At 49.1% G+C, this 144,179-nt stretch overlaps 1 protein-coding gene across 1 annotated transcript; it reads right to left on the reverse strand.

The window, feature by feature from the left end:
* Positions 1-23,260: 23,260 nt before the first annotated feature.
* Positions 23,261-88,477, reverse strand: SAP25 (Sin3A associated protein 25). The gene is made up of 6 exons (XM_069645059.1): positions 87,703-88,477; positions 71,747-71,847; positions 58,597-58,742; positions 45,976-46,135; positions 27,100-27,194; positions 23,261-25,110 (listed from the first exon to the last, which is right to left on the reverse strand). The coding sequence occupies exons 1-6, from the start codon at positions 87,873-87,875 to the stop codon at positions 24,142-24,144; spliced, it is 1,644 nt and encodes a 547-aa protein (XP_069501160.1). The 5' UTR covers positions 87,876-88,477; the 3' UTR covers positions 23,261-24,141.
* Between the last annotated feature and the right edge of the window lie 55,702 nt (positions 88,478-144,179).

The raw sequence follows: 144,179 nt of genomic DNA on the forward strand, positions 1-144,179 counted from the left end.
TTAAGTCTATTTAGGTTCCTTTTCTCCCTATTGTAGGGTTCCTGAATTTCTGTTATACTGTTCTTCTCTCTTTTATGGTAGCTCAAGTTCCAATTACGATGCTCCCATTCCCAGAGTGGGGTTTCATGGATACATTTGGGCTTCCTGACTTCACAGGTTTGTTCTCCCCAAATGTCTCTCTTTTCGGTGCTCTCTTTTTCATCTTCGAGATATAGGTGGGCCTTCCCTTTTCCCCAAAGTGAGAGAGCTCCAATTTACATTTTTCCCACTCTAGGGGCTTCTCATTTCTTCTCATCTCATTCTAACATTCACTGGATTATTTCCAATAGTTTTCCCATTAGGACTGGGACGGGTTTTGCTTAATGTATATAATGTGTCCCGCTTGGTTTACCAGTATTCCCATTCCCTGTTTTACCTTCTGAGTTCCAGGGCAACTTCGGCGGTACCTGCAGGCCCTTGTATTCACTATTCTTCTCTGTGCCGCTCCTCAGGGTCTCTTTCCCTGATGCGCCGGTTTTGTCTTTGGGACGTTGCAGGGATTGTGACTCAGATTGGGAGCTGCTTACTCCCCTGGATGGTCTTGGCGCTGTTGTACGGGCAGACTTGCTCACCACTCCGATTCTGTGGTCACAACACCACTGACCTTTCTCCTCAACCTTGCTTGGCTTTCTGCCGCTCCCAGAGGCTGGTTGCTTGGCGTTTCTGGTTCCATGTTGGAGTAGCTCTGTCACACGTCGGCTCTGCGTTCTTCCAGATCTCCCCATCCTTCCGCACTGTTACACACAGGGAGCTTTCCTTGCACGTCTCGGGTTTCTGCTCTCTCTGCTCTCAGCCTCTTCTCCCTCACTTGTTTGTCTCGCATCCCCTTTCAGACTCCTTGTCGCAGTCCATTGGAGACTTGAATTTAAAGGGATATCTTCCATATCTTGTCATTCCGAATATAAATTTTCATTTTCTTCATGATTTTGATAACAGTTTGGCATTTTGTAGTCCATATAAGCCATCACTTGGAGGTCATCAGGGAGTTCCTCACGGGAACGGGAGTCCTTGCCCCCAAAGGGGGAGTCTCTCAGTGAATTGGCACTTGCCTCGACCCCTAGGGAGGGTGTTGCAGAGCGCGCTCACCTCCCGAGCCTTACGGGGCTCCCCCTGGGGAAGAAGGGACTAATTCCCTCAATTCGTCACACCCCCATTTTAGCATGACGAGTCTGTAGTCAATGCTATTTGTACTAGCGGTTGTCTGAATGACATTCTTTTTAAGAGTTGTGGTTTTGTCCACTGCTGAACAGCACTTACAGTCTCTTTTGTTATAATCACTAGATTGTCCCAATCGCCAATTACCTGAGACCACTGAGCTGTGAGCCACTGCTGCATTGTGCACATGTTTGGGAGTGAATGTGGGGCATTGTATATGCAGAATGCCATCATTCCTATTACTTTCCTTGCCTTTTGTACTGATATATTTTCCCCCACTTGATAGGAACCTGTGCTAGGATTGCCTGTACTCTTTTGGCTGATGGGTATCCAAGAGCCTGCTCAGAGTCTATTATAGCTCCCAGGAACTGCTTTGCAGAGATGACACTAGGATCGATTTTGTCTTGTTTCATAGTGAACCTCAATGTGTGTAACAGGTTCACTGTTATTTTCCAGGCATGACTGTAGTGCTTCAGCTGTTAGGATCCACTCGCCTAGCTTGGGATAAACTGGGATGTTTATCCTGTGAAGACACAATGCCAGTACCGCAAGGACATGTGTGAACACACGTGGTGCCATTGCTATTCCAACAGGTAGTACCTTGAACTGGAAATGTTGTGATTGTACCTTCAACCTTAATAGTAGTAGTTTGTCATTTATATAGCGTCTTTTTCCCATTAGTATGGCCTCAACACACTTGTTGTGGGAACGCTCTTGTGGGACCGAAGTCCAAGATATGGGACAATTGTCAGGAGGAATAGAATGCATGTGTGCATTTGCCAAGATAGCGAGTTGGGTGGGCTGGCCGAGCTCCAATAAGCTACCCATGATGGTGAGGCACGTGGATGGGTGCTGAGAGGTGGTCAAGAGAGCGCGAGTGCCCGAGACTCGTTTTGTGTGACACTATACCGAATTGTTTGTCATAGATCATAGCTGATGGCAGATATGTTGTGCTTTGCATTTAGTCTGGTGTATGAAGGCAAAGGCTTGCAGTAGTACTGCCGTGCCTGCGGCTGGGGTTTCATAAGCATGGAGTGTGACAGGTTTGCATGCATTGGCTATATTCTAATGAATGCCTTAGTGCACTAGCTACATTTACCAATCTCCTAGAATCCCTGCACTAGCTACATTACACCCGCATCTAGATTCATTCAGTTTTACTGGCTACATTCTACCTAGATTCAGTGCATTGGCTCCTTTCTACATACACCTACATGAAATGCACTGGCTGTATTCTACTCAGTTCTATTGAGTGCAACATGGGCTAACCTACACAATTCTTCTAAGCGCAATATAATGGATAACCTACACAATTCTTCTAAGTTCGATACACTCGCTAACCTACATAGTTTTCTAAGAGCAACACATGGGCTAACCTACCAATTTTTCTAAGTGCAATATAATGTATAATCTACACAATTATTCTAAGTGTGATACATGCATTAATCTACACAATGTTCTACGAGCATTACATGGGCTAACCTACACAATACTTCTAGGTGCAATTTAATGGATAATCTACACAATTATTTTGAGTGCAATAAAATGGATAAGCTACACAAGTGTGATACATGCGATAGCCTACACAATTCTTCTAGGTGTGATATGTGTGATAACCTACACAATTGCAGTACATGGGCTAGCCTACACATGCTACTAAGCGCAATATAATGGATAACCTACACAGTTCTTCGAAGTGTGATACATGCGATAACCTACACAATTCTTCCAGGTATGATACATGTGATAACCTACACAATTCTTCTAAGTGTGATACAATGGCAAACTAAAGAGCACAGTGCATGTCAACACAGTGTTAGGCGAGTGGTAGTGATGTAGGAGTGGCAGGGTTTTACCAGAGCACAGTAATTGGTGTGCTATTTGCTCATGATACCTTACCTGCACTGTAGGTTGTTCAGTCAGGTATCCATGGGCAGACCAGGGCAAACAGGGAGCAGGAGCTGCCCACAAAGGAGCTGCCCTTTGGCTTGTGGCTGTCTGGGAAGGCTGCATTGTGAGAGCCTCTGAAGATGGGAGCTTCTGGTCACGTTCTTCCAGCATGGAACAAACATCCCCAGTAAGGGGGGGCTGCAGGAGGGGGTAGGAGCAGGCCAGTGCCTGCGAGTGCCCTGAACATAGGAAGCCACAAATTAAATAAATAAAAGCACAGCCATGCGGGTTTTCTGCCCTCAGCTGCACTGAAAAAAGCTGCACTTATGAATCCTCTGTGACTGAGGAACGTGAAAATGTGAAAGTACGCATCTTTCATGTACCGTGTTGACATGTATATTCTTTTTTTCAGTAGAGGAATGACCTCAAGAAGGATTGTCATTCTGAACTTCTGGAGTTTTACATACTTTATTTATTTAACATTTGTAGAGCGCGCCAAACCCGTGGGTATCTGGGCGCTGGAGAGCAGGATAACACACATTACAGGAGTTACAACACCATTCTTCATGCAATCCTTGCTGCACCCCCATTTAACCGCCCCTCTTGCCCTCACACAAAAGCCCCTTGCCCCTAAACTCATGATGAAAAGATGCTGTGCCACCCGTGCATTTTCTATACAACACACATCCCCATCTCACATTCACACCCAAGACCACCACCACACATACACCCTCAAAGCCTCCCCCAACCCTGTGAAATAACTCTTCAACCTACTAAATACACTGCCAGACACACATACAAGGGACCTTTCTCCTCATATCGCTAGATGACCTTTGCCAGACTCCCTCATCTCCGCTAGAAGACTGTCACCAGAAACCCCCCTCTCGACTGGAAACAAAACTATAAACCCCACTCCGAGCACTGCAGTCCCTCTCAACCCCCTCCCCAACACAGAATCCACATCAACCACACACCTCACACGAAGGTCTCTCCTCACCATCTCACGCACACTTCCACCCTTAGTAACAACTACACCCACATTTACCCAGACACGCTGCAAGCACTTTTCACCCACTCACCGACTACGCACACGGACACCAGCCCCCATCCCATCCCTGAAAACCACAGAATACTGCAAAGAGACATCTAGCCTTGAAATGCATTACAGACCCAGCACCCTACCCCTCCCTCGGACTCTAATAGACTACATACTCGAGTCATGCACCAGACATACCCTACTAGGCCACTTCCCTCTCTATGCACCTATCACCACAACAGCCTTCATACGCGCCATCTTCTATACCAGCCCAACTCCACTCCCCCCGACCCCCACATCTACAACCCCCCTCCACAAACGATCAACCATTCAGGGGGCTAAAGTGTATTCAGATCAATGCCAGACCCAGTGAACAAAAATAAAATACAAATTAAATAAAAAATAATAAAAATAGCCTCAACATCTTCGACCTAATTTCATTGGAAGTCCCTGATATCCTCTTCATCGCCGAATCCTGTTTCTCTCAAGACTTCCGTCCCATAGCACATGAAGCCTTCCCTCCAGGGTACAATCTTATTGTGCATAACAGGACCAGAAGGGAAGATGGCATGGCCATCCTTTACAAATCCTACCTCTCCATCTAACACTCGGAGGAACAAGTCTGCGACGCAGACTCTCCTCACCCACTCACACACAGCTTCCTGCTCATATATAGACCCCGGGGTACAATAGATGCTTTGCAGAAACCCTTACCGACTCTATAGCAGCCATCTTGGTCTCCCATCCGCTACTCACAATACTATGGGTTTCAACATCTGTTTCGACATCCCACTTAACCCCATGGCATGATCCCTACTGGACAACCAGGAATACCTACAGCTATCGCAACTAGTCTCAGGGCCTTCGCCCTCTGCAGGCCACACCCTAGACACACGCTTAAGTTCTCCAGACCACAGCACCCCACTGCACCCACCGCCCATTCGTCTGGATGGGATCACTCAGCCATCCTCTTCACTCTCTCAACTGAAGACCCCTCCCCACTCTTCTCTTTGGAAGACAAAGTAACTCCTGATCTGGCAGATTCCCTACTGGCCGCCCTAACCTCCTCACCCCTCCATTCAGGCCAGACCTCCATCCGCCACTTTGATCTCTGCCTTTCGGAAGCACTCAGACCACTCACCCCAGTCAGAACCTTCTTTATCAGACAAGGCGCTGACTGACCTAAATTCAAACCCTTAAGACAAAGAATGGCCCTGCTCCTCTTATTAGACCTGTCGGCAGTGTTTGACCTTCGTGAACCATAAAGTCCTCTGCAACCATCTAACGTCTGCTGTGCATTTCTTGGATGAAGCCAACGCTTGGATCTAGTCTTTCTTCAATAACAGATCCACGAAGGTCTTTGCACCTTCAGCCTCTGCAGAACCAACACCCATCACTTGCGGTGTTCCCTAAGGTTCCTGCGTGTCACCAACACTCGATAATGTGTTCACAAAGACCCTGTTTGATGAACTTGACTATTTGGGTATCACCTATACCAATTACGCTGATGACACCCAACTACTCATCCCTATCACTGTTGACTAAGCCACAGACAGCAAAATACTCAATGACATCTACCTCATTATACAAAAGTGATTGGGGGTAAGGGGTTCGCCAAATCCACCAGTGCGCTAAAATCTCCACCTGGAAAGTAACATAGTAAAAGGGACCTGCTGCGTTTATACTTCCACTGCTTCCCCCCCCCCACCAAACAAGGCCTGAATCTAGTAGATATGTTTGGTATGGGTTGGAAGTAAGGTAAAACGTGCACTGCCAAGAAAATATATTTCTGTGAAAAATCATATTTAACAGTAATGTTGTAATCACAAATAAACTTGTGTTGATTTCATGAGAATATTTAATCAGGTAGTGAACAGCCGACACGTGTTTTGACCCAACAGGTCGTTCTTAAGGCTGTGTGGTATGTATATGAGGCAAAGGAGAGATAATCACAGGAAAAATAAAGCAACATACCGCAAAACAGGGGTTGGGTTAAGGGGTGAGCGCGAAGTGCACAAAAAAAAGACAAACAGGAAAAAGAGAAAAGACAACTGACAAATGACAATCCTATGGAAAATCCATCCGTAAAATGAGTGTCCATGAAAAATGTGTAATTGCACCACATTTTTCCCAAAGCCACCGTATTGGAATAGTGTTCTGGGCCTGGAAATAGGCAACAAACGTTGAGAGACCCAAGGCCGTTGTGCTTTAGAATGAATGAAAGACACTTGTTTGTAGGCTGTAAGTCGAACACTGATCTTTTTCTCTTGTACTTCTTTGGGACTAGAAAGTAGACTGAGTCAATACCTTTGTTTACATGGTACTGAGGTACAGGTTTGATGGTGTTCATTAGTAGATCCTTTTGCTCTTTTGGCATTTCCGGTCTCAGTACCCATTGGTCACTATGTCTAACACACACTGGTCTTATGCTATGTCCTCCCATTCATGGGTGAAATGTTTTTATGCATCCTCCTACTGGAGATGCGTGGGCGGCCACCTGAATCTTGAAGTCAATGCTTTGAAGCTGGTTTACCTCTGCACATGTTTCGGGAAGGGCGAAGAGTATGTGCCTACTGCGTTTATGACCCTGAATAGCAGTTTTCTCCCACTTGTGACTGGTGTGTAGTTGGTTGCACATATGTTATGTTATGTTACTTGGCATTCATATAGCGCCTTATGTATCATTGGTATGATCTCAAAGTGCTGGTAGGTTGTACGCCCTTGGGAACCTCAGTTCATTCAGTCGAGAGAGAGTGTCGTATGGTGCGTGGGTGCACCGGATATGTGTGCAGCTGGTGTGGTTGTTGCATGAAAGCTGCTTTTTAGCAGTAGGTGTGGTGCTGAGGAAATCAGTTGGATGTGTTCAGTCTGGAGGGTGGACACCCAGGCTGAGTTCTGGCTGCGTTAGGCCTGAAGAGACGCTTAAGCTAGCCGGAATGTTCTCAGCTAGATGTGTTTTATTAGGATGATGTGGAGTTCGTGGGGTCATGTTAATTATGAGAACAGCTAGACTGACTGTGTCATAGTACAGCTGTGTTCTAGTTGAACGATGATGTATAGGGGAGAGTAAGCGTAGTAGTTTGATATGGTGATTATCAGTAAAGCGCCTGTGATCAAGCACGATTGGACATGGAGGTGTACATTTAGGCACAATTTCTAAGTTCATCAATACCACTGTTACGCTGTTAGGCACATTTTCTAGATTCAACTTTAGCACATTGACGCTATTAGACACACTTTCTAGATTCAACTTTACCACAGTGACTATACTACAGAGACGCTATTAGGCACATTTTCTAAATTCAACTATACCAGTTACGCTATTAGGCACATTTTCTAGATTCAACTTTAACACATTGACACTATTAGGCACACTTTCTAGATTCAACTATACCACAGTTACGCTATTAGGCATACTTTCTAAGTTCAAACTTTGGCACAGTGACGCTATTAGGCACATTTTTTAGATTCAACTTTAGCACAGTGATGCTATTAGGCACATTTTCTAAAATCTACTATACCTTACTTACGCTATTAGGCACATTTTTCAGATCCAACTTTAGCACACTGATGATATTGGGCACACTTTCTAGGTTGAACTTTAACACAGAGACGCTATTAGGGGACATTCAGTGATGTTGGGAATACCTTCTAAATTGAACTTTATGGGACATACTACCATTTACGATTCTAACTAAGTGTGGTACATGCTATCATTCACAGTTCTGGGGTAAGGTACTGCTAATGTTAAAGGAAATTTGTACCGCGCACTATCACCACCGGAGTGGGCCCCTGGCGCTCTGGCGGCTCTGAAAAAGGGAAGGTGGGGGTGAGTTAGTGGGAATAAGCTTGAAAAGTGCAAGAGAGCAGTGATGTGCTGTTGGTAGCCTCAGCCCGGTGAGTCCGTTGACTGGGCTTGGGGTGTTTTACGGTCAGTAGTTGTTGTGTGCTGTTGTGCGAGTCTATGTGTGGTATGTTTTGTTGTTACAGTGTAGTGAAGTTTGTGCGGATTGTTGTGTTGTAGGCTTGTGGTTGTGTTTGGTTAGAGTTTGAGAGGTGTATGCAGAGGAGTGAAATTGTTAGTGCATCGGTTAATTGGCATTGCTGTCCTTGCAATTATGTCTAGGTGTGATGCTTGATGATAGGTATGTTGATATATGAAAACAACGTCTATTTGTATGGGAACCTCGATTTTGAAAATCTCTTACATGTGTCCCAGTGTCCAAGAAGTCACCATGCTTTTTTTCCCCCAGAGCCTCATCTACTGCTACCCCATGTGTCTCCTCTACTGACTTCTCTAAAAGATGAACCTGTGTCTCTGATTTGAAATCAGTACTCCTTAGCCATGCATGTCTATTGACAACGATTGCCTCAGGTATTTGTCGACCCGCTGTTTCATCTTCGTCAAGACTGTTTTATAATAGCATTTGCAGAATGTTTCCCTCTGTAATGATCTTAACGAAAGCTCCCTGTAATTCATCAGGGATCTGCTTTCCCCTTCTCAAATGTATCCACTGTAACTCGAATGTCTTTTCACCGTTCTCCATGCAATTTGTAACCCTCTCTGCAGTTACCAGCCATGATTTCTATCTTCAATGTCATTATTCTGTAATCCTCATGCAACTAGGTAAGCCTACTATAACAGCACCACGATGCCCAAGGGCCGCTTTGTGCGCTTTATAAATGTAAATAAATAGTCCTATGGATCTATGTGTGGATCTATGTCGTCAGTGTTATGGAGGAACTAGTGGCCCGAGTATGCATCCTTCTTTGGTGGAATTTCACCTCCAGCCAGAGAAGATAATCTTGTTCTGCTCTGCTCCTGGTTCTCATTGAAGGTGACCATGGTGACCCTTTCATATTATTGTATTGGATATCTGTAAGACGCCTTTACAGCAAATGGGGCTTCAAGGCGCCACAAGACAAAAAAAGGGGGCAGAGGGTACAAGGGAGAAAACAATAACGGTCCTACTAGGCCTTGTGACATCTGTTTTGTCCAAGTGCGTTAACTAGAACTGCAATGAGGGGTGGGGTGCTGGTAGGGCAAAGTGCTAAGGTGGTAAGGGGAGAGAGTGCAAGTGAAGGGTGGGGTGGAGCACAGAGGCTAGGCGAGTGCTAAGGGGAAGCCAGACGGGTAAGTGCCAGAGATTGCATGGGGTGCAGGTCCACATTCTAGAGGAGAGAGGTTGACTGGGCTGGGAGGCCTGGTGCCCTCTAGAACTCAGAGGGAACAAGGCAGCCAGTCACTGCGGCAGACAGGGATATTAGCAGGGTAGGGGGGAGAGGGAAGGAAGAAATATTGAGGGTCTTGAGGTGCTTCCGGAACTTAAGGATATCCGGCTCAAGCCTGAGAGGGGTTAGGGAGACCATTCCGGAGGCTCCTGTGTAGGAGAGAGATCTACCCCCCACTCTCTGCTTAGAGAAGCATCAGATCTGCAGAGAGTTGGAGATAGAAGACTGAAGGGCTCTAGCAGAGAGCTGGATGTAGCGCAGTCCCAGGTCGCCTTGTGGATGATGCAGAGAGTCTTGAACTTGATTCTAGCAGCAACCGGGAGACAGTGGAGAGATTTTAGGGCTGGAGAGATGCAGTCCCTGAGCTTCAGGCCAAGGATAAGTCTTGCAGTCATATTCTAGATTAGTTGAAGGGGTGAAGGGAAGATAAAGGAAGATTGAGGAAGAGGCTGTTGCCTTAGTCCAGCCTAGAGAGGACCAGAGCTCTGGAGACCATGAGTTTCTGGGGGAAAGGGAGAATGCAGCTGATAGTGGGCCTTCTTACCAAGGTCTGCTATGTGAGGAGAGAAGAGAGAGGATTGAAAGATGACACCAAGGTGTTTTGCCTCACAAGAGGGTGACGGGAGGGGACCCATAGAGGGCAGACAGAGGGTAGGAGGGAAAGAGGGAGCAGGGGTCCCAATGAGAAGGATCTCAGTTTTACAGGCATTAAGTAAGAGATCATTGCCAGCACACCATGCCTGAATAGCAATAGTCCTCTCTAATATCCTTCGCGGACCATTCTTTCTGGCGCAGAGGGGAGTCCTCTGAAGTCTGTGTGAGTTTGCCTCTCGGCCACAAAGGTTTAGATGCTGATACTATCCCCTTCTTCATTGTAGGGTACATTTCTCTTTTTACGCGAGTCCCCCAGCACTTTTTGCTGGACACCTGGATTTTCTGCTAATTCACCTTTTACTCTGTGTAAGGAACCTTTTTGGCCCCTTTTGGGGATTTTTTCCAGCGTTTTTCATGGTTTCTTTTCTTTTCCTGACAAACTCTTGCAGTTAGCAGGGCAGGCGGATACTTTTTATCCTTCCTGTGTTTGCTCACTCCACCTTATGTGGAGTGCTGAGGGGGTACAGTGTATCTCTTTTCTCGCCTCTCCAGTACCTTTTCCTTACTTTGACAAACCCACCTGTTCAGGCTGGCGGCAGTGTACGCTTTGCACAACTTTTTAAATACTTTTTAGCGCAGGCTGCACTCGCCGCCCCGATAAGGCACATAAAGGCACACCATATACAAAAATGGTGGCCTTACTTTTCAAGCCCTGAACAAGATGGCTTGTCCTTTCTCGACTCGTCTACCATTCTTGGTGGGGGAAAATTCCTTTGTCCTTTTGTCGTTGGCGGGCTTCTCATGGAAAGCTGGCGAAGGCAGGACAGAAAGTGGGGAAGGTCGACCGAAACTCCCCTGCTTCTTGCCCTGCAGTGTGCCTGGCTGAAACCAGTTCAAACTGGGAGGCGTTTGACAGCCACTCCCAAGTCCGAATGGTACATGGGACATGACTGGTGGACTCAGCCAGTGTTTTTGCTCTCACTTGGATAAATCCTAAGGTCCTGGAGCAGAAACGCAGAGTTGACCACTGAAACAAGAAGATTCCAAAGAGGACAAAGAAGGATGTCGCCAGCACTTCCAACAACCGCCAGAGCCTGTTGAGTCGCAGCTGCTGTCCGTACCTCGTCACTCCAATCGACAGGGAATATCTGAAGAAGATGGCTTCCTCCCATAGACTGGTGTACCTTATCAGTTCTGAGACAACCTACAATTTTCGCCATTCCCAGAAGAGCTGCGACCCAAAATTCCTGCAAACCTCAAATACCTGGGGATCCTGCGTTGCATGTCGGTGCAACCTTTGCAGTAGTGCGGTTTTGTCTGAAACTTGGGGGGCATCCTTCCAAGCCTTCAACTACTCAGATTGGCTCCAGGGAGTCCCCTCATCAGATGCAAGGTGGGCATTTTTAAGTCCTGTCTCAGGCAGTGACTGTTGTAACCCCCTCCCACCAACACTCATTCTCCCAATACTCCTCTGATACAGAAACCTCCACTAATGCCTTTTTAAGCATTATGGCCAAAATAGAGCTTGACCCTTCGGTGTGTAACCATGTTTTGGTGGTGTGGATGTTGATGGTTTGGGGGTACCCTTTTCCTTACTTTTGTGTGTATGCTTTCCCTTCTCAGTGTCGAGGCCTATTGCGCTCAATGTTTTAGTTGTAGTAGTTTCATTGAGTTCTGTGTTGATGAAAAACTCCCAACCCTTTTTTCCTCAATGTTCGTTGTGTTTAGGTTTTGCAGCCTCTAGATCGTCAGGTGACTTCTCCATAACTCGTTTCGACGAGCCGTCGGAGCTCGGGATCAGCCGTGCAGCCTTTCCTACTGGCACCTTTTTGTGTGGCTGTTGGATCCGATCCCTGTGTCTAAAACCTCGACCTCGAGTTTCAAACATTTGGTACAGACTCACCCTGTGCTAACTTCTGAGAGCATGCCGTATGTTGCCCATTCTTTTTTGCCTGCGATCTCCGAGCATCTTTGGCTTTCATTTTTGGCACAGCCGACAGTGCTCCTCAGCCCGGTATCGGGGTAACCAGTTGTGTGTGTCCTGCTGGGGGAACATGGAATTGCACTGTTGGCATAAACTAAACGGTGTATTCTCCAGAAGGGTATCAAGGGGTTGAAATGTATAGATTTCCCCTGCTCACCCTATAGTACGTCTCAATGATGTAGAAGCCGCTCTCATTCAGCCACGCTCGGTACCAAAACTTCAAATCTCGTGGCAAAAATGGCATCGAAAAGTTCTCTCTGTCTCAAAGATGATGCCAACCGGTGACGTAAATAAAAATAAGACGTTGTGTGAAGGATTGGTTGTCCCTGTACACGTAGGATAGGAAAAGTGTGACAGGAACGCCCCTATCGAGGTTCAGTTTTTCTAATTTGAAAAATAATATGTAATACTCCGAGCCAACCACTAGATAGCGGACTATGCATAGCATGTGAATCTAAGCATAAAGTTCTCGGTTGTATGTCCCGAGACTCTGCATGTACACATCTCTCATTGTTTACAAATGTTGATGTCTTGATGGATGTCATGTTGGTTGCTATTGGTCCATGGTGCTTAGGTCTGATATGAACATTATAGTGGGCAGGTGCCCCCGATGCCCATTATTTGGAGCGTACCACTCATGACCTGCATGGGTTCATCGATCATGCACCTTGGATGGAAAGCAGTTTGGTACCTCTGAAGTAGGTAGAAGTCTGCAATTCTCTCTTGTGGCCGTTTGGTGGCATATTTTCCAATGATTTTGCATATGAAGGCCAAGGGCAATTTGCTAGGTCGCCTGGTGTCGAGTGTGGGCTCATTAACTTGAAGCATCTGGCCTCACTGCAAAACATCTGAAAGATGCTTTGAGTGACTGGGTCATCGATAATGTGTAAAGTCATTAACAGAGATGGTGTTCATTATAGGAGCGGGGATGGTATCAATGTTATGATATGATTGGTAATTTATAACGCGCTTAATATCCAGAGGTTTCTAAGCGCGGACCCGGTTATCGAACCTGTGTTGTTCTGTGTGGTCTTGCTTCTAAGGCAAGCACGTTGCCCCTGAGCTATCCTCCCGGGACAAGTTGACAGAGGGGGCTCATAGGGATTCAGAAAATGGTGCTTCTTTCGAGTGGAGGTTAGTATATATACCTCAAGAAATTAATAGAAGGGATATTTTTGGAATAGTTGTCCTTGTAGATATTGTCTAATCTTTTCAATTTTGAAGACAATGGGCCTCATTACGAGTATGGAGGTAGCCATGCAGCTAAAAGCGGCATGGCTACCCCCATACCAGGTACCAGTTCCGGGTCCTGCAAAAGGGGACTTACCGGGCCATTCCGACCTTGGAGGGCCCGGTAAATCCCTTTCGCGGGACCCGGACTCGGTACATCCCCATTCCCATTTGAGCCCCCATAGGGCTCGATGGAAATGGGGAGGATGCTAACAACGGGCCCGTTAATGGCGGGCCCGTTGTTAGCATCCTGGTCTGCTAGTGGGTCCCGCTAAGGACGCCGGGTCTGACCAGGCGTTCCTTAGCGGGACCCGCAGCAGTCATCGTAATAGGGCGACCCGTAATGAATGGTGCCGGTCCCTTACCGGCACCGTTGATTCCGTGGCCGCCATGGTCGTAATGAGGCCCAATGGCATTGGTGGCTTTGCGTTTATGTTGCCTGTGGGGGATACAGGTAAGAGATTCAGTGTTGGGGATGAGTTTACCCTTGTCACCTGCTATAAAGATTGACAAGGTAATAGCCTATTTTCAGAGATTACAGAAAGACAGTATTGGGGAGGTTCCTTTTTTTGCCATGGTGTTTCCTGGCATTTCATGGCTTGTTTGCTACTGCCACATTTTTCAGAGTACCATATGTTACTGATTCTGTTATTTCAGAGTTATTTACTCTGGTATAGAGTGGACGAGTGTATAGAGTGGACGAGTGTATAGAACAGATGAGTGTATAGAACAGATGAGTGTATAGAACAGATAAGTGTTTTGAGCGGATGAGTGCGTATGAGCGAACTACCTGGTAGAGCAGATGAGTGCATATAGCAGATGAGAGCGTGAAAAGATCGAGTGCATAGAGCGAACGTGTGCCAGGAACGGATGAGTGCGTGGAGCGGATGGGTGCGCAGAACAGATGGGTGCGCAGAGCGGATGTGTGCGCAGAGAGTGATAGGTGCGCAGAGAGTGATAGGTGCGCAGAGAGTGATAGGTGTGCAGAGCGGATGAGTACCTAGAGCAGATGAGTGCGTAAAGCAGATGAGTGTGTAGAACGGATGACTACTTAGGGCCGTTGAGTGCCGAAAGCAGACGGAATGGATGAAGTTTGTGGAAGGAATGAGTGACGTATGTAGATAGAACGAGTGATGTATATTGATGAAATGGGTGACGTATGTGAATGGAACGAGTGACGTATGCGGGTGAAACGGGCGAAATATGTGGATGGAAGGCTGAAATATGTGGATGAAAGGGTGAAATATGTGGATAGAACAAACTAAGTATGTGGAAGGTACTGGTTTAATATGAGAAAGGTACCGGGAAGTATGTGGATGGTACAGGTGAGATACGAGGATAGAGTGCATAAAACAACGGGAGTGGAGCGGGCTGGAGTGTGTGGAGCAGACTTGAGGGCATAGAGCAGACTGGAGGGCATGGAGCGAACTGGAGTGCATAGAAATGTGCGACTTACATGGAATGGTTTGAAATGCATGGAACGTTTGATGAGCATGTAACCCACCATCTCACATCACCACGCTTACTCTCTTCTCTACATCACCACTCAACTAGAATACAGAGATACTATGACACAATTCGGTATAACTGTTCTCATACCAACATCTGCCTCATACTCTCCATCACTCTAACTAAACACTGCTGGTTACTCACCCCCCAGCCAGGCGTTCTCTTCAGTCCTAACGCAGCCACAATCGGTCTGGATAAATCCTGCCAGAAGGAACACATGCTCTTGACCTCTCAACCACCATACCTACCGCTAAGAAGCAGCTATTACACGAATACCGCAGCAGCTGCACACATATCCGGTGCTCACACGCACCTTTGACTCTCTCTACTCTCTCTACTAACCTGAACTTCGGTTCCCAAGGGCATTCAACCTACCAACGCCTTTAGACCATACCAATGGTACATAAGGAGCTATATAAATGCAAAGTAACATAACATTTTGTAGTTTCATATGGGTGTGTGTCTGCTGATGGTGTCTGTGAGAACGAAGGTTGTGTGTGGGGGTGATGATGTTGCATTCTGGGTATGAGCCGGCAGCTATCCAGATGATGATTTATTCAAAAAGGTTCACATGTATGGTTTTGGAGGAGCCGTGAGATTTCTTGAAAGGTTTTTGTTGTTGCTGGTAGTGAGAGCCAATTGTGAATGGGTCTGTTCAGTCCAAGCTGGCCAGTTTAGTTATTCAATCTCTGCAGATGTGGTGAAGATTAGACTGAGTGTGTTGGCCCGGGCTATTTTTATAAGTGTTTTTCGATGTAAAATAAGCAGAGGGTGTCAATGAGTTTTATCCTGCTTTTGTGATTACAAGAAGTGGCTGCTAGGTTGAAGTCTCCCAAGAAGATGTTGTGAGTGTGTTTAATTGAAGTGAGGTCTGTGAATCAATCAAAGAAGGTGGCTATGTGTGCACGGGGCGGAAAACCGATCAGGTGCAAAGTGTGAATCTTGAACAGTAGGTCTGTCCACTGCCAGGTGAGGAGCTCCAAGAAGGAGAGATTAGATAGACTTGTTGATGACCCAAAGTCCTCCCCCAGTTTTCTTCTGTGTTTAATGTAGTAAGTGCTGTAGGATCCCCGTAGGAATAGGTACCACTAGTATGAGTGATGGGTGTGGAGTGAGTCAGGCCTCTGTGATGAATAGTGTGTAGAGGTAATGAGAGGTGGTGAGGTCGGTGTAGTCTGTGGCATGGGGAAATGCAGAGTATGCATTCATGAGAATAAGCCTGCCCGAGCATTTGGTGAGTGGAGGGTAGGTGATCAGTGGAGATGTGGGTATTGTAGGTGCATGGATGCTGTATGTGTGAGGAATGTGAACTAAAGGAACTAAATAAATATGCGCTCCCCACTGCCCTCAGAGCAGAAACTTTGCTCCCTGCCTTTCATAAAATCCTTAAAACTGCTCTCTTTAACTAATCACTCTCTGCTTTCCCTCCACGTCTCTTCCTTCACCCTATTCATGCTGCTGTACAAACTGTTCTACACAATTAGTATAGTATTGATCGTTCACTGTAACAAGGGCCACGATGCTTTTGAGCTGCTGCGCGCTCTACAAATCTGAATAAATAAATTAAATAAATGTTTGCATGCGCAGAGGAGAAAAGTGTGTTCAATGTATGAGATGAGCACAACATGTCTTCCTTGTGTCGCAAGATGCATTATGCCTGCCCTCTGGCGCTACCAGGACCAAACCAGAGGTCTCTTTATATCCATCTCCCTTTCCTGTGGATGCCAGAACGAGGAGGACACAAATGGAGTTTGTTAAAAGAGGAAGGCACGTGATCAACAGTGAGCAAGGGTGTGTGCTCCTCGACTTCTGGGACAAATGATCTCTTGATTCGCTCGTTCGTATTGTTTGTAGGAGAAGCGGTGCCGGATCTGTGGTTGAACCCGTATGAGACTTGTGTAGGCTGGAAAGGTGGGGACTACTTCGGTTGTTGTGTACGGTCCACAACGGGGTGAAGTTCAAGGTGGAATCCAGGGTGTCATTCGGTAAGCCAGTGGAGGGGTGAGAAAATGATTGGTGGACTCTGCGAGGTGCTGAGTGGAGCCCAAGAGTTACCACAAGCTCCAGGGCGTATAACCATTGGTGAGGGAAGTCATATGATGCAGGTGGATAACTTTGTGGCAATCAGTGAGATGACTGTTAGCAAGTTGTTCTGTTGGGCAAGTGCCCAGAAGAGGAAGGTCCCAAGTATTTGGTATTGGAGGAGCGGTGCAGGATCGGAGCTGTGGTTAACTAGGGGCCATGGTCAGTTGAACAGTCGGTGAGTTCTTTCGCGTGTGTACTGAATCCATGGGTGCTTTTAGCGTGACACTTTTTGCCACCATAGGAATCAATTTCCAGTTACCATCTACTTTTTCTGTGCATGAATCAGAGCTGGCTGGAGACTTCTGTCAAGTGCAGAGCTGTTCTAACCACGAAATATAGAGCAAACCTACTATCCAGATTTTGGAACAGGCAAGGCATCAAGGCAATGTCTACTAGGAATATGTTTTGTTTAAAACAATTACAAGGCCAACCACCAGATGAAAGTCTGTGAATCTGAAAGAGGCATATCCTGGAAAGATCATGACCCTCCGTGGATGCATTATTCTGCAAACCCGCTCCGGTTGAGAAGAAGGCTCTGATCAAAGAAGGCGCAAGTGTTTTTAAGGGACTCTCCATTTCTCCGCTCCCCCAGCCTTCCTGAACACTTCGGCTGACCCAGGTCCTCTTTACTGGATCCCTCAGGGCAGCCGGCTAAGGGATAAAGCAAAGGGTACGTGTTGAGCACCTCCATCACTGTTTGCCTGATCGCCCTGCTCGCCCAAGCCATGCCAGAGTCTGCAGCTACAACCAGGTAGGAGAAATGTCACTGCATTTTCAATTGTGGATGTTGTGTCATTGAGTTTCCTTCCACAGGGCTTGCTAAAATGGGTCTGTTTGCATTTTGAATGTTGCTGCTTTTGTGTTGTGCCACATTGCATTCTCCTCCCAGGGTGCTTCCTGGATGATAAAGAAGTACGGCCCTATCTCGGAAGCCGCGTGGAAGGTTATGCCAGACCGTCCCAAGGGGCACTGCCAGAGGACAAGATGCAATGTAACAGAACACAAAAGCAGTGAGATTTCTCATCTCGCTAGGGTCGGGCATCAACACATTGCATTTTGTCCTCTGACATTGCCTCTTGGGCCGAGCTGGCAGAACCAGGCGGGGCTGGCATAACTAAATCTCACTACTGTGTTGGTTAACCACAGTGCTGCCTAGGTTGGGTCAATTTGCATTATCTGGCCGGGTTTCCCCATCTAAATTGCTCTTCTGAAATCCCACACTAGTTGTGGATCTCACAATCGAATTCTGTCCTTGTTCTGCTCTGCCATAGTTGCAGTCGCCTCCCTTAGGGTCCACGCTGTGGGCTTCTCGCCATGCCTACCAGTTCCAAAGTTATAGGTGCAATGTGGCACACCAGAAACGCTGACACCACCCACCCCATCCTTACATGCCACCTCCACCATCCCAACCTACCACCCACCAGAGGGAACGTCCTACCCCAGCATCCGTCAATCCTAGGACCCACCCCCCACATCACCCATTCTATCACCCCACTGCCCCTTCTAGGCTATCTTCCCATTAGCCTCTCCTCCGCTAGACCCCTCCTTGTTGGAACCTCTCTACCACCACCCCCTCTCGCACTCCAACACTGCAACCCTACCACTTGGACCCACGCTTTGCATCCCTAGACACTCTTCATGCCATCCTTGCTCCACCCCCATTCATCTGCCCCTCTTACCCTCACGCAAATGACCTTTGCCCCCCTAAACTCCCAAAGAACGGATGCTGCACCACCCGTGCATTTTCTATACAACACACCTCCCCATCTCACATCCACTCCCAAGACCAACCCCCACACATACATCCTCAAAGCCTCCCCAACCCTGTGAAATACCTCCTTAACTTACTAAATACACTGCCAGACACACATACAAGGGACCTTTCTCCTCACATCGCTAGATGACCTTTGCCAGACTCCCTCATCTCAGATAGAAGACTGTCACCAGAAACCCCCCTCTCGACTGGAGACAAGACTATAAATCCCACTCCGAGCACTGCACTACCTCTCAGGCCCCTCCCCAACACAAAATCCACATCAAGCACACACCTCACACGAAGGTCTCTCCTCACCATCCCCCGCACACTTCCACCCTTAGTAACAACTACACCCCATTTACCCAGACACCCTGCAATCGCTTTTCACCCACTCACCGACTACGCCCACGACCACCAGCCCCCATCCTACCCTTGAAAACCACAGGTCACCGCCAAGAGAAATCTAACCTTCAAATGCATCGCAGACCCGGCACCCTACCCCTCCCTCAGACACTCATAGTTGGGTCATGCACCAGACCTCCGCTAGCAGGCCACTTCCCCCTCTCTGCACCTATTACCACAACAGTCTTTATCCGCGCCATCTTCTATACCATCTCAACTCCACTCACCTCCTACCCCCCACAAAGATCAGCAACCATTCAGGGGGCTAAAGTGCATTCAGATCAATGCCAAACACAGTGAGAAAAAAAATGTATTAAAAAAAAAGAAATCGCCTCATCATCTTCGACCTAATTTCATTGTAAGTCCCTGATAATATCCTCTTCATCGCCGAATCCTGGTTCTCTCAAGACCTTCGTCCCATAGCACATGAAGCCTTCCCTCCAGGGTACAATCTTATTGTGCATAACAGGACAGGTGGCATTGCCATCCTTTACAAATCCTTCCTCTCCATCTAACACTCGGAGGAACAAGCCTGTGATGCAGACTGCAAATCCCTCTGGGTAAAAATTTCTCCTCATCCCCTCACATACAGCTTCCTGCTCATATATAGACCCCTGGGGTACAATAGACGCTTTGCCGAAACCCTTACCGTCTCTATAGCAGCCATCTTGGTCTCCCACCCGCTACTCACAATACTAGGGGGTTTCGACATCCCACTTAACCCCATGGCATGATCCCTACTGGACAACCTTGAATCCCTACAGCTATCGCAACTAGTCTCAGGGCCTTCACCCTCTGCAGGCCACACCCTAGACCCACGCTTAGGTTCTCCAGACCACATCACCCCACTGCCGCCCCCACCCATTCGCCTGGACGGATCACTCAGCCATCCCCTTAACTCTCTCAACTGTAGACCCCTCCCCACTCTTATCTTTGGAAGAAAGTCAAACTACTTCCTGATCTGGCAGATTCCCTACAGGCAGCCATAACTTCTCACCCCTCCATTCGTGCCAGACCTCCATCCTCCACTTTGATCACTGGCTTTAGGAAGCACTCAGACCACTCACCCCAGTCAGAACCTTCTTTATCAGACAAGGCATGTACCCTAGATCGTTCACTACAGCCCTCAAAACCCTAAAATTCCAACCCAACTCCTAGAACGAGGATGGAGTGCAGACCCATCGCTGAACAGAATAGCCTACACCGGCCAGCTCAAAACTTACGCCCACCTCAAAACTTACCGGGCAGAAATATGCAAGGCCAAGAAATCCTATAATTGGAATAGAATCATCAACTCCCTGCACACCTATAGGGAACTCCACGAGCTCATCTCCGAATTCATTGTCCCAGCATGCACCGCGTCCTCCCCCACCCACACCCAAACACACGGACTCCCTCTCAGACCACATCCACAACATAGCCCTAGAAAGAAATATCGCTATAGTCGCTAAAATAGCATCGCTCACCACCCCTTCCCTGGCGACCTCGGCCAGGACATCAGAACCACCCACATCTCTTCCGTCTTCCCACTCTACCATCCTGAATTTCTAAAGCTACTATCGATCCGTCGCCCCTGGAGACCCCAGTCCTCCCCCACTCTACAAAGAGAAATCCCATGTTCGACCTGTGCCAGCGACATCGCAAGATCTTTTGTTAACAATCTTTCTCTTTCCTCACCTTCCCAGATCAATTCAAGACCTCCTACATCAAGCCCCTTCTTGTCCCACCCAACTACAGGCCCATCTCTAATAACCGGCTCATAGCTAAACTAATCAACCAAACGGCCTTCTCACAACTATGCCATTTCACGGAATCCAACCAACTCCTCCCAATCCCCTAAGAAGAACTGACTCTTCTCGTCTCCACATGGGATGATCTTAAAAGGTAATAGGACCTTGGAAGGATGTGCCACACTAATTTTACTCAACCTTTCGGCAGCCTTCGACATCATTGACCACCCCATCCTCAAGAGCAGACTCCACTCGCTCGGCATCAGAGATGCAGATCTGCAGTGAATAATCTCCTTCCTTTCCAACAGATCCCAAATAATACACATACCACGTTTCTCCTCGACTTCAGTGGCAAATCAACCAGAATAGGGGGCTCATCTTTTTGAGTCCATGCACCATGCATCCGTTGCATAGAGGATCACCTCGCTTTCAGGAAGGCCCTAGAAACGTGGCTTTTCCCCTCAGCATCCTGACAGACATAGTCCATGCCCGGGGTGAACTACTACCACCACCTAACAGGAATGCGGGGCACTTGGTGAGTCGACAAGGTTGAACCTAGTCACCAAGGCGCAACCTTTCATTCAGGCCTATGAGAATCTCTGCAAAGCATCGCTGCAACTAGGTCTCAATCTTGCTTCTCTGTAACGTTTAGCACCCCATCACAATGGAATATAGCTGTACCCCTCCCGGGGCACGGCCACTCACCCCATACACCTGAAACACTGCTCGACTTCACTCATCCAACACACAACACTACTTCCAATAGAATGCAGCTGGGTCCGACCAATAAATTCGGTCCAGCTGTGCACATCAACACTTTAGTGGAATGTGGATAGAATTGCGCTAAACAGCATTAGACTATATGACAACAATTAGAGTACAGTATTTTACTTGGCTAATCGAGTCAGGTACGAATATAGTGAAACAAATCCACTATATTCGTACCTGACTCGATTAGCCGAGCGATATATGCGTGCTAGCCACTTGGCTTTTGATATTGGATAAGGATATATATTTCTCAACGGGTATTCACCCTTTAAAGCCCAGTGTGGCATCCTGTATTTACTGGTTATTTCAATCTCTTTTTTGCCTTGAAGACGACGCAAGTGTCGAAACACGTGTCAGCTGTTCTCCATTCCTTTAAAATACTGTACTCTAATTGTTGTCATATAGTCTAATGGTGTTTAGCGCAATTCCATCCACATTCCACTAACTGTTTCTATAATATCTACCTGTGTGGCCAGGTAGACCAGGATTGGACTGCTGCTTACACCACTACTTTGGGGAGAATAAAATCTACATTTTTCTTTGTAAAGTTTAACAGTGATAACTCGCGCACAGGTCTCGTGGGGCGTGTCCACAATATTCATAGTTAACATCAACCCCACTTTACTTGACTCTCCTTCTGCCCTGACAGTCTGTCACGATACCCATCCGCTCTTTCAATTTCTATGGGCTGCCAGCATGGACATAGCCACTCCCCACTCACCTTCCGGGATAGTCCAGTAAAAAATGTATTTTAAAAATAGATAGGCAACATTAAAAAAATAATACTAGCACTTTTTTTTAAAAAACTTCCTATGTAAAATTCTGAGCTATTCAAGCTCAAAATTCGCAAAAGCAAGCACATTGGCATATCCATTTTGCCTGTGCTGGCTTTTGCGGCACTAATGAAGGAAAAGCCTGCCAGCTGTAGTAAACAAAAGCTACCGCTGGGTGGCTTTTCCTTCATTGGTGCCGGGACTCGGAGGACGCGGACCGGAGACCAGAATCTGAATCTCGGTAAGTGCTATTTATTTATTTTTTAAAAATAAGCACTAGCTTCGTTTTTTTTCTAAGTTTTCCGGGCTGGGGGAGCCTGGAAAACTTAGAAATAAAACCGCAGCATTTTCAAACACAACGTTGTATTTATGTTTGCGGTCCCTTTTGAAGCGACCGCAAACATAAATACAACGTTGTGTTTGAAAATGCTGCGGTTTTTCTTTCCAAGGTAGCTTTTGTTTACTACAGCTGGCTGGCTTTTCCTTCATTAGTGCCGCAAAAGCAAAAGCCAGCACAGGCGGGCATCCATTTCACAAAATGGATGCACCCATGTGCTTGCTTTTGCGAATTTTGAGCTTGAATAGCTCAAAATTTTACATAGGAAGTTTTTAAAAAAAAAGTGCTAGTATTATTTTTTTAATGTTGCCTATCTATTTTTAAAATAACATTTTTTACTGGACTATCCCTTTAAGAAATTCCCTACCTACCTTTGTGCTGGCTAGAAAACACACACATGCATTTTAGAATCCTACCTCCATAGCTCACATCTCAGACCATGGACTTCCAAAGGGCGTTCAACCCCACAGCGCTCCAAGGCCATACCAATGGCAGTAGGCGCTATACAAATGCCATATAACATAATACAATTATGTTCAGCTTTGAAGAGCTGTCTCGCTATGTTCGGTGTGCATTTAAACAGTGCACTGTGCAGCCATGTTCAGCAGGGTGTACATATATACTGTACACCTGAAACTACAGCTCATCATAAACTAAAAAACTTCAGGAATATGGCCAGCATATATTCAGATTAAATAAAACAGCAGTTCAGCCTATATGCAAAATGATTGTTTAATAAACTGAATATAAACTCCCAACTCAAGCCAAGATAACAAACATATGCATAAAAGCACAGCAAGAGTAAAAATAACATTTTCCAAACTGCATCATATAATTCCAAGAACTTGTACAACGTAAGAACATCTAAAGGTGAGTATCAACTTGCAGGAGGTGGTTAGAGTGGATAAATGCGCTATGACTCTGACAACCAAGCTTCTTTTCCCAGCATGCATAGCAGCGTGTCCTCAGCTTTCCCTGAGAATACAAAATAAAGTGCAGATTCGGCACAATCTGTAATGGTGGCTTACCACTAGGTAGGTTTTCAAAGCAGCCATAGTTTACTGGGGCATTACACTATAAACGCCTTGTCCACCTAGAAGGCCCAGGGTTCCCTCTCAGAGGTTTTCCTAGACCATATCAACAAACAGTCCAAGTACTCCATTACAGCCTTGTGACCCATTCATCATTCTTGCTCTGTGGCCCATTCATCCGGCCATGCGAGGACTTCTTCTAATCTCTTCTGGTCCACCATTGCTGCTCCACAGTCTCTTCCCCATGACCCTGGTTCACCATTAAGGCCCCGCGGCCCATCATTATGGCACAGAGGTCTACTGTTCCAGCTCTACAGGCTACATGAACAGCCCCTGCGGCCCAATTTAAATTCTGTCCACCCTCACTAGTCCCACTAGTACCTTGTGGCCCACTGCTGATACATCTAACCCCCAAAGGATGGCTTTAATCATTGGCCCATTTGCTCTCGGCAACCATTAGTGTGTCTAGGTTTAGCATCACTTCCCTCTAATCCACATGTCCATTCTAACAGACACCCATGGCTAGTCATCAATTTGGCCCGTGCCCTTGGGTATCAACCAGACCCCTCACCGAGTTATGCATAATGGCATCACTCTGTGCCTGGCTCATCCTGGTCCACACATTGTCCTCCAATTTCAGTCCTTGAACGGTCATTGATGCAATCCCATGAGCCAACTGATGGGTCCATGCTCCGAGCATTTAGCGGTGCACTGGAGGACAGAGGCCTGGGCCCCTCCTTCATCGTTACCAAAAATTGCAGCTGTAGCAGTGCCCCGACAGCATCATTCTCTTCCACTGTGCAGTGGGTGGACTTGCTGGCATTAACCGCTGATGGCCCAGGGGGTTTTACTATGGTGGTGGTGGACTTATCAGTCTGTAGGCTTTTAGCCACCTCTTTTGTCCTGTGGCGTCTGGTCTGCAGCTGATACTTTGGTGGTAACAGTCGAGAATCATTCTTATATCCCCGTGGCTGTAACCTGGCCCCTCGAGCCTTCTGGCGTAGTGTAAAGGCTGTTTCCTGACACTTCCCTTGGTAAGAAGTGTTTGGGGTAACGTGGCCCTTTTGGCTTCCTCCATGAGTCTGTGGCATGTCTATGTGTTTCGGTGTACCAGATAATTCAATGTTTGTAGTGCCCAGGTCATGGATTTGAATCAGAGCATCCACAGAACAAGGTCTTTTCTCACTGGACCCCCAGACACCTGCTTCAGAGGCTTTCAGCAGACGTTGGCCAATTCCTGAAATCCTTGATGGGTCTTTTGGTGATGTAGAGGCGCTAACACCTTTTGTTTGGGGTGTGGATTCATCTGTCTGGATGGAATCTTTGGGATGTTGGTGCGGCAGTTCCAGCAGGGCATTCAGGGCGTCGTGCTCTGCCAGGGACATCCACTTGGTGCAGGTCTTCCGGCCAAGGGGGTTGGAAACGGCAGGCTGATCAGGGACGGAGGTACTTGCAGGATGGTCCGCCTGAGGCCTTGCAGATTTGGCTCCCAGTAACAGGCGGCTTTCACAGACTGACATGATGGGGGGCGGCGTGGCCAAGCGGAAATTCTGAAAAACCTACAATGGGAAATACTGTCAGTTTTCTAAGATTTATCAAACAAAATGTTTTTTACTTTGTGAAGCTGTCGAACCAAAAACAATGAAGTATCTATGAGCGTTTACCCTCTAGCAAAAGCAACTTGGGTCATGGGCAGAGGCCAACCATGGACACATGCATCCTGAGATTAGATGCCACACACAACTCGGGGACTGTAGCCAAACTGAACGCTGGGACTTGATTAACCCAAGGTGCAACCCCTTGACTTGGTCTCACAGTGTAACACAGGAACCTATAACCGGAAGGAAATCTAGGAACCTAGGCTCAGAGCACAATTCCACACCAGGCAATGCTGAGACATGGGCATACACAGGGTCTGAGTGGGCCATAAAACCGTCCTGGGCACCAATGAAAAGGTGGCCCACAGTTGCAAATGGCTATTCATTCCTTTTATGACACTGTTTGAATAATACCCAAGGGGGAGTTTTTTGATTAAGTGTGATGCAAATTGTGCATTTTAAGGAATATTTATTTAGCAACACTCGTCAAAACGACTAGTCGCAGAGCGAATGAACTCATCAAACTGGTCCAAATTGGCCAGAAATGTGGCCCAGTTTGACCAATAAACGGGCCCACATCTGCATTTTGTGTTTTTGGTTCGGCCATGGGCCAAATGTCCGATAGGCCAGTCCGAGCCTGGGCATACAGACAACAATAACAGGGCAACCTTGTGACCTAGTCCCACAGGGTACATTTCAGACAAGGGCATACACAACAACCCATGGGCATGTGCATAAACAGCAATCCTGGGGCATGGGTCCACCGGGCAACTCCGTCCATGAGTCCACATGGAAATCCTGGGTCTTGTCTTCCAGTTTAACTCAGCAACACGTGACCAAGCAAACAACCAGAGCACAATTTCAAGCTTGAGCTCTTATCGCCGCCCCAACACATGAGCCCAGACATCAACCCTAGGACATAAAGCCAAGGCCGAAAGGTAAACCCAGTGGCATGAGCCCCCAGGGCAACAAAAGGACTTGGGTCCACAGAGCACCGCTGGAACACTGAACCAAAAGAGCAACCGTGGGACTGAAACCTAATGACAGCACTGGCACTCAGACAGACAGAGCAACCCAGCGACTCTGACCCTAGTGGCTATTCTGAAACCCAGATCCTCGAGCCAACCTAGAGACATAGGCCTACAAAGCAACTCTCAGAAATTGACCAACATACTAACCCAGAGACACAGGCCAATCTCTAAGATATGGGCTTAGTGGGCTATTCTGGCACAGGGGTTTACTGAGCGACACTGTGACATCATCCTACAAAGAAGCCCTTGGACATGGACCAACAGGAAGGGAGCCTGGCGCAACTCTGGGATGTGTGACAAGTATAAACAAACCAATACACTGGAAGCTGTAGTGCTCAGAACGTACAAAGTGTATGTGTGGCAGGTCTCAGCTTAAGCAGAAGATTAGAAGCAAGTCCTACACTTCGTATGTTTATGTAATGCAAGTCGTCTTTTATAGTACCCGTCCGCGCCTTTGGATGGTGTGGTTGCATGTGGCTCAGTAAGTAAAAGGGAGTATAATGTATGGCAGGACACTGCGCCTTGGATGAAGCCATTTCTGTTTGCAGATAAAAGGGCTTGGGTGAAAGGGGTAAGAGGGGAGGCGGCTGTCAAACCCTGCCATCCAATTTACATAGCTAGCAAATGGTTGTTGTACTGATGGTCTAAATAAAGGGTACTCATTATTTGGCCTTCCAGATGTTTTGGGCTGAACTCAAATTCCTTCAACACAAACTATGCTGGCGGTGGCTGATTGAAGTTGAATTCCAAAGCATCTGGAGGCTCACATAATGGAGGACTACGGTCCAAATCATCTTCTTGAGCACAGGTTTCTCCTGGTCCCTCAGGTTTGCTGGTGCACTTTTTAATTGTTCATAGAGGCCTGTTTGCTCCCCACATGCATACCCACATTCCGTGTCTCGCACGCCTGCCTTCGTACCTGTTGAGAGCGACTGGACAAGCAGTTGTAAACACGGTGGCCAGGGGGCATCAGAGGATCAGTGTAGAAGAAGTCGCAAGTGTCGATGGGGAGAACTGCAACAGAAGAACAGAAAGGTGTGAGGAGAGACGGTCCATTCATTCCATCTTAGAAGAGGAAAGCAGAGGAGTGTGGCCCAGATCCCCCAACCCCATCTCACATTCCCATCACTGCCAGCGTTGATTGCTTCCACTGACCCCCACCTTCATTATGTTGACACTGGGTGAGAATGGCCCTACTGTCTGGACTTGAAAGCATAGGCAGTTCTTAAGTGGTCCTAGCCTTGATAATATTGGAATTAAAGTAGGATGCCAATACTTTCTTGACTCACAACTAGGGCAGTCCTGCCATGGCACCAACCTCAGGCATGTAGAGTCTGTTCTAAGGCTGCATTTTGCCTCTACCAATAACTAAGGTAGTTTTGGCGTGATGGCCATCAGAAGCGTGCACACTGACAACAAGGCAGGTGCCTTGCACTGAACATAGACACATGCACAGACGGGGTTAAACGAGTCTCTCACCGACAATTGTGTTATGTTATGTTAAAGGTACTTATATAGCGCACCGCCACCAACGGAATTGGTCCCCAGGCACTCTGGAGGATCTGTAAACAGGAAGTAGGGCGGGTAGGGTTAGTCGGGTGGAGGGGGAGTAGGAGAGTGGGAGAAGTGGTGTGCTGTTGGCAGCTTCAGCTCGGTATACACCCAGTGCTGGGCTTTGGTGCAAGTATCGGATCGGGCGAGACCTTGTGTGCTGTAGGTGCTGTTTATGTGTCGTTGATGAGGCGTGGTAAAGTGCGTTCAGATTGCTGGGAGAGAAGTGGTTGTGTGACTTTTGTATGGGTTGTGTATGCAGAAAATTAAGGGTTAGTGGGTTTGTGAACACAGCAAGAGAGGGGCCTTTTCTAACCATAGAGGTCTCTAAACAGAAAGATAGGGCATTGTAGCGACCATGCAAACATACACACTGACAACAGGAGATCCTTTTGCTAACCATAGAAACATGGACACTGACAGCAAGAGGTCTTCATCACTTATCGAAAGAACATACAGAAGCAGACATGGACAGCAGGAAGTGTCTTTTAAAGTCCACAAAAAGATGTAGACGCGTGTACCATGGCACCATAGCAACAATAATTCAGAAAACAAATAGACGCTCCCTGAAGTAGTTTTTTAGAGCATTCTTCACTCACTCCACAGCACTTCTCTGCATCCCAACTGTGGCATCTGGAGCGTCTATGAAATGCCACCTTGTCATAATGTATACTGTACTTCCTGATAGCTGGTTAATGTTAATGTTAAAGGACATTTGTACCGTGCACTATCACCACCGGAGTGGTGCCCTGGCGCTCTGGCGGCTCTGAAAGAGGAAGGGAGGGTGAGTTAGTGAGGGGAAGCTGGAAAAGTACAAGAAAGCAGTGATGTGCTGTTGGCGGCCTCAGCCCGGTGGGTCCGTTGGCTGGGCCTGGGGTGTTTGCAGCCGGTAGTCGTCGTGTTCTGTTGTGTGAGTCTATGTGTGTTTTTTGTTTTGTTGTTGCAATGTAGTGAAGTTTGTGCGGTTTGTTGTGCTGTAGGTTTGTGGTTGTGTTTTGTTTGGAATTTGAGAGGTGTATGCAGAGGGGGAAATCGTTAGTGGAATTAATTAGTTGGCATTTCTATCTTGAATTGAGGCGCTGGGTTTGCGTACTCTCCCCAGATGGGGTGTGGAGCATTTCTGCGCCTCTGTCCTGATCTGGGCTTGTCTGGTATTCACAGTCCCTTTCACATCAGGCCTCCACTTCCATGAACTTCCTTCATAGCCTTACCTGTCTTCCTTTCCCACTCATATGGCTAGTGTACCTGCGAATGTCCACAACTCAGTTAGTGTGGTGATTGCTAATATTTTGACAATTCTATAACAATGTGGTACTTGGCAGTAGCTAAGGGGCGAGTGAGGAAGTTGGGCGGGATTGGCTGGGGTTGTTCATTTTGTCTTTATGGGTGTCGCTTGTGTTCTATTTTACTTGGCGTCACCTTTCTAGGTGTTGTAGGAGTTTCTTAGTCGGTTCTGGGAGTTGTCAGTGTCCTCTTAAGTTTAGCCATCCTTTTTCCTTTCTGTTGTTTCGGTTTTCAGTTTGAGTCTGTGGTGTTGAAGAGCCAGGTTTTTAGTAATTTCCAGAATTTTAGGTGATCTTTGGTGTTGCTTATTTCTTTTGGGATGTTGTTCCAGGTTTTTGCGGCTAAGTGGTAGAAGGAGGTGCCTCCATGTTTTTTCTTAAGGTATGGTTTTAGTTCCAGGTGGATTTCGTTGCTTGACCCGAGGAGCCTTGTTGGCTTGTAGATTGTTATTTTCTTTTGTAGGAATTCTGCTCCTTGTCCACTGATTGCCCTGTGCGTTATGCACATTGTTTTGAAGGTGATGCAATGTTTTACTGGGAGCCAGTGTAGTGTTTTTAGGGCAGGAGTGATGTGGTCTCTTCTGGATAGTTTGAGGAGCAGTCTGGCTGCTGTATTTTGGATCCGTTGTAGTTTCTTCAGGAAGTATTCTGGTATTCCGAGGTAGAGGCTGTTTGCATAGTCGATTCTTGACATGATGAGGGCGACGATATTGAGTGTTTTGTGCGTGAAGGAGAGGAAAGGTAGGATTCTTCTTGCCGTGTGGAGGAGGAAAACGCATTTCTTGACTGTTGCATTTATTTGTGATTCTAAGGTTAGGGTGTTGTCCATCAGGACTCCCAGATTTTTTACTACCTTAAATGGTGATGGTGCGGTTCCCATTTCCGTTGGCCACGGGATGGCGGTTTCGTTCTATTGGTCTTTGGATATGATCATGATTTCTGTCTTTCCTGGGTTGATTTTCAGTTTGTTGGCATTCATCCAGTTGAAGACTTTTTTTAGACATTCGATTAGGGTTGAATGATCTGCTTGGGTGTCTTTGATTTTGTAGATGATTTGTGTATCATCTGTGTAATTGTAGCATGTAATGTTGTATTTTTTGAAGATTCCGATAACTGGAGCCTGGTAGATGTTTAAGTACAGTGGTGATAGTGAGGATCCTTGTGGCACTCCACAGTCGTTAACTCGTGGAGTGGATTTGAAAGGTTTAATCCATACGGTTTCTGTTCTGTCTGCTAGGAAAGATTTAGTCCAGAGTAGTGCTGTGTCTGTTATGCCTATGTCTACTAGTCTTTTGGTTAGGGTGTCATGGATAACTGTGTCGAAGGCTGCGGAGAGGTCGAGCAGAATAAGGGCTGAGGTTGTGTTTGAGTCTGCGTTAGTTTTTAGGTCGTCCCAGATGGATAGTAGTACTATTTCCGTTCCTCTTGCAGGTCTGAAACAGACGAGCTTGGTCTAGCAGGTGGTGTTTTTCTACGTGTTCTTGGGTTAGTTTATATACGTTGGTTACCAGGCGTTTGGTCGGGTAGGGGATGTTTGAAATCGGCCTGTAGTTGGAGAGGTCTTCTACGTCGCCACTTGTGTTTTTCAGAAGAGGTTTGATATATGCTGATTTGAAGGTCCTCGGTACAGTTCCTGTTGCTTTTGATAGATTTAGACGGTTTCTGTAATATTCTGCTAGCGTTCCTTGAACGAGGATTGATTTATAGATGTCCAGGGGACAGGGATCCATGGGTGATCCTGCTTTCCTGCTGTGTTATACCAGCAAGGCAAATGCCTCTGCTGATATTTCAGGAATGTTTTTTAGTTTGTGCTGTGGTTCTGTGTTAGGTTCGTTTGGATATATGTTGTGGTTGGTTGGTCTGTTTTGTATGGTTTGTTGAATGTCATTGATTTTTGTCTGCCAGGTCATTGCATTGTTTCTCTGAGGGGGTTGGGGTGTTGTCGCAGCCTGGCGGGTTTCTCTTCTCTTTAATGATGTTAAACATTTATTTTTATGTGTTGGTGGCATTGGTGATTCTGTCATCATTTTGCCATTTCTCTTTTTTTTGATGGAGTAAATGGTTTTTTTGGGGCGATCTTGTCAATTGTATCTGGTCCCTGAGAATGGAAGGGAATTAGGCTTGGAACTGTACAAATAGCTGCAGACGATTGGCACACTGTGCCCCATTGCTCAACACTGCCCAGGGTGGCACCTGCCCACTGCCGCCCATGACCTCCACCCTGTCAGTCCTTACTAGTTGAGGCGCTTTAGCACCAGAGAACCCCTGCTTTGCATTGCAGCTGTGAAAATTAAAACATTTTTCCCCTACCCCTTACCTTCATGCGTTTCTCCCGAAAATAGCAGGAAAAAAAGCTAAATTGCGCTTTTAATGTGCATTCGACTTAATAAAAAATTTCAAAAATGTCAAACAAGGGGAGCAGGTTTTGCTGGGATGTCCCTGGCTCCCCTTGTTCGACATTATGGGTTCGGTGGAAGAAGGGGTGTCCCCCACTTCCATTAATGGAAAGCATGGGGCAATGAAGACATCAACAAAAAACACAAAAAAGGAAGGGACCCTGCAGCGTCAGTTCCCACCCATAATTGGGAGAGGGAACTGACCTTGCAGGGAAAGCCCAACGCAGGGAGCAGTAAGCAGGTAAGTGTGGGTACTTGGGTGTAATCTTAAGGGGTATAGCGGTGGTGGGGAGTAGGGATAAGGGCATGCAAATTTTTTGTTATGCATTTTTCGGTTGCGTTACAATCTGCGGCGACTTTATCACGTAGATCCATCTTCAAGGCATACAGCCCTGCCAGCTCCTAGACTTTCTGTTTTCTTGTGACTTTGACACAGTCCCTTTGAAACAATAGAGGTTTATAGAAATCGCTTATGGTGTGGGTGTAAGAGGGTGCAACCTTTTCTGAGATGTGCCATAGCCAGTATGTGTTACCCATTGAGGTCCCAAGTCGCTGAGTGGCAGACCCACCGGAACCTCAGTGTTAAAGCTACGCTTCCTTAAGGGATTGCTGCTTCAGGGCCTGCTGCTCCAGGGCCCGCTACTTAAGGGCTTGCTGTTTCAGGCCCTGCTACTTCAGGGCTAGCTGCTTCAGGGCTTGCTGGTGTGGCCTATAGTAGCGGCAAACAGGAGGTCTTCCTTGCAAGTGGCGCCATTGCTGTTGTACGTTGGCCTGGTTGAGGTGGCAGGTGAGTCAATTCTTACATTTTCCTGGAAAAAGGACAGAAGGGGGAAGAGGGAATGTCTGTTGCGCTGGTGCAAGCTGCGCCGCAGTGTGGTGTATTGAAGGACTCCTGTATGGATGCTACTGCCAGCACATGTCAGATTTTGGGATGCAGATTGAAAAGTAAGCACAAGCTGATTGGTGGTAGGTTCAATGAATGGATGCCTGCTACCCAGTTCAGTTTGATCCAAGTTCTTGAAGACATTACAGGTTGGGTCTGGCAGAGCACATGGAGAAGATGCAAATGCCAGCAGCGTGAGGTATAAATGGTAGTGACATAAAAAACAAACAGCTTTCAGTTTCATCTGTCAGTTGGTGGAATCGCTTATCATTGGGACACAGTTCCAATTCCCAAGGCCTTCCAAGAATCGCGGCATCTGGACTGAAGCAGGAGACTGATATTTGCAACACTAATAGCTAGGTATCGCCTCATATGTTTGTTATACACTATAAGCTCTCTTTCGGGGACAGTGAGCTGATGATTTTGGGGTAAAAGTGCTTTAACCATTTGTTTGTCAAACCTTCAATTAGTATATCCACTAGTGTGCATTTCAATAGTTTGATGTGATTTCTTTCAAGGTGATATGTGCTGGCTTCGTTTTTAAAGATATCCCTCATTAATATATATACTTCAAGGCCTGGAGTTGGACCACCCTGGGCTAGGTCCTTAAATACTAAGAACTGTGATGAAGAGGAGGCTGTGACAATGATACATTTAGGGGGTGGGGGGGCTTTGGAACAGGGCACTGAGGAGGGGCAAAGGAAACCACCCACTTGCTGATTAATCCTTTGGCAGCGCTACTATTGGGATCCCCACAGTCCACTCAGCCATCCCTTAAAGGGAGCCCTCCCATTATGGACTACAGGAATAAGAGGTCTATGTTTAACTAAGTAGGGGCCACCACAGAGGAGGTCCAGAGTATAGTGGGTTTCAGATACCCAAAGAACTCAAGGCACCAGCGCAAGGGTAATTTTAAAACAAACAATACAAGGGTATCAAGAATAGCTTCAAGTTGAATGCATGAGTGGGAACAAAGCGTATTAGCAAGCAGTGGCACTCTGAGGCACTGCCCAATGAGAGAGCCAGTTCTTAAGGGGGCACGTGGCTAGACAACTCTGCCGCATTTAAGGGTCTGCCAAATCACGGGTTTGGCAGTATTTACCCACAGCTCTGAGCTGGGGAGAAATCCACCGTGAATGTGCCGATTTTCGGCGCTATTACTGCGCGGTAATATCGCTGATGGTAATTACGCCGAAAATTCCCCATTGGGTTCAACGGGGAATGGGGAATTCCCGAATGGGCCCAATGGGGAATGGGGAAGGGCCCTTCTAGCAAACCCGTGATCCAGCGCTAATAGCGTAGGACCCGGTGTCGGTAGCGCTATTAGCGCAGGCGGTATCCCGGCGGGAATACCGCTGGGATACCGTCCAACTTGTGATGAGGCCCATGGTCTTTCCCGATTCTGCAATGATTTGGCAGAAAACAAATGATGGTCTGGAGGGTTGCTCAGAGGGATGCCAGAGGTTAAGATGAATTCTAAACCTTCCACTCATCCACCCTTTTGTTTTGTCTATTTATTTATTTTATTTTTTGGATTTGAAAAGCGCACTGCAGCCCTCTAAGCAACGAGGCGCCAAAAGTAGACTTAAGGAGGCTTGCTTGTGGGTTACATTAAGCGGCCCAATGTGTGAAGCTTAACAACATACAGTTATTTATACAGTTGAGTTACTGAGTACAATGTTCTACAATACAGAGTATGTCGAGTTCAGGTTATAGCAAGAGTAGAGACATTATACATGAGGAATAGACTCTTTAGACAAAGAGCCTTGTTTTTAGGGCCTTGCGGAAGGCAGCATGGGACTCAATAGATCTAATCTGGTCTGGGAGTTTGTTCCAGAGAGTGGTGGCCATAGTTGGGAAGCTAGATCCTCCAGCACGCACTCTGCGTGAGTGAGGTACTGTGATGCGGTTGGCATAGGTCTAGTCACCCTGATTGGGACGGGTATGCTCAGACGTGGGTCTTGTGCCTGCTGGGCCTAGAGGCCCAAGCTACATAATGCCGAAACATGTCTGGGGTTGCTTGTGGTCTCTTGTGCAGAAAGGATGTGACCTAGCAGCTTGGGGTGGGACTAAGTCTGATTTGCATATGCACTTTCCCCTTTCTGTAATGGCTTGGCAGACAAAGAACGATGGTCTGGAGGGTTGCCCAGAGTGATGCCAGATGTTGAGTCAAATTCTAAACCATCAAGCCATCACCTCTTGTTTTGTTGGGTCTGTAAGTCAACAGGATTTCTATATGGTCCGTTTCGTACTTAGGTGAGGACATGCACCAGACTGTCCAATTTCTATGTGCATGTGTACATGGATTTGCAATGTCTGCTTGCATGTGTGTCACGGTTTTAAGGGTGGGTACAAACTCGCATAAGGGTTATAAATGTCGGTAGGGAAAAGAAGATTGTGTCCCCCCTCTAATGTGACTTACAAAGATGCTGGCAGGCTCCAGACCAGCAGCAAACGACTGTGCACATTCAAAAACAGCTTTTTTTTCACAGAAGTCCGACGTTCGGGACCCGACGTGTCTGGGCCCACCAAAAGTCAATGCGACCGCCCATATTCTTCCCTCCCGGTGCAGCGGCCTAGCCTCTCAGCTGCTAGGCCGGGAGGAGTGCCCGGAACGTGAGCGGGCAGATACTACAGTATGGGGCCCACCATGGAGAACGAGGGACTAAGTGAGCAGCGGTGTACTGAAATACTGCGTATTCCTGAAGGCCTGAAGCCACATCTCTCCCGACACTACGGTGAGTGGCTTCGGCGACGTGGAGGAGACATTGACCCCCATCAGGGCCCTATTGTGAGCCGTCCCTGTCTGCAGTACTGGGCAGGGGGCAGTAGCTGACTCCCTTTCTTCATGACTTAAACGTGAACCGCACAGCATACCAATGAAGCACAGTTTGCTCAAGGTTATGTAGGAGTGCCAGATGCTGAATTCCCCATTGGAGAGGTTTAACCCGTCTGCATTAAAATCAACATGTTTTTGTCTGCTGGGCACTAGGGCTGTGGAGGGAGTGTGCAGAGTGGGCTACATGCAGCAGATGAACCTTGTGATGACTGGGAGGAATTGTCACATGGGTATATTGCGTAAAAAGAAGCACGGGGCTCCGATGCGAACATCTGCTAAAGCCCAGCGGAAACAACAAAAGGGCAGTATTGACCGGTTTTTGAAGGGGTCTTTGTGCCCTGACTCCACGAATATGGCAGCTATACCTGGCATCCAAGAAGGACCCCAATTAGTGGGCACATCAGCATCCTTCAACAAAGAGGCCTTGACGGCATAGATGCAGGAGCTGCAAGACAATTTAACCAGGGAGATGGTGGAGTTGAAGGAGGGGGACACTAAAAGTGTGAAGGGGCTTCAGAAAGAGATAGACATGCTGGGAGAGAAGAGTGGAGGAAATAGAGCAATCCCTGACTAAGGCAACAACACATCGATTGTCCTTAATCTATACACCTCCACTTATGTATTGTCCCCTCCACAACCTGGTCAGAATGTACATCAAACTCACCCCGTTGTAAGAAGCTCACTGCTTCCCGTCAAATCTGATTTCTTATCTATTGTATGTTCTTTTGTAATCAAAAGAGCATTGTTCCTCCTGTATATAAATAAGGAACAAGTTACTTACATGTAAGATTTGCATTACTTACCATAAAAGCCTTTCTGATGGTTGTATCTGCTTAGATGCACATGCTGTACATATGGTCCGGCATCCAGTGGTAACCGCAGAGTATTGCATCTCTTCTTTCGAGAATCAAAAGGGGACGTCGACATGGGCGTACCTGTAACACTATCGCTACGTGACGTGTAGTGTACCCAAGATCCCTCACGCGTCGAGAGGGAGCCTTATGATTATCGCGAGTGAGTACAGAATAGAGAGAAAGTGGTAAGACGTCTATGTTCCTTCCATCCGAGCGGGGAAGAACGGTGGGTTCATGTGAATCTAAGCAGATACAACCATCAGAAATGCTTTTACGGTAAGTAATGCATATCTTCTGATGTTTGTTAATCTGCTTAGAATCACATGCTGTGCATAGACTAGCAAGCAGTACCTGGAGTTGGAGGTGGTTTGTGAGAAGGAACAGTAGAGAAAATATGTCTTAGTACTGCCTGTCCCACCAGAAGCTGCAAGACAATTTAACCAGGGAGATGGTGGAGTTGAAGGAGGGTGGTCGCTAAAGGGGTGCAGGGGCTTTGGAAAGAGATGACACGCTGGGAGACAAGAGTGGAGGAAATAGAGCAATCCCTAACTGAGGTAACAATGCATCGATTGTCCTTATTCTATGCATCTCCACTTATGTATTGTCCCCTCCACAACCTGGTCAGAATGTATGTCAAACTCACCCCCTTCTAAGAAGCTCACTGCTTCCCGTCAAACCTGATTTCTTATCTATTCTATGTTCTTTTGTGATCAAACGAGCATTGTTCCTCCTGAATATAAATAAATAAATGTTTAACACTCCCGAAGAACACCACAGAAGTAGAAGGCTCCGGCAAATGGTCGCACAGCTAGAGGATAAATGCAAAGATCTTGAGCCAAGGTAGTGAAAAGGCTATATTGGGCTCAAGTTTCTTCAGTAGGGAGTAGAGCGTGCAGAGGCAGAAGCGATGCTTCAAGAACCGTTCTCGCCGTTATGCCCCAAGGAATCACCTGCTGAGTTTGAGATAGCGATAAACAGGACGCATAAGAGTGGGCCCCCCAGAGTCAAGCCAAGTCGAGAAACATTATTTTCAAGCCGCACGCCTATCTTTTAAAGGAGAAAATGTTGCACGCTGCCCAAGTAAAGGGTTCCTTTGCATTTAGAGGCTCCAGAAATCAAACCTTTCAGGATTTATCAAACACCACTTTGCAGAAAAGGAGACTGCTCAGATCATTAACAGAAAAATGCCTGAAAAATAAGTGAGATACATAGGTGGGTCTTTCCGAATGGCTTACAGTTTGAATGGCGCGGCCAACAACACAAGGTCAGATCTCTGGAGGAAGGAAGTGCAATTCTTGGGCTAGAAATTCCAGAAAAGTTGAGAGAGGTTTGACCATGCCCCAGTGCTGCATCGGATGGACTCTCATGGAAAGAGAAAGGCCCTTGGGCAGTGGTCTACAAACTTTTTTGGCCTGGGCCCCCATGAACAACCTGTGGGTAGGCCGGGACCCCTCAAAAATACCAAATGGACACTAAGTCCCAATGGCTATGAACTATTGCGTGCCATCACTGAAATCCTGCTCCCAGTGGAGTCCCCGGGCTCCCCCACCTAATCCCCTCAGTCTCTGGACTCCCTCATCCTACTTCTAGCCCAGTCCCGAGGGCCGGGAAGAATAAAGAATTGATCCTCCAACTGTACCACAAGATGTGTCGGGTCAGGGAGACCAGTGTTGTTACTGGGACTAGACTCTTAGGGGAGTCGATGAGCAAAGATAACTCACTTTGAACACACACATAAGGTGCTTCAGAAGCAGAACATGAATGGAGCCTGCAAGACTTTCTGCGCTTACTGGGGTTCCTGCTTTGGGGCCACCGGGAGTATCCCTGATGGGAAGGGTCCTGGCGGAGGAATCCGATTGAAGTGTGGTAGGACCGGAAAACCCATTAACATGGCTGTACGATATAGTTGGGGAAGTTGGGGGAGGAGTGCAAAACAAAGCAACATTGGTATGGTCACCAGGCATCATCTCCAAAGCAGGGGCTGTTCAGAGCTTCTTGAAGCAACGGTTTGGGCGCTAGTTTTATTGCGCATAAATGTTGAAAGTTGTATCTTTGAATGTTAGGTGATTGAATTCCCTAGTTAAGAGTGTGTTTCTTTCATCTTCTTAATGTCCTGGGGTTAGCTATAGCCCTTATCCAGGAAACGCATTTCCTGCAAGTTGCCTTGAAGCTCATGAGTAATAGGGGTTATGGCATTCAATGTTTTGCCTCATTCATGGCAATGAAGGCAGGGGTGGCAATTGTCTGTAAAAACAGGCTGGGGCTGGAAATAGGAATATCCCTTCAGACCCTGTGGGTAGATACCTCTTGATTAATTGTAAACTGGGCAGGGCTCCCTGACTTTAGCTTCGATATACGCCCCAAACACTGACCAGGTAAACCTCATGCTCAGACTAACTAAGGAAATAGCTTGGTTGGCTACAAGGGACATCATCATAGAGGGGGGCCTGAGTACGAAGATGGATAAGCTCCTAGATCATTCAGAGGGTGTTTAGGCTTGGGGAGTTCAGGCCTCAGCAAAATTGAAACAGGACTCTCAAGGGGATGAAAAAGACTTTGTATTTTTCCTCCGTACACAGGACCTATACAAGGATAGACTACATCTTGGTGGCCAATGGATTATGCAGGTATGCGGCAGAGTCAGTTATTGGGCATGTTACCATGTCTGATCATGCCCCTGTGTTGCTCAGACGAGACCTTCCACAGTTAAAAGCTCCTGAACGCATGTGGTCACTACCGCAGCATTTACTGAGGGGCTCTATTGTCAGGGAGGAAATAGAGAAACAGATTACAGACTACTTTGAACGAAATAAGCCAAAGATACTTCATATAACAACAACTGGGACGCCCTTAAAGCGGTACTAAGAGGTAAATTCTTGTCCATGGGCTCCCATTTGGCTAAGTTGAGGAGAGACGAGAAAGAGCAGCTATTGAATGAAATTTCAATAGTGGAACAAAAATACAAAGATAGTGGTTCGATACAGATTCATAGGAAAATCATAACCCTTAAGGGACAGCTCAATACGTTGGAGGTCAACAGAGCGGAATGAAACCGAAAAGCAAGTTTTATGAGAGGTCCAACAAACCTAATAAATTGCTAGCAAGGGCACTGTAGGCCAAGAAACTCAAGGAGTAGATTAGAGGGCTAAAGACTCCAGGGGTGAGTATAAATATATTGCAGATGGCAATGTGGAGGCCTTCCGAAGTTTCTATGAGAAACTGTACGTTGCGGATACAGAGGTGAAGCACGTCTCAAAAGACTACATAGACACAGCATCACTGAGGCCCATAACAATGCAACAAAGGTAAGAACTAGATTGCACCATTAGTGTTGAAGAGGTTATCTGGGGTGGGTCATCAAGGTGTTGAAGCTCAACAAGGCCCCGTGCCGGATGATCTGACAAATCTTTTCTATAAAACAATTGCAGGGTCATTGATTAAACCATTGACTAACCTTTATGATTCCTACCTGACTTCTGGAGTTATATCAGATACAAGATCAGGCCATGATCAGCGTGATCCACAAGCCAGGTAAAGACCCAGAGCACTGCAGGTCCCACTGCCCAATTGACCTTTTACACACAGACGGGAATATTAAGCAATGAGGCTATAGAGAGTGCTTCCTGGCTTGATTCATTCAGACCAAATGGTATTCATAGCGGGGCGCCGGATATTTGATTATATTCATTTGGAAAGGGAAGAGAGGTAGATTAGCGAGCTCCATATTGAGGGCTGGTACAGGACGATGGGGATTGCAAGTGCAGGACTTCCTGACATATTATATGGCAGCTCAGCTGAAGGCAGTGGAGGAATGGTGCCAAACAGAATCTGAAAAGCAGTGGTGGGCTATGGATACTGCAGTTGCTGGAATCCCTTCATGGAGAGTGCTCTGGCAACCAAAAGATTGTAACAAAGATAGCTTTTGAGACATGGGATGAAATGGCCATATAGGAAAACCTAACAATGTTCCCACCGCCGTTTACGCCGATAGACAACAACACAGATTTCACACTTGGCATGCAAAGAGGTGCATTTATGGGGTGGAGGGAGAACAAAGGATGGTGCATAGGTGACATGTTTATCAAGATACGCCCCATATTAACCTTTGGTGTACTATGTTATCGTCTATCCTAGTGATGAAAAAGATCTCCATTCATGACATCTGAATTTATATACAATACCTGCCTCCACAGGCTTAGGGCGCTGAACCTGTTTGTCACTGTATTAAAGGTGCTAATTCAGCACCAGATAGGAGGGGCGCATCAACCACCTTCGAGAGTATGCAAGGGAGGGACAGGGCAACTTCTTGGGGGGAAAAACACAGGTACCCAAACAAACTGTAGTCACGCTTTGCAGGGAAAGGCGAGGATGGGGATGCATTGTGTGTACCATCGACCCAAGGAACCTTTGTATACATTACACAAGATAGGGAAACAATATCCTAGGTAAGCGCATTCAGCAGGGATGTCCCCATGCTGGACCTTGCCTGAGAAACCCCGCTCTGAACACATGATCAACACCCCACGGGCCAGGGGGAGGGAGACGGAGCTCAAGCTGCGTGTCATAGGCAGACTGAAGCAGCTAAGACAACACTGGGTGATGTAAGTGCAGGCCAGAAAGCCAATCCAGCGGGCACACGTGGGTAGAGGTGAATCCCCCTATTTTATGATTTCAAAAGTATTCCTTCTCAGGAAACTCACGGTCTCCCCGGATTCCCCTCAGCCGGCTAAGATCCCTTTATTCTCAGATCCCTTCTTCACATTCAATTAGTCTCCCTCAGCCAGGCTCAGACCAAATTGCAGTTCACTTTATATTTATCGAAGACATTCGCATGTAAACGGGGTGCACCTTTCTGTGTCCCACTTCCACTCACTGAGGACCCCTCAACCAGGTGATCCTCCCACACTGGTCCACCCCCAGGAACTGGATCCAATAGCGATGGCTGTGTCCTGGCCACCTGTATGACAGATCCCTGGGGACTAGCGGGTGAGACACCTTCAGGTTTCTCACATACCCTTCCCCACAATGTACTTCTAATGGGATCTCACCATGATGCTGTAAGAAAACCTTTATGGAATCGATGTCGCCTACTAGAACGTCTATACCGAAATGCCAAGCTAGGCCAGATTTTGGGGCCAATTTTATGCAACACCCAGGAGGGGATAGGAGGTATTAAAACCAAGTCTGTGGGAATAATACCTCTTTTCCCAGGAGGGATAGTAGCCTCACTACTGCAACAGATATCAAAGCCTATTGATTCTTTTGTGGCAACAGAGGGGTTGGAGGCTCTATGACCAAGCTTCTGAAATTGTAGGGATACCCAATTTGTTTCAATTGAGTCACATCCCACCCCTGACACCATATATAAAGACGGCATGGTATCGAAGTAAGACAGACACAAGTGACCACAGTTCAAGGGTGTTTATTGAACTTTCAAAGGGGTGTGATAAACGCCCATCCGACCTAAATATAAGATGGAAGCAAGCTACGACATCAAATATTAAAGAACGCAGTACTAGTAGAGTCTTGTCAAAATAAAAGGGCCTATACTAAATAACCTATTGCCAATCCTTACAACTAATTTACAAATATTGTGGGGGAATGTTCATGAAAAAGAAATAAGTGTCCACAAAATGATAAGTCAGGATGTTCGGGCCATTGGCCTTCCTTCCCCACGTTTTCAGTACGAGGCAAGGCGGTTCACTCGAGCCAGGCACACACTCTGGCTTTCTTGACACAATGATACAGTCCCAACCCTGCATGTGCTTAAGGTTGTTTTTCATCAAAGTCTCTTGATTCGGAGTGCCTGATGTACAAAACAAAAATATAAAGTTATTTTCTTCTTATAATTATATGACTTGGGTGTCTCTCCCACGATCCCCCTCAGCAACGCTCAGATCCCAATATTTTACAATTTCAAAAGTATTCCTTCGTGGGTGACTCACGGTTCACCCCGGAACCCTTCAGCCGGGCTCAAATCCCTTTATTCCTTCTCAGGTGACTCCTCCTTCTCAGGTGCTTGCACCCTTCTTCATAATCAATTAGTCTCCCTCAGACTGTGTCACACGCGGGTCTGTGCCCGCTCCGCAACGTCGGAATGTACCTAAAGATTGTCAACGGCCCTGCGGTATATTTTGGCCTGGCAGCTCTTTCATCTGGAGCAAATGGAGGTTTCCATGGAGATTGTCAACTACGGCATTCCTCTCAAATCATCCGAGAAGCCGACGTACGTGGCGAAGACACACGTACGCTCTGTCTCCGCCCTCACAGGAAGTTAAATAGCCGTCCCTTCCTGTGCTCCGGTGCTTCTATTTGAAGTTATAGTTTTTTATGCCCGCTTTTTTGGACAAACTACTTTTTGCCATTGTTCAAGAACTGTACTGTGATTTTCCGGCTTTGATTCCTGGTACGTCTTGGGGGACCCGACCTTGCCGTTCGACTTTGTCAAGATTTGCTTTTCCTGGTAACAGACATCAGACTGCCTCGACCTGCTTTTGCACACCGAATCCATTACGACGCTGACCCATGTAGGATTCCTCTCCTACCCCAGCCCGCTTCCCTTTGGGCTTTCAGCTCATAATTCCTGTTCCTACCGGTACACCTCCCGCAGCTTCGACGGCATTCTACAGGAGTCCAGATAAGCCTATTGAATCCCTCAGCGCTTCCGCTGCTCTCCTGCCTGTTCTTGCTGTGGTAAGCTCGAACTGTCGTGAGGGGAACCATTTGTTTTCTTGTGGCTATTGTTGACATGTATCTCAACACCTACATATCAGTGCTACCAATCTACCAGTACCATAAAGCATGGCATGAACCAATGACCCTGGAACTACTTTATACATACTAAACGTTCTGCTGTCAGAGAATTGGAACTCTTCCCTTAAAGTACTGCAACAATCATTCTGTTTTTCTTGGATTTGCATGTGCATATTGAACGCTCTGCTGATTAGTGCACCATCCCGTAACCAGTGCGTCCCTCGTGCCACCCGGGGTAGTTGCCTACACTAACCTTCCTGTTTGTTGTTTTCTCCCGCCGTTGGTTACCTTCTGATCTACACTAATTTCCTCATATTCTGGTGGTAAGACCTAAACTCTGATCAGGGTTGGGGTGGTGTTAGTCATCTTCCTCTCTATCTAGTATTAACTGTAAATCATTTCTATAGGTTCAGACTTCCTGTCTCTAGCAAGAAAATATCAAGGTACTTATTCCTCTCTATTGTGGGATTTCCTCTGTTCATTGGCGTTGAGGCCATTAACGCTTGTTTTTTCTTTTGCAGCATTGGTATTAGCGGTGTGTGTGTTCCCCACTCTTTTGTGGGATCAACTCCTCTGTCTGTCTTATGTAAATAGCAGAGGGGTGTATCATAAAAAAGAGTTCACTCAAGTTGAGGAGGCCTGTATTCTGGGAGGTCGTTTCGAATCAGGCTTGCTGTTGAAATCTGCTCTGTGGCTCTTCACCTACCCCGGGACGACATCGCCCCTGGCAGTAAGAAGCAGTCAGTAACAGACGGGCTTGGACCAATTGCAGTTCACATTATATTTATCGAAGACTTCCCAATGTTCACAGGGTTTAGCCCAACCCGTTGCAGGACCACTTCGATACAAAGTTCCTTTTTTTGCAATGCAGTTGCCATTCGGTTGGATACCTTACAGAGACCTTCGAATGAGCACCCAGGTGGCGGCGGACCACTATGTACCTGGTATCTTATTTGGCCTTTCCACATTACATTCATTCCTTCAGTTTCCACTAGTTTGCGCCTCTCATCAGATGCGCTTCAAACACTGTCCTTTGTGGATTTTTTCATACAATGTTGCCGCTTGCAAACTTGCTTTAAACACAAGCTGATTTCGTATCGGTTTATCTGAGTCAACGGTGGGCTGCTTTTACCGGCGCAGCTTTCTTGCAGGAGCCAAGGACAGTACCACAGTGGCAATTGCTACTCCCAGCGTGGGTTATCGACACTGCAGCCCTCGGATACCTTTGATGAACAGTATAGGATAGATCAGCGTCAGTTCTCCGTCCTTGGCTTCTCCCTTTCCAAGGCCCGTGAAAGTACCGGTTTCTAGCGGTCTAGGGCACTTCCCTCCTTGCAACCGTCTCCGTTCTCGCCACCTTTCTCCTTGCGTTAAATCGCCATCTTGCAAGTGCTACTTCCTCTTGTGCTTTTGCTCGCTCGGAGTGTGCTTTCGTGCTCCGCATTTTATCTGTGTGGGGGAGTGTGATGGGAGTCGGGTGTGTGTAATGATTAGTAATTGCCTGACCTTGCCTGACCAGGGTGTTGGGACATGTAAGGTATACAGCTCTGGTGTTAGTCTGTTGTCGCTCACGATAACTGCCCGTGAGAAAGTGTTTGTGTCCGAAAGGGGGTGGGAGGGATTTGAGCTTCCAGGTATCCTACCTGGTAGGATGGAGAAATGGTGTTACAGGAAAGGGGATACCATGTGTTGCCCTTCGGTGTCCCACTTCCACTCCCAGAGGACCACTCATCCAGGTGATCCTCCCGCACTGGTATACCCCAAGGATCTGGATCCAACAGCGATGGCCGTGTCCTGGCCACCTGGATGACAGATCCCCATGGACTAGCGGGTGAGACACTGTCAGGTTTCTCACACAGCTCTTCGGCAAGCGGACCAGTGAAAACATGGCAACTTGTTAAACAGGCGCCAGGGGTGCGCGGTAGCTCAGTGACTGAGGTTCTGGGAGGACGCGTTAGCATTTAAATTCCAATTCAGTAATAAATCCTAAAGGGAAGGTTGTCAAGAGGTAATTTTCCAGGCAATAAATGCAGATTTCAAAAGAACAAAATACTATATAGGTACGTTCATACGAATTCAGGTTTGGCAGGACTGTAGAAAAGAAAGGTTCACTTTAGAAACTGTAAATAGTTTAGCAAGAGGCATGTAAAGAGGTTACAACAAAAGTCAAAGGTCAGGGAAGATCTACAAGACAAATAATTGCAGTAGGGTAGATTCAATTTCTTTCAATAAAGAGTTTTGCATTTCATAACTCCATTTTGAAGAGGACTCAGATTTGAATGGAGTATGCATGTCAGGCTTACGCCTGTGAATAGACTTCTGATAAGCCAATCCTCTGGGAATCTTGGAGAGGGATCCCGGGTATACTGGCTTGCCAGGGGTAGGGGCCGGGAAGGGTACAGGGAAAGGAAAGCTCACTTCTTGTGTGTTGTTTTCTTGCCCCTACAGATGTCTGCTAGAGTCTAGATGCGGAATCTGACATTTACATTTTATCCAATTCCCCCTTCCCTCAGGGGTGTACCGTACTCAACTGTTCAGTGGAATTGAGAGCGAGACGCCCTAGTGGGTCTGTTGGGTTCAGCAGCTCCTGCGAAAAGCTTCCTAGGCAGGACCTGACAGGGGCCAACCAATTACAACATATGTGGAGAGATCTCCTCCTCTCTTATTGCTCGATCTTAACACGTCCTACCAAATTCTCTTGCACAGTCAACTCACAGGCTGGGCAGTCAGAATTATTATTCTGGGGCTTTATTTGGGACAGTAAACAAACCCTGGCAAATAAGCCTCCAAACTTCAAGAGTCCAATTAAGCACATTTTTAGCCCATCGCGTATGCATAAACCAATATCACTACTATCTATGGGTACTATCGAACTACACTTATGGAACTAAGGGAACATCTAAATTGGACCCTGCTTTGCACTTTTTTCCCGTTACACCTTGAACCATGGTCTGTATACTCCTGGCACATCACAATACATCTTTCCAGACGAGACTCAGCAATGTGATATCACTACGGCGAGGAATTGGCCCAGTACAAAAGCATTTCAATATTTCAAATTGTGTTGTGCATGAATGGCAAGGTTTCAGGTCTGATTACACATGCTCAGGGAGGACTGAAGGTTTGAGTAAACAAGTGTAGAGGTGCTTTTAAGTTTGAATAAACAATTTGAGCATGGGATTCAAGGTTTGGGAAAACAAGATTAAAAATGTACTTTAATTCCTCATTAGTCTTACCGGATTTGTTCTTGATTCTGTCAGTAGCCTGCCCAGCAGAGTGCTTGTTGGGATTCCAGGATCCGGAGCCCCACAGAGCGACGGCAGTGTAGTAGGACTGGAAGGAGGGGTGAGAGAGTGTTCTGTTGGATAGCGAAATTGCAAGGTTGCATGGAGGAAGCTGGAAAGAAAATTAAAAAGAGTTGACTGAACTTTCATGTACTAGCAAAGGCAGTCAATGTGGCTGTAACCAATGAAATTGAGGAAGTAGGGGGTACACAATTCTAGTAAGAACAGAGTAAAAAAGTAGCAGCTCACTTACTTAAAAGTGCTTATAATTAGGGAGGAAACTGCAGCATTCAGTGACCTTGGTTGAGAAGCTGCACATTTCTCCCCATAAACAAATGGAGTTCATACTCAGAGATTTATGTCAGGGCCTCAGGATGGCTTAAATGGCTGTTCAAATGAAAAAGGGGCACAATCATGATTTTTCTGAAGATATCATCACCCTGTTGTGGCACGGAAATCCCCGGGAACCAGTCTAAACCCCTGTAGTGAACCTGTAGTGAACCTGGGACATGGATCATTGTTCAACCCCAATGGTGGTATAGGCCCCCATGAACCACTGTCCCCTATCCTACTGGGACAGGACCCCATGACCAACCCTCTTGGGTGGCAAATGTCCTCATGGGCAATATAAGACCATGGGCCATTGTGTCCAACTGCTTGTTTTGGTAGAGGACCATCATGGACCATCTTGATCAGCATTGGCCAACTGCCGCATTGGGATCAGACTCTCTCAGTCATCGTTTTAAACCCCTATTGGACAGCAAAATCATTTTGGAAAAAGAAAATAGTCATAGGCACCCCTCTGCGAGAATGAACACGTCTAAATGGGCAGTTCTATGGGAAGGTACCCACTCGAGAGTCTGCAGCCACACTTCAGCTCACTGTACCTTTCACAGAAGGTAAATAATAATTTGCATATCAGTCTTTGTCACGCCCACAAGGGCAGTCCAGCACCGAAATGCTATGGCAATTCTCGTCTAAACAAGTACCAACAGCAACCCCAGACACATGTTTCAGCATTGTTCGGCCTCATCGGGTTGAATGGCTAGTTTTGGTAAAGGGCCATCATGGACCCTTTTCATCAGCATAGACCATCTCATGCATTGGGATCAGACTCTCTCAGTCATTTTCAACCCCTATTGGACAGCAAACCATGGATCATATGATATATGTCAATTACAACGCACCTCAACACAAGTGTTTCTAGGCACGACAAGACAGAGGGAGCACAAGACAAACGATTTTACTAGGCCTACAACGCAAAGTGCAGGGGGAAGGGAGAGTGGGGAAGTGCCAGAGAGAGAGAGGAGTGCCGTCAGTGTAACATTGCTCTGAGTAAGTGCAGCCAGAGCAGCACGGCTCTGGGTAAGTGCAAGGAAGCAAGGGACTGAAAGGTTACAGTTAAAGCCCCTACGTGCGCGGTCGGTCCGGATGTAGTGCAGGGGAGACTGATCATGGAGCCTGGTAACCAGTGAGACTCTGAGGGTAGCCAGCAACCAGTCAGAGCAGCAGACAGGTAGGTCAGCATGGGAGAGAGAGAAAGAAGGAAGAGGAGAAAAGGAAGGTCATGAGCTGCTTCCGGAACTTCAGGTGGTCCGGCTCACGTTTGAGGGGGCATGGAGGCCATTCCAGAAGGTAGCACCAGCAGAGGAGAGAGATCTACCCCCCACTCTTTGCCTAGAGAAGCATCTGACCCTACAAGAGTTTGAGGTAGCTGAGCAAAGGAAGGTGTTTTGGAAGAGAGTTGGAAGTAGTGCGGGCCCCGTCCCCAGAAAGCCTTGTGGACGATGCAGAGGGTCTTGGGCTTGATCCTTGCAGCCAACGGGAGCCAGTGGAGAGATTCCAGGGCTGAAGAGATACAGTCCCTGGGCTTGAGGCCAAGTACAAGTTTAACAGTCCTGGATTAGTTGCAGAGGGTGGAGAGTAGAGGAAGGCAGATTGAGAAAAAGTCTGTTGCAGTAGTCCAGCCTAAAGAGAACCAGGGTACTGGAGACAGTGGGCCAATGAGGGAAAGTGAGAAAAGGAAGAATACCTCTGAGGAGGTGCTGCTGGTAGTGGGACTTCTTGGCAGGGTCTGTGATGTGAGGAGACAAGGAGAGAGTGGAGTCGAAGATGACGCCAAGGTTTTTAGCCTCACAGGAAGGCGAAGGAAGAGGGCCCAAGGAGGGCAGCCAGAGTGAGAGAGGGAAAGAGAGCAGGGGTGCCCACTGAGAAGGATCTACGTCTTAATGGCATTATGGCAGAGGTAGTTGGAGTTGCACCAATCCTGAATCGCAGACAGTCAGGAATGAGTGAGAGGAGAGGAGGCTGAGGGAGCCTTAAAGAGAGCAGAATGTCTTCCGCATAACACTGAAAGTTACAGAAGGTAGAGATCAGGTGGGCCAAAGGGGCCAAGTAGACATTGAAGAGCCAGGGTGAGAGGAAAGAGCCCTGGGGAACAGGTCTTGTACACCATTATGTCTTACCCCGTTAACCATTGTGTCCAACTTTCTATGGTGGAACAGGACCCCATGGACCCTACTGATTTGATCATCACGTCTTATCCATCAATAAAAGGAAAAGGACCCTAGAGATTAAAATGTCCAGCCAGTGTTGACTTCTGATAAGCATCACTCAATCACTCATTGTTTCCAAAACATTCTATACATAACTCTCTCAACACGTGTTTCACTAATTTTTGCATTGGCTCATCAGGAGAGATGTCCAAGAAAGTCTTATTCCTAGTGGTCAGGTCTTTCCTTTTAGTCATTCATCCCGAGTGATGGGAGACATCAGGACTGGAGTGGCGCATCGTGGCCCAGATTAATGAAGAAAAAATTGAATGTTTCATCACTACACACTGTCCACCAATACACAGCAAGAAGCACAATGCCCCACCACACAAAAACTACAACTAAACATAAGCCCCAAGGATGTTCACCCCACGGAAACCAAAGAACCAACGGAAAGACAGTCAGGACAGAAGGAAACGAACAACTGAATACACAGGCTCACCAAGACGAATGCACTAGCATGCCACATCAACAACACTCCGACCCTGAACCGTTCAAAGCCTCGACTAACCAGTTTCACACTAGATAGCCTGAGAATAGATAGATATTACCTACCCAGTCCCACACCCGAAGATAAGGATCCGACGCACCTACCAATCGAAACAATACTCACTGTGATACAGCTGGACCAGCGCGGCACCACCAAAGCGAGTCGGCCCATGAGGAACCAGCAACAACCCAACCCACAGATATACAACTCTAACAGAACCATAAATACCTGAATCAGGATACAGACCCCACTAAACCAACCCTCAATCCTCTGCATACTTAACGCACACAAAGCCACACAACCATCTCTCTCCCAGCAATCCGCATGCACTTTAGCACACCGCATCAACAACACATAAACATCACCCACAACACTCGAGGCCTCACCCGATCCGATACTAGCACCAAAGTGCAGCACTCGGTGTATACCGAGCTGAAGCTGCCAACAGCACACCACTTCTCCCACTCTCCTTATCCCCTCCTCCCAACTAACCCTACCCGTCCTTCCTTTTTACAGATCCGCCAGAGCGCCTGGGGACCAATTCCGTTGGTGACCGTGCACTATACAAGGACCTTTAACATAAAATAACATGTCACATAGAAGTTTGGAGAAAATATTAAATAGAATAGGGACATTGAAGGGCTCTGTCCATGAGATACGTATAAAAGACGGAGTGTTTGCTTGGGAAGTCGCAAAAGCATCTTCATGAGGTAGCCAGGTGCCACTAGGGCCGATGCAGTAAATGCCCCGCCCACGACGTTACGCAACAGTGGTGGTGGGCAGAAGTGCAATTCTGAGGTTGCATCACACCAACAAGGCCAGACGGTACCCCTTCTAAAAGGGAAGGAGGGTTACCCTTCCCACAGGGAGGGACAACAGCGGAAAAACAGCAATGCCTAAAGGAGAGTGGCAGGGAAATTCCCGATGGCAGAAAAGCAGAAATGCCTAAAGGAGAGTGGCAGGGAAATTCCTGATGGCAGAAAAGCAGCAGTGCCTAAAGGAGAGTGCAGGGAAATTCCTCATGGCAGAAAAGCAGCAATGCCTAAAGGAGAGTGGCAGGGAAATTCCTCATGGCAGAAAAGCAGCAATGGCTAAAGGAGAGTGCAGGGAAATTCCTCATGGCAGAAAAGCAGCAATGCCTAAAGGAGAGTGGCAGGGAAATTCCTGATGGCAGAAAAGCAGAAATGCCTAAAGGAGAGTGGCAGGGAAATTCCTGATGGCAGAAAAGCAGCAGTGCCTAAAGGAGAGTGCAGGGAAATTCCTCATGGCAGAAAAGCAGCAATGCCTAAAGGAGAGTGGCAGGGAAATTCCTGATGGCAGAAAAGCAGAAATGCCTAACGGAGAGTGGCAGGGAAATTCCTGATGGCAGAAAAGCAGAAATGCCTAAAGGAGAGTGGCAGGGAAATGCCTGATGGCAGAAAATCAGAAATGCCTAAAGGAGAGTGGCAGGGAAATGCCTGATGGCAGAAAATCAGAAATGCCTAAAGGAGAGTGGCAGGGAAATGCCTGATGGCAGAAAATCAGAAATGCCTAAAGGAGAGTGGCAGGGAAATGCCTGATGGCAGAAAATCAGAAATGCCTAAAGGAGAGTGGCAGGGAAATGCCTGATGGCAGAAAATCAGAAATGCCTAAAGGAGAGTGGCAGGGAAATGCCTGATGGCAGAAAAGCAGAGATGCCGAGAGGGGAGTGGCATTCTGTTTCTGTGCCACCTGCAGAAAAAGGCACAGGAGGAAAGGGTGAATAGGTTAATAAAAGTAAAACCCCAAGCTACAGAAGTCAAACTGAAAGGAAGTACTGGTTCCTCGGCAGTGTGTCTCTTCTAATCCCAGTTTATAGCACGTTTCCTCAATTTCCTTGGGACATCGTCGCCTTGAACTGACTGAGTTATGGTGACCAACCCTCATTAAATGTGGCATATGGTCGGCATAGACGTTTGCTTCGTGTGCGTTTGTCCTTCCAGCTGCACCCTGGCATGCAAAGGGTTAATATTTCCCTTTCTTCCTGCTTTGACACTGACATCACTCTCAGTCACAGTGTCACTGATATTCCGAGACAACTGCAGTGGAACATGTCTCCCGGTAGAGGGCAGCACGGACCCCGTGGCATCAGCCTATCAGGGAAGGTGTAGGCTGACTGATACATACAGTCAGAGCAGCTTGGCTTCGAAACGCGTGCCCAATACCGCCTTGAACTATTTGAAGTGTGATAGCGCTTGCGGCTCTCTCTAGTGCACTTCCGCGCAGCAGTGCTCCAGTTTAGATTTCAAAGTGCAGTATTTCACTCCTCATTTGTTGAAGTTAGCAGTACAACAAATTTTAGGGAGTAAAAAAGTAAACCCCCATCCCCAATTACAGTATGTTTAATGTGAATACAAACCGATTTAAACTGATAGTTTCGAAAATCAATACTTCACCGCATCTAGTAATTCAGTCAATTTAAAATTGTCTTAAATTTCGTCTTCTGGTGTAGCGTTCGTTCCTCTGGATCTGCTCTGATTAACAACTGGCACAAACTTGCCTGTGCAGCTGCGCGGAGCAGGTGTCTGTGTGGTGTGTTTCTTTTGTGTGCGTATCTGATCTTTTTCAGGGAGTAGAAGAGGGCGGTTCTGCAGAGTCCCCTTTCCCAGCCATGAGCGGGAGCCGGGCAGAGACGGCCTCTGCTTTCCCCCCCCCTGTGAGTCTGGCAGTTCAAAAGCACAGCTAATGTATCTAAATCACATTACAGTGCAGTCGCGGGCACAACAAAAGGGAAGTATAAACTCCGTACCCCCTCCCTCGCCCCCTCAGCAGGCATGGGGGGGGGGGAGGGGAGACCGGCGTGAGCCTGCCAACGTGTCAAGGCCTGCTATGTGCAGCAGTCATGCTCCATGACTTTTGGAGGGAGGGAGGCGGGAGGCCGAGGAGGTGGCATCGAGGGAGCGAGGTGTGCAGCACAGCTGGCTGGCAAACGGCAGAGGGGGCGTGGGGGGGGGTTAATATGATGGATGGTGCAGCTGTGTGAGGGAGTGACCCTGAACGGCGCCATTCCCCAACAAGGGACTGCAATACAATGATGCAAAAAACACCCCCCCCCCCCCCACCTCCTCCACACGCCGGGATTCCTCTGCCCTCTTATTAGGCCCTCCCCCCTCTCTGCGCTTCTCTTTCTAAAACACAAGTACACTCACCCCATCACAAGGACACAGGCTGCCCCTTGCCAAAGAAATTCTGCTTTATTGACGCTACCACTCCTCATCACCACAGCACCACACACACACACACCCCGTTTCCTACCAACACATACAGACCCTTCAACCATTACCTCCAGCCCACATCATAAACCACAAGTCACTCACAGCCACCACTTCCCTCCCTCGGCCTCTCTCCACAACACCTCCACACACTCCCTGCAGCAACTAGGGGGCCGTAGGAACATTTCATCAGGACTACTTTCCTCTTAAAGTGTCGAGGTTACAAATACCACAACACACAGGGTCCCGCAAATGAGCTAACACACACCAACAATGACACAGAAGGCCCCGCGCACGGCCGACCCGCCCGCCGTGCCACCATGGCAAGCACTTCCAGTTCAAGCAGAATGAAAGAACCGTGGGACGGGAGTGGGGGGGGGGGGACACACACCATGGCCACACCCAATGCCCTTGGAACACTCCAGCGTAATGCAGTGCACACACGCACCGTGGAATGCTCACAGCCTCATCCGGCCACCCCCCCTCGTGTCACTGAAGGCACTCTCAGCTGGGCATTGTTACGGGTGACCCTCCCAATGTACATTGCCCCTTTAAGGGGATGTGCTCCTCCCACGTGTGTTGCCCCTTTAAGAGGGGCCATGACTGTGTCATGGCCCAAGCTAATAAAATGAGCTCCTGCAGGCATGTGAGACAGAGCGGCTGCAGACTCCCAAAGAGGAACGACTGAGTCGGTGTCTCATTATCAATGTAGGCCCCAGGCCTACACGTGGAGGCACAGGCCTGCACGCCCAGACACTGAGGGACCCGCATGCCAGGATGGCAGCCGAGGTCCCCTCAGTCAGAGGCCCGGCAGGCTGTGACCCAACGCCAGGGTGCCGAGGCCCATGGCACCCGGGGCCATGCCGGATGTCCATGGCAGGCCCCCACCCCACACATGGTGGGCCTGCACAGCGCTAGTAGAGATAGCGCCCAGGGGCGCCTGCCGGATGACCATGGCAGGCGACCCCCAACAATGGTGACGAGGACCACGAGCCCGCGTTGAACCTTTCTGCCAGTAAGTGGAAAGGGGGAGGAAGAGGAGTATCAAGCCCCACCGCGGTGTCGCGTGGCCTGCGCCTCACCGCCGCGACATGGTCAGTGTAGGCCCCGGCTGCCCTGCGGTGAGGTGCAATCGAAGAGGAGCGTCCGGCCCCACCGCGGTTTCGCGTGGCCTGCGCCTCACCGCCGTGGCATGGGCGATGGAGGCCTGGGCTGCCCCGCGGTGTGATGCACACCCGGCGGCGCTCCGCCGCAAAGAAGACAACGGATGGAGCCGCCTTCCCCAACCATGTGGAGGTGGTCTGATCCGTGGCGTCGGCATGGGCGATGGAGGCCTGGGCTGCCCCGCGGTGTGATGCACACCCGGCGGCGCTCCGCCGCAAAGAAGACAACGGATGGAGCCGCCTTCCCCAACCATGTGGAGGTGGTCTGATCCGCGGCGTCGGCCGCGTGAAAATGCATATGCTGGCAGCACCGTGCCGTGTGAAGGGGGCGGTGCCAGCTGATGCACTCTCCTCGTGAGGACAAGTCTTGCGGTGGAGGTGGCCGCGGACGTGGGGAGACAGAGCCTCGCCCCGCCTTAAGGCCCCCACCATCAGGGCCCACGGGGGCTGGACGGTGCTCCGGGAACCGGAGCAGGAAGAAAAAAAGAGAAGGCGGACGAAGTGAAGGCGGCTGTTCACCCCTCCTCCGCGGGAGAAGAATGGTTGCCGGCTGCCCTGTAGTGACGATGTCTTTCCCCGCCTCCCCCCCTCGGGAGCCGTAACAAAGAGGTGAGCTGAGTGCCCCTACCCCACCCGCGTGGACACTACAAAAAAAAAAAAAGGAAAAAGAAAGGGGGAGTTGCCAAACAGTTGCTGTGCCCCCCCAGAGGCGGCCCCAACATTCACCCGGGCCCTAAAAAAAAAAAACAATGAAAATTGCGTCAAAGGAAAGCGGCGTCGGCCGCGTGTGCTGCTGCTGGCCCCGCCGCAGTGTGGAAGAAAATCCCTGAGGGAGGGAGCCTGCCCGCAAAACAAACCCCGCCCGGAGAAGGTGAGGCCGCATCTCCCCCCAGGAAGGAGAGGGCTCATGGAGGGGAAGGCTTCAAGGGAAGACAAATTACTAAAAGTAACGGCGGCGCCAGACAAATTACTAAAAGTAACTGCGGCGCCAGTCATCGGCGCAGAATAGTGTGAAGTGACGGCTCTTCAGTAATCCCGGGCCACTCTGGCAAGTGGTTGAGGGCAGGATTGTCCAATGGAACTTCGGGGACACGAGTAATGATGGGAAGTGCTGTGCCCTGCACTGGTGGTCACCTCCATGCACAGTACCAGCAAGAAAACAAGAAGGGAAGCGATGGCGGTCATGTGGCAGTGCATGGATAATCTAAATGCATCAAAAGCGCAGACGCCTGCCCCGGGAACTGAGTAAGACTCGGGTGCCTGCCGACACCATTCACAGAACCCCGCTGTCGACATCAAACTGTCACGGTTGTCCCACGGCCATGGGTGCGCCGTACTGCCTGAAGAACAAATGGCCTCGGCGCACAAACGGTGGCAATTTGCTGATCGACACTCCTCAGAACTCCAAGCCAGGACATTTCAGCATCCAACGCCCAGCACTCTGGACACTTTAGTGACAGGGCCATAGAAAGATAGATCACCCTGACAACAAAGACGTCTTGCCGGCCCTGCAGACGGCCTCGACACCCTCCCACCAAGATCCCCTACTGGACCATCGGAGGATCAAGGAGCTGGTGGCCCTGCCGGCCTGCTAGCATCACCCCGGGGCCACACAAGGACTTGCTCCGGCCTGGAGCCGTGAAAGAAGAGCCCAGCTCATCATGGCCAACAAGGAACAGGTGGCTGCCCACACCACGTCCGGCGCCGCGGTACCAGCCTCATCCAGTCAGGAGTGGTGCACTACCACAGGTGCGTGCTCCGGCCTGAGGAAGAAATGACCCCAGTACACCGTAGGTGGCCACTGGATAGCCATGTTGTGATCAACCGGGGACTTCCACCCTCATGTTCATCAGAACCCGAGCGGGAACAGATCAGCATCCCACGCCCTGTGCAGTGTACTCCGGATCGTTTCATTGTCCTAATCCCTGGGCATTGTACACCGGGATGTCAGTATCATCGAGTGCGAGGACAAACCAACAAGGAGGACTCTGTGCCTGCCCTGCAAGGGGCCTCGACGTCTTGCCACGGAAGTCCCCACTGGACCACCTGAGGACCAAGGAGTGGAGGTTGACCGTGACACTCCCATGAAGAGGTGGTGCACTGGGCAGGTCGGGGTGAGGCCATTCAGTCCAGCGGAATGTGAGCGATCACGTATGCCATGTCGGCACAGCACTAGCGGCGGGGCAGTAGCAATCCGCCAGCACCACAGCGTCACTCCGAGCACAGGGCACCTGAGTAAGTTGCACTATGCGGAAGGGACGAAGGACTGTGCCCCAATGACTGCCCTGTACCATTGAAGGCTGGCATTGACCCAGCGCCAACCATGGTCTCACCATGGCCTATGTGGGATTTTTCACCCTCACGCCACTCACGGGTCACAGTTGTGAGTACCGGGACGTCCAGTATTCTGGGTGCTGCAGGGCTTGACAACGTATGGGGGCCCCAACTCCGGGGAAGGGGCGCTGGGTGCTGTCAGGTGATCCGAGATGGCGGGTCCCACTATGCACCGGTGATGCGAAATCCCGCAGCGATGCCAGCCAGACAAGGAAGGGGCACTGTAACAACAAGGACAAGGGGAGGTCGACCCACAGTGAGGTGGTCATCTCCCGGCACAGTGCCAGCGGAAAACAGCGGAACAAGAGCCACCCTGCCTGCCGGACTGGTGGGCCCAGACAGCGGGTCGCCAAGGACACCCTGCATGCTACGACATCGAAGGTCCGTGTGACTTACTAGCAAACCAGAAAGCCCTGGACCCCAACCCTAGGGGTCAGTACATCAGGGAGAAGTGAGTCGCAGCTCAGCATGAGGGTTTGTGCGCCCGTGTGCGGTCCTGGTGGAAGGAGACACTTCGGACCGGGGAACATCGCCGGAGAAGGGGCAGGTGATGACCGATCACCCCGCGCCCGATCAACAGCACCGTGCCCCGCCAACAGCCCAAGGAGAAGCGCGATGACTGGTGACCGGTGTCCCGCTGATCGGCTATGAACATCAGGGAACGAGGCCGATGTGGCCCCTGGTACCCCCAGGTGCGGCTTTGCCGGCCATGGACTGTACTGTCACTGGACCTGGACCCGGGAAGTGAATCCTGAGCTGACGCCAGTAGTAGGCGAGATGATATCCTGCGGTCCTATGATTGCGTAAAGAGGACTCTGTAATCTGGTGCATTGCCGCTGTGGACCTGTATATTACTAACATGCTTAGAGTGGTCTCCGTAGTGAGCCATAAGGTGAAGCGGTGGCCCCGCATATACGAGGCGTACATAGCGCCAGCCGCAGAACATGGTGTTTTTGTTAATGGTTGCAGGTTCTAACCCCAGGTTAATAAAGGGTTTGTAAACTGTGGGGAAATGCCTACATTCCACCGGTAGCTCACCCCGCGACTGTTTCCCCACGGAGAAGGTTTAGAAGTGTTTTGTGTGATGTTTTGTTATCATTTTGAGTTATTTATGCATGTGGCCGTGTCATAGCTTAGCATGTGGTTGTTTCAGCAGGGTCTGAAGCAAGAAGTAGTTTGTCGCTCTGTAACCACTGGGACGCAAGTATGTTCAACCACGTTTGTTTGTTTGTTATGAAAAAGGAGGAGTGTTACGGGTGACCCTCCCAATGTGCATTGCCCCTTTAAGGGGATGTGTTCCTCCCACGTGTGTTGCCCCTTTAAGAGGGGCCATGACTGTGTCATGGCCCAAGCTAATAAAAGGAGCTCCTGCAGGCACGTGAGACAGAGCGGCTGCAGACTCCCAAAGAGGAACGACTGAGTCCGTGTCTCATTATCAATGTAGGCCCCAGGCCTACACGTGGAGGCACAGGCCTGCACGCCCAGACACTGAGGGACCTGCATGCCAGGATGGCAGCCGAGGTCCCCTCAGTCAGAGGCCTGGCAGGCTGTGACCCCACGCCAGGGTGCCGAGGCCCATGGCATCCGGGGCCATGCCGGATGTCCATGGCAGGCCCCCATCCCACACATGGTGGGCCTGCACGGCGCTAGCAGAGATAGCGCCCAGGGGCGCCTGCCGGATGACCATGGCAGGCGACCCCCAACAGGCATCTCAGAAGGCCCCATGGCCACCCACCCGGCCAGCGCCAATGACAGCAGTCCCGAGTACCCCAGAAGCGAACAATCCGATACCAACACTAGCCCCCGAGATTCTCAGAAAACGCCCAAACTCTGGCAATGCTCAAAGGCACCTGAACATCATACACACCCCAAAGGGAGGCTAACTACACTGTGCAACTAGGGGCGAGGAGCAACTGATGACATCCACAAGGCCTGCCCACCTCCAAGGAACCGTGCCTTCCTCAGAGACCACCGACAGCGCCAGGATGAAAACTGCGCGACAAGACAATCTAAATAATGTGCAAAATCATAGGGACTACAACCACAAACAGCACTCTGTGTGTGTCAGCGATGGTGCGGGGCTACTATCACACTCACATATGCTGTGCGTCCTCCTCTGTACCTGCTATTGTATTCCCATCACTCCCACGCCCCCCTTTCCATCTCATACACAAAACCTACCCAGGAATTCAAGCCAACGTTATGCCCCATTTCCTTTGTGAAATGCTTGTCTAGGCCGGGGTTTTGCTTCGAATCTTGCCCCTTTTTAACTAATAAGTCGCAGTAAACAAACACAATAATTTGTTTTTAATAATGATTTGTTTTTTATATAGTGCTTCGATCTAAAGCGCTTTAGATAGGACCAATACATTTTTCTTATTACCCAATCGAGATTGTTACTCATTTATCGACCTCGAAAGGATGAAAGGCTGAGTTGTCCTTGCAGGGATTTGAACCTGCGACCTGCAGATCAAACGCAGATCACAGCAACGAGCGTTTAACCCACAAAAACAGGATTGGAAGAGCATCACCTATCAAGCGTGCGACATGGTGGCATTGGGCGCCCAGAAGATCCAGTTTTAAAAGGCCAAAACATTAATCTTCCAGGAGATACACCTCCTGTTTCTGGCCCATGACCCCCATCCTGAAATCTCAAGATGCCACCATTCAAGTATTCGCAGCTTTCCAAGTCCTGTTTTGCTTTGCATTCTGGAACTTGTAGTTTTGCCTTTCACAGCAGGACATTGGTCATTAATTACCTAAAGGCAATGGTAAAATGAGAGCTCGCTCTGTAGGTTGCTCACCTTGTCAGACTGCTGCGCGTACTCATGGTCGGGCACGCCCCTTGGGTGTGCCTGCTTCAGGGGCGCTGTGTAGAACGTGGGAGAGACGGCGCAGAACGGAATAGCTGCACGTCCCCTCCCGGGCACCGTCACCCGTGAGTGCAGAACTGTGAAAATACAAGAAAACATGCCTTAGGAACATGACACAATTGCTTGTGACGGAAATGTGCAGCCACTCCACCTCCCCTGCCACAATGCTGCATTACTACGCCTTACCTGAAGCCATTGGTAAAAAGTCCAAACACAGAGCCACACACTGACTGCCATCTTGAGTTCGCCTCTATCCCACAAACCCGCCCCATGTTGGGGGTGAGTGCATGGCCAAACCAGCCCCGACACATCCCAGGAAATGGCCCTTTGAAATAATAGTGTGCTTCTCTTGATTCCAGACACGCATGCACTCCAGCAATGCCTCCCCAGCTCCAGACTAGATTTGTTGTCATCACCCCTTGCTCCTCAATATCACAAATCATGGACGATTCTGCTCCTTGCTCCCACCATATCAGTGGCCCACCCGCGGTACACCTCCTTACTCTCTCGAGGACCACATTAATTGGCCCAATTCTGATGGATGTATGTACTCTGTTTTCCAGCCGCCTGCCAGTTCAGATGGGACAGCCGCTAGTGCCCTAAAACTATACCGTACATCCATACATTTTGGCAGCTTGAGACCTCTAACCTGGCTCCCATGGATTTGTCCTTCGGGACGGGCGCATCCCTACCCTTACTCTGCCATTCACATTCCATTCTGGTTTTGCAGGTCTACACCTTGATACAATTAAACCATTATCTGTTCAGTGTGAATACCGGTATTCTCGGCTTTACTAATGGGGCTTGGGAAAGGGAAAATAATTCAAACTCTTCATTATGCTGCTACACCTCCAACAGGGAATACAAAATGCAAGGCCTCACTCTTAATATGGCAATGCTTCAGTACTTCCCACATCCCGGACATGTGCCTGCCTTGTCATAGTTGCACGTTATTTTTCACTACTGCCACACAATATCACCGGTGCCCTATACCTATTTATTTATCTGTATTTTTAAAGCGCTCACACAGCCCGGGGGCATCAAGGTGCTGTTACAGGAATATGTCTCTTAGTTGCGTATTTAGAAGGCGCTTAATACCCAGAGGTTTCCAAGCATGGACCCAGGGAACGAACCTGTGTTGCTTCGTGTCGTCTTGTTTCCAAGCCGAGCACGTTGCCGCTGAGCTTTTCCTTGACCTACCTAAGCTTCTTTAACTATTTTAGAAGATGTTTTTGTTGCTCCCAATTGCACTTCCCACCCCCTTGCAGCCGCGCACCTTCACTTTCTCATGTACTAATAAGATTATTCTTAGCCTGAACCGTTTCGGCGGGCATGGGAGCTGTACGTGCACCCCAACGCTCTGTAGTCCAACGGATTGTGAATGAGCGGAGATGTAAGATGCCCCTGTCTCATTTTTGTCATCAAACATTTTGCATTTATCCTACATGGGAAATCCAAACAGGTCTACAGACCCTACAGTCAGTTTGATTCTCAGTTACTCTGTAGTCATATTATAATGCAAGCCAGACATGCAGGGATTATTCCAGAGACTAGAGAGCCCCAGGTTTTTCAACATTTGCATCCAGGGAAGGGTGCTTGGTCAATCAGGTGGCTGGTAGAGCGGGCGAGAATACACAGCGACCAGAGGCCCTTTCCCAGCTGGTGCCATTTATTTTTTTATTTTCATGTAACGAGGCAACAGGGAGCCTCTCTCTGTTGTCCCACCAAAACAACCTTTACCCCTTTCCCCACCCCATCCCTCACTCCCCACTTACCTGCTGGACCCAGAGTTTGTACTCCTAGCGCTCTTCCCACCTCCCGGCTGCAGCCATAGAAATGGAAAAGGGACTTTGTCCCCTTTCCTCAGACTTACAGCCCTCTGCCGGGAGTGGACATGGCCTTTAATGGCCCACAGCCTTCGCTGAGGCTCTCGCTTCTCTCGGGCCTAACTGGGCTCGTGCTGGTGGGCTGTTAAAGGCCATATGCACCCCCCAGAGCTGGAGTGAAAGCCATATTCTTTTGACAGAATTTCGAAATGGAGGGGAGCTGCGAGCTATTTAGCGCCTGCTTGTAGCCTAGAAGCCTAGAAGAGCCTGGTTAACTTGACAGCAACAGCAGCCATGAGCTACTTTTGGCTCCCCAGGCCAAAGGATGCCGAATCAACACGCCTATGTGAATATAACTGTGTGCATTTGGGACAATCTAAAAATAAACATTAGGACAAATCTATACTCCATTTAAAGCATAAGAGTTCATAAATAAGGAACAAGTTACTTACCTGTAACTGTTGTTCTCCAGCATGGGTCTGGCATGGATTCACATGCTCATGAATATTCCCCGTCGTCAGGCTGGGAATCCTCGGTAAAGAAAAAACCAGTATCAGTTTCGTTTCTGATCTGTCTTTCGTAGCAATAACCAATCACTGGTCTCTGCGTCATACTGACCACAGCCAATGACTGCCCTCTACCTAAGCACCGCCTCTGGCAGCCATCTTCAGATTTGGAAGCACGTGAAGTGGCAGTATGACCAAGTGAAGAGCCGCAGAGGGGTAGGCGGGAGGGTTCGCATGTGAATCCATGCCAGACCCATGCTGGAGAACAACAGTTACAGGTAAGTAACTTGTTCCTTCTCCAGCATGGGGTCTGGCATGGATTCACATGCTCATGAATAAAGAATACATAGCAGTACACACATGCACAACCACGGGAGGTGGCAAAGGCTCAACATTAAGCATCACATCAACTCAACATTAAGCATCTTACCTCCTCACCAGGCTCACCTCAGGCGAACAGGTTGCGCAGCACTGCTTGGCCGACCCTGGACTCCTCCCTGGAATCCCGGTCGACGCAGTAGAATTTCGTGAAGGTGTGCGTCGACCTCCACGTAGCAGCCCTGCATATGTCCAGCAGGGGCACACCAGATAGGAACGCCGTGGTAGCTGCGATCGCTCTGGTGGAATGGGCTCTCGGACGGCCAGGCAGCGGTCGGTTTGCCAACCGGTGACAGTACATGATACAGCCGGAGAGCCATCTGGAGATGGAAGCCTTCGAGAGAGCCTTCCCCTGATTGACAGGTCCAAAGTTCACAAAGAGTTGTGACGTCTTCCGAAAACCCTTCGTGCGATCCACGTAGAACTTCAGCGCTCTAGCTACATCCAGCGAGTGCAAAGTCCTCTCAGCCGGCGACGAAGGCGACGGGAAGAACACAGGTAACACCAAGGGTTCGTTGAGATGGAAGTCCGACGGTACCTTGGGCATGAAGGAGGGGTGCGTCCTGAGCACTACCCTCGTGTCGTGGAAAGTCAAGTACGGGGCCTTGCAGGAAAGGGCCTGGATCTCACCCACTCGTCGTGCGGAGGTGATGGCCACGAGAAAAGCTGTCTTCCACGATAGAAACTTCAACGGGGCCGAGTGCAGAGGCTCGAACGGAGGTCCCATGAGCTTGGTCAGCACCACGTTGAGCTCCCACGCCGGGGCCGGAGCCTTCACCGGCGGGAACGATCTGAATAGTCCCTTCATGAACTCTTTCACCAGACGATGAGACCACAAGGACGTCCGACCCGTGGTTCTGGTGTATCGGGAGATCGCAGCAAGATGAATCTTGATGGACGCGTGTGCCAGTCCAGCTTTGGCCAGCGTCAGCAGGTACGGCAGTACTTGGGGAGCCGTAATCCGTAGAGGGTTAATCTTCTGTGCGTGGCACCAGACAGAGAACCTCTTCCATTTGTGTCCGTAGCATTTAAGAGTCGAGGACGCCCTGGCCTTTGCAAGAACCTCTCTGCAATCGGCCGGTATGTCGTATCCTCCAAACTCTAGCGCTGCAGGAGCCAGGCCTGCAAGTTCAGCGACTTCGGGTCGTGGTGGAGGATGGCGCCTCCTTCCCTGGAGAGTAGGTCTGCGTCCGCCGGCAGCTTGATCGGCGGGGACGCTGACAAGTCCAGAAGGTCCGGGAACCATATCTGCCTCGGCCACGCAGGTGCGACGAGGATCATCCTGCACCGTGACCTCTTGAGCTGGTTGACGAGCCGGATTAGCAGAGGCAAGGGAGGGAACGCGTAGAGGAACAGGCCCTCCCAGGGGAACGAGAAAGCATCGCCCATGCTCCTCGTCTGGGGAAACCTGCTGGCGAACCTCCGGCACTTGGTGTTCGTCGCCGTCGCGAACAGGTCGATCTGGGGTGTGCCCCACCGTCGGAAGAGGCGATCCACTAGATCCTGCCGTAGTTCCCACTCGTGGCACGAGCGCAGCTCCCTGCTGAGTGAGTCGGCGATGGTGTTTTTTATCCCTGCCAGATGAAACGGCACCAGAAAAATCCCTTGGGCGACGGCCCAATGCCACAGGTCCTGCGCCTCCTTGGACAGCGCTGGGGACCTGGTTCCGCCCTGTTGCCTGATGTAAAACATGGTGGTGGTGTTGTCGGTGAAGATCCTCACCACCTTGCCCTTCAGGGACGGAAGGAAGGACCTGAGGGCCCAAAACACTGCACGGAGCTCCAGGACGTTGATATGCAGGGACTTCTCCGTCGGGAGCCAGAGTCCCCTCGCGTGCAGATTTTCGGTGTGCGCTCCCCACCCTTCCAGGGAGGCATCCGTGGTCACAGTCTCCTGGTGGGCTGGGGTCTGGAAGTCCATGCCCGCCGTCAGATGCGCGCGGGTGCCCCACCACCGTATCGCTCGCCGGAAACTCTCGTCGAGCTTGATCCTTTCCTCGAAGCTGCCCGTCGTCTGGATCCAGCGCGCATCCAGGAATTCTTGCAACGGGCGCATCCGGAGCCTGCACATGGGAATGAGGTAGATGCAGGAAGACATCATCCCGAGGAGGGACTTGATGGATCTCACTTTGGCCGCGTCGGCCACCAGCATCCGTTGCACCTTGCCCAAGATGGTCCTGGTCCTCTCCTCCGACGGGGAGGCCAGAAGGGACACTGTGTCGAGCCTCGCTCCCAGAAACAGTGCGACTTGCGCGGGCACCAGGTGGGATTTGGTGTAGTTCACGGAGAATCCCAGGTCCGTGAGGAGTTGGACGGTCCTTGCCGTGTGGACCACGGCGAGCTCCTTCGTCTTGGCGCGGATGAGCCAGTCGTCCAGGTAGGGGTAGACGTGAATCCCCTCGCGGCGCAGCTGCGCCGCCACCGGTGCGAGGCACTTGGTGAATACCCTGGGTGCCGACCGCAGTCCGAAGGGAAGGGCTTTGAACTGGTAATGCCGCCCTTGGACCACGAACCTGAGGAATTTTCGGTGCCCCTTTAGGATTGGAATGTGGAAGTAGGCATCCTCCAATCCAACGACGACAGGAAGTCTCCTTCCTCCAGTTGACCCAGGACGTGCTGTAAGGTGACCATCCTGAACTTCTGCGCCTTGATGAACTTGTTCAGCCGTCGCAGGTCTAGGATGGGGCGCCATCCTCCCGTCTTCTTCTTCACGAGGAAGTACCGCGAGTAGACTCCGGAGCCCCGAAGCCTCTTTGGGACGAGTTCGATGGCGCCCTTTCTGAGCATCGCCTTTACCTCCAGGAGAAGTTGAGGGACGTGAAGTTCTCTCCTGGCCACGGGGGGGGACGCGCGGGCACCTTCTTTGAAACTCGAGCGCGTGGCCCCGGGCCAGGGCATCCAGCACCCAACGGTCGGTGGAGATGGACTCCCACACGCTGACGAAGCCCGCCAGCCGGCCTCCCACCGGGGTGCTTCGGTGGGGGCCCGACCCCACGGCCGGTTCAATCCTGCTTGGACGCGGCCTTGCCGCCTTGACCTCCTTGGCGACGACGGCGGGGTCCGCTAGACTTGCCTCGTCCTCTGTAGGCCTCTTGCGACGACGAGCGGGCCGCTTGACGGTAGGAAGCGAAACCGCCACCGGAACCTTTGGAGGCGCCCTTGCCTCCGCCGCTCCGAAAGGGCGTCCGTCGTTGCTGCAGGACTCCCAGGGCCCGGGCCGTCTCAGTATCCGCCTTGATGGCCTGGAGGGAATCGTCCACCGTCTTCCCAAACAGGTTGTTCCCGTCGAAGGGCATGTCCAGGACTCTGGTCTGGACGTCCTGCCGAAAATCCGTAGCTTTGAGCCATCCACGACGTCGAAGGCAAACGCCGTTGCCTAGCTGGCGGAACCCCGCGTCGGCGATGTCCGTCGCCACGGTGATGGCGTGGTCCGAAGCCACTTCGCCTTCCTGGAGGATCTCAAGGGCCTCAGCCCTCTTGTCGTCCGGCAGAAAATCCAGCAGGGGAGCCATCTTGTACCAGAGCTCCCTGTCGTAGCGGGCCACGATAGCCAAGGCGTTGGCCGCTTTAATCGTCGTCGCTGCCGACGAGATGACTCTACGTCCCATAGCATCCAATTTCTTTCCCTCGCCGTCCGGCGGGGAAGTCGATGTGGAGGCCGCACCCCCCCCCGCTTTCTTCCTGGCCGCCGCGGAGACGACGGAGTCCGGGGTAGGCTGCGCCCGGAGGCATAGGGGGGCCGTGTCCGGGACCCGGTACTTCTTCTCGTACCGGTCTCTTCTAGCTGGCGTCGTGGAAGGGTTCTTGAGGAGGGAAAGACCCTCATCCCAAATGTCGTCCAACAGAGGCACTGCGAGGACCGTCTTCCTCTTGGCCTCGCGCCGCTGATAAAGGAAGCCTTCCTTTTTCTTCTCCTCGGGGCAGAGTTGAAAAAGCTCGGAAGCCCTGGAGATCATGGAATGGAAGGATCCGATCTCGTCGGGCGGAGAAGCCCTGGTGGGGGGCGACGACGGAAAATCCTCGTCGTATGCCTCGTCGTCCGTACCCGTCGCTGCCGTGTCAGTCCCCGTATCATCCCCTCGGGTGGACGGGGAGGAGGGCTGGACGGGGCGCGACGGTTGAAAAGGAGGTGGAGGATGGATCCTTCTTTTCTTGGCAGGGGGAACACCAGAAGGTCCCGGTTCTGGATCCCCCGACGGGAGAGGTTCCTCCGTCGGTAACGGTAGCCTCGTCCTTATCTCAGTGCATAAGGACTGTATGGCCAACAAAATGGCCGCCGAGTTGTCTCGCGGCGCTGGCAGAGGGGAATCCGACGGGCGAGCAGGGGCCCCGTCGGCATCCTCGACGATGTCGTCGTCGTCGCCTGCGTCGGCACCCATTCCGACGGGCTGGTCTTGTTCCACGCCTAGGCCGTGGCTTAAGACCTCGACCAGCTCTTCTTCTGAGGTTGAGGCCGAATCTACGACGACGCCCTGCCCCCCCTTCTTCTCCACGGAGGTTTTCACGGGGGTCCTATCGATGGGCATAAAAGAAGACTCCCTCCGAGGAGGCAGGGAGATTCTGGGCCCTGAGGTCGCCACCACTGGAGTAGCCTCCACAGGCTGGGCCAGGGCCGCCGCGACCGTTTCGATAGAGGGCTTGGTCGGATGGATCAAGGCCTTCACCACCCTAGGTGCGCTCACCGCCTTGTCCTTGAGGGAGGGGGCACTGCCACGCTCCTCCTCTGCCTTCGAGCTCGACCGGGGCCTCTCCAGGAGCTTCGCCGGGTGCTCGGCCTTCCTCTTACCCGACCCAGAGCGTTGGCTCGTGGTTGATGGTGCCGGGGAGGGTGCGCCCTGCCTGGCGCCCGTAGAGCCCGACCGTTCGGCGCTCCCGGTGCCAGCGGACTCGCGGTGCTTGGCCTTATGTTGGGCCCCCGTCGCCGGGGCGCCCTCAAAGGTCTTAGAAGACCGCTCGGATTTCTTCTTCTTCTCGCCAGACGGGCTCTTACCCTGCAGCCAGTTGGCGAGACGTTGATGACGGTCCTTCATGGTCCGTTCCGACATGTCGCCGCAAAATGCACAGTCCTTCTCCACGTGCGTTTTGTCCTCATGAAGGCAGTAAAGGCAGAAAGAGTGTTCGTCCTCCTTAAAGACGTTCTGCAGCTGGCATCCAGGGCAGACCCTGAACAGCTTTCCGGGCGTCGAGCTTCCCTTCTCCTGGGCCATCTCCGAGACCGGGCCTGAGAAGCTTCTGGAGTCCTCCGAAGCGTAGCTCGACGAAATCTTCACCCTTGAGGGGCACAGATGAATCCGACACGGGTCCCCGTAGATCGGATGTAGTATCGGTGGAGCTTGAGGCTCTTTGACCGAAGAATCGAAGTTTTTGTGAAAAAAGCGCGAAAAAATAGCACTAACGCTCGAGAGCAATAGCACGAGGATCCCAACACATGAACGTGCGGTAAAAATCTGAAGATGGCTGCCAGAGGCGGTGCTTAGGTAGAGGGCAGTCATTGGCTGTGGTCAGTATGACGCAGAGACCAGTGATTGGTTATTGCTACGAAAGACAGATCAGAAACGAAACTGATACTGGTTTTTTCTTTACCGAGGATTCCCAGCCTGACGACGGGGAATATTCATGAGCATGTGAATCCATGCCAGACCCCATGCTGGAGAATTGACTTAATTATATGTTTGCGTTTTATGTGGAAGTTACATTTGCGTAATGCTATGTACTAGCTCGTCGTTCCCAGCTCCTGGTCACTGTTAGGAAAGATTTCCATTATGTGTAATTTTCCCTCCAGTTGTGAACCCCCCCACCAACGTTTTGCTTTTGTCTGACCACCTAGCCTGACTTATACCAGTGGAGCCCAGCCTCCTGCTGTACTCTGCAAGGGCCTTTGCTCATCTTGTTAAGGGAAAACTGACATGCCCTTCAGACTGTCAGTAATGGGAGACTTTGTTTCCCTTAGTCTTTCACCTTGCCATTTCTAGGTAACTTTTTATCAGTGCACAATGTACCATCCAGTAAAGTGCGCTGGGGTCTCTTTTTCATTTATAAGGCCCTAGACACCCTCAAAGGATTTTTGCTGAATGTACAAGTGTGCCCAGGACAGAGCTGGTGGCAGCTGTTACTTTTAAAGCATTTTTGACTCTTTTCAATGGTGCAAACCGTGTTTACAGTGGCCAGTGCCTAAAATGGCCATGCCATGAAGTCCTTTGTTCTGTCATTTGTCTATTTTGTCCTTTTGCCTTCCCCAGGAAATTAATTATTTGGTAATGCAGGCTGCTGGACCGAGGTTTTCCCGGGATTCTGCATGCCTTGTGTGTGTGCGCCCAGAATGTGGGACGGAGCTGTCTAGTTTCAATACACTCCTGGGTGCCAGAATGTCTGGTGTGCTGGGATGACTGGGACCACTGTGATCCATGATTGGTCCATGCCTGGGATGGTTGAATGTGAGAAGATCTTCCATTGGATGCCCTTCGATTTGGCGCAAAGCAAACTATGGCTAAGAGAAGGCACTCTACACCCATTCCAGGTCGATCTTCTGAGTTCTCACCGAACCTAGTAAAGGAGCCAAGTATCATGAACCGAACAAACGGATTTGTGGAACCGCTGGAGACTCGCTGGAAGTTTTGGCACCCTGACCCTGCTGTTGTCCCGTCGGAGCCCCTGTTTTTCATCGATCATAGAAGGCCTGCAAGGGAGCTTTAACCTGTTCGAGTAGTGGGACCAACTACTCTAGGCACCTCCTGCTTAACCTGCAAACAAGCCTCTACGACGTGTTCCTGAACCGCCCAGTTAACTGACCAGCTCGTAGGGGACCTTTACTTTGGAACTGCCGCTGTCTTGAGTTTTGACTTGAGACTGGGAACCGTAAGCTCTTGGTAGGAGGCAATCTCTTGCAGACTTTCGTACACCTAGAATTCCTAGGTCTGGAATTAGGAGAGTCCGCCCGAACCCGAGCCTACGCGGTACCCGTGTCGCCCCGCTGTAGTGACGAGCTTCGTGGGTGCCTTGCTGCTGTGCCCTAAGACGACCTGCACTGGAACTGGCCTGATCCCTTCCCTAGTAGGAGAAAAGGCCACTGTCCTGCCATGGACTGAGGTCCCGGAACGCAGCCCCTGAAAGTCGGAGACAAGCAACTGCAGGGCTCGAAACTGCGAGCGAACTGGACTTGACTGGCGAAGTTTGGTCTGGACTGCGTCGAGGGTCGGTGAGTACTTGCAACAGTTACCGGTGGCCGCTGGCGCATCCATAGACTTTTACTCACAAGTGTCCGCCAAGGGCCACTCACCTTTGTTAGAGTAGCCCAAGCTACCATCCTATTCCCGGAAATCAGTCTGCCCTCTTGTGGAGACCCTCCCCGAATAGTGAAACTCTATTCTCCTTCATCACCTCCCCCCCTTCCTGAGACAATACAGCCCCTTGAAAAGACCCGTTTTGTACTTTAACGCATTACTTTAACGCATGATCGAGCGCTGCCGCGCTAAATGTACTTTTGAGCACAAGGCTCCACACTTGGTAGGGATTGGAGTGCCTATTAGTTAGGGTTTGGGTTGCTGAAGAATTGCCTAAAGTATATTTGCAATGTCTGACCCTCTTCTGTTACAGGTTGCAGATCTATACTTGTTTGAATATTGCTTTAGGACAACAGTTACTGTATATATATTCCCTAGAATAAGGCTGTGTTCGAATCATTACTTTTGATATATACACCTAACAGTAATTTATAGTGTTGTTTGCACTATGTGCTCATTGTGGACTTTCGATCCCACTCTTCCTCCTGAGACCTAGTCTTGAACGCTGCCAATGCTACCTTGATTGGTCTGGCTTGGCCAGAAGGTTACCCTGTTCCAAGAAACTAGGCTGGGCTTCTGAACCTCTGCCCACCAGGTCAGAGTTCAGAAATCCATCTTAACAGTCGCTGGTCAAGTCTGGATACCCAGGAGCTGCTTTTAGCTCCCAAACTCAATATCGAGCCCTGTTTTGATTTAACTAAACAATGAAATTTTTATAGTGTTATGTGCTATTAGTACCCGGCGGAGGAGGTGGCAGCCTCCCAGCCAATAAGGAGGTTCGGAACGGGGGTAATTACCACATGGTTATCCCCGCACTCCGAGCTTCCTCACGGCTGGAGGCAGCCATCTTCCCTCACCAGGGATTCAGGTAAGTGCTCTGCTCCCCTTCCCCTCCATAGACACCCCCCCTTTCTTCTCTCCAATACCTGCTTTTTTTCTCTTCAGGAGCAGATGCGCTGGAAACACTTCTGTCTCCAGCGCGTCTGCTCCCGGTCTGTGACAGGCATGGAAAGGAAGAAGGGACTACACATAGAGCCTTATCTCCTTTTCCATGGCGGCCATTTTGTTCGTTTACTTTTTTAGAATTGTTTTCGATGGCCGCCATAGAAAGGGAAAACAGACTTCGTTTTCCCTTCACCGGCAACCATTTTTCAAACTTTTTTTTTTCTTTTGCGAAACACTGGAGTGTTTCTCAACAGAAAAATAAATCAGTCAGAGGTACTAATAGCAATAATCCCCTTGCAGGAGGTTGGGGGGGGGGGGGTGGTTAGGGATGCACTACAACTTCAGGCAATGCCCCAGGGCCTTTTTTATGGCCCTTGCAACCTGGGACCCGGGGCATTACCTGAGGTGGTAATGCCCCCACCCTTAATCAGGTTTATTGCTTAAATAGAGCTTATTGATAGATGCTCAATGATGGAACTCCATAACTTTAGCCAATATAATAAAGGCTTAGGTTTTGACTACATGGCCTATACCGTATGTATTTATCAATATTAGGATAGTATGATCGCTATTACTACAATTTAGATTACAATTATTAATATTGTTATGATGAATAATTTACATTACTTTCATTAATATTCCCCTTTATGAATGTCCTAATTGTTAACAATATTGCTGTAATATGAATACTAGGAATCCTTCAATCTGCCTTCTACCTTCCTTAACTGAGTTTCACAAAGTCCAGGCGACAGAGTCTGTGAGAAAAGCGAGTACCAGGGGAGACCAGGTGGACAGAGCCAGGGGTCAGCAGAGAGTGCAGGGGAAGGAAGGTCCACGTGCTACGAGAGAGGTGAGGGGCTGGAAGGGCTACAATGGTGCAGGTCCAGCCAGGCTAGTGTGGTGGGAGGGGCCCAAAAGAGCAGGTGTAGGTAGAGCAGTGAAGGGGGAGTCAGGAGTGACCAAGTGCATGGGTAGACTGGATTAGGAGGGCCTGGTGCCATGTACGACTCTGAAGGAACCAGGCAGCCAGTCAAGAAGCAGTCATGGACATTAGCTGGGGCGGGGGAGAGGGAAGGAAGAAGAGAAAAGGAAGGTCTTGAGAAGCTTCCGGAACTTAAGGAGATCCGGCACAAGTCTGAGCGGGACATAGGGGCCATTCCAGGGGAGGCACCTGCGGAGGACAGAGCGATGTAGCCCTCACTCTCTGCTTGGAAAAGCGTCTGATCTGCAGTTAGCACTAGACGACTGAAAGGTTCTAGCGGGAAGGTATTTAGGGAGCGTGAGTTTGATGTAGGAGTCCCAGGCCGCAGAAAGCCTTGTCGATGATGCAGAAGGTCTTGAACTTGATCCTCGAAGCAACCGGTAGCCAGTGGAGATATTTTAGGGCTGGAGAGATGCAGTCCATGGGCTTGAGGCCAAGGACAAGTCTTGCAGTCCTATTCCTGATTAGTTGTAGGGGGAGAAAGTAGGAATTCGGTAGATAAAGAAAGAAGTTGTGCAGTAGTCAAGCTTGGAGAGAACCAGAGCTCTGGAGACATTGGGGGTCATTACGAGTTTGGAGGCAGCCATGGTGGCATTAGCACCATGGCTGCCTACAAACCCGTGTCCGGGTCCGGTCACTCAGAATGGGGATTTACCGGGTCATTCCGACCTTGGAGGACCTGGTAGGTCCCCATTCTGAATACCATTCCCCATTCCCATTTGAGCCCCCATAGGGCTCAATGGGAATGGGGAAGGTGCTAATAATTATTATTATCTCATCTCCAAGGTCCCTTAACGGGTCTCGCTAAGAACGGCTGGTCAGACCGGCTGTTCCTGCTGGGACCCGCTAAGGGACATCGCAATAGGGCAGTAAGGGTTTACCGGCACCGGCATCCTTACTGGTGCCGGTAAACCCTTACCGCCCAACTCGTAATGACCCCCACTAAGTTTCTGGGGAAGGAGATTGTTGTATAATTCCTTCTTTTATGCATATTCTACCAGAATTGTGGTACAGCTTGCGGTTACCTGCGGGGTATGGCACATTTTTTATATACAAATAAATAGTTAATAGTTTAATTATAATCACTTTGAAAATGTTAATCCACAACAACAAAAAGCAATGTGAAATAGTGGCAATGTCGCACCTGCAGTGCCAACACACTCACTTTCGCTAGACGACGAGAAGGTCCAGGGGTGGCGTCCCTCAGGATCCTGATGAGAGAAGCCACAGCCACCCGTGCAAGCATCCTTTGTTCCCTGCGAACGCCTGTAGGGAAAAAAATTAAGAAATGCTCACTTATTCCTCCTACGTACACCTTCCAACAGCTTCTGGGCACTCGGAGCTAGTGATCCTGTACCCCGAGAAGTTGCCAGGGTTCATAAGGTAACTAGGCATCAGTGATCTACCTAGTCTGCCCATGCAGGCGTCATCACCCTGCCCCTCTTGAGTCGAGTTCTGTTCACAATTTGTTGTGTTTCCACTCCAAAAGTACAGCTTTGCCCTCCAAAGTACACCCAGTGCCCGCAAACATGGACAATACAATGCCATGTTAAAATTCTGGTCAGATCCATGAGGCATGCACTAGCAGAATATAAAACGGCACTGCACATGCCATATCGGACCAGTACTCCAGACAGGCTCCATTTTATAGCATGTCTAACCCTTAATTATTTCTATATGGGATAAATTACTCACCGTAATCGTATTTCTGATGCTTGCATCTGCTTAGAATCACATGCTATGCATAGGCCGACATCTAGTGGAAGCTGCAGAGTATTACAGTTGTTTTCGAAATTCGAAAAGGGACATGCCAGTAATATTAAATACTTACCCATGAAGTAATTTAAAACAATAGCAGACAGTATTGGGAGTATGGATAGTGCATGTGACAGCCGAGGCATCAACAGACAACTGAAATGTCTCTGTACGTTTTATCTTTATTTTGGAATAAAACAAGCACAGGGGTTAGGGCTTGACTAGGTGTCACGGAATGGTTGTTAGAAGCTTCCCATTGAATTACACAGGCTTTTCATAGGTCCATGGACCAATGTCTTGCCATCTCGCCCCAAAGCCTGGTCGGCCTTGTCGGCAGAGATGAGTCCCTCGCAGTCTCTGGAATGATAGTGTCCAGCATTTCTTTCTTGGCTTTCTGAGATTGCTGCTGACCCTCCTGGGCACTTCCACATGGTACCTCACCTGGTGCCTTAGGTGATTAGCGTTGTAGGGTGCTAGCTCCCCCTCCAGGTGGCAACAGGAAGATTTCAGTGATGCAACATTCAAGTTGTTGGCTGACAACCTTAGCCCCTTTTACCCCCGTACTGGATCTGGCTTCTGGGGGTTTCTCTCTAGTTGACCCCACTTCCTGCATGCTCTTATTTACTCCTGGAAACGTACTACTTGTCTCTCCATCACATTCTCACGCTCTCCTTCTCGCCTGGGTCCCTCTGGGTGGCACCTGGATGCAGCGGCCACCTTTATGACTATGCTTAAGCACAGTACGAAAGGTTTCCTGATTGAATGTGCCGGCTTTGCAATTTCATTTCTTGGATATCAATTCATGATCCAGGCTTTCAGTGCAAGATAACACAGATTCAGCCCTGTTGGCGTACATGGTCTGAAATGCATTGGCTTTGTGCGATATGAATCGCTTTCCTCGCTGTACATTCATGAAAGGTTACATTTCTGAATCACAAACTCAGTCAGGTTAGGCGGATCATCATTCTCAGCCTTGGCTCCCACACTATGGAACTCACTCCCACCCCACATCCACCTAACTGAGGATTTAACGTCTTTCCGCAAACTGCTGAAAACCTGGCTCTTCCCCTAAAACCATCCCGTACCAAACTAACCCAAACAGACTAACAGCATCTCAATAACTCAATCCAACAAACAACCTGATGCGAGAAATTGAAAGCCAATAACCCCGAATATAAATTAGAATGGCAACCAGAATTAAATGAGTAAAGTAGCTCAAACCAGAGAAGTGGTTAATAAGAGTAAACATACGGAAAGAGTAAAGAGATTTAAACTCCTGAAATGGACATAATGCATGAGGAGTGAACAAAGTGAATTGCGTGGATGAAACAGTTAGAATGGATGAAGCATGTAGAACAGATGAATGCGCCAAGTGGAAGAATGCATGAGTGGAAGAACAGATGACTATATAGTTTGAATGTGTGTGTAAATTGAATGAGAATGTAGATCGGATGAGTGTATAGAATGGATGAACATGTTGAGCGGATGAGTGTGTAGAGCGGCTGGGTGCATGTAGCACGAACGGGTGCGTAAATACAGAGAAGCGAGTAGAACGCAGGAGTGCGTAAAACAGATGAATGTATGTGCAGAATGGATGAGCGTAATCCCGATGAGTATGTAGAAGAGACGAGTATGTAGAGCGGGTCAGTGTGGTTAGCGGATGAGTACGGAAGTGTGGAGAGTGTGTAGATCGCTGGAACAGATGAATGTGCAGACCTGGCGAATGCATAGAGCGGATGAACGTATAGTGCGGATGAGTGTATAGAGCGGACGAGTGTACAGAGCGGACGAGTGTACAGAGCGGATGGGTGTATAGAGCGGATGAGTGTACGGAATGGATGAGTGCACGGAGTGGATGAGTGTACGGAGTGGATGAGTGCACGGAGTGGATGAGTGCACAGAGCGGATGAATGTACAGAGCGGATGAGCGGATGAGTGCATAGAGCGGATGACTGCACAGAGCGGATGAGTGCACAGAGCGGATCGGTGTATAGAGCGGACAAGTGTACACAGTGGATGAGTGTACAGAGTGGATGAAGGTATAGTACAGATGAGTGTAGAGATGAATGGATAGAACAGGATAATACTGTTGAATGCGTGGAAAGCACAAGTGCATAAAGTGGATGAGTGCGAGGAGTGGATGAGCGCGGGGAGCGGACGAGTGCGGGGAGTGGATTGGGGCGAGGAGCGGATGAGCGCAGGGAACGGATTCATAGATGCATAGAATGGATGAGTGCGGGGAGTGGATGAGTGCGGGGAGCACGGGAAGCGGGTGAGTGTGGAGAGCGGGTAAGTGCGGAGAGCGGGTAAGCGCGGGAAGCGGGTGAGCGCGGGAAGCGGATGAGCGCGGGAAGCGGGTTAACATGGGGAGCGGATGAGTGTTGAGAGCGGATGAGGGTGGGGAGCGGATGAATGTGAGGAGCGGATGAGTGTGAGGAGCGGATGAGTGTGGGGAGCGGATGAGTGTGGGGAGCGATGGGTGTGGAGAGCAGATGGGTGTGGAGAGCAGATGGGTGTGGAGAGCGGATGAGTGTCGAGAGCGGATGAGGTTGGAGAGCGGATGAGGGTGGAGAGCGGATGAGGGTGGAGAGCGGATGACGGTGGTGAGCGGATAAGGGTGGAGAGCGGATAAGGGTGGAGAGCGGATAAGGGTGGAGAGCGGATGAGGGTGGAAAGCGGATGAGGACGGAGAGTGGATGAGTGTAGAGAGCGGATGCACGTGGGGAGCTGCTGAGTGCGAAGACCAGGTGAGTGCGGGGAGCAGGTGATTGCGTAGGCCGGGTGAATGCGTAGTTCAGACGAAGGTGTAATGCACGCGAGGGTTAAAGCGGACAAACACCTAGAGCGGATGAGTTACACAGACCAGGTGAGTGCGTAGAACGGATAAGCATGTAAAATGGATGAGTACCGAATGCATACAGAATGCGAGGAGCGGACGGATGTGCAGAGCGGGATGGATGAGCTGAGCAGAAGAATGTGTAGAGTGGAGGACTGCATAGAACAGACTAGTGAGTAGGGCCGGCAAATATGTAGAACATACGAATGCATACGAGCGAATGACTGCATATGAAAAAAGTGGAACGTAGAGGGGACGAGTGCATAGAGGGGACGAGTGCGTAGAGGGGACGAGTGCGTAGAGGGGACTAGTGCATAGAGGGGACGAGGGCGAAGAGGGGACAAGTGCAAAGAGGGGACGAGTGCGTAGGGGGGATGAGTGCATAGAGGGGATGAGTGCATAGAGGAATTGAGTGCGTAGAGAAGATGGGTGCGGACCATATAACCCATCATATCACACAACCACGCTTACTCCTTTACACCACCACTCAGCTAGAACACAGAGATACTATGACACCATTCGGTATAACTGTTCTCATACCAACATCCGCCGCACACTCCACATCATCCTAAGTAAACACTGCTGGTTACACACCCCCCAGCCAGGCATTCTCCTCAGGTCTAACGCAGCCACATCCGGTCTGGATAATTCCTGCCAGAACAAACACATACTCCAGATCTCTCAACCACCACACCTACCCCTAAGAAGCAGCTATTACACGAATACTGCACCAGTTGCACACATACCGGTGCTCACACGCACCTTAACTCTCTCTACTCTCTCTACTGACCTGAACTTCGGTTCCCAAGGGCGTTCAACCTAACAGCGCCTTCAGACCATACCAATGGTATATAAGGTGCTATACAAATGCAAAATAACAAATAACAATAATAATAATCATCTCCGAATACATGTCATATTTTTCTGAACATATGATAAGGATATTATTTAGCATGTATTACTGGGCTGTTAGACCCAGCAGTTAGCACACAGTACCTGGAGTGCTTTCACTGTACAATACTGAGTTTAGATGTTTTCTTTTTTTGTATTTTTAAAGTGCTCACACAGCCCGGGGTCATCGAAGCGCTCTTACAGGACTATGGGCCTCATTACGACCCTAGCGGAACGGATTAAACGGCGCCGTAAAAGGCTGCAGCGCCGTTCAACCCGTTCTGCCACATTACGAGGTCCCCTCGTGGGACACGTTAAGCACGCCTGGGAAAACCAGGCGTGCATACCGGGTCCCGCGAGGGGAAGAGGGAGCAAACAACGGGCCATCTCGTAATGGCTCGTTGTTTACTCCCTCTCCCATTCCCATTCAGCCCTATGGGGGCTGAAATGGGAATGGGGATGAACCGTGTCCGTGTCCTCGAGTGAGGAATTACCGGGCCATCCAAACTCGGAATGGTCCGGTAAGTCCTCATTCCGAGGACACGGACACGGACACGGACACGGATGCGGTTTTGCCGGCAGCCATGCCGCCAATAGCGGCATGGCTACCGGCATACCTCGTAATGAGGCCCTATGTCTTAGTTGCGTGTTTATAACGCGCTTAATACCCAGAGGTTTCTAAGCGCGGACCCGGGGATCGAACCTTTGTGGCTTCGTGCCCTCTTGTTTCCAAGTCGAGGCGAGCATGTTGCCGCTGAGCTACCCTCCCGGGACTAATACCCAGGTGCCAGGGTCATTATTCACTTCAGTGCCCTCTATCACTTTTGAATTGAATGAAATGACATTTTGAACATTGGTAGTGTTGTTGAAAGGGAATATCCACTGTGTCTCTTATACGGCAGACAAGAGCAGCCAAGGATCAGAGGGGCAATTGATCAAAGCAGCCAAAGACCAGAGGGGCAAGTGATCAAAGCAGCCAAAGACCAGAGGGGAAAGTGATCAAAGCATCCAAAGACCACAGGCGCAACGGAGCAGAGCAGCCAAGGAGCAGAGGAAAGTACCTCACCAGAGCAGCCAAGGACCCGAGGTACAACAGACCCTAGCAGCAAAGTATCAGAGGAGAGCAACTCACAAGAGCAGCCAAGGACCATAAGGGCAATGTACCAGAGCAGCCAAGGACCAGAGGAGAGCAACTCACCAGAGCAGCAAAGGATTAGAGGAGAGCAACTCACCAGAGCAGCCAAGGACCATAGGGGCAATGAACCAGAGCAGCCAAGGACCAGAGGAGAGTAACTCACCAGAGCAGCAAAGGGTCAGAGGAGAGCAACTCACCAGAGCAGCCAAGGACCATAGGAGCAATGAACCAGAGCAGCCAAGGACCTGAGGAGAGCAACTCACCACAGCAGCCAAGGACCAGAGGAGAGCAACTCACCAGAGCAGCCAAGGACCATAGGGGCAATGAACCAGAGCAGCCAAGGACCAGAGGAGAACAACTCACCATAGCAGCAAAGGATCAGAGGAGAGCAACTCACCAGAGCAGCCAAGGACCATAGGGGGAATGAACCAGAGCAGCTAAGGACCAGAGGAGAGTAACTCACCAGTGCAGTCAAGGATCAGAGGAAAGTACCTCAACAGAGCAGCCAAGGACCAAGGGGCAATGAACCAGAGCAGCCAAGGACCAGAGGAGAGTAACTCACCAGAGCAGCCAAGGACCATAGGGGCAATGAACCAGAGCAGCCAAGGACCAGAGGAGAGCAATACACCAGAGCAGCAAAGGATCAGGGGGGAGACAGTCCACGGCAGCCAAGGGCCAGACCAGATCAGTCAAAGACCAGAGGGGCAGGTGATCAAAGCAGCCAAGGACCAGAGGGGCGACAGAGCAGAGCAGCCAAGGACCAGACCAGATCAGAGCAGCCAAAGACCAGAGGGGCAAGTGATCAAAGCAGCCAAAGACCACAGGGGCAACGGAGCAGAGCAGCCAAGGACCAGACCAGATCAGAGCAGCCAAAGACCAGAGGGGCAAGTGATCAAAGCAGCCAAAGACCAGAGGGGAAACGGAGCAGAGCAGCCAGAGCAGAGGAACTCTTCAGGGAGTCATGGACCAAAGGAGCATCGCACAAGGGATTAGGTGTTGCCAGGTGACTCCATGTGATGGGGTTCACCCGAGTGCATTCACCATTCACGGGCTTTGCTTTTACCTTAGATTGTCACATGTGCCTTTTATTCCATGGAAGGGACTGCTGCCAGATGAGTACTGGCAACTACCAAGTATATGGAGTTTAGAGTACGACTATTGGGTTGCCCAAACTATTGCATTTCTGTTTTGCTCAATTACTGCTATCTAAATCGAAGAGAATGCAGTAATGATATCAAATGAACATTAAAGCATCCACCTGTATTAGCTGGATTGAGTTCCTGTACTATGCATGTAGTAGGAACATGTCATTTTCACCTACCTGCTGGCCCTGTTCTAATATAATGCCAATAACAATCTGTCCACTATTTTTGTAACTGTGTGTTTAAGTGTAAATGAAGACTCACAGATAACACTAAAAACGCATTCTAAATGTTAGACACACAGTATGCAGGTTACTTTGCATGCATGCCTCGGGCAAGATTTCCATTTAGTGCTGTAATGCTTGGATGTATCTGTTGGGGATGAATCTAGTGCCATGTTTTAGGATTCCAGGCTCTGCCTCGTCAGGCCCCAATGCAACAATAGCCAATGAAGCTTGCAAACCAAAGGTCAAGGGTGTCCTTCCCTGCTCCTCCCTCCGCCGCCATCCCACTCCCTCCTTTCTGGATGCAGACACACACAGGCACTGCATCCGAGGAAAAGAAGTCTGTCTGGAATGTTCTGTTAGGTAGGTCATAGACAGAGCGTAACCCTCCACTAAACAGGCCATAGACATAGCAGAATCCTTCCTAGATGGCCCCTAGACTAGAGAGACACACCTCACAAGATGGGCCCTAGACAGAGCACAATCCTTCCTAGACCGCACCTAGACTAGAGAGACACATCTCACTAGACAGGCCCTAGTCTAGAGGGAGATACCTCACTAGATGGGCAGAGCACAACCCTTCCTAGACCGCCCCTAGATTAGACCCAAACACCTCACTAGACAGGCCCTAGACAGAGCAAAATCCTTCCTAGACCGCCCCTGGACTAGAGAGACACACCTCACTAGACATGCCCTAGACATAGCAGGATCCTTCCTAGACCGCCCCTAGATTAGAGAGACACATCTCACTAGACAGGCCCAAGACAGAGCAAAATCCTTCCTAGACCGCCCCTAGACTAGAGACACACCTCTCTAGACAGGCCCTAGTCTAGAGGGAAACACCTCACTAGATGGGCAGAGCACAATCCTTCCTAGACCGCCCCTAGATTAGACCCAAACACCTCACTAGACAGGCCCTAGACAGAGCAAAATCCTTCCTAGACCGCCCCTAGACTAGAGAGACACACCTCACTAGACATGCCCTAGACATAGCAGAATCCTTCCTAGACCGCCCCTAGACTAGAGAGACACATCTCACTAGACAGGCCCAAGACAGAGCAAAATCCTTCCTAGACCACCCCTAGACTAGAGACACACCTCACTAGACATGCCCTAGACATGGTAGAATCCTTCCTAGATGGCCCCTAGACTAGAGCGAGACACCTCACTAGATGGTCCCTAGACAGAGCACAATCCTTCCTAGACCGCACCTAGACTAGAGAGACACATATCACTAGACAGGCCCTAGTCTAGAGTGAGACCTCACTAGATGGGCAGAGCACAATCCTTCCTAGACCGCCCCTAGATTAGACCCAAACACCTCACTAGACAGGCCCTAGACAGAGCAAAATCCTTCCTAGACCGCCCCTAGACTAGAGAGACACACCTCACTAGACATGCCCTAGACATAGCAGAATCCTTCCTAGCCCGCCCCTAGACTAGAGAGACACACCTCACTAGATGGGCCCTAGACAGAGCACAATCCTTCCAAGACCGCCCCTAGACTAGAGAGACACACCTCAATAGACATGCCCTAGACATAGCAGAATCCTTCCTAGATGGCCCCTAGACTAGAGCAAGACACCTCACTAGATGGGCCCTAGACAGAGCACAATCCTTCCTAGACCGCCCCTAAACTAGACAGACACATCTCACTAGACATGCCCTAGACATAGCCGAATCCTTCCTACATTTCCTAGACTAGAGCGAGACACCTCACTAGATGGTCCCTAGACAGAGCACAATCCTTCCTAGGCCGGACCTAGACTAGAGAAACACCTCACTAGACGGGCCCTAGACTAGAGTGAAACACCTCACTAGATGGTCCCTAGACAGAGCACAATCCTTCCTATACCGCCCCTAGACTAGAGAGACACACCTCACTAGACAGGCCCTAGACTAGAGCAAGACACCTCACTAGATGGGCCCTAGACAGAATCACAATCCTTCCTAGACCACCCCTAGACTAGAGAGACACACCTCTCTAGATGGGCCCTAGACAGACCACAATCCTTCCTAGACCGCCCCTAGACTAGAGAGACACACCTCACTAGGTGATCCCTAGACAGAGCACAATCCTTCCTAGACCGCACCTAGACTAGAGAGACACACCTCACTAGACAGGCCCTAGACTAGAGCGAGACACCTCACTAGATGGGCCCTAGACAGAATCACAATCCTTCCTAGACCGCCCCTAGACTAGAGAGACACACCTCACTAGATGGGCCCTAGACAGAGCGCAATCGTTCCTAGACTGCCCCTAGACTAGAGGGACACACCTCACTAGATGGGCCCTAGACAGAGCACAATCCTTCCTAGATTGCCCCTAGACTAGAGCCAAACACCTCACTAGATGGGCCCTAGACAGAGCACAATCCTTCCTAGACCGCCCCTAGACTAGAGAGACACATCTCACTAGACATGCCCTAGACAGAGCACAATCCTTCCTAGACTGCCCCTAGACTAGAGAGACACACCTCACTAGACATGCCCTAGACATAGCAGAACCCTTCCTAGATGGCCCCTAGACTAGAGCCAAACACCTCACTAGATGGGCCCTAGACAGAGCACAATCCTTCCTAGAACGCCCCTAGACTAGAGAGACACACCTCACTAGACGTGCCCTAGACAGAGCACAATCCTTCCTAGACCGCCCCTAGACTAGAGAGACACATCTCACTAGACAGGCCCTAGTCTAGAGGGAGATACCTCACTAGATGGGCAGAGCACAACCCTTCCTAGACCGCCCCTAGATTAGACCCAAACACCTCACTAGACAGGCCCTAGACAGAGCAAAATCCTTCCTAGACCGCCCCTAGACTAGAGAGACACACCTCACTAGACATGCCCTAGACATAGCAGGATCCTTCCTAGACCGCCCCTAGACTAGAGAGACACATCTCACTAGACAGGCCCAAGACAGAGCAAAATCCTTCCTAGACCGCCCCTAGACTAGAGACACACCTCTCTAGACAGGCCCTAGTCTAGAGGGAAACACCTCACTAGATGGGCAGAGCACAATCCTTCCTAGACCGCCCCTAGATTAGACCCAAACACCTCACTAGACAGGCCCTAGACAGAGCAAAATCCTTCCTAGACCGCCCCTAGACTAGAGAGACACACCTCACTAGACATGCCCTAGACATAGCAGAATCCTTCCTAGACCGCCCCTAGACTAGAGAGACACATCTCACTAGACAGGCCCAAGACAGAGCAAAATCCTTCCTAGACCGCCCCTAGACTAGAGACACACCTCACTAGACATGCCCTAGACATGGTAGAATCCTTCCTAGATGGCCCCTAGACTAGAGCGAGACACCTCACTAGATGGTCCCTAGACAGAGCACAATCCTTCCTAGACCGCACCTAGACTAGAGAGACACATATCACTAGACAGGCCCTAGTCTAGAGTGAGACCTCACTAGATGGGCAGAGCACAATCCTTCCTAGACCGCCCCTAGACTAGACCCAAACACCTCACTAGACAGGCCCTAGACAGAGCAAAATCCTTCCTAGACCGCCCCTAGACTAGAGAGACACACCTCACTAGACATGCCCTAGACATAGCAGAATCCTTCCTAGCCCGCCCCTAGACTAGAGAGACACACCTCACTAGATGGGCCCTAGACAGAGCACAATCCTTCCAAGACCGCCCCTAGACTAGAGAGACACACCTCAATAGACATGCCCTAGACATAGCAGAATCCTTCCTAGATGGCCCCTAGACTAGAGCAAGACACCTCACTAGATGGGCCCTAGACAGAGCACAATCCTTCCTAGACCGCCCCTAAACTAGACAGACACATCTCACTAGACATGCCCTAGACATAGCCGAATCCTTCCTACATTTCCTAGACTAGAGCGAGACACCTCACTAGATGGTCCCTAGACAGAGCACAATCCTTCCTAGGCCGGACCTAGACTAGAGAAACACCTCACTAGACGGGCCCTAGACTAGAGTGAAACACCTCACTAGATGGTCCCTAGACAGAGCACAATCCTTCCTATACCGCCCCTAGACTAGAGAGACACACCTCACTAGACAGGCCCTAGACTAGAGCAAGACACCTCACTAGATGGGCCCTAGACAGAATCACAATCCTTCCTAGACCACCCCTAGACTAGAGAGACACACCTCTCTAGATGGGCCCTAGACAGACCACAATCCTTCCTAGACCGCCCCTAGACTAGAGAGACACACCTCACTAGGTGATCCCTAGACAGAGCACAATCCTTCCTAGACCGCACCTAGACTAGAGAGACACACCTCACTAGACAGGCCCTAGACTAGAGCGAGACACCTCACTAGATGGGCCCTAGACAGAATCACAATCCTTCCTAGACCGCCCCTAGACTAGAGAGACACACCTCACTAGATGGGCCCTAGACAGAGCGCAATCGTTCCTAGACTGCCCCTAGACTAGAGGGACACACCTCACTAGATGGGCCCTAGACAGAGCACAATCCTTCCTAGATTGCCCCTAGACTAGAGCCAAACACCTCACTAGATGGGCCCTAGACAGAGCACAATCCTTCCTAGACCGCCCCTAGACTAGAGAGACACACCTCACTAGACATGCCCTAGACAGAGCACAATCCTTCCTAGACTGCCCCTAGACTAGAGAGACACACCTCACTAGACATGCCCTAGACATAGCAGAACCCTTCCTAGATGGCCCCTAGACTAGAACCAAACACCTCACTAGATGGGCCCTAGACAGAGCACAATCCTTCCTAGAACGCCCCTAGACTAGGGAGACACACCTCACTAGATGTGCCCTAGACAGAGCACAATCCTTCCTAGACCGCCCCTAGACTAGAGAGACACACCTCACTAGACATGCCCTAGACATAGCAGAACCCTTCCTAGATGGCCCCTAGACTAGAGCCAAACACCTCACTAGATGGGCCCTAGACAGAGCACAATCCTTCCTAGAACGCCCCTAGACTAGAGAGACACACCTCACTAGACAGGCCCTAGACTAGAGTGAGACACCTCACTAGATGGGTCCTAGACAGAGCACAATCCTTCCTAGACAGCCCCTAGACTAGAGAGAGAGAGACAGGCCCTAGACTAGAGTGAGACGTCTCACTTGATGGGTCCTAGACAGAGCACAATCCTTCCTAGACAGCCCCCAGACTATAGTGAGACGTCTCACTAGATGGGTCCTAGACAGAGCACAATCCTTCCTAGACAGCCCCCAGACTAGAGAGAGAGAGACAGGCTCTAGACTAGAGCGAGACAACACACTAAATGGGCCCTAGAGAGAGCACAATGATATGATATGGTATGGCATTTATAATGTGTCTGTACACAGGTGTCCTTCCTAGACAGGCCCCTACACTAGAGTGAGGCACCTCACTAGAAAGACCCTAGACCGAGCACACACTTTCCTAGACAGGCCCCAGACTGAGCACAGTTATTCCTATACATACCCTAGACTAGAGGGAGACACTTCACTAGACAGGCCCTAGACTAGAGTGAGACATCACACTAGATGGGTCCTTGACTAGAGTGAGACACCACACCATATGGGCCCTAGACCCAGCACAATCCTTCCTTGACTAGAGTGAGACATCTCACTAGATGGGCCCTAGAAAGAGCATAACCCTTCACTAGACAGAGCCTAGATCAAGAACAGTCCTTCCTAGACAGACCATAGACTAACGAGATACTTCACTAGACGGAAGCAGAACATAACCCTTCACTAGACGGGCCCTAGATCAAGCACAGTCCTTCCTAGACAGACCCTAGAGTAACGAGATACTTCACTAGATGGGCCCCAAGCAGAACATAACCCTTCACTAGACGTTCCCTAGATCAAGCACAGTCCTTCCTAGACAGGCCCTAGACTAACGAGACACTTCACTAGATGGGTCCCAAGCAGAACATAACCCTTCACTAGACACTGCACTAGATGCACCCTGGCAGATCATGCCTGGTGCTCCTAGTGTAACAGCTAGGCCTTGCTATAACATGTCACTATCCAGGACTGCAGTGCTTCCTCACTAGACAAGACAGAACCTCACTGCAGGCCTTTGAATATGGGGCGTCACTTAGCCTGGTGGCCCCTGGACAGGGCCAGTGCTTTAAATATGGAAAAAAGAAGTGCTGTTACACGCCCATCTAGGCTTTAAGTGGTCTGGGGCTGAGAGCCGACAAGGCCCACAAATCTCCCACCCCGTTCATCTTACTAGTCTCCCCACCCAGCTGGGAAGTTCTCTGACTCACTTCCTATGGGTGCCTTGCTCTTTGTGTCTCACTATTTGAATCCCTTTCTATTTGTCTCTCTCCCCACTCTCCCCTCACCCAAACCATGTTTCGTACTCTTCATTCTTTGTGTGCGCCCTTTTCTTTCTGAGTTTGGGCCTTGGGAGCATGACGCGTCAGTCATTGATTTTAACCAAAAGCTCTGTAAAATGTAGTCTTAAATCACTCTAATATGGCCACATCTCAAATACTGTCCTCAATCACAGACTGGTTTTGCCCTGTTTTGCCACCAGTCTTGTGATGTGCAAAAGTTAGCGGGCATTGAGGGAAAGGAGGGCCAGAAGGACGACTAATACTTAAGCAATAACTTTGAACCATGGGTGAGTGTGGGTGCTCAAAGGAAGAGGCCACCTATACACTCACAATCCTCACCGAACCCTGCTGAGGGGCACAGGGTGGCAGCCTCAATGACACAACGTGTAGGTGGGTGCATAACTTGGCCTCGAATCTCATCATAACAGGTTTCTCTGCAGCTTTTTCTGAGGGCAACATACCAGATTTACTCTAGTGGTGGAAAGGGGGTCATGTTCATCCCTCCAATTGTGGGGAGAAGGTCACTCACTCCAACACTTGGATGCTGCCAGTCCCCCCCATGCCATAGTGATCGGTTGCAGCATTAAGCACAAATGCATGGAAACGTAGATGAACCTGGGGTTCAGACCCCCGCCCCCCTTCCCAGTGCCTTAAATGGAAGTGGGGAAAAAGTGCATCTACTCACCAGTCCAGGTTTAAGTGGGTGGGGCCTCAGCTCATCGTCCTAGCCACCCCACTTCTGACCTCACAGTCAGTGTCCCCGACGGTTGGTGTAGTTCTCCGTTTTACTTTCTGCGTGTGCCTAAATGTTGCCTCTTCCGGGCCCTCTTTGTGCCCCCTTCTAGTCCTTCTCGGCCCCTTCCCCCGTGCCGCCATTGCCTGCACCTGCGTGCACGGCGCCAGACACATGTACACCTGGTAGTGGGCCAAACACATTGAGAATTGCAGAACTATGGTGCGTAATGACAGCATTGGGCCATGCCAGGTAACCCTTCTAGTCCTCTGTTGATGTTGAGAAGCTGGGCAGAGCCACTGTTGGCTGTAACAGGGGGCAGAACAGCACGCTGGAGGCGGTGAAAGACATGATGTGCACACAGCATGGCAATACTTCAAACACACAGAACCTAATGCAGCCTGACAATACGACTAAGGGATCTCAAGAAGTTGCCATGACAACCTTCACAGGTTGCCCAGGTTAGGTCGCAGGTTCGAATCCCGGCAAGGCCAACTCAGCCTTTCATCCTTCCGAGGTCCATAAATGAGTACCAATTTCGGTTGGGTGATGTTGTATGTAAATATGTTCTCTGTAAAGTGCTTTGGGTTAAGGCGCTATGTAAATAACACATTATTATCATTATCACTCTATGAAGACATCCTGTAGGGGCAGGGTGGCGCATACATCAAACTTGAGATGTTTGATTAGATAAGGTTGTCAGACAGGTGGCATGCCTTCATAGTGTAATGGAAGTACTGGGACGAGGTAGAGCAGGACTAGGACTAATGAAGATTACTGGGAAATAATCAGGGACCCAGCTGACTGGTAAAACCTCTGCCAGACTCCATCCTGCTTAGAATTCGTTATTATTATAGCATGGTGTGCGGTGGTAGTGAGCACTAAAAGTTACAAACAAACAAAATGCAAAGACAATTACGCTCAAGTTTCGGCACTATATTAATTGCCTGACACGTGGGTAGCGTTTCACTTCTGGGCTTACAAGCAGGTTTCAAAATAAAGCATGTTTTTACTTACAAACACAATAGCAGAATGTGTGTGTTTCTGCCACACACACTGCGAATCAGGTTAATTGAACACATAGCAAACCATACACTCTCCAATCAAAACGTCTGTTCAGGAGAAGACGTGCTTGTGGTATGGGGATGAACGCACCTAAAAGTGCATGGAGTGCAAGTGTTTGAAAATCGGCCAATCGTGGGATGATGCCCTGCCTGTGGAGTATTAAGCACGTGACAGGAATGTAAAGAAACAAAGCACACGACGAGCATGGCATTGCCCAGCCCTTACAAGCATCAGCTGCTCAAAATGAACCCAGAAAGCAAACCCACGAGCCTGTCTATAACAAGGAGACATCGATGAGTATGTCTGTAAAGAACCTGCCCAGGCTGCGCGCGGGAGCTGTGCTAGAATGGGCTGCAGCCGCGCCACTTCTAGAGAATATGCCAAGTGCGGCCAGAGGGCCATAAAGAGGTGAGAAGGGGCCAGGGGCACGGCAGGAGGCCACCCCATGGTGCCCAGGCCGGTACTGCCTTTGGTGTCCTATCAATGTTAAGGCAGGCATTGGGGAGTCAGCTTGGGGGGTGGGGGAGGTGCAGGGATGAAAGGAGCCATGCATGGATGCCAGCCACACTGGGGGAGCAACCCCAACGTGTATTGTATTTGGTTATTTATATAGCACTCTTGCCCCATTTGTATGGCTTCGATGCGCTAGTCCCAGTAGAGAGACTGGCGTGGACAGCACTTTAAACAGCTAGTCCTTGGCAAGGACTCCTTGCTATAACATTTCGCTATCCAGGACCACATCCCTAGACCAGACATTTGAACCATAGCTACGGGCCCGTGAGTGCAGGAGGCCCCCAAGACAGCTAGGCCTGGTCCCATGTCGCTGCCCAGGGCATGCGCAGAGCACGGCTACTGCACACATAAGCGCCAGGATGCCTTTTTGGTGGACGTAGGCACGTAGCACTTTAAACATTCAGGTAGCATAGCAGGTTACAGAATACGGCTCGCCCCACCCCCTGCAGAGTGTTTCACGTGCAACATAACACAGTAGCATTGCGGGAGTCCCTTCATTCAGTGTGTGCCAGGGGGTACCCACCAGTCATCGGTCCGAGGCCACCTGGCAGGGCTGGCAGGGTCTTCCCCCGAAGAGCCGCGGTCCTCCTCCTCGTCAGAATATCCCTCCATCCAGCAGGTGTCGTCTGGGGAGTCGTGCAGCAGCTCGTCACCCCATGGGGCAACGCGTGGCCCCTCCACAGCAGCAGCCAGCATCTGGAGAGCAGAAACACCGTTTTACGGGAGTACAGTAAACCTGGGGGCAGGCATCTCTGCAGGGCGAGTCTCCTGGGGGAGGAGTGGGAGGGGCTAGCCCTGAAGCAGCACCCTGCGAAACCCGAGGGACATCCCTGGCCCGGGTGCGTGCGCGAGCTCCGCTCTATGGGTATGCTAGTACCCATACAGCGGAGCTGGTATGGTGTCTTAGGAGGATAGTTCAAGGGCAACGTGCTCGCCTTGCAAGCAAGACGACATGAAGCAACACAGGTTCGATCCCCTGGTCAGCGCGCGCTTGGAAACCTTTGGGTATTTAAGACACACACAAAATAAAAACTATTACGCAACTAAAAATAATATAAATTAAATAGTACTGTGTAGGCTCGAAGGCAGTCAGGCCCCTGTTTTACCTTCATCGCTTCTCCCATATCCCTTAGGATCGAGCTTGTGGGACACGATTTGTTCAACTGAGAGATACTTAGGATGTCTAAACCGGTTATGATATGATAATTTATTTGTAAAACGCTTAATACCCAGAGGTATCTAGGAGCGAGCCTGTGTGAGCCTGTGTCGCCTTGCTTCCAAGGCGAGCACGTTGCCCCTGAGCTATCCTCCCGAGGATATGTGTAACATTGGGGGAAGCGCAGCTGTTACGGGGAACACAAATTGTGTAGCGCCATGCCCGGCCGCGGTATGTGCATTAAATGCCCTGCACATTGCTGTCAAAATGTGTGCCCTTGGCGACTGCACACGCGCAGGGCCTCGGGATCAGTTTGCAAAACCTGAGCTGGGTAGCCCCAAACAACTACACAAACACACGAAAACAGTACAGCCTCATTAAGGAGCCACAAAACGAACCCGCTGTGTGGACCAAAGCGCCCTCAGCAGGGTACTACTCCAGCTCCAAGAAGCACACGCTTCAAATACTGTCACACGGGAAAAGTGAACGCGCCTTTGCCAGACAGACATCGCCCAAGGATGTTAAACAATCACAGACCTATTTCTTATCAAGGCGAAGCGTGTTTTGAGACCATGTGTATCAATATTCGCGCCATTCCCATGAAATAAACATTCATGGATACGTCCTCAATAACCCTTCCCCCAAATCCCAAACTACACCCCACTACAAAAGCATTGCAATGCAATGTGACGCCCCTGGTACATATGCACACACACACCCACCCTAATCACCCCACACTCACCGCCACAGCCACATCACAAGGTAGGGTCATGTGCACCCCCACCCACACCTGGCCCCAAAGATTTGCCACAACGGCCCTAACCAAACCCTACGTTACTGCCCTCCTCAGCTAAGTCTATCTGCGCCCCCCCTCTAGTCTCCATACCACGGATACCTCTGAGCCCACCCCCCACACCCCACCCGTGTACCTGCGAGTCCAGCTGCTGCATCGGCCACAGGAAACTGCAAAGGTGGAGGGAGCCCTGGAGTGCGAGGCGGACCCCCGTGTGTAGCAAAGACACTTAAAAACCACAGACACCCCCCGCAATATATCCGAGAAGCCCCCTCAATGCCCTCCCCCCAGGCGGCAATCGCCGGAAACCAGTGGAAGGAGAGGGACCCCCCACTGCACTGGTGCCCACATGGCGGCCATGAAGGTGTCAAAAGCCCTGGGGGGATTTACAGCCCGGAGCCATTGATCTGCCCACGCCCGGCACCGCCACCCCCACCCCGGGTGCCCCCAGCACTCATTCCGCCCCGCGCCGTGCCCCTGCGCTCCCAGGGACGTTCCTTCGTTACCCCCAGCGGCTAAAGTGCCCCGTATTTCCAGCACCAACCCCTCTGCCCCCCGAGGACCCAGCCCAAAACAACCCCGCTGGACACGGACTACCCATGCCCCCGCACGGCCCCTCAGCACCCATAGCAATTACTCTGCACCCCAGCCTCTACACCCATCCTCTGTACCCCAAACCTCTACACATCTGTACCCCGGCCCCGATCCCGCGGCAGGGGGTACAGTACAGCACCACCCACCCATCCCTGTGCACCCTCAGCACCCACCCTCTGTACCCCAAACCTCTACACATCTGTACCCCGGCTCCGATCCAGCGGCAGGGGATACAGTACAGCACCACCCGCCACTGTGCACCCTCAGCACCCATCCTCTGTACCCCAAACCTCTACACATCTGTACCCCGGCCCCAATCCCTCTGTAGGGGGTACAGTACAGCACCACCCACCCCTGTGCACCCTCAGCACACATCCTCTGTACCCCAAACCTCTACACATCTGTACCCCGGCCCCAATCCCTCTGCCGGGGTACAGCACAGCACCACCCACCCCTGTGCACCCTCAGCACCCATCCTCTGTACTCCCAAACCACAACACATCTGTACCCCGGCCCCAATCCCTCTGTAGGGGGTACAGCACCACCCACCCCTGTGCACCCTCAGCACCCATCCTCTGTACCCCAAACCTCTACACATCTGTACCCCGGCCCCAATCCCTCTGCCGGGGGTACAGCACCACCCACCCCTGTGCACCCACAGCACCCATCCTCTGTACCCCAAACCTCTACACATCTGTACCCCGGCCCCAATCCCTCTGTAGGGGGTACAGTACAGCACCACCCACCCCTGTGCACCCTCAGCACACATCCTCTGTACCCCCAAACCACAACACATCTGTACCCCGGCCCCAATCCCTCTGTAGGGGGTACAGCACCACCCACCCCTGTGCACCCTCAGCACACATCCTCTGTATCCCAAACCTCTACACATCTGTACCTTGGCCCCATTCCCTCTGCAGGGGGTACCGTACAGCACCACCCACCCTTGTGCACCCATCCTCTGTACCCCAAACCTCTACACATCTGTACCCCGGCCCCAATCCCTCTGTAGGGGGCACAGCACCACCCACCCCTGTGCACCCTCAGCACACATCCTCTGTACCCCAAACCTCTACACATCTGTACCTTGGCCCCATTCCCTCTGCAGGGGGTACAGAACCACCCACCCCTGTGCACCCTCAGGATCCATTCTTCTGCACTCCTGCACCTGCTGCACTCACACATTTACCCCCAGCACCCACACATTTGAACCCCGGCCCCCAAACCATCTGTAACCCCAGTACCTGCCCCCCGTAACCCCAGCATGCATTTATCTGCACCCCTCCAGTACCCAGCCGCTATACCATCAGCGGCCATTCCTCTGTACCTGTGGCAGCCACACATCTGTACCCCCAAGCGCCCACCCCTCGGTACCCCACGCATGCATTTATCTGCACCCCCACCCCCTAGTATACAGCCTCTATACCTTCAGGGCTCATTGCTCTGTACCTGTAGCAACCACTACCCACTACATCTGTACCCCCACGCCCACCCATTTCAACCCCCTGCACCCACCCCTCCATATCCCCAGCGTGTATGTATCTGCACCCCGCAGTACCTAGGTTCTAAACCCCAAGAACTCACTCGTTTACCCTCGGGACCCATTTTCCTGTACCCCTGTACGTCCAGCACCCATCCCTATGTAACCCAGTGCACACCCATGAGTAACCCCGTACCCAGCCCTGTGACTCCAGCAAGCCTTCCACTGTATCCCCGGCACCAATCCCCTGCCCTCAACCTGCACCCCACTATACACCCAGCACCCAGCCCTCTGGATTCCCCTGCACCCATCCCTCTGTATTCCCCAGCACCCACCCCTCTGTATTCCCCAGCACCCACCCCTCTGTATTCCCCAGCACCCATCCCTCTGTATTCCCCATCACCAATCCCACTGTGCACCCCAGCATCCATCCCACTATACACCCAGCATCCACCCCTCTGGATTCCCCAGCACCCATCCCTTGCGTTTCCCCAGCACCCACCCCTATGTATTCCCCTGCACCCATCCCTTGCGTTTCCCCAGCACCCATCCCTCTGTATTCCCCAGCACCCACCCCTCTGTATTCCCCAGCACCCATCCCTCTGTATTCCCTATCACCCACCCCACTGTGCACCCCAGCATCCATCCCATTATACACCCAGCATCCACCCCTCTGGATTCCCCAGCACCCATCCCTTGCGTTTCCCCAGCACCCACCCCTATGTATTCCCCTGCACCCATCCCTTGCGTTTCCCCAGCACCCATCCCTCTGTATTCCCCAGCACCCACCCCTCTGTATTCCCCAGCACCCATCCCTCTGTATTCCCTATCACCCACCCCACTGTGCACACCAGCATCCATCCCACTGTACACCACAGCATCCACCCCACTGTGCACCCCAGCATCCACCCCACTGTGCACCCCAGCATCCATCCCACTGTACACCCAGCACCCACCCACCTGTATTCCCCAGCACCCATCCTTCTGTATTCCCCATCACCCACCCCACTGTGCACCCCAGCATCCATCTCACTGTACACCCAGCACCCACCCCTCTGTATTCCCCAACACCCAGCCCTCTTTATTCCCCAGCACCAATCCTTCTGTTTTCCCCATCACTCACCACACTGTGTACCCCAGCATCCATCTCACTGTACACCCAGCACCCACCCCTCGTACCTTTAGCACCCATTTCTGTATGTAACGATTTATACTTTCTTCTTAAACCCTAAGCATGCGTTGGTCAGGGTGTATCTGTGGATAGAATACTCCAGAGCGGCCTCCAGGCAATCTAGTGGTGTGGCCTCAGGAGCTGAACACAGTACCCCAAATATGGCCTGGATGACTAGGCGTGGCCATCGAGATGCTGGCCCCAGTACTAGACAATGCTCCAGATGCGGCCTCCACTACTAGACAATACTCCAGAGCGGCCTCCAGGCAATCTAGTGGTGTGGCCTCAGGAGCTGAACACAGTATCCCAAATATGGCCTGGATGACTAGGCGTGGCCATCGAGATGCTGGCCCCAGTACTAGACAATGCTCCAGATGCGGCCTCCACTACTAGACAATACTCCAGAGCGGCCTCCAGGCGATCTAGTGGTGTGGCCTCAGGAGCTGAACACAGTACCCCAAATATGGCCTGGATGACTAGGCGTGGCCATCGAGATGCTGGCCCCAGTACTAGACAATGCTCCAGATGCGGCCTCCACTACTAGACAATACTCCAGATGCGGCCTCCAGGCAATCTAGTGGTGTGGCCTCAGGAGCTGAACACAGTACCCCAAATATGGCCTGGATGACTAGGCGTGGCCATCGAGATGCTGGCCCCAGTACTAGACAATGCTCCAGAGGCGGCCTCCACTACTAGACAATACTCCAGATGCGGCCTCCAGGCAATCTAGTGGTGTGGCCTCAGGAGCTGAACACAGTACGCCAGATATGGCCTGGATGACTAGGCGTGGCCATCGAGATGCTGGCCCCAGTACTAGACAATGCTCCAGATGCGGCCTCCACTACTAGACAATACTCCAGATGCGGCCTCCAGGCAATCTAGTGGTGTGGCCTCAGGAGCTAAACACAGTACCCCAAATATGGCCTGGATGACTAGGCGTGGCGAGATGCTGGCCTCAGTACTAGACAATGCCCCAGATGCGTCCTCCAGTACTAGACAATGCTCCAGATGCGGCCTCCACTACTAAACAATACTCCAGATGCGGCCTCCAGGCAATCTAGTGGTGTGGCCTCAGGAGCTGAACACAGTACCCCAAATATGGCCTGGATGACTAGGCGTGGCCATCGAGATGCTGGCCCCAGTACTAGACAATGCTCCAGATGCGGCCTCCACTACTAGACAATACTCCAGATGCGGCCTCCAGGCAATCTAGTGGTGTGGCCTCAGGAGCTGACCACAGTCCCCAAATATGGCCTGGATGACTAGGCGTGGCAATCCAGATGCTCGCCCCAGTACTAGACAATACTCCATATGCGGCCTCCAGTAGTGGACACAACACCAGAATCGCCAGTACTAGACACACTACTACGGGACGGCACCCATAGCTGGCTACACGACTCCAAGTCTAGCCTCAAGAACTAGCCACAGTACACCAGAAGCGCTCCTCAGCACTGTGTATTTATTATTATTTTATTTTAATTTTTGTTCTGCATGGTCCTACCCAGAGGGTCTCAGAGCACCTTACAAGGTTTAAAGGTTAAAAACGTCGCAGGTTTTGGGGGGGAAGGGGTGTGCTGCTGACCAGCATGCAGGTCCAGTGCCGTGGATTGAGGGTGCATACCCATGGAGCTCAAGGGCACAGTCCGTTCAGCTTGGGGAGATGCCAATGGGGTACAGAGATGGGAAGGGGGGAAGAAAGGCGACCATAAGGCACAGCACCTTCTCCTCCCCCCATGTCCTCGCCTGATGCAGGACTCCCAGGAAGAGCCTAACAGAGAGGGGAGGGAGCCAGGAACCAACAAAAAGGTGCTTATGTTATGTTATTTGGCATTTATTTAGCGCTCTATACATCATTGGTATGACCTCAAAGCACTGGTAGGTTGAACGCCCCCGGGGACCATAGTACAGGTCGCAGAGAGAGGAAGGTGTAGTAGGGTACACGGGTGCACCAGTTATGTGTGCAGCTGATTGTCTCTGCCTGATGGTAGCTGCGTCCTAGCATTAGGTGTGGTGGTTTTGATATCAGTTGAATGTGTGCAGTCTGGCGGGTGGACACCCAGACTGGGTTCTGGCTGCGTTAGGCCTGAAGGACGTTTATGTGAGCAGCTAGGCTGGTTTGTCATGGGAAATAGCTACGTTTTCTTAGAGTGAGGAGGTGTCCATGAGGTAATGTTCGTATGTGAGCAGCTGGGCCGAATTGATCGAGGGGTATAGCTGCACTCTAATTGTGCGATGGTGTCGAGCAGAGAGTAAGCATAGTGATAGGGGGAGGGGAGTGTTTGAGTGGAGTTATGATCTAAGGAGATCGATATTCAGGATTTCAGGCGTGGGTCACTTGTAGCGAGTCACTAGGCGTATTCAGTGGCAACATTGCTCGGATCACATTGAGCAATTAGTCATCGGTTGTTAGGTTCAGTCGTTTCCGATGGTCGTGGTTGGTATTACAGAAAGAGCCATGTTTTTAGAGCTTTGAGGAACATCATATAGTCTTGGGTGTGATGAATATGTGGGGGAAGCGAGTTCCACAGGTTCTGGGCCACGGTTGAGAAGGCGGACCCTCCGATCCTGACGCAATTGATGGTTGGAATTACTAGAAGGAGGGCAGTGCTTGATTTTAGGGTGCAAAGTGGGAGGTATGGTTTTAACTTTTCTTGTAGGTATACTGGGCCAGTTTTGTGCACTGCTCAGTGAGTGATGCATAAGGACTTGATGGTGGCCCTTCGTCCGACAGGGAGCCAGTGGAGGATTCGGAGAGCTGGTGAGACATGGTTTCTTGGGCCCAGGGCAAGGAGTAGTGTTGTGGCAGCGTTTTGGGCTCTTTGGAGTTTGTTGAGTTGGTATTCCGGGGCTCCTGGGTATAGGGAGTTAGCATAGTCCAGTCTCGACATCACATTAGACATAACTACGGCAAGTCTGTTTAGGAAGGGTTGGTAGGGAAAGATGCGTCTGAGAAGTTTGAGGTGGTAGTGACAGCATTTTGACACAATGTTGATCTGACGGGTGAGGCCTGAGTCCATAGTGCAGCCTAGGCTTTTCCTCTGTTGGAGGGGCGGGGGGCCGAGGGACGTGGGCCATGGGAGCGGATGAGGTAGAAGGGCACTGTTGCCACACACCATGATTTCAGTTTTGGCAGGGTTCAGGAGGAGGTGGTTTATTGTCATCCATCAATCAATATCGCTCAGACAAGCTACAAGGTTGGGCTGGGGGTTGGTGCCTAATTTGGGGATTCTTAGGATGATTTGGGTATCGTCAGCATAGTTGTAGCACCAGATGTCGTGCATGCGGATGATTCCAGGAAGGGTGGTCAAAAATGCATGGCCTTATTTGGCAATTTCCGGCCTAGAAAGGAAAGATGGCCAAGAAGGCACATGCCCAAAGAGCTGTGCATTAAATCAAGTGGGGACTTGACCAGCTAGCCCCTCTAAGAGGTGTACACAAAGTCAACAATCACAAATCAGCAAAGTCTCCACTGTTCTATTTTCAACAGTCTTATGGTCATGTCTGATGCCTTTACTTCATTTACGGCCTCAGCACTCACATGGAGTTTGGGCGGACTCGATGGTGAATCTGTAACATATCAAGCCATAAGGTTAATGCCCAAGATACGCAATGTTTTCCTTGTCGAAGCATGAGTGTTCTAGAGTCATGTGCGCCAAGTACTGTATAGCAGCAATGTATATCCTAAAAAGGGGCGTGATGGGGGCATATAGAAGATATACTTAAGAATTGCCAGTCCATGTAATCATGTTGCAGATGTTGGCAAGACAGATGTTTTTGTAAGCATGTGGTTTGAGCTCAAGGCTGCTGTTGATTCCTACTTTATTTCCTGCAGAATGTGCATTCAGGGTGGACAAAAGCTGCACAGTCACATGTCTAAAAACAGCTTAGTACACTGCACGATTCAGTTAACTTCTTTTTTGTTGGATAATCTTATGTGGATGTTCTAAAGCTACCTATACTTCTGTAGTAGTTCTTAATACCTTAGTCTTGGTCTAAAGCCTACAGTGATCTTTCTGCTGCAGACGTGGGTCTTTAAAGTCCCTGAATCACCTGTCATTTTAAAACAGGAGATTAAGCAAGAAAAATCCTGGGCGGTTCACAACACTACACCCCCACGCCCCAATCTTTACTACAAAAGAAAATCACTTGACAAGCCTGTAAAATTGCATTTAACATACACCTTGTTACGTGATCTAATTATGTGTTTTTTCTATTTTCCCGGAGGCCCCTGCGCAGGAGGAGATGGGATCTGGCACTGGCCAGGTCACTGTGGCTGTGGAATGCGTGACCGTCATGCCTCCAGGGATGGAAAACCATTTCTGAGAGAATGTACACAGTACGAACAGTGCCTAACAAGCTGTAACCAGAACCCACGGCCTCATTGCCCTGTGCTCAGGAAACAGTCCATTATAAAGACTTGAACACTTTTATCGTTTGGGTTCTGATTGCTACACTCCATACATGGGCCTGGCTGCAGGTCGCAGGCATCCCCTTTGACATGAGTAATGTTGTTGAGGACTGGGATAGCCACCTAAACTGTATATAAGGATGTTGCCGGCCTGGGGGAGCAGGGCAGACCACCCAGGCGGTTTGGATACGTGCTTTCATTATATGCAAATACCCTTCTACCTCTGGTCTCCCGTGTTATTATTTCGGAGTGTTGCTGAGTGTGCAGTGAAGCAGGGCGATTGCAGGAGGGAGCAGGACAGACGATTGTAACATTTGGTGCCGAAACCCGGAAGCTCTCTTTCTCGCCTATCACTGGCACAGTCGCGGAGGCAACATCAAATACGTAAGTGAAAAGAGTGTTTTTTGCTGTACCAATTTATTTGTAATTTTTTTGTGTGCAAAGTAGCACTAAAATTGATTAATTATTGTTGCAAGGGAGACTGACTTCGGAGGCCTGGGGTCTCTGAGACAAACGTAGAGGTACCGCCAACTGTCTGTCTGGTAGGGTTAGTTGCCTCAGAGTACTATTTTTTGTTGGTACAGGGTCAAAGGGCTGCAACAGAGCCGCAGTTTTAGTCAGAGCACGTTAAAGTAGGGCTTGTGGTACAGTCAGAGCACACTACAGGTGTAGGGTCAAAGCTGTATTGACATCAAGCACTGTGCAGGGTCAGAAGCTTGCACTGCGGTAGGGTCAAATAGGGACAGAAAAATAAGACAGATGGCGGACGCCAGTCCACTGACCAGGCGGGAAGAGGAGGCTAAAGAGGTTATTGAGGACCTTTTAAAAAAAAAGAAGGGGATATGCATGTGGTCGAATATTGACAGGCCTCCAAAAACAGTGGAGGATTTAATTTATGAGTTACTGTACACCACAGGCAAGAAATATTATTGCAAAAATAAGACATGTCATTGTGACATGTCACTGGAAGATGTATCGCATTACTAAAGGGGAAAATGATGAGGTTACACGACAAAATGTACTGCTGTGCAACATGAGAGATGACCTCACGTACGCACGGCAAATGGCAAATACTCACTGTATGCAGATGTCGTCTACTATTGTGCTAAAAGCACAAGAGTGTGAAGATTTTAGACAGCAGCTTACTGATTGCCAAGAGGAGCTAGAGATGCACAAAATTGTATTTGAGGTATACAAACAACAGCACCCAAAGATGATTGGACCTATCCGGTGTTGCCTGTAAAACTACGCGATCGGAGGAATATGTAAGTTCCCCACCATATAATAAAGCAGTTCAAATGGCACCAATATCACTGCCAACTGGGGGAAATTTCACAAAAACAGAAGTGGATTATACACCAACGGTGGAGGAACTACGGGTTGACTTAGATTTGGATAATATAAACTACAATAATATGACGAAGGTAGTGTGGCATAGGGTGAAATAGGCTATAGGTAAAGGGGATGTTGTGTACAAAATTGCGCGCAATGACAGGGAAATGGGGATACGAATCGAACAGGACCTGAAAAGAGCTGAGGGTACACGGGAGTCACAGCAACCCGACCAAGGCAGGCCACAGGACATTATGAAAATGTTAGCACTCCTAAAAGAAATGCCACGGTATGGAGGGGCTAGCCCGATGGAACTATTTAGCGCACTTCACTCCACATACAAAACTTTGGATGCACACAGATTGGATAGGGGACAAGTAATTATGATACTAAAGGAAGAATGGAACCCATCTCGGTTAATAATTCTGGGATTTTTTTTAAGTGGATGATAGGAACTTAGTAGAAGATGTGGATAAAGGGGCAGGCACAAGATGGAGGGTGTGCATAGAACCCATTATGGCACTAATGAAAAAGCACCACAGGATACTGGCGCTCCCAAAGCTAATGCAGGTACTAAAGATTGGAAGGGACCAGAGCTCGTCCGACTTCGCGGATATGTTAACACAGACATTAATGAGGGACTTGGGGGTGGAAGAAAAGATGACCATTTGGCAATTGCTGCCGGATGAGATTACAAGGGTGGTGGAAGGGAAATTGGATGTTGAAGAAAGGCCCAAAACATCTCAAGAATGTGTTGAATGCAGCAGATGATACATGGATAGTGGTACAAACAATTATTCCTGTAAGAGAATGTAAAGAGTGGGCAGAGAGCAAGTACCTGGAGAGTGGGAAACACTGACACCAGTGAGGAATATTACTTATGATGCTGAAGGATATAGCGAGGATTCCAAATTTTTTCGGGGCAGGGGTAGAGGAGGCAGAGGACGCGGGACAGGTACAGCGGGCAAGGTGTTGTACGATAGAAAGACAGGGGCAAAATTGTACCAAAATGCAGAAGGGGGAATACGACTCTGGGTCACATATTGGGATCAACAACAGGAGCTAAATGACATAAAAGGAGAAAGCTCAGAAATTGAGAGAGCAAGTGACAAGTACAGGGTCAACGCCAGTGGCTGCTGTGACAAGCTCCAGCGGGTACTAGGACAGAGACAAACCAGCAGAGTTGGAGGCCGCAGTGATACCCCTAAGCCAAGATAGATGGGGACGCATGACGGCAGAAGGTTCTTTCTCCGCTGGTGGAGTCACACACAACGCAACCATATTGGTAGATAGTGGGGCGGCACTAACTCTGACTAAGGGTGAATTTATAGACACCAAATGTTTGAAATTGACAAAAATGCAGGGACTGGGAGGCCCTATAATTACTTCCCCGGTAAAAGAACTAAAGATATGCTTAAACGGGGTGGATATAGGCAAGCAGCCATGCGCCACATGGGGGGAGGAGGATATTTTAGGAATTGACACATTGTTGAAAAGGGGGCGGTGATGGACTTAGCAAATCTATGCCCCCATCTTCAAGGTACAGAGGGCACAGTACAAGTGATACCAATGGCGGTTGTCACAGCAACAACGAAGGGTGACACACATATCCTCACACACACAAATGGCATCCTAACAGAGTGGGAGGAGATATTTCCAGACATATGGGCAAAACAAAGACTAGATTTTGGGAGGACGCAGGATAATGTAGTATTAAAACTAACAAGCATCCCACAATACGTAAAACCCCATGGAATTCCCCCTGAAGCGGCAGAACAAATACATGATATACTAAGGGCCCTACAGGAGAGGGGGGCCATTACAGAACATACAGGGTGGGTACCATTTGTATCACCGGTATGGGGAGTGAAGAAACCTGATGGCTCATTCCGTTTAACAATTGACTACCGCATAATAAACAAACATCTACAGTCCAGACCACAGTTAGTTGCCTCATTTCCAGAAATGATGGCAAAAATACAGCCAGGCATGAGGGTCTTCAGTGTCTTAGATATCTCTAACGGGTTCTACTCTCTCCCGTTACATGAGGATTCACGGGAACTAACAGCATTCACGATTGAAGGGGTGGTGTATGTTTGGAATGTGTTACCACAAGGACTCAGAGACAGCCCCACAATATTCCACGCTGCCATGAAACGAATAATTCAGGGCTTAACATGCATGAAAAATGTCATCCAATATGTAGATGACGTATTGGTGTGTAGCGAGACAGAAGAACTACATAGGACACATCTATGGGAGATGCTAGTGGCACTACAAAAAGGGGCACTCAAACTGAATGGTGGGATGGTGGGAAAGCACAAATTTGCCAAACAGAGGTACGATTTCTAGGCGTTACAAAATCAGGAAAAGGAAAAAGCATATGCAGGGACAGACTGCAACTGATTAACTCATTGCCCCTCCCAACGGATCACACTGCACTACACCGGGCAATAGGGATCTTGGGATTCTCAAGGAACTTTACTCCCCTATTTGCAGAACACATTAAAATACTATAGGACCTATTACAATCCGGTTTGATTGGACTGAAGAACACACTGAGGCCTTTCAGAAATTGAAGGACTTATTGAACGGGGCACCATCGTTAGTAAGCCCAAATCCAGACATGCCCTTTTACATATAGCCAATCATATCAGAAAGTACAGCCGTATTGACACAAAACTATGGGGATACGCATCAACTGGTGGCATGTAAATCATTGAACTACAAAATAACAGAGCAAGAGACGGCTATGCACACTATACTGGGCAATCAACAAATTTAGATACATAACGGGAGGGGCTACATGAAATGAAATGGAAATGAAATTATATTTTATTTATATCGCGCTCGTACACAAGTGTTTCAGAGGCAGAAGGGAGGGGAACAAGGGAGAGAAAAAACAGAAAAAACAGCGATCTTACTAGGCCCAGTGACATTTAAGAAAGCGTAAGTGCATGGGAAAGGAAAATGGGGGAAAAGAACGAAGCAGAGGAGAGAAAAACAAATAAATATTAAATAGAATAAATAATAAATAAGGGCTTTAAACCATTGTAGTGCAGCCAGCAAGTGGCAGGTGAAAGTTAGTCAGAAAGGTATATCTGATAAGTGCAGATGAAACGTGGGAGGGGGACTGTATGGGTACAGATACAGAACCCTAGTGCAGATGGTGGTCTGGAGGCAGTGCAGGAGGGTGGCAGGGTGAGCAGATACCTGGGCCCGAAAGAACAGAGGGTGGCCAGGTGCACAATGCCATGAGAAGAAACAGATCAGCAGGGGAGAAGGGGGGCAAAGGTAGAGGCAAAGAGGAAGGTCTTGAGAAGTTTCCGGAACCGAAGATGTTTTTCCTCAAGTTTTAAGGTGGCCGGGAGGCTGTTCCAAAGGGAGGCACCAGCCGAAGACAGGGATCTACCACCAGCTCGTTTTCTTGCAAAACGACTAACCCTGAGGGAGTTAGAAGTAGAGGAGCGAAGGGCTCGAGAGGGGAGGTATTTATGGAGGGATAGTTGAAGGTATATTGGACCCAGGCCCCAGAAAGCCTTGTGGACATTGCAGAGGGTTTTAAATTTAATCCTTGCATCCACTGGGAGCCAATGAAGGGATTTCAAGGCTGGAGAGATACGATCCCAGGGCTTGAGGCCAAGGACAAGTCTCGCAGTCCTGTTCTGAATTAGCTGTAGAGGGCAGAGAGCAGAGGCAGGTAGACTTAGGAAGAGGCTGTTACAGTAATCCAGTTTGGAAAGAACCAGAGCTTGGGAGACCGTGAGCTTTTGAGGGAAGGAGAGGAAAGGTAGAGTACCTCTAAGGAGGTGAAGTAAAAAGTTAGATTTTTTGGAGACATCAGAGATGTGTGCGGAGAAGGAAAGTGTAGAGTCAAAGATAACCCTAAGGTTCTTAGCCGCGCAAGTGGGGGTGGGAGGAGGGCCAAGGGAGGCCGGCCAGAGAGTGAGAGGAAAGGATGGAGATGGTGTACCAATAAGCAGGATCTCAGTCTTGTTGGCATTTAGACATAGATCATTGGCGGCACACCTATTTTGAATGGCGATTAGACACTCTGAGATGAGGGAAGGAGAGGAGGAGGCTGAGGGAAGCCTGAAAATGTGTTGGGTGTTGTCTGAAGCCAGATTGGTGGTCATGGAGAGAGCCAACAGAGTCAGAATGGAGTTTAAGCTAAGAGATGGCCAGCTTTTCCAGGAGCTTGCCCAAAAAGGAAGTAATGGAAATTGGGCGGTAGTTTGCCGGACATGACGGATCAGCAGTGGATTTCTTGAGGAGAGGATGCACAAGGGAGTGTTTAAGAGGGGTGGGGAAAGAGTCAGATGCAAAGGAGAGGTTGCAGAAATCAGCAAGGGCCGGAGCAAGGGTGTCAATGTGGTCCTTAATGGTTTTAGAGGAACAGGGAAGGACCTGTTTTGATGAGGTTTTCGTAGATCGGACTTGTCTAGATATCTCATCAGGGGAGAAAAGAGGAAAGGAGGAGAAAGGGGGATGAGGGGTAGCTGAAGGAGGGCCAGCATGCTGAGAAGGAGAGGGAGGAGGAGGGGGAGCGGAGGAGAGGGTGGACAGGATGTCCTGGGTTTTAGAGATAAAGTGAGAGGCAAGGGCATTGCAAAGATCCTGGGAAGAGAGATGAGGGGTGGAGACTGCAGCAGGGTTGGCCAGCTCCTTGCAGATTTTGAAAAGTTCGACCGAGTTGTTAAATGCCGCAGAGACGCGGGCTTGTATGTGGACTCTTTTCTTAGTGTGGACAGCAAGTCGGTATTGCCTTTGGAGCAGGCGGCAGGGCAGTTTGTCAGAGGATGAGCAAGAAGCCCTCCATTTCCTCTCAGCTGCCCTACACTTCCGTTTAAGTGTAGCTAGGTCAGAGTCATACCAAGAATTGCACTTGGCTTTGGACTTCAAACGGATCCTCATGACAGGGGCAAGAGCATCAAGAGTAGCAGAAACAGAGGAGTAGAGAAGAGAGAGGGCTGTGTCAGGGTGTGAGTCAGCCTGGGGCGTAGGAGGGGGGGGGGAGAAGGTTGCAGCAAAGGCCTCGACTGACACACGCTTCATGGGCCGGATATCTGAGAAGGTGGGTGGCAATCTAGGAGTGGGCTTGGCTTGGGGGGAGGAGATGGAGAGATGAGAGGAGAGGAGGCAGTGATCACTCCAGGAGAGAGGAGTGGCAAGGGGGGATAGAAAGGGGGAGGCCAGATGAGATCAAGACATCAAGTGTGTGGCCAGCCAAGTGAGTCGGGCCGGAGGGAAGGATGGAGAGGGAGAGTGTATTGCAGAGGTCGCGAAAGAGTGAAGATGAGGGACAGGTAGAATCAAGATGAATGTTGAGGTCACCAAGGAGGAGAGGTTGAGTGGTTGAGGCCAAGAGGGAAGAGGAGAGGTCAGCCCACTCAGAGAGAAAAGAGGTGATTTGACCAGGGGGCCGGTAGAGAGTAGCAACAGTAAGAGAGAGAGCCTGCACACTAGACATTAAAACGAATCCCAGTGATTTGACCGAAGGGGAAATTACACACACACACACACACACACACACACACACACACACACATCACACACCACACACCACACACCACACACACACACACACATACACACACACACACACACCCCACCCCCCATAACACCCCCCACCACACCCCCAACATACACAAACCCCACTTACCTTCACCTTCACGCTGGTTCCTGCAGCGCCAGTTCCCTTTCACTTCTGTGATTGGGAACTGGCGCTGCAGGGTCCTTTTCTTTTCTTTTCTTTTCTTTTTTGTTCTTTTTTTTTTCAAGGACGGCTGCAGGGGTGTCCCCCGCAGCCCCCGCTCACTATACCATAAAGTATGCGGGGGACACCCCCGCAGCCCCCATTTTTTTTAATGCTACCACCAGAGGATCGAACTTTTGGTGTTCGATCCTTTGGTGGTAGCATTTTTAGAACATTTGGTCATTTTGACATTTTTTTCGGTCATTTCGACCTAAGCCATTCAAACGAGGAGTAAGCTTGAGTGGGAATAAGAGAGGCAGCGATCCACTCAGGGAAGATAAGGGCTACACCCCCTCCAGGCCGATTGGATCTGGGAGCTGAGAGGATCTTGTAGCCGTCGGGGAGGAGAGTGTCAAAACTCGTGAACGAGCTGGCTGTGAACCATGTCTCGGTGAGACCGAGGACATCAAAGTCGAGTTCTTCTAGGAGGTGACAGATGTTAGACGAGTGTTTAACAGCCGAGCGAGAATTTTGTGTGGCGAGATGGAGAAGGTTGCCAGACTTAAAGACCTTCCGGGGAGGGGTACAGATTGTAGATACGCCCTGCTGATGTGTGGAAGGAGTTTGAGATGGGGCAAAGGGGAAGGCGGAGGAGGGCAAGGTAGCCAGAGGAAGAGAGTAGGGGACAGCTGGAGATGAGAGGAAGTTGATGAGGCGAGGGAACTGCCCATCAAAGAGGAGGAGGTTAGCCTGAGGGCCTTGCACCATGACAGTACCATTTAGATAGATGTTAATAAAGACTCTAGAGGAGTCAAAGAGATCCATACATACTTCCCAGCGGGTGCCACCATTAATGGGAGAGGAGGAGAAAGGACAGAGCACAGAGATCATATGAAGGGTCCAGAGATCTTGTGAAGGGACGAAAAAGAGGATGTCAGTGAGGGTTTGTCTGGCAGAGGCGCTGGAATAGGTATCAGCGATGGGGATACCAGGGTTAGAAACCAAGATATCCTTTTTGAATTTCTTCTTACCAGACTTAGTGAGAAGGGGAGGAAAGTTGATAGAGTTGGAATAGATAGGAGAAACAGATAATGCCATGGGCAGGTAGAGAGAGGAGGCAGTAGGAGAAATATACAAGATCAGAGGTATGGAGCGATCACTGGGCTAGCAGGTAGCAGTGTAGGTGAACAAAAACACACCCAAGTTTAACTTTCCCCAAAAACACACACAAATTCATCATTAAAATAAACCACAAACCTCTACAGATGTTATTATCCTCCAAAATGTATCAAGGGAATGTCAGTACACAGAGGATAGGTAAATGGATTGCATTATTAACTACAATCACACTACACTTTGAGGAAGGAGGAGAGAAGCACATACCAGTAAACGGCATACAGGTTTACGAGCCAAATGAATGCAGGGCAGAAACGGTGAACACGTCACACAACATATTCAGGGCATGTGCACCAGATAAAGATATTGATGGACCCACAATCTATTGATATGATATGATAATGATATGATCGTTTATTTATATAGCGCCTATACACAATGTGTTTCAAAGCGCTTCAAGGCAAGGGAGTGAACAAGGGAAAATACAACCACATTCTTACAGGCCATGAACAGTAAGGATGTGAAATTAACTATCGTACTCGGCCTGACGACATTTCAGATAGTGCAAGAGCTAAGACATAGATGAGGAAGGGAGGGGAGAGTGGGAAGGAAATGGAAACAGACAGGTGACTACCATACTAGGCCTGACGACATTTCTGGTAGAGCCGGAGAAAAACAAAAGGTGAGGGAGAGGGGTGCAGAAAGGGAGGGGAGGAACAAAACAAGCGACTATCATACTAGGCCTGATGACATTTCAGATAGTGCTGGAGGGGTGGTGGGAGGAAAAAAACAGTTATGGGAGGGTGGAGGAAACAGACGAGGTTGCTATCATATTAGGTCCAGGGACATATAAAACTGCCCACCGTCCTGAGGAAGGATGTCTTGCAATGGGCCCACTGCTACTGGACACATGAGAGAGGAGAGAATGGGTTACAGAGACTGACAGCAATGGCCTGGTGGCCAACGATAAGGGAAGATTGGCGAACGCACGTGTCAAACTGCGTGCATGACCTGCTGGAAAAGAGACAGAAGAGGAAAAGAGAAGATGGGACTACTCCAACACGAGCACCTAAGTACAGAAGCATGGCAACATATCCATCTAGACTAGGTGGGACCACTACCAAGAACAGCAAGAGGACACAGATACATATTGGTGATCATTGACACATTTAGTAGATGGTCAGAGGCATTCTCAACAAGAAACTGCTCAGCAAAAACAACGGTAGACATCCTACTACAAGACATAATAGCAAGGTTTGGCATCCCATCAAAAATGACATCAGACAATAGCGGGCACTTCTCCGCTGAACTAACAAGAACATTGTGTGCCAAACTACGAATAGAACAAAAATTTCACATTCCATATCGGCCGGAGAGTGCAGGAATGGTGGAGAGACTTAATATGGAGATTAAAAAGGAACTGTTCAAAATAATGGATGAAGAAGGATCACAGTGGGACTTACTGCTTCCATTAGTACTACACGGAATACGATCAAGACAACACTCAGCTGCCGGGTACTCGCCCTATGAAATACTGTTCGGAAGAAGCATGCCAAGCAATGAGAAGTTATTGCTGCTACTGACAACGGGGGCACCCAAAGATTATGAAGTTTTAGATGCAGATTACATATCAGCATTGGTAAATAGATTACAGGCCATCCACAAAATGACAATAGAAACACAGGCACAAACAGACATTGACACAGCAAGAAAACAAAACAAAACAAGAAAGGAGATGGTACTACACATAGGGGACACTGTGGTGTTACGTAATGAGGGTAGAATTGCAAAAAGTCAACCTAAATGGAAAGGACCATACACTGTAACAGACAGGATAAGTAACGTTATATACTGTATTGGCCAATGGGATGGTGAAGGTCTAGTTATGAGACACCTCAGTCAACTGAAAAGAGTGAAAAAAAGGAAGGCAATACATGGAAAGCAATGTGCACGACAGGGGCAGAAAGGAGGGTGTGAGAAAAGTACGGAAAGTACGTACCAAAAAAGGTACTACAGAGGTATCTGGATAAATATATGTCTATTTTTTACTCCCAGATGATCCTGTGCATATGGCTCATGCTCTCACTACTGTCGATCTCCACTGAAAAATGGCATATGAATAGCTTCATCAACATCACACAGGCGGTGGCCGATACTTTCAACATATCCAGTTGCCGGTTATGTTCACAGTTCCCTACGCATGCACAACAAGGGACACCACTGGTGGCAGAACCATTTACTATGGAAAAATGGGTGGGGGATGTAAGGGCAGGGACTAGAAAGGATGAAACAGGACGGGTTGTACCTTCATTTATGTTCCAAGAATCACTGTTTGCACCATTTTGCATTAAATCAGGGGGTGGGGGAGGAGCGAAACCACAGGACTATGGATTGGTGGGCATGGCTAACAGGGCCTATGGGAGAACTTGGACACAAAATTGCAGCAGGCATCATGATCTTGGTAATACTATTACGGTGTATATATTGCATCATCGCTATTATAAAATGTATAGCTAGGAAGGGTATGAAAAATGTAGAAATGCGAAATGTTAGGCAACACTTGGAAAAAATGAAAGAGATGAAAAAGAAAAGTGGGCGCATGTTACGTGATCTAATTATGTGTTTTTTCTATTTTCTCGGAGGCCCCTGCGCAGGAGGAGATGGGATCTGGCACCGGCAAGGCCACTGTGGCTGTGGAATGCGTGACCGTCATGCCTCCAGGGATGTAAAACCATTTCTGAGAGAATGTACACAGCACGAACAGTGCCTAACAAGCTGTAACCAGAACCCACAGCCTCATTGCCCTGTGCTCAGGAAACAGTCCATTATAAGAACTTGAACACTTTTATCGCTTGGGTTTTGATTGCGACACTCCATACATGGGCCCGGATGCAGGCCACAGGCATCCCCTTTGTCGTGATAAGCTGCTAGGCGATTGCAGTAACCTGCATTTGCACTAACCCACTGAGCTATCTTGTATGTATTAGAGCCTATTCGAAGCGTGGAGGAAAATGCTGACATCAACCAGGACTCTCGAACTGGGTGAGCCTGCATGCTTGCAAGGGGTTAATTGCGAAGGCCTTTTCTGAAGACATAAAACATCTAGCATTTGCAAGAGGCTCTATGCAGCCCTTGGGAGCCAGGCACAGCTTTGCTCGTCTTCGCTCTGCGAGTCAGGTGCACTGATAAGGCAATAATGTCTGATCTTTTCAAAACACAGTGCCCGAAGCCTGGGAGCCAAGACTGGCTGTTTCCAGTCTTGTAACTTTCCAAGCAAAAAACATGTTTACTGCCGGGAAGGAAGAGCTGACACGTCATGATGATTGACGTGCAGCTCCTAATAAAAGAACTATACTTGGACCAGGGAAGGGGGGACTCATCCTGGGCTGTTGGAAAGACGCGCGTATCAAGAAGAACAGTGCCTGGACGACCAGCTGTGCACTATCAGGGCCGAGACTCCTAACATCACATCCCCGCTCTGGTGTAGGACTGTGGGGGCTTGGCCAGTCCTCCCCTCCTCTTCTGAGGAGTGCCGGGCACCTGTAGCGGCGAGGGTCCTGGGTGTGATCAGATCGTACCTTCATCTACATTTCATTAGGAGCGTAAGACCAAATAATTGCATATTCATCTGTGATTGATAATTGGCATTATATAGCTTGCACTTTCTATTTCCACATTATTATAAATTGCTGCTTAGTTTTCATTAGCCACTGTAGATAATAAATGCAAGCATCATATATTCTGTGTGATTGGCTTTTTTCCAGACTGAGATCATCGTGCGTCTTAAACCTTATTTGTGTGGGAAGGTAATTAGGAGTGATTTACTTTGCACAAAGGGCTGGATCCCAGGGAGGTGCGGGTACTGCTTATTACTACATTTGGCGCTGTGAGCAGGGTTTACGAGCACAATGCCATTCTGGAAAAAACATGCGAAAGATGAATGCAATGGGGAAGATAGTGCACTCTGTCACATTCCAGGATGGCCGGCATCAAATGCTTGGTCGGGTGTGGCAGATATTTTGCATCGGTACTCGGCACCGAGGGCATGGGACATGCTTGAAAATGATGTTTCCCCGGCGATAATTAGTAAGTGCTTGGAGAGTTTACCGCTTGAGAGATGCAGAAGGGAGCTAAAGGCAGCAGGAAACATAGGCTGGTTATTCCTGCAGGCGCTCAGAAAGGTGCATGAGAATGAATTGCTTAAAGATGCGCAGATTTGCAAATTAACAGATGAGATTTCCCTGCTCCAAGAGCAACAAATTATTATGAGAGAGACCCTTGAATCGTCCGTTAAACGGGCTGATCAGATGGAGGACAGGTGTGCCTCTTTAGCTGTGCGTGTAGCCACGCACAAGCGCAGACAGCGGCGGGGCAATCCGTCAAAGATAAGGATTCGCGCGCTAATTAGGAAAGATAACTGGGACCCAAATTTATGGTCGGGTGAAGTCAGTGATAGTGAAACTGAGCAAGCATATGACTGGAATGAGTCTGTTGAAATTAGACTTGCTGAATTAAATTGTTATGATGAAGAGGAGCTGGAATGTGCTCCAAAGAAATGTGTTTATCCAGCGCGGCCGTTAATCACTAACAAGTCAAAAGGCCAAGCTGGCGGTGCAAATATTCAGAATACAAGGATTGTCCGCGATTATACACAGACAGAGCTTTTAGAGATTGCTAAGTTATTTAGACAGAAGCCAGGTGAAGCACTTCTGAGATGGTTCCTTCGCCTCTGGGACACGGGTGCCGATAGCATCTTCTTAACCCCAGAGGAACTGTTAAAGATGGGTTCACTCACTACTAATGTGATGTTGGGACAGATAGTGCGCGGTGCGCTCGGACAGCAAGGTTCTCATTCCTTGTTTAATTGGCTTCAGACTGCCTTAATGACTCTGTATGGGAGTCCAATGGATATGGAAGAGAGTTGGGGCGGTTGACAATCACTAACTGAAGCAACAGATCAGCTTAGAGAGATGGGTTTGCAGTGTGCACTGTACAGTGCACATTTTGCAGGGCCTGACATGGAGTTGTTTACAGCTGGCATGCGCGCACGTTTGTTAAGAAATGCACCGAGTCACATGAATGGCGCATTGCTTTCATTGCTGGGTCTAGCGCAGGGCAAAGCCATTGGTGAAGTGGCACTTCTGTTAGGGCAATTAGAAGGGCTGGATGTGCGTAAAGCAGCGCGCCTAGTGGCTGCAAACAATGATTCAGAGAAAAAGCGTGGTAAAAATGTAAAGTCTAAAGAGAAAGCTGATACTGTCGAGATTACACGCAGACAAATGTGGGTGGACCTGCTAAAAGCAGATATTCCAAGGGAAGAGATAGATGGTAAACCCACATCTGTGCTGCTTGAGAAATGGAAAAAATTAAAAAGACAGGGATTGGAAAAAACTAAGCCCTCTGCACCCTCTGAAGAGGAGGTGTTGAAGCCCAAAGTGCGAGAAAAAGGTTACCCTGATTTGGCAAAGGACAAGTGGGAGGTCCCAGACCCCATTTTTGATTGAAGGGCTGGCTCTGTCTTTGAGGTACGGTTAATAAAGAGAACTAGTCCCAGAGACAAACGCCCTTTTGTGCCACTTACCTTGTACTTGGATGAGAAAGTAAAACATGTTTTGGCTCTACTAGACACAGGAGCTGAGGTAACCATTCTGAATGGCAATCCCAGTAAATTATCTGGTCCCAGAGTTTTGGTCAATGGTCATGGGGGAGCAGAAACTGTTGCAAAAGCCTTTAATGTAAAAATGTCAATTGGCGAGGGATTGCCTTTCACAGCAAATGTTTTGATTGCAGATATATCGGAGTACATCCTTGGCATGGATGTGTTGTTGGGCAAAAGTGTGACTACAGATTTAGGCGAATTTGTTTTTGGCAATCGAAAAATCCATGTGAGAGTTATTAACCCCGTTGTGGTTGGGCATGCCAAATGGTCCCCCTTGCATTTACCTCCTCCTGCTGACCCAATGTGCGTGAAACAGTACCGGTTGCCAAGAGAACATAAAGAGATTGGTGAAACTATTGAGTCATTGGTGAAAGCTGGCATAATGAGGCCGGCAGTCAGTCCATTCAACTCGCCGATCTGGCCTGTCCGCCGCCCGGATGGGGCATGGCGTCTGACAATTGATTACCGCATTTTGAACAAGAAGGTGCCGCCCTTAGCTGCGGCGGTGCCAGACATCATCACCCTGATTGAAAACCTTACGAGAGAAGTGGGTGAATGGCATGGGGTCCTTGACCTGGCCAATGCATTTTTCTCCATTGATATTGACACTGAATCACAAGACCAATTTGCTATCACTTGGGGAGACAGACAATTTACCTTTACTAAATTGCCCCAGGGGTATGTGCATAGTCCCACTCTGTGTCATGGATTAATTGGCAGAGACTTAAAGATGGTGCAATTGGATAATGTATTTATTGCTCATTACATTGATGACATCATGCTGACCAGTGTTGAGAAAGAACATGTAGAAAACGCTGCTGAAAAGTTGATCACACACATGCAAAATCGGGGGTGGGCCATAAATCCCAAAAAGGTACAGGGGCCTGCTCAAGAGGTGAAATTTCTAGGTGCAATCTGGTCTGGGTCAGTTAAGAAAATTTCTGACCCGGTAATTGATATGGTTCAGCAGATGGCTCCACCAGCAGATAAAAAAGAGGCACAAAGATTCATTGGGTTAATGGGGTTTTGGAGAAATCACATACCTCATTTAAGCCTGATACTGAAACCCATTTACAAAGTCACCAGAAAGAAACATGACTTTACATGGGGCCTAGAGCAACAGACTTCCTTCCAACAGGCTAAAGACGCATTGCAAAATTACATCTCGCTGGGGCCGCTGACAAAAACTGATCCTTTTGAATTGGAAATTCTTGTCTACAATGACGTGGCTGTGTGGAGCTTGTGGCAAAAGCAAGGACAGAAAAGAGTGCCACAGGGGTTCTGGTCAAGGAAACTCACAGATCCTATGACAAGATACACTCCGCTTGAGAAACAAGTTGCTGCAGTGTACTGGGCTCTAGTTGAAACTGAAAGAATCACAGGCGAGCAACCAATGACAATTTGCACAGAAATTCCAATCATGGGCTGGGTGCGTGACACTGCTGCAAATGGGAAAAGTGGCAGAGCACAAGACGCCACTCATGTTAAATGGAAATGGTATTTACAGCAACGTGCGAAAGCTGGCCGCACAGGGGTTTCCAGACTGCAAGAACAAATGCTGGAGGCGGTAGATCTGGAAGCGATGCCTGAACCAAACACCCCTGTGGCGTTGCCAGAATCTCCCTTCAAAGTCGCACCCGCCTATGATACATTGACAGAAGAAGAACAAAAGTCTGCATGGTTCACGGACGGCACCGCAAAGTATGATAAAGGGCAAAGACACTGGCAAGCTGTCGCATTCCAGCCCCACCGAGAAACACTGCTAATGAGAGAAGGTGTGGGAGGATCAAGTCAGTATGCTGAACTGCAGGCAGTGGCCTTCGTGATTGAACAGGTGAAGGAAACAGAGACTGCATACATATACACAGACAGTTGGGCCACATATCAAGGCCTGACACATTGGGCACCGGCATGGAGAAGAGATGGTTGGCAGATCAAGAACACACCGATCTGGGGAGGGCCAGACCTCTGGGAAGAGATGTGGTGCAAAGGTGAGAGGTGCAAAATCTGCATTGAGCATGTCGATGCACACATGCCCCCTGACACCTCACTGGCTGCCCTGTTCAACAATGAAGTGGACCAAATGGCAAAGATTCGCCCAGTGACAACACCGCAAGAAGCTGAGGTGCTGCAAGGGATGGCGGATTGGGCACACCAAACCTCAGGGCATCTAGGGCAAACAGGAACTTATCAATGGGCAAAAAAGAGACAATTGCCCATTACCATGGATCAAGCCATACAAGCTGCCTCCCAATGTTCCGTGTGCAGTGAAGTGAAGCACTACCCTCTGGAGAGGAAGCCTCAAGGCCCTTTGAGAAGAGGTGAAAGAGCTGCTAGCGTATGGCAAGTTGACTACATTGGCCCTTTACCGCCCGAGAATGGAAAGCATTATGTGTTGACCATGGTAGACACATACTCTGGACTGCTGTTAGCTTATCCAGTCGCCCATGCAGATCAACGGGCTACCTTGCAAGGCATGGAATACCTCATCAGACACTATGGCATCCCGGATGAAATCCAAGCAGACCAAGGCAGCCATTTTGCTGGACACAATGTGCAAGTCTGGGCACTAGAGCAAGGCATAAAATGGACACTACACATCAGCCGATACCCAGAATCCTCTGCTCTGGTGGAACGTAGCAATGGGCTGCTCAAGCAACAAATAAAGAAGCTGACTAAGACTCACACTCTCAAGGGGTGGTCCAAGCATCTGGCACAAGCACTGTTTGAACTGAACAATCGTCCACTGGGAAATCGCCAGACACCCTTTGTGAGACTGACAAGTGCGAAAGTGGAATCTACAAAGACTCTTGTTGTGTGGAAAACCGACAAAGAAGCTCAGCTGCCTGTGCAAGCGACTGCAGGCAGCATTGGACTTGATCTATCTACCTGTGAAGATGATGTTATACCGGCGGGGCAAACCAAATCCATCTCGCTGGGTATTGGCATCAAATTGCCGGCTGGCACTTATGGACGCATTGCTGCACGATCCAGCCTGGCAAAACAAGGCATTGACATATTGGGAGGTGTGATTGATCCTGATTATAGAGGGACTGTTTCGGTACTTTTACATAATGCTGGTGCATCTGCAGTACCATTAACCAAATATGAACGAATTGCACAATTGATTTGTGAACGAGCAGTTGTCCCCCTAGTAGTAGAAAGCAAGCAATCCCCAGACACTACATTGAGGGGGGGAAGGAGGCTTCGGTAGCACGGGAAAAAAGGTGTGGGTGCACCATCCTAACAAAAAGCCTGAGGCTGGGGAAGTGTTAAGTCAAGGTGTTGGAAGTACTTATGTTGTACTTTTGCATAATTCTGATGTGCCTGTTTATATTCCCGCTACTAGGCTCACACCACGAACGTAGAGCAGTATGAAGGGGATGGGACTTGCCTTGGTGTGGGTGCTCCTGGCCTGCCAAACCAACGCTTTCTCTGTAAAGAGTGGGTTATTGCAAGACACTACATGGACTCTGAGAATCGCATGCACTACACCTGATGCTCCAATCCTGCGTGATAACTACAACCGCACCGTAACCTGTGAGTATCCACATGGAACTGCAAGAGTTCTAGATTGGCACATTGTCGGACACCTTTTATCACTAACTCATATGACTGGCGCTTATGAAATCTTAGGTCCAAAGGTTTCAGTGAATGGATCAAATAATTTGTTTGATGTTTCATGTTTCTTTTGCCCCAAGAACTGCAATGAGTGTACTCGCCAAGATTTTCTGGACTATAACTTGACCAAATGCCTTTCATACAATTGTACGTTGAAACAGCCTCTACCAGATGGTAGTATGGTGTTTGTATCAAAAACCAATATTGTATATGGTAGGCATCCCACTTGGAGGATGGTGTTTTTCAAATCACACAAAGTAGAAACTGTGAACATGCTAGATTTTCCAGTAGTAAGACAACATTTAAATTGCAGACATGTGATGCACGCTTCCATCATTTCAGAGGTACACTTAGACATAGACTTGTCACGGGGCAATGTCTCCTTAGTACTACCAAGCTGCTATAAATGGAGTCGATTTCTATGGCCCATCACCAAATTGCGTGTAGCTAGGGGTTTAGATTCATTGATTGCGGGTGCAGCGGGAGTGGGAACGGGGGCTTTAAATGCTTTTGACATAGAAACTGTGCGCAACAAGTTAGCCACTATGGGTTCTGATGCCAGCGGCGCTATAAAACCTCTGGCCCAGTGGGGCCCATTGATAAGTCCTACCCTGCGCAACACTGCTACAAGTATTGGCAACCATTGGAAGTGGCAGAATTTCAGCTATGAAGACATTTTCTCTGCCATAGAACAGGTCAACAAAACTGCTAAAGACACACGATGCATTTTATGGCAAACTTTGCTAAATCAGCAGGTGTTGGCTTTCCGCTCCGAATGGGGGCGACTATCTTCAACCCACTGGCACACAGAGCTACAGTTACCAGCAAACATATGGATTAAGCCGCTTGCTTTTGATTGCATGAATAACACCTGCCATGCGTTAATGCAAGTTAGTAGGACCGCTTATGCTCTAGAAATATGGTGCCCTTTTATAGTATTGCCTATGAAAATCAATGGTTCCTGGTGGGTTCCGCAAATACGAGGGGAATGGTTAGACAGCCAAAACTACACCATCCACAGTCACACCTGCAATCCCTGGGATCAGGGGTGGGTGTGTCCCCTAACTGGGAGGGTTCCGGACCCATGCATACATCCCGGAGCAGGGGAGTGCACCTGGATGCAATACCACATAAATGGGACTGACATCTTCCAGATAGATCAGCATAAAGCTTGCGTAGTTACTAATCATTCCTTGCTTATTAACAATTATAGGTTATTAGGGAATTCTCAAGTATTTTGCGTAGATCAAGTTGTGCCTATCTTAGACATTGTTACTCATACCCTATATTCTTTAACCCAGTGGTCTCACCCTACTCTGCATGCTGAGCTCACGCATTTGCTTAACTGGACTCTATCCTATGGAGTGATTACTGCCCGGCTTCAAGCTATTAGACAATTTGCTCAAACTGCTTGGAAAGATTTCCAGACGCTAGCTACCTCAGTTATTTCTGCAGAGTACAAGCTAATAATAGACAGAAACCAATTGATCAAAACTGCTGACCATCTGCAATCAGTTACTACTCACCACTGGTGGGATATATTCACTGGATGGTCTCCCTCCTCCACTAAACTGCTTAATATAATACTGCACCCATTGCTGTGGTTGCTGATTTCCCTAATATTCATACTTATCGTCTTCATTGGGCTCTTGCGCAGAATGTCTTTCCTTTAGAATGACTGCGCTAGAGAAACGCTTAATTGGCCTACAGCACACTGTGCATGCTTCCAGATCATGGAACTGAGTCAGCATTTTCAGGCCTCACTTCGAAAGGGGTGGAATGTCGTGATAAGCTGCTAGGCGCTTGCAGTAACCTGCATTTGCACTAACCCACTGAGCTATCTTGTGTGTATTAGAGCCTATTCGAAGCGTGGAGGAAAATGCTGACATCAACCAGGACTCTCGAACTGGGTGAGCCTGCATGCTTGCAAGGGGTTAATTGCGAAGGCCTTTTCTGAAGACATAAAACATCTAGCATTTGCAAGAGGCTCTATGCAGCCCTTGGGAGCCAGGCACAGCTTTGCTCGTCTTCGCTCTGCGAGTCAGGTGCACTGATAAGGCAAGAATGTCTGATCTTTTCAAAACATAGTGCCCGAAGCCTGGGAGCCAAGACTGGCTGTTTCCAGTCTTGTAACTTTCCAAGCAAAAAACATGTTTACTGCCGGGAAGGGAGGGCCTAGAAGCTTCTCGAAGAGCTGACACGTCATGATGATTGACGTGCAGCTCCTAATAAGAGAACTATACTTGGACCAGGGAAGGGTGGACTCATCCTGGGCTGTTGGAAAGACGCGCGTATCAAGAAGACCAGTGCCTGGACGACCAGCTGTGCACTATCAGGGCTGAGACTCCTAACATCACATCCCCGCTCTGGTGTAGGACTGTGGGGGCTTGGCCAGTCCTCCCCTCGTCTTCTGAGGAGTGCCGGGCACCTGTAGCGGCGAGGGTCCTGGGTGTGATCAGATCGTACCTTCATCTACATTTCATTAGGAGCGTAAGACCAAATAATTGCATATTCATCTGTGATTGATAATTGCCATTATATAGCTTGCACTTTCTATTTCCACATTATTATAAATTGCTGCTTAGTTTTCATTAGCCACTGTAGATAATAAATGCAAGCATCATATATTCTGTGTGATTGGCTTTTTTCCAGACTGATATCATCGTGCGTCTTAAACCTTATTTGTGTGGGAAGGTAATTAGGAGTGATTTACTTTGCACAAAGGGCTGGAACCCAGGGAGGTGCGGGTACTGCTTATCACTACACCCTTTGACATGAGTAATGTTGTGGAGGACTGGGATAGCCACCTAAACTGTATATAAGGATGTTGCCGGCCTAGGGGAGCAGAGCAGTCCACCCAGGCGGTTTGGATATGTGCTTTCATTATATGCAAATACCCTTCTACCTCTGGTTCTCCGTGTTATTATTTCGGAGTGTTGCTGAGTGTGCAGTGAAGCAAGATGATTGCAGGAGGGAGCAGGACGGACGATTGTAACACACCTGTCCCAGGCACATACATTCAAATGTTTATTCTCATGCCTATCAAACCAGGCAAGAGTTTGTATTCTAGCGGGACACGCGGTTTCGGCAGTCTCGCACTGCTTTCGCAAGTAATGGCGCCCCCGCAAGGAATGGTGCTCATCGGCTGTGGAACAGTGATACTTCCTATTGGAGAATAGGATTGGTGTTAAAATGGATTTCTAGAATCTGGCCTGGTGGACAGATTTTAGGAGGCCATCCTAGTTATAGTGAACATGGGAACCCCGAGATATATGCCATATCCAATCAAGGTAATCGTGGAGAGTAGTCAATGCTAAGACTTCAGGGGTCCACAGTGAAGCACACAATTCAATTTAGACAGCCAAGTATAAAAATATGATATGTATTATAGGCCCAAAAACACACACACACTAGAAAACAAAATGAGGTAGTAATACCACACAATACTCAATTATCAACCATATGCCAAATATTACATACCTGTAATCATCTTTCGGACTATGCAGGCAAAAGAAAAATGATCTGAGTACCTTGACGCATGAAGGACCATGGGTACAGTACATGTCACTAGGGATAGTAATACACACACGCCATGTCGAAAGTCCCCTTTTCAAATTTCAAAAACAAGTCATGCAATAATCCGCACCAACCACTAGATGTCAGCCTAAGCAACGCATGTGATTCCAAGCAGATTCACAAGCCTCAGAAATACAGTAATTTTTGGTTCTTTAAAATGCATTCAGTAACCTAGACAATGCAATGAAGGTAAGAATTGATGCCGTCGAATGAAACCAGTTCACAAGGACAGCCTACTTTAGAAGTCCAATCACTATGATGTATGGGGCCTTGTGCAAAGTAACAAAGCTTCTTCTTAGGAGAGAGGACTGATTTAGGAAGAGTCCTTGTGATGGTGAAACGTTGCAGAAGATATTAAACAACTTTACAGGTCAGTAAAATTGTATTCCTAAGCTTTACATACCAGCTTTTAGATCAGACATTCAATCGTTGCGATGGAATGGAATAAGGAACACGTTATTTACCTGTAACTGTTGTTCTCCAGCATGGGTCCGGCATGGATTCACATGCCCATGAACATACCCTATCACCAGGCTGGGAATCCCCGACAAAGAAAAAGACAGCCTCGGCTTCACCCCTGAACTGTCCCCCCCAACAACCAACCACTGAGCTCTGGGCCACATTGCCCACGGCCAATAACTGCCCCCACCCAAACCCCTCCCCTGCAGCAAGGGGAGGGTTTTGAGTTGGGGGCAGTCATTGGCTGGGGGCGGTGTGGCCCGGAGCTCAGTGGTTTCAAAGGGGAAGAGAACACTAACAATAGGGGATGGTAGAGTGGCCATCAGCACAAGCTGGCCATTTGGGTGGCCAGTAGCCATATGCTGGCATGGCCTCAGGGCATATGTGCCCTATTTAAGCAGAGCTGCTGGAGAAGCCCTGCAGAAAGGAAACTCAGTTCAGAGTGCAGCTGGATTCTGCACTCACAGATCCATCTTTGGACCTTTGTGAGATTGCTTAAAATCTCACTTTTCACCCCGTTTGGGATCGAGAGCATACTGAAAAGCTGTTTCTCTTTGGGTCACAAGTTTTCTTTTTTTGTCACTCCAGTGGTGCTTTACACCCCGTTCGGGGTCGGCAGCGCTCAAGAGAGCGGGTCGGTGCATTGTAATTCCATTAAACTTTCAGCACACATATTTTTGCTGCGATTTGTTACTGAGGCACTTTACACCCTGCCTGGGGTTGGGAGCACTACAAAGAGCGGGTCGCCACATCTTAATTCCATAATATTTGAAGTGTAGCTCACGGGGCTCGCTCAGCCCACCTCGGTTTGCGTTGCCTGTTGTTGTAAGCAGATTTTTGGGTCGAAGCCGCAAGCCACATATTGGCAAAGAAACGCACGTTTGGGAGACCGGAGGATAGCGAGGAGCCTCCAAAGAGGCGCTACTAAACACCCAGGTCAGCTCCAAGTATCAGGCAACAACGAGTTTGAGAGGCAGTGAAAGCTCGAGTGTGCCGCCTTGTCCCGTGCTGAAAACGTGGGGAGGGGAAGCCAACGGCTTGAATATCCTGACATATCATTTCTTGAACACTTTTCTTTTGCATAATATTGTTTCCCACATTATTTGTATTTATAAGTAAGGATTGGCAATAGGTTTATTAGTATAGGCCCTTTTATTATGACAAGACACCACCAGGACTGCGTTATTATAATTTGATGTTCGTAGCTTGCTCCCATCTTTAGATTTAGGATTAGATAGGTGTTTTTCAAACCCAATTGAAGTTCAAAAAAACACCCTTGAACTGTGGTCACTTATGTCTGTCTTACTGTTTGATACCATGCCTTCCTTACACCGCCCCTACCAGAGTGGTATTCCCCATGTGCCCGTAGGGCTTGCAATTTGGTGGAGCTGGATGCTACTTACCTCCTTCTTTAGGCCTAGTATGTCTGAGCTAGCTTTAAAACCCCCAACCTTGTCAGGAGCTACTTTTGGCTCCCTGAGCCAAATACTGCTGCCGGAGGCCCACCTATGTTATTCTGACTCTGTGGCTCTTGAAATTTGGGTTGTGCTTTTCTGATGGACTTCATGCTGGGGTCCGGCCTCTAAGCGCGGGACAGTGCATTGAAACCAATGCTGCACATTGTCTTGTTTTCAGTCAAGCGGGTTTTCAGGCCAGCCCGGCAATCTATAACTCGCCCTTACTGTGTTGCTATTGCACTTTAGAACATTCGTGGTTGACCAGGTGCTAGTACCCAATGTGCTGCAGGTATGACTCCTCCAGTCACCTAGAAGGGCATGGTAACTATTGGCAGTATCGCAGGCGTGGCCCTATATATAGACCTTTACTGCACAATTATAACTCTTATTATCTTATACATTTGCACTTCTGTATTAAGGTGATGCGGGATGGTCATGAGCCCCTTTTGTTAGTTTGAGTTTACAGCAAAGTGCGATAACATATCCTGCCACTGACTATTTATACCTGTCCCTTGTTGGTAGCTGCATAAGGTATACATCAATCTACCCTCATCTAAAGTGACATTAACCCCTTTTCGCACCAGTTGCCCTGTGGAGCCAGACACAGGGCCTCATTACACGGTAGGCGGTAACCATGGCGCTATTAGCGCCATGGTTGCCGCCGGTATTTTACAGTGTCAGCCTTGGTGGATGGCAGAATTACCGCCCTACTCCAAGGGGAGCGGGAGCGGTAATTCCCCATTCACCAAGGCTCTTCCCCATTCCCATTTTTGCCCCCATAGGGCCTTGATGGCCTCAACTGCCAATGTGAACAATCGTGGGGACAGAGGGCATCCTTGCCTTGTATCCCATCCTAGGGAGAAGGCCAGATATTAATTAATTCACTTGTAGCCACCAGAGAAGTGTAAAGCAGGCGAACCCAGGAGCAGGCGAACACAGGACAAGAAGTTTCCTGCAAACCCCATGCGACCCATGATCTCCCACGAGTCCAATGCCTTTTTTCGAAATCAATTGCAAGGAAGACCAGTCGGCACGGTATTTCAGCAGCCATGTCTATAGCGAGTTGTACTCTGCGCAGGTTCATTCGCTTGGATCTGAACGGCATAAATCTGCACTGATCCGGGTGCACTAGAGAGCCTAGTAAGTGATTGGCCAGGACCTGGGTCAGGGATCGTTTATCAAAGAGATCGTTCTATAGGAGGCGCACTGTTCTGGTGGCTTACCTAGCTTTGGGAGACCCACTATGCTTGCCGTCCTGAGAGCTGGCGGGAGACACCCATCCTGTCTGCACTGCATAAAAAGGCGATGTAGTGGTCCAACCACCAGCTCCCCCAGTTGCTTCCATACTTCCACCTGGAAACCGTTAGGTCCCGGTGCTTTCAACGTCTGTAGCTGCGCCATTGCAGCCCATATCTCCTCCTCAGAGACGTCTGCCTCCAAGCCCAATGCCTTCTGTGCGGTGAGTCTTGTAAGAGGCACCAGGTCCAACATAGCCGTTCCCCCTGCCCCGGAGCACCCCATCGAGGGATTGTATAGTGCTTCATAAAATTGGGCCATGGCTTCTGCCATATCTGTGCTGTCTGTCAAGACCCTCCTTTCTGCATCTTGTATAACCCGCACGTGCCCGCTTCCCCTATCCCTGGCCAACATCTTCCCGCCTTGTTCCCTGCCTCATGTACCAGACTTTGTCTGGCCCAGTGTGCTGCTCTGGCGTTTTCTAGTGCTACATTGTGCAGGGCCTCCTGTGCCGTGTTCAGATCCAACTTTGTCTCTGGCGCCTTAGAGCAGAGGAACTCCTCTTCTGCCCGTTCTACCGTCTTCTCTACCGCCATCATTTGCTTCTTGTGCCTGGCTGCCACTAGTGAGAGTGCCTCCTCCCGCAGTTTGTCTTGTAACCTTCCCAGAGGATAACAGGTCTGTCAACAGTCCCCATGTTGACAGTGAAATATTCCTCAGTCTTGGTGGACAGATCGTCCACGAATTCCGGGTCCCCAGGTATTATGTGTTTAAGCACCATCGCCGGGAAGGCCTGGTCTGTCCGCTTTTCAGCTCGATGATTAGTGGGGAGTGATCTGATAACCCTCTCACCAAGAACCTAGTGGACAGTAGCCTGTGAGTTATGTCTGATGGGATAAAGAAATAGTCGATCCTTTACATGGAGGCGTGTGCAACTGCGTCCACCCAGCCCATGACAATGACAAAGGAGCACAGCTTAGTGAAAAGCGCTGGATTCCTGGTACCCACATGCATTCTACCTAGACCCTTGCCCATCACCTCATTGAAATCGCCCCCTAACAGCCAAGTAACAACATGGTCCGAAAGGTGAGCCCCTGCAATTCAGAAAGAAGGTTAGGCGCCAGTGGTGGGGGGGGCATACACAGCTATCATGCCCCATGTTGAACCCAAGAGGTCCCCCTTGATCCACAAAAAGCACACCCTGGGGTCAGACTTCACCTCCTCAGGCTGAAATGTGAACCCCTTATGTAGGAGAATAAGTGTCCCTCAGGAACCCTTCGACAAACCTGCATGAATTGCCACCTTGTAAATGGATCTGAGGAAACATTTGCACTCCGTACCCGCTAGATGTGTCTGTGTGAGGAATACAATGTCGGCGGACTGCCTATTATGAAATTGTAGCACCTGCCTGCGCTTAACACTTGAGCATAGCCTGTTGACATTTCAGATCACCAGCGAAACCTTCCCACTGTGAGCCATCATCACAGAGAAGCCTTGCCATACCTCTGGTCTCCTGCCCAGATCCATGCCGCCCGCTGCCCACCCCCCCAGACACACTCTTTATCACCCCATTTCCTTGTGAGACATCTTCAACCCCATGTACCACTCCAAACAGGACCCCCAAACAACCCAACCCTCCCTCCCCATAATCCTCCTCAACCAGAAGCACCTGTCACCCTAATCTCGCGTTAACCGGACACAAGCAAACAGTCAACAATGTTTGGAGTGCGAATTCAGGCAGTCCATGTGCGCCTCCCTCCCCCCGGCGCCCATGTTCAGCTTCAACCTCGTTTTAGTCCCCACTTAGCTAGGCCTGAAACGTTCGGCCTTAAGTTCAGCCGGAGCCCACGGAGTTCATCTCGCCTGGCGCTTCCTCAGGTTGCTCTGCCGGCTGTGAGTCAAACGGCTTCCCCTGCCACCTCCATTCTGGGCCTTCCCCTCGGTGGTCTGGGACCTGGAAACGAGACAGTCCGGTTTTCCATCCAGTTCCATGCATCTGTAGGAAAATTGAATAGGTGAACTGTCCCCTCATGATAGACCTTCAATTGCGCTGGGAAGCAGTGGGCATATTTAACCCCTGTGGACACAAGCTTTGTTTAACCGAATCGAAGGATTGGCAGGCCTTCTGCCCTCCCTATAGTCCAGGAAAAACCTGATCCTGTTGTATGTGTTAGGAAAGATTTTCATTTATGGGTAATTTTTCCTCCAGTTGTGAACCCCCCACCCTCCCCCAACGGTTTGCTTGTGTCTGTCTATCCTAGCCTAACCTTTTTTCCAGTGGAGCCCAGCCTTCTGCTGTACTTTTGCTCATTTTGTTATGGGGAAACTGACATGCCCTTGAGACAGTCAGTACTGGGAGACTTTGTTTCCCTTAGTCTTTCACTTTCTTGCTAGTTCTTAGCAACATTTTATCAGTGCACAATGTACCTTCCAGTACAGTGCGCTGGGGTCTCTTTTTCATTTTTAAGGTCCTAGACACCCTCAAAGGATTTTTTTCGTGAATGTACAAGTGTGCTTTGGACAGAGCTCTGCGCAAACCAAAGCTTTCACGAGTTTCTGTCTGCCTTGTGTGTGTGCCTCCAGGGTGTGGGCTGGAGCTGTTTAGTTCCAATACACATCCTAGGTGCCAGGATGTCTGGTGTGCTGGGATGATTGGGACCACTGTGGTCCATGATTGGTCCACGTCTGGGATGGCTGTATGTGTGCAGATCTCTCATTGGTTTCTCTTTGTTTTGGCGCAAAGGAGATTTTGGGATAAGAGAAGGCATCTTACACCCATTCCAAGTTGATCTTCTGAGTTCACAACGAACTTAGTAAAGGAGCAAGTATCCTGAACCGAAGAAGCAGAGCCATGGAACCGCTGGTAACCCGCAAAAAGGTTTGGCACCCTGAGCTTGCTGTTGTCCCTTCGGACCCCTTGTTTCGGATTGAACCTAGAAGGCCTGCAAGGGTGCTTCGACTCATTGGAATAGTGGGACCAACTATTCTCGGCACCTCCAACTTAGCCTGCAACCGAGCCTGCTTGGAAGTGTTCCTGGAGCACCCAGTGAACAGAGCAGCTCGTACGGGACCTTTCAAATGGAACCGCCACAGTCTCGAGTTGACACTTGAGACATTGAAGACTGTAAGCGCTGGTTAAGCGTATTACACACTCTGGCCTAGTTTCGTACACCTAGCATTCCTAGGCCTGGAATTAGGAGCTTACGCCTGAACCCGAGCATATGCGGTCACCGAGTCGCCCAGCTGTGGTGACGAACTTCGTGGGTGCCTTGCTGCTCTGCCCCCCTGTGCCCTTACTCGCTGCAGCAGAACGGGCCTGATCCCTTCACCAGGAGCGGAGAAAACGCCACTGTCCCGCTGCAGAATCATTCCTGGGACGCAATCCCTGCAAATTGCAGAGCCGCGCAACTGCAGGATTTGAACCTGCAACCGAAGTGGACTTGACTGCCAAAGTTTGGTCCAGAGTGCTCTGAGGGTCAGCGACTACTTGCAACCCTTACTGGTGGCCCCTGGCGCATCCATCCATTTTTAGGCAAGTGTGTCCCCTGAAGGCCACTCTTCTTTGTCGAGGTAGTCTGTGCTACCGAGCTATTCCCAATTCTTGGATCCTGTTCTGCCATCTTGGGGAGACCCTCCTCGAATAGTGGAAACCTTCTTCACTGCCTTACCCCACTTCGCTACAGCCCCTTGAAGAAACCCTGTTTTGACTCTACCGCACGATTGCATGCATCAGTACCGAAAGTACTTTTGAGCTCAAGGCTCCACTCATCTTAGGGACTGGACTGCCGCTTAGTGTGGGGTGCATTTACAGGCCCTACGCAGATATCTCTGTTGCCTAAAAAAACGCATTTAAACATTGCCACAAACAAACTGCTGTGCTATGCTTTCCCTGGCATGTGTGTGGCAAGCATTTGAACATTGCCACCAAAAACGGCTGGGCTTTGCTTTCACTGCCACGTGTGGCAAGCTTTTGAACATTTCAACAAGAATGGCTTTGCGTTTGCTTTTCATGCATCTGAATAACAAGAAGTTATGCACTGCATTCATAACTGCCCTGCGTTTGCTTTTCTTTCATCTGAATACCACCAAAAAGTTATGCACTACATCCAAAAAGGCCTTGTCTTACTGATAATTCACATGAGTCGCAAGGATTTCAACACTGCAACTCAACACGGCTTTTGTTTTACCTTTCATGTGAACAGCAGTGCTCTAAAACACTGCAAATGAAATAAAACGGCTTGCACATGTGTAAAATAAAGAAAAATTACTTTTAAAAGTCACTGTGAAAGGATAGCTTTTGCTTGTACAGAAAATGTCAGTGAAATATATTGTGGGTGGGGTGTTGACTAAGGCCATGTACATTATGTTTTCCCCCACAAGACTTCATCACCTTGGAAGAGGCTCAGAATACCAGAGAAACCAGTTTTTGGGTCAGGCAAAAAACTCATTTGAAAGCCTTGCCGCCCACTGGAAGTCGCACCTATAAGTGAACTATCTCACAATGGCATGTGATGTGACTGAGGGCGTCATAATTCCCTGCTCTGCCAGACTGGAAGCCAGTACTAGCAGGGAGGACAAAGAAAGTAAGTGTGGAGAGAGCTTAACCAGGAAGTGTGAGTTCCTCCTGCACCCACTACCAAGGCCAAACTGACAAACTTCAAAGGGTGTAATAAAAATCTTTTGTCACCGGCTGAGAAAGGGGAAGACAGTTGGCTGTGGGGGATGACACACCGCTCTCCCCTATGTGACAGATCCTCCAAATTGACATTAAAGTATTGATTCATTTTAGGCATTTTTCTCACCACTCAGAATAAGAAGTAATTTTGTTTTCTGCTATTTTTCCATGTGATTTCCAGGCGGTTGTTTAGAGACTAAGTGCATGTTCCTAGGACTTTGTGGACTGAAATGGCCAGTAAAGACTAGTTTCTGGCTGATACAAAAATGTGACATGAGAATATGAACATGCTAAATCATTTGCACAGTTATAACTGTTATATATTTTATGAAAAGAACAAAAATGTGCCAAAGGGCCATGCTACCTCGAACGGAGTTGCCGATCAGCTTACCTAAGTCCCTATGACTAACTGAAACCGCATATCTATTTCTTATGGCGGTGGCTGGTATAAATATGAAATTAAGAAACATAACTCAGTTTTGCTAAAAAGTTGACTTGAGAAACAAAGAACTGTAATAAATGCCAAACAGAGAGATGGTGCTCCCTCGCCTTGAACCAATGATGCCAGGGGACGGGGAGAGGAATGGTAGATTGTCCTATCCCAGGTTAGGAGTAATTCTAGAATACTAATACTCCCCCCACTAGATTGAAAAGTGAATTATGTCATTTGGGCTATATAAGGGGGGACTGTACTACACACACACACACACACACACAAGAATCCAGGGAGACAGGAGAAGAAGGACAGAGAGGAGGCAACTGAACCATCCCAAGGAGAGTGCAGAGACCAGACCCCTTGCCTAGCAGTCCAGAATGTCACGAGATCCAGCTGGCTGTCCAGAATCCCTTCCAGGAAAGTGCAGAGACCAGACTCCTCGCCTAGCTGTCCAGAGTGTACTGAGATCCAGCTGGCTTTCCAGAATGCTAAACTAAGGCTTACTTTGTTATGTTATGTTATTTTACTTGGCATTTATATAGCGCCTTATGTATCATTGGTATGATCTCAAAGCGCTGGTAGGTTGAACGCCCTCGGAAACCGCAGTTCAAGTCAAGAGAGAGAGAGAGAGAGAGAGAGAGAGAGAGAGAGAGAGAGAGAGAGGGCCTCATTACGAGTTTGGAGGCAGCCATGCCTTTAATAAAGGCATGGCTGCCTCCAAACTCGGGTCCGGGTTCCCCGAATAGGGAAATACCGGGCCATTCCGACCTTGGAGGGACTGGTATTTCCCCATTCAGGGAACCAGGACCCAGACCATCCCCATTCCCATTTGAGCCCCCATAGGGCTCAGTGGGAATGGGGAGCATGCTAACAACCGGCCTGTTAATGACGGGCCCGTTGTTAGCATTTTGGGCCGCTCACGGGACCCGCTCAGGACGTCTGGTAAAACCAGACGTCCTGAGCGGGTCCCGCGAGCGGACCTCGTAATAGGGTGGTAAGGGATTAACGGCTCCGGCACCTTTAACGGCGCCGTTAACCCCTTACCGCCCACCTCGCAATGAGGCCCAGAGTGTCATATGGTGCGTGGGTGCACCGGATATGTGTGCAGCTGGTGTGGTTGTTGCATGATAGCTGCTTCTTAGCAGTAGGTGTGGTGCTGAGGAAATCAGTTGGATGTGTTCAGTCTGGAGGGTGGACACCCAGACTGAGTTCTAGCTGCGTTAGGCCTGAGAAGACACCTAAGCTAGCCGGAATGTGCTCAGCTAGCTGTGTTTTATTAGAATGATGAGGTGTTCGTGGGGTCGTGCTAGTATGAGAACAGCTAGGCCGAATGTCTCATAGTATAGCCGTGTTCTAGTTGAGTGATGGTGTATAGGGGAGGGTAAGCATAGTAGTGTGATATGGTGGTTATCAGTAAAGCGCCTGCGGTCAAGCACGAGAACAGGACAGGGGGCGAACATAGCGACATACGTATAAAAATGACAGGATGGATAGGGTAAACAGGTGACACAGATAACATGGGGATACAGGTAGATAGAATATACATAGTAAAATATGAGGTACAGACATATACAGAGATATATCCACTCCATCCGTTCCATCCGCTACATCTGCGCCATCTGTTCCATCCGCTCCATTCTTTCCTTCTTTCTCATCTTTTCCATCCTCTACTTCCATTCCATCCTTCATCCACTGTATCCTTTTCATCCACTCCATACACTCCAATCCATTCCATTCATCAGTTCCATCCACTCCGTTCATTCCATCCACTTCATCATTTCCATCTACTTGCATCAACTTCATCCGTTCCATCTACTTCATCCTTTACATCTGTTCCATCTACTTCATCCGTAAGTAGCAAATAACCCCAGCCGTAAATTGCATAATCGTTTCCTTTTTGCAACATAACCCCATTGAAAATCCCATTGAAATCCCCAAATTGCCAGTATAATTCATTCACCTTTCCATAGAAGAATATGTATTAGCCTGTTTATGTTAGCATATTCTTTTTGATAAATCTTTCGGTTGTCTGTATAAGTCCTTAGTATCATTTTGAAATAAATCAATTAATTCCCCCATTGAAATTCACGTTCAAAATTGTTGCCATTTGACCTGTAGAGATCCGGTACGCCCTTTCAATAGAGAAGAACTTCAAGTTTCTTTGGGGCAAACAAGACTGCCAGCCATTTTTCCAGGAATTGCTCCATACTTCCTTCTCAGGCATCCTAAGTATCCGAAGGTTTACGTCTGGATCTTCCCTCGCTGTATTCAGCCCTCCGCTCCACCTGGGTGAGTTTTTGGGATACCATGGCCATTTGTTTCTGATTTGATTTTGAGAAATGTATATCGTGCTCATGACGACCAAGCTGTATAGTGGCGCAGCTGGCATTAAAAAAAACGATTGAACAAATAGATTGCAGCCATCCTCAGATACAAACAGAATTCATAACATAGACACATTGATGAACAATTATCTAAACTGGAATGTTTCTAAAGCCTTATGAAAATGATGGAGAGAGTCGAGAATCCTAATCTCTCTTGGAATGCTGTTCCAGAGTCTTTGGCCGAAAACAGCAAATCTCCTGTCCTCCCTTGATACAAAGGTAGATGAGGGGATATTCGAAAGTAGTTGATCCTGAGTTCGTATACACCTGGAGGGCTGATAATGGCTAATCTTATCCCTCAAATAATCAGGGGCCAGACCATTCAGGCATCTAAACACTAGACATGCCACTTTGAACTTAATGTGATCTTCCACAGCCAGCCAGTGGAGTGCTCGGCGGGAGAGGGATACGTGGGGCGCTTTACTCAGTCCACAGACCAGTCTAACTGCCGCATTCTGGGCCTTCTGAAGCCTGTGGAGTTGTTTTGCTGGAATGCACATCAGCAAACTATTACAGTAGTCCAGGTGGGCATTAGTTAGAGCTCCTATCACCAAAGCATGATCTTCTGCTGGGATATATGAATGAATCCGGTGAAGTAATCTCAGGGAGTAAAAAATTGCTTCTACCTTGGCTCCAACCTGACTTTCACAGCCCAAGTTGCCCTGCCAAGTACAGCCCAGGTACTTTACTTTAGAGGCGAAATTGAACTCTACTCCCAAGAGATTAGGAATTGCCTGTTTTGTGAGGACTGTGAGTAGATGTTTGGGCTCGAACAAAATAAACTGTTTTATAAGCATTCAATTGAAGGTGATTGATAGAGATACACTCACTGATCTTTTGAAGGCACTTACTGATCCTGACAAAGGTTTCTTCAAAATTGCCAATTTTGATGAAGATCTGAGTGTCATCAGCATAGGATTGATAACTCATCCCATGGCATCTCAAGATCGGCATCAGTGGTTGAAGATATAAATTTAAAAGGAGTGACACCTCTCCAGGTGCCTCAGGGCATCCTCTGAGTCGGAGATGCGTTGCTCCGCCTCCCCGACCCTCGTGGAGAGCTGCCTTAGGTCCTGCCTCAGAAAGGGCACTTCTGAGGCGAGGGTGTCCATTTTAACTTCCAGTGAGGCTCTGGACTCCCTGATGGCTCCCATAGTATCCTTAAGGGAAAACTGGGGCTCCTGTGTATCTCTTCTGGTACCTTTTTCCGCCAGGGTGGCAGTCGAAGCGATGTGTGGGCCGCTCACCATGTACTGGTCCATTTTGTGTTGGGATCCCCCTTCTTGGGCTTGCCTTGGACCATAGAGTCTCTGGTGGCCTGCCCACACTGGCTGTCACTTATTTGCCTGCTGTTCACAACAAGCCTTGCCAGCGCGTCAAGGGCCCCACACCGCCCGGCTGCCTCCAGTCCCAAGAGATCTCTGCTGCCCTGTCTCACGCTGCACCACAGCCCCTCCGCGACTTGAGCTCGGCCCAAGCTCAGGGGGAGGGGTGTGGGGGGGCCTAATTATGCAATTGTTGCCCGTTCATGTCACAGTACTCTATGTTGATTTACAGCATATCTGTCTATCTCCCCTGTTCATGGGCTGCTTGCCGTTACTCACGCCACCACAAAGCACCCACTGTCTCGCTCTATGCTCCCGCCCACTGGCCTTGTCCTTAGTGCCTTAATGGGGGATCGCGCTCTCCTTCAGAGGTCTCGCACCTCAATCTCCAGACCCCACTCGGCAGGGCAGAGCACCCCCGTCCCTGGGGGCCACAGTCAACTGCTTCAACCGGCCCGTTTGTGTAGTTTTGGCCAGCTGGGACCACCTAGTACTGCTTCTTACAATGTGGGTTGTCCCCTGTAGCGGCAGGACGTGGCGTTCATTTGGAGCTCCCACCGCCGCTGCACGGTTAGTTTGCTAAGGCAGCGCCTCACTGTCCGTATGCCCGGAGTGATGTCAGGCTACATTCATTCACCAGTGCTGCCCATGTTGTACACATGTGTGAGAGACCCGGCCAGTGCTGCGCTCCCAGACCTCATACACTGCCGGGCTGTTTTGTCGTTTTCTGCACCATTAATATATGCACAGATGCGGCTGAGTGCCTTGTGGTGAATAGGGTGCAGCCAGATAGCACAACCACATCCCGAGTACTTCAATACAATCACACCAGTGGCGGATGCATTATGGGCTCCTTGCGGCCTTCCCAAGTAGAGAAACCCACCTTCTCCTGCTGAGTCCCGCCTACCAGGCTGCTGTTCCCCAGGCCGCTCCTCACATCCAGTCAGCTCCCGCCGATGACTGCCTACCGCCGCGCTACATCTGTAAGTGCAGCTTGGCAGGGTCAGACCCATATCCTGTTAGCTGCCCCTCAGTGGTCTCTTGCCAAATGCATTGGTGTGTGGGAGGGGGGGACGCAGCAGTCTCCGCCCTGTCCCCCGGTTCAGTTGGTTTGCTGGGCCGTGGTCTCACACACTGCCACTCCCCGACACTGTCCCGTCCCATGCTGTAACTTGCTGCGGGGCACCCGGTCGATGTCCCACATCTCTTCACACATCCAAAATGGTGCCGAACCCCTCTGACCACAGCCTGCCTCCAGGATCTGATTGCAGGGCTTTGGCTGGCACTGAGTGTGGAGACCCACCTGTGCCTGCAGCTGTGCTAATTTCTCCTCCGTGTGACACAGGGATCAGAATATTTAAACCAGGAAGTCTGCGGCTTCAGCTGAGCTTCTGAGGCTAAAATCCGCATTTGTTTGCCACCGAACAGCATCCCCGACCCCTTTTTGCATTTTTGATGTTTTCTTCAGGTATTAAATCATACCGGACTGCTGTCTACTTGCTCCCTGAGTCTCTAAGGGCCTGTACTGAAATTCCATTCACTATAGCGGGTTTGTGAGTGGAGGTAGTGGGAATATCGCAGTAACAAGCACTTATATTCTCAATATCCTCTTCTTGTTCCTCCCATTCTTCACCTATCGCACAACCGCTCTCCATTGGCTCCTCCTTCCGATTTTGAGAGCAATTTCTAGCCAGACGTTCTGGCTCTTTACAGGAGAAGCAGATAAAAAAGGTAGGCTTACTTAATCGGCTTTCTTCCTGTTTTATATCTTCTCGACCCTTAAACTCTGATATTTTATCGAGTTTATTTGTCTCTCAGTATAAGGCAACCCTCGTTCTTATAGGGATCCTAGTATTATCCGGATGAGAAAGACAAATAGACCCCCGAACTTCGCTCTTTTCTTCACCCTGATGTTAGAAGTGAAAATGTCTGTTAGCCGACCTCGTGAAGGTGGTTGCTGAAAGTGGTTGAAGGTGGTGGCTGAAACCCAATCCTCTCCAAAAACAAAGGAGGACTTTCTGAATCAGAAGGACTTGATGGACCTCACCATTCACCATGAGGCTCCGGATGGTAGTCCAATGCAGGCTCACACCCAACTGCCAAATTCAGCTGACTTCAAGCACCAGACTGTTTAAGTCGACCCCCAAAGTTTTCTGTCCTTGAGTGATCAATTTAAAAACATCTATGACACCAAAAAGAAACTTACATCGACAACGTACTCATGGGACAGCCCTTCAAATTTTATTAGCAATCGAGCAAACCACCAGTCAAAACCAAATTATTGTTCTAGAGAGGAAAGACCCAAGGGCAAGCAAGCAACAAAGCAATCTTCTGCGCCTCAAGAGAAACACAAACGATCGAGAGAAATACAGAAGAGCCCCGCTAAAAGCCATCCTCATCATCGAAACAATGGTTTTAGAGACAAAGGAGATCCATCCTTCAAGTTGCGTCAACTTTCAGATAACCTTAAATATATGGTACTGAATAGACGTACTGTCTTAAACTTGCTCCACAGCCTATCCTCATTGGGATCAATAAAAACTGATGACTTTAAACTTGTGGAACCTACCCACGAAGGAAAAAAACGGATATGTTACCTATTCACAACCTCAAAAATGGCCAAAAACCTACTACTTGGGGCCTCTGACACACTTTATAAACAGGGTTTTGACCTGACCCTCTTAAAAACTGATGACAAATCTCAACATTCGACTGCTGAAACCAAAAAGCTATTGAACGACCAGCATACCTCAAACCAAGTAGCTGGCCGGGCGTCGGATCTTGGCAGGGAAATTCCATCTGGGCTTTTCAATTTACCTTCACAACAAATAAAATGTGCTGCAAGTGTCCCGAGCCAAGGTGGCTCTAATCCGAGAGATATTGTGTTTTCTCCAACAAAAGATGATTCATCTCGCCGCCCAAATGGCCCACGGTCAAATGGTGGCACGATTTCTTCTTCAGCTCTTGAAGCAAGTTCACAGTCTCAACAAGAAGAGAACAGACACAACCTAAAACAACAATCTTGGTCATGGCTTCCGAAAGTCACAAATAGCCATCACCTTTTCAGCAAACTGCTCAGGCCTCTTCATCGCTTTCTGTGGGCTGCTGGAATACAAGGGGCTTTCACCATTTGACCATACTGGGTGCCACTGGCCTAGGGCGTTTGGGCATTCTATGCCTTCAAGAACTTTAGCTCCAAGAGAAACAGTCTGAACGGCTTTGAAACAGCATTTTCGCCAGAGTAGGTCAGTGCAAGGCATTGCCCATCTTCGGGCCTGCTAATTGCCGTCCGTATTGGAAGCGGCCTGCACATCAAGAAAATCCTTTTGGTCAATACATTTATTCTAACAGCACTTCTTTCCTGGTCACAAAATGATAGAGCGACGGGTAAACTGCGCTCGACAGAGTTAGTGATCGCAAATATCTATTGGAATCCGAAAGGGATCCGAACAGATACTCTGTTTGAGCTGGTCACAGTAACAATCGACTCATCTTTTACAGATTTTCAAGGAGTGGACGTATTGATCTGTGGTAATCTAAATGCGATGTGCCTATCTGTGTCCCTTGGGGCCCCAGACTTAAATGACATAGAGGCGAAATCTCGAGGCAAGGCATGGTGCAACTTAATGACATCCAGATACCTTTTTAACCCAACCACAGCACTTGGGAACTCAAATGGCGCCCCGACATGGGAGAGAGGGCGTTCAAACTCATCGATTACATCTTCGTCTCACAATCATTCCTTCAATATTTGACTGAAGCAAATGTGATAAAAAATACAATGCAAAGCAATCACAATCTCTTATATATAAAGGGGCCTTCCTGCGCCATAACAAACTCTTACTTTCAGACAGCCGTAGAACCATCCGGAAACGGAAATCGCCTGCGTCTGTCTGCTAATAACATCAAGTCTCTAACTGAAAAATATACAACTTTGGAAAACGATATGCTAGTCGATTATAGACCTCTTCTCGAACCATTCAGAGGCAAAATCAGCAGAGCTAAGACAACAGGCAAAGTCCAGAAACCACATACTCACACCTTTGACCCGCTTCTGGCACTAAACCGAAATAAAGTCTGGAAAGCCAAAAGGCTTGCGGCCCGAGTTAACACCGATCAAAATAGGGCTAGCGCAAAAGAGGCAGTGAGGAGTTACAAGTCCTGGTTGAGATCTTACCGCCTGGTCCTTTACCAAAAGGACTTAGCCGAAATGCAACAGCGAATAACTGATACAAATTCTCGTGACTTCTGGAAGCTATTTCGACCATTGAGAAATACTTCAGATGACCAACTAACAACTAAATACGTCGGCCCTTGAAACAACATTTCCTAACAATTCCTCGTCATGGGTGAAAACTTCACAACATCAAAGATATCAGGCTATGCTTAACCAAGTTGAAAAACTCTAGAGCACCAGGGCCGGACGGCATTACAAATGTGGACTTAAAAAACTCACCTGCCGAATGGTCACATCTGCTGAGTTTAATATTCAAAAGATGTTCGAAATTAAGAAAACTCCCTGCATCATGGATGACGTCAGTGAACATTCCGTTTTATAAAAAAGGCTGTAAGAACGATCCTAGAAACTTTCGGCCAGTGGCACTTCTGGATATAATTGGAAATGTTTACGGCAGCCTGCTGTTGCAAATGTTCCAATTTTGGTCAAAAGATGCTCCCAGTGCAGATCCCCTCCAATCAGGTTTTAAGAAAGTTACCGGCACAAGTATCAACATCATGCTCCTCAGTGTTCTTAAGGCCAAAATCTTCAAAAGGTAGTCCAAAGGTCTATTTGGCGTTTATAGACCTAATGCAGGCCTTCGACCTTGTTAACAGGGACAAGCTCTGGCTGAAGCTAGATTCCTGGAACTGTCCCGCAGAGATTGTTGGGCCGCTAAAATCCCTCCACACTGAAACCAGCATCCATGTACGGTTGAGTAAAGGCGGACTACTTTCTTCGGCGATATCTACAACATGAGGAGTAAAGCAGGGCTGCCCCTTGGCTCCAGCCCTCTTCCTGGCTTATTTCGGCGACTATAAAGAAGCGAACGCCCAGACCAGATCTTTCCCTCCAACAATTGGCCACGACAAGGTTCCACATCTATTATATGCAGACGATCTGATCCAATTGGACCAGACAGCTATTTGTCTTTAACGTCAGTTGGACTCTCTAGCGAAATACACGCCGGCAAACTATCTCGAAGTGAATAAATCCAAAACAAAGATCCTGGTCTTGGAAAAGACACAAAGACAGAAATGAAAAATGGTACCTGGAAGGTGACAGAGTTGAACAAGTTTCGGAATTTAAATACCTAGGTGTTATGGTGGATAGCACAAAAAAAGAAAATTCAATGCAAAATCATCTGCACAAAGAAATGCGGAACCTAACTGTCCAGTCTAAAATCCTCAAAGTATGGCTGATTTTCTTTGCTTCCGATAATACAATTCTACCGGGCCTAAGTAATACCATCTATTACCCACAGGGCAGAGGCCCTGTTGATCCTTCCAAAACAGATCTGGATTACACTAGAAAGTCTATTTTGGCGGTCAGTACTAAATCTGCCTAAATCGACACCTATGGTTCTGATTAGGCATGAATTGTCTCTAACCTCACTTGCGACTATCGTGGCCAGAAACAGCATTATGCTGTACCGGAAAACTATTGATCTGTCGAGCCCACCGATTTTTGCCCTGCTAAGATCCGAGATGAGCGCTGGAAAATGTAACTTGCTGACTCAATGGTAAAGGGACTGTAAAGAAAACCTGGACAGGTGCGGCAGCCCGACTGAAGAGCTTTTACAAAACCCTACAAAAGCAAAAAAAAAGACTGGATGAATTCGACTGGATTTTAACTTGAAAGAAAGCGCTCACTTACAAACTAACAGCACATTTACCGCCTACAATACGAAAACTAAATGTCATCCAGCCTTTCTTAAAAAGACACCCCACGAAAAATGTAAGATCCACTTTATTAAGAGCACGACTAAATCTCTTACCATCGAACGAGATACTGAAGATTAAAGGGGATTCGTTCACTAACAGCTGTCAATTTTGTGATTCAACCTCAGTTAATGAGTCAATACGCCACCTGCTATTGTCTTGCCCAGGAACCCATCATTTTCGTTCTCCTTACTTGTCCCACCACCTGCCTAAATCACATATTACTGAAGAAGATCTTTGGTGGTCACGTTTGATCGGAGGAGAAAGCACTTCCTGGGTCATTGCAGCGGTAAAAAGTTTAGACCAAATCTTCGCAGGTTTAGCACAGAAGCCTCCAGAAGAATTTGCTCGATGGTCCTAGGTGAAATACAGATGAAAATATCGATTGCTCAGTTAATAACTTGAAACTCAACTTTTTACATTCTACTCCTACGTTTCTTGTGTTTGAAATCTTGTAAAAATCGATTTGGCGATTATAAACTCGTAATAAAAAATAAAAAAAAATAACAAGCAAATTATAAATCTCATTGTCCAATTTTGGTAATGTGGACGCCAGGCTTATCTCCGAAAGGACGTGGATCGTTGGTTAGTTGTAACACACCGAAAAATACAATTACTACCCAATGATAAAAGGGGCTGTCCAGACAAGGTTTTATAAACAATATCTACTTTATTTGTATCACAACAGACAGTTCTAGCAACACTACGAAATACAACCCACCCTGTAAACTTTACATCCAGTGTAAAGGAATGCAGAGGACAAACATCCAGTTTCAAAGAAGGAAAAGGGATGCACTCTGGATACTGAAAGGAGGGTATTTGGTATGGTTAATAACCACAACAGTTTGAGGTTTCTGAGCTTCAGCACAAAGGGAAAAAAGGGTCTTCTTAATATGTCTCTAGGGGGCTTCTGGGAAAGACCAGCACGACAGAACCACAATGTACTATGTGCTGTAGATGTTGGGGCTCGACAGGGTCGAGTCAGTTTTAGGGTGATTTGCAGGCTCCTGTGACAGAGTTCGAGACGGGAGTCAGCTGCGGGTATCAGGCGGCAAGGCGGTTTGGTGAGCGATGCTTGACGAACGGCTGCAGGCTGAGCTACACAGCGGCTCTGGGTCAGGAATGGTCTCAGTGCTGATCAGCAGTTCTGAAGCACTGGGCGAGACGTCTCGGATGCCTTTAAGCGACGGCGGCTTTACAATGGTCAGCATTGCCGTCGGTTGCAGATCGAGGAACTCAACTGGCTTGAAAATGTCCTTTAAGGCGGACATCGGTGGATGCTCGTTGAGGCACTTCTCCCAGCTTCTTCAATGGGCTAGTATCGTCCTTTAAAACGGGAGGCCTACAGCTGTGGAGTGTGTTGCAGACAGATGCTTTATCCTTGGCTGTAGGTTCAGAGACCTTCTGCAGGAAGGTGGCTGCAGGGCCTAGCAGGGCATGCTGCGTGCTGGCTGGGGACCAGTACTGGAGCGGCTGGAGGATCCGCTGAGTTCTGTATCTCCCTCTGTTACCTGGGAGATGTTTAGGGGATAGATCTTGCTTCCCTCTTTGGATGTCCTGGCCTTTCATCACTGATGGAAGCTGTAAGGCAAACTGTACCTTCAGCCAGGGTCCAAGGATGAGTCTTGTGAAGTCTTCAGCTTTCCCAAAAGAGTGGCTCAGCCCCTTTTAAAGACAAGTGAGCAACAGTGAGTGGTGTAGGCTAAGCCTACCTTAATTAACCAATCCTGGGGTCCCTACCAACAATCTCCTGTATGCGTGAGGTCACAATCAGAGTACTTTGCAACGGGAAAGGTAAGGGGAGGGGAAACAAGAACAAGGTGTGCCCCAGTACTAAAATGGCAGAAACTTTCTCTCAGCAGAAAGATCATTGGCCACACACACTCCATTTTTAAGTCCCAACCAACTTCCTGTATGTTGTTGATCAAAGAGTCTCTCTGGTTAATGGTCCTCTCTATCTGGTCCTTGTTAAAGCGGCAGGTCTCCCTTGAAGCTACAGCGAGACCAGACTCTCGAACTCCTGTAAACCACATTCTCGTACCTTATGAATGAGGTCCGCTAGCAGACTGGCTTACTGTAAGCAGCAGTCCCAGACATTACAGTTCACTGTCATTGATACCGAGGGCAGAAGCTGGCTTCATGTTGACACAGTTAAATATGAAAGGTTGAGTTTCCTGTCTTTTTTGTTAACCTCTGCAGCCATGTGGGCCTGTTTGTAGTACCCTCTGCTGGTATGTTAATCGCTGCTACCAGCTGCAGGGCTTAACAAAAGAGCAGGGCGGATCCAAGGAGCCTTTGTTAGTTAATCAGGCTGGCCATGGCAAGGGGAAGCTTGGTCCACCCCCTTCCAGGAGATGGCATAGTGCACTCCTGGCTGTCACATTCCCTCTAAATATGTCAGAGTGGACTGTGGCTGTAGGCTGTGTCCACACAGAGTACACAGGTCTATGCATTTGTCGTGGTGTGAGCATAGGAAAATGTGGTTGGGGCAAAGGATAATCCTTTGTTAAGAACAGCCTTTTATGTTTATATTAATGTTCTGTCCGACAGATTAATAACTAAGTTTGGTGGTGTTATGTTTTCACTAGCCTTCTCGTGCTCGAGACAATCAACTACACTTTTAGGAAGCCTTCCGCATCCTATCTGAAACATGTGGAAATGATTCAATCCATTTTACAATTCACATTGAACAATAATATTTTCCTGTTCAACAAAGAACACTTCGTACAAATCAAGGGTGTCGCCATGGGGGCTAAATATGCTGCTTCCTTGGCGAATCTCTTCATGGCTGAATATGAAGATACGCACTCACTTAATGATAATGGCTTTATAGAACATGTGATGCTCTGGAAGAGATATATGGTTGACATCCTATTAATTTGGGATGGGCCCACTTCCTCCATTGACAGATATTTGGAATATCTCGATACCACTACCTTTGGTCTACACCTCACCAGACACTGCAGTAACAACGCAATTGATTTTCTCGACCTGCATATATACATAGAAGATAACAAAATCCAGACAAAAACATTCAGGAAACCAACTCATGTGAACTCTACTCTTCATGCCTCAAGCTGTCATCGCAAAACCACTGTCAGCAGCATCCCTGCAGTCGAGTTCCATTGGGCCCGTACAAACTGTAGCCAAGATAGATACTTTGAAGCTGAATGTGCGCTGTTGTCCATGAGATTTCAAGCTAGAGGATATGCAGCACCTCTAATCAACCTAAGTCTTGATAAAATTAAACTAAGTACGAGGACAGAGATACTGCAACCAAAATCGATTGACCGATCTGAGAATAAAACAAGCACAAATATCATTACACAGTATTCGAGAGATGCTCACACATTATATACCATTGTGAAGAAACATTGGTACCTACTGTGCATGGATAACAATATCAGCCATCACATCTCCAACAAACCAAAATGTGTATACACAAGGGCACCCACAATTAGAAACTTGCTTTGTCCCTCATTTATGACCAGTGTATCAGCCAAAAAAGGGAGTGCTGCTAATTGGCTGACACCGCTACCTGGCTTTTATCGCTGTGGCACATAAAAAATGTGCCAATATGCACATAACAACTGTAATAGATTCACCCCAACACATGGAGGGGAGATTGTGATCAAGAATTTCATCAACTGCAAGACCACATATGTGGTCTATGCTATCATATGCACTTGCAAAAAGATCTACATTGGCAGCACCATAAGAAAATTGAGAATCTGTATTCGAGAACACCTGGCGAATCTAAGCAGCCAGGAACCAAAACTACCACTAGCGCAAGACTGGCAGAAAGAACACCAACTGTCAGACAAAATAGATATAGGGCCTCATTACGAGGTATGCCGGTAAGGCAAAAACGATGCCGCTATGGTAATACCGGCATCGTTTACCGTCCCGTTGCATTCCGACCTGCAAACCCGGTATTAGCGGCACACTAAACAACGGTGCCGCTAATAGCGGCATAGGCGCGTACACGCGCCCCTTCAGGGAGCAAATACCGGCATGCCGGTAATAGGGGGTAATTCCAACCCACGCATACATGCAAATACCGGCAGGTGGAGTCAATGCAGGCTGTGCCAGTATAAACTGAGCACACCCACACACCACAACCCCCCCCACAGGTGTAGGCAATGTAGAGTGGCCCAGTACAAAAGGATTACACCCACACACCACACCCCTTCCTACACCAAAATGCTACCACTAGCAGTTGCTATCATGGCGCTGGAGGACATGCCTATACTGATACAACTACAGCAACAACAGCAACAACAGCAACAACTACAGCATCAAGAACAGGCAGCACAGAGGAGACGCAGGAGGAGAAGGAGGGTGAGACAGGCCCAGCAATTACCACCAGCGCAGCCACCAGTGCCTCGTAGGCAGCCACCAATCCCTCGCACCAGACCCAGCCCATTCAACCTAACCCCTGAGCAGATCCACAACCTGTACCGGTTGGACCGTGACACCATCACCACCATAGTGGACATGATACAGAACGACATTGCCAGCCACATAGAAATACGCACTGCCATCCCCCCACTACTAAAGGTGGTGTCTGTGCTACACTACCTGGCCACAGGCACCTACCAACACACAGTGGGCCAGCTGCATGGCATTTCACAACCACTATTCTCATGCATGCTGAACCATGTGCTGGATGCCCTCCTGAAGCACACAAGCACCCATATATCGTATCTGTCTCCCCTGTTCATGGGCTGCTTGCTGTTACTCACGCCACCACAAAGCACCCACTGTCTCGCTGTAGGCTCCTGCCCACTGGCCTTGTCCTTAGTGCCTTAATGGGGGATCGCGCTCTCCTTCAGAGGTCTCGCACCTCAATCTCCAGACCCCACTCGGCAGGGCAGAGCACCCCCGTCCCTGGGGGCCACAGTCCACCGCTTCAACCGGCCCGTTTGTGTAGTTTTGGCCAGCTGGGACCACCTAGTACTGCTTCTTACAATGTGGGTTGTCCCCTGTAGCGGCAGGACGTGGCGTTCATTTGGAGCTCCCACCGCCGCTGCACGGTTAGTTTGCTAAGGCAGCGCCTCACTGTCCGTATGCCCGGAGTGATGTCAGGCTACATTCATTCACCAGTGCTGCCCATGTTGTACACATGTGTGAGAGACCCGGCCAGTGCTGCGCTCCCAGACCTCATGCACTGCCGGGCTTTTTTGTCGTTTTCTGCACCATTAATATATGCACAGATGCGGCTGAGTGCCTTGTGGTGAATAGGGTGCAGCCAGATAGCACAACCGCATCCCGAGTACTTCAATACAATGAAACCAGTGGCGGATGCATTTTGGGCTCCTTGCGGCCTTCCCAAGTAGAGAAACCCACCTTCTCCTGCTGAGTCCCGCCTACCAGGCTGCTGTCCCCCAGGCCGCTCCTCACATCCAGTCAGCTCCCGCCGATGACTGCCTACCGCCGCGCTACATCTGTAAGTGCAGCTTGGCAGGGTCAGACCCATATCCTGTTAGCTGCCCCTCAGTGGTCTCTTGCCAAATGCATTGGTGTGTGGGAGGGGGGGACGCAGTAGTCTCCGCCCTGTCCCCCGGTTCAGTTGGTTCGCTGGGCCATGGTCTCACACACTGCCACTCCCCGACACTGTCCCGTCCCATGCTGTAACTTGCTGCGGGGCACCCGGTCGATGTCCCACATCTCTTCACACATACTCACATCCAAAATGGTGACGAACCCCTCTGACCACAGCCTGCCTCCAGGATCTGATTGCAGGGCTTTGGCTGGCATTGAGTGTGGAGACCCATCTGTGCCTGCAGCTGTGCTAATTTCTCCTCCGGGTGACACAGGGATCAGAATATTTAAACCAGGAAGTCTGCGGCTTCAGCTGAGCCTCTGAGGGTCAAATCTGCATTTGTTTGCCACCGAACAGCATCCCCGACCCCTTTTTGCATTTTTGATGTTTTCTTCAGGTATTAAATCATACCGGACTGCTGTCTACTTGCTCCCTGAGTCTCTAAGGGCCTGTACTGAAATTCCATTCCCTATAGCGGGTTTGTGAGTGGAGGTAGTGGGAATATCGCAGTAACAAGCACTTATATTCTCAATATCCTCTTCTTGTTCCTCCCATTCTTCACCTATTGCACAACCGCTCACCATTGGCTCCTCCTTCCGATTTTGAGAGCAATTTCTAGCCAGATGTTCTGGCTCTTTACAGGAGAAGCAGATAAAAGAGGTAGGCTTACTTAATCAGCTTTCTTCCTGTTTTATATCTTCTCGACCCTTAAACTCTGATATTTTATCGAGTTTATTTGTCTCTCAGTATAAGGCAACTCTCGTTCTTATAGGGATCCTAGTATTATCCGGATGAGAAAGATTGGGACAAATAGACCCCCGAACTTCGCTCTTTTCTTCACCCTGATGTTAGAAGTGAAAATGTCTGTTAGCCGACCTCGTGAAGGTGGTTGCTGAAAGTGGTTAAAGGTGGTGGCTGAAACCCAATCCTCTCCAAAAACAAAGAAGGACTTTCTGAATCAGAAGGACTTGATGGACCTCACCATTCACCATGAGGCTCCGGATGGTAGTCCAATGCAGGCTCACACCCAACTGCCAAATTCAGCTGACTTCAAGCTCCAGACTGTTCAAGTCGACCCCCAAAGTTTTCTGTCCTTGAGTGATCGATTTGAAAACATCTCTGACACCAAAAAGAAACTTACATCGACAACGTACTCATGGGACAGCCCTTCAAATTTTAGTACCAATCGAGCAAACCACCAGTCAAAACCAAGAGAGGAAAGACCCAAGGACAAGCAAGCAACAAAGGAGTCTTCTGCGCCTCAAGAGAAACACAAACGATCGAGAGAAATACAGAAGAGCCCCGCTAAAAGCCATCCTCATCATCGAAACGATGGCTTTAGAGACAAAGGAGATCCAACCTTCAAGTTGCGTCAACTTTCAGATAACCTTAAATATATGGTACTGAATAGACGTACTGTCTTAAACTTGCTCCACAGCCTATCCTCATTGGGATCAATAAAAACTGATGACTTTAAACTTGTGGAACCTACCCACGAAGGAAAAAAACAGATATGTTACCTATTCACAACCTCAGAAATGTCCAAAAACCTACTACTTGGGGCCTCTGACACACTTTATAAACAGGGTTTTGACCTGACCCTCTTAAAAACTGATGACAAATCTCAACATTCGACTGCTCAAACCAAAAAGCTATTGAACGACCAGCATACCTCAAACCAAGTAGCTGGCCGGGCGCCGGATCTTGGCAGGGAAATTCCATCTGGGCTTTTCAATTTACCTTCACAACAAATAAAATGTGCTGCAAGTGTCCCGAGCCAAGGTGGCTCTATTCCGAGAGATATTGTGTTTTCTCCAACAAAAGATGATTCATCTCGCCGCCCAAATGTCCCACGGTCAAATGGTGGCACGACTTCTTCTTCAGCTTTTGAAGCAAGGTCACAGTCTCAACAAGAAGAGAACAGACACGACCTAAAACAACAATCTTGGTCATGGCTTCCGAAAAGTCACAAATAACCATCACCTTTTCAGCAAACTGCTCAAGCCTCTTCATCGCTTTCTGTGGGCTGCTGGAATACAAGGGGCTTTCACCATTTGACCATACTGGGTGCCACTGGCCTAGGGCGTTTGGGCATTCTATGCCTTCAAGAACTTTGGCTCCAAGAGAAACAGACTCTGGACGGCTTTGAAACAGCATTTTCGCCAGAGTAGGTCAGTGCAAGGCATTGCCCATCTTCGGGCCTGCTAATTGCCGTCCGTATTGGAAGCGGCCTGCACATCAAGAAAATCCTTTTGGTCAATACATTTATTCTAACAGCACTTCTTTCCTGGTCACAAAATGATAGTGCGACGGGTAAACTGCGCTCGACAGAGTTAGTGATCGCAAATATCTATTGGAATCCGAAAGGGATCCGAACAGATACTCTGTTGGAGCTGGTCACAGCAACAATCGACTCATCTTTCACAGATTTTCAAGGCGTGGACGTATTGATCTGTGACAATCTAAATGCGACGTGCCTATCTGTGTCCCTTGGGGCCCCAGTCTTAAATGACATAGAGGCGAAATCTCGAGGCAAGGCATGGTGCAACTTAATGACATCAAGATACCTTTTTAACACAACCACAGCACTTGGGAACTCAAATGGCGCCCCGACATGGGAGAGAGGGCGTTCAAACTCATCGATTACATCTTCGTCTCACAATCATTCCTTCAATATTTGACTGAAGCAAATGTGATAAAAAATACAATGCAAAGCAATCACAATCTCTTATATATAAAGTGGCCTTCCTGCGCCATAACAAACTCTTACTTTCAGACAGCCGTAGAACCATCCGGAAACGGAAATCGCCTGCGTCTGTCTGCTAATAACATCAAGTCTCTAACTGAAAAATATACAACTTTGGAAATCGATATGCTAGTCGATTATAGACCTCTTCACGAACCATTCAGAGGCAAAATCAGCAGAGCTAAGACAACAGGCAAAG

This window comes from Ambystoma mexicanum, chromosome 1p, assembly GCF_040938575.1.
Source record: "Ambystoma mexicanum isolate Mex_15411 chromosome 1p, UKY_AmexF1_1, whole genome shotgun sequence".
In the NCBI taxonomy this organism is placed as follows: Eukaryota; Metazoa; Chordata; class Amphibia; order Caudata; family Ambystomatidae; genus Ambystoma; species Ambystoma mexicanum.

Excerpts from the sequence above, each read along its gene's own strand:
- SAP25 (XM_069645059.1), bottom strand. The coding sequence starts at position 87,875 with ATGCTGGCTGCTGCTGTGGAGGGGCCACGCGTTGCCCCATGGGGTGAC. Across the intron at positions 46,136-58,596 it reads ACGCGCAGCAGTCTGACAAG|CTTCCTCCATGCAACCTTGC; the intron begins GTGAGCAACCTA and ends TTTTCTTTCCAG. Across the intron at positions 27,195-45,975 it reads CAGAATCAAGAACAAATCCG|TTCTCCCCATCGACACTTGC; the intron begins GTAAGACTAATG and ends CTTCTGTTGCAG.